Below are 144,179 nucleotides of genomic sequence, written 5' to 3'. Positions count from 1 at the left end.
CCGGCAGCTGGGTGAAAACGGACATTGTTGTTGGGATCTCTGCAGAGCCTGGATCGGCTCCATGATGTCAGCTGGCAGCAGACTTTAGCCTGTTGTCAGCTGAAGCTGGGTCACAGGGGTGCAGAACTAAGAGCACTTCTGTGACCCACAAGATATGTATGGCCAAAAGAGCTTTGGCTATACTTCTCCTTTAAGCCCCTCCCACTGTTAATAGTTTGGCTACATACACTGTTCACCGCCACACACTTCATTATTACTTTCCATGGGCTGCCCAAATGTGCCCAGTTTTTTTACAATCCAAGCAACACGCGGCACTAAGGAAGACTGTCTCCTCCAGGCCGCCATCCCGCTCACTCTCAGCCAGCATCAATGGGGTTTCTTTGGCGATGTGGACAGAGTCATTGCCATAATATAAACATTATTGCCACCACGAGGGCAGGTAAGCAGCAGCCAGATTAGTGCAGGAGCTATACAGGAATACAGGGAGCACAGAGCACAGCCAAATATAGGCTGCAATCTGAAACAGTGTCTGCTTTAACACTTGCCAGGCTTAACAACAATCACTGCAAAGTCCTAACTACTAAGTGTCTTAGAGAGGGAAAATGTGTGTGGGTTTGGGGAGCAGTATGTACATGAAGGGGGGCAGTGTGTGCAGGGAAACGAGGGGTAGTGTGTCAAAAGGGCAGGACAGTTGGGTGAAGTTAATCTGGAATACTTCCGAGGTTGTGTTCATTTGTAGTATCTAATCACACTACTAAGTTACTATTTGGAGTAATTTAATCACACCAGCTTTTTTTCTGCAGGTCAGTGTCACCCTAACGTATCCCTCATCCTAAAGCTGAGAGGTATAACACATGGGCACTTGTATACCTTAGTTTATAAGCATTAGTGTGAAGAATGTCTATCAGAAATCAGCTGCAGATGTATCGTGCATCTACAAGGATTACAGGGTAAGCGAATGGAGTAATATTGGATGCTGCAAAACTTCACTGACTATGGGTTATGCACTATATATACACACTTTGCCACCAGGTAGACTTTTTATTTGTGAGTAGCCCTGAAAATGTGAACAATTCCTGAAACATTTTTTCATCTCAGATACCTGTACAGCAGGGGTAAGCAAGCTTGTGGAAGTGGAGATCTACCCGAACAACATGGGCGAAATTGAAGATCACCGGGCAGTGTCCTACATGTGTAACAGAGTGTATCACTCAACATGTGTACACCCCTGGCCACTTCAGCTAAAGGGGGTGTGGTTGGGGGGTGTAAGGGTGGTAAAAACATGGTTCAACTATGTGGTTTTACTGTCCTGCTACCCCTAGAATGCTGCCTTCACGATGCACCTGCAGCTTTCCTGCCCTTTGCCTTAGACCTCTATTATATCCTGTGGGTTTGGTGAGATTTTTGAAACTGTACCAAAACTCCTGAGTTCAGGAACTTTCATGTGTTTTCATAGCGCACACCAAACCAACAGGATATGTTAGAAGTTTATTGCTAAAGTGAAGCTAACCCACAGGAAAGCTGCGGGTACAGTGTGCAGCACCCCCAGTACATCAGTGTGAAAGCAGCCTAATAATTGTTAGCCCTGTCATAAGTGCTATTTTGCCCATATAGATGCTGTTGTGTCCATATTGCTTCCTAATGTGCTTTTATATGGGCACAACAACATCTTTATACTATTGTGCCCATATAGCTGCTGTTGTGCCATCTATATTGGCACAACAGCATCAATATCAGCACAACAGAAGCTACAGTATGTCGGCACAACAGTATCTTTATACTATTGTGCCCTTATAGCTGCTTTTTGCCCATATACAGGTGAAACTCGAAAAATTTGAATATCGTGCAAAAGTTCATTTGTTTCAGTAATGCAACTTAAAAGGTGAAACTACTATATGAGATAGACTCATTACATGCAAAACAAGATAGTTCAAGACGTGATTTGTCATAATTGTGATGATTATGGCTTACAGCTCATGAAAACCCCAAATCCACAATCTCAGAAAATTAGAATATTACATGCAATCAATAAAACAAGGATTGTACATAGAACAATGTTGGACCTCTGAAAAGTATAAGCATGCATGTGTACTCAGTACTTGGTTTGGGCCCCTTTTGCAGCAATTACTGCCTCAATGCGGTGTGGCATGGAAGCTATCAGCCTGTGGCACTGCTGAGGTGTTATGGAAGACCAGGATGCTTCAATAGCGGCCTTCAGCTCTTCTACATTGTTCGGTCTCTTGTCTCTCATCTTTCTCTTGGCAATGCCCCATAGATTCTCTATGGGGTTCAGGTCAGGCCAGTTTGCTGGCCAATCAAGCACAGTAATCCCATGGTCATTGAACCAGGTTTTGGTGCTTTTGGCAGTGTGGGCAGGTGCCAAGACCTGCTGGAAAATGAAATCAGCATCCCTATAAAGCTCGTCTGCTGAAGGAAGCATGAAGTGCTCCAAAATCTCCTGGTAGACTGCTGCGTTGACCCTGGACTTAATGAAGCACAGTGGACCAACATCAGCAGATAACATGGCTCCCCAAATCAACACAGACTGTGTAAACTTCACACTGGATTTCAAGCATCTTGCAGTGTGTGCCTCTCCATTCTTCCTCCATACTCTGGGTCCTTGGTTTCCAAATGAGATGCCAAAGTTGCTTTCATCAGAAAAGAGGACTTTGGACCACTGAGCAACAGACCAGGTCTGTTTTTCTTTAGCCCAGGTAAGACGCTTCTGACGTTGTTTGTTGCTCAGGAGCGGCTTGACAAGAGGAATATGACATTTGAAGCCAATGTCCAGGATACGTCTGTGTGTGGGGGCTCTTGATGCACTGACTCCAGCCTCAGTCCACTCCTTGTGAAAGTCCCCAACACTTTTGAACGGCCTTTTCCTGACAATCCTCTCTAGGCTGCGGTCATCCCTGCTGCTTGTGCACCTTTTTCCAGACTTCCACACTTTTCCCTTCCACATAACTTTCTATTAATGTGCTTTGATACAGCACTTTGGGAACATCCAACTTCCTTTGCAATTACCTTTTGAGGCTTTCCCTCCTTATGGAGGGTGTCAATGATGGTTTTCTGCACAACTGTCAGGTCAGCAGTCTTTCCCATGATTGTGATTCCTACTGAACCAGACTGAGAGACCATTTAAAGGCCCAAGAACCCTTTGCAGGTGGAATGGCTTAATTAGCTGATAAGAGTGGGACACTTTGAGCCTAGAGTGCACCTTTTCACAATATTCCAATTTTCTGAGATTGTAGATTTGGGGTTTTCATAAACTGTAAGCCATAATCATCACAATTATGACAAATCACGGCTTGAATTATCTTGGTTTGCATGTAATGAGTCTATCTCATATATTAGTTTCACCGTTTAAGTTGCATTACTGAAATAAATGAACTTTTGCATGATATTCAAATTTTTTGTGTTTCACCTGTATATACTATTGTACCCATATAGATGCTGTTGTGTCCATATAGCTGCTATTGTGCGTTATATGGGCACAACAGCATTGAGATAGGCACAACACAGCATAAAGATGTTATTGTGCTCATATAACTGGTATTGTGCCCATAAAAATGCTATTGTGTCCAGTGTCCTTATGCCCAGTAACACTGACCTTGCAGGGCTGCTACATAGGGTGGATCCCACAGCTCCTAGGAATAAGAGTCAGAGTGTTGTTGATATCACTCCACCTGACATTCCTGCCAGGACTTTAGATGCATCAGCTTATGTGGCTAGCTCATGCCTTTGTGAAACTGCTGCCTCCACGGCACTGCTCCCTCCACAGCTGGCGCTACACACCTGCAAGTAGTTCCTCTGCTTCCCTTGCACCTTCATTCATGGTATGCGACTGCAGGTTGGCAAGCCCAGGCAATCTGTCAGTCATCTGGCCATGATCAACTGGTAGATGGCGGTCCACAGGTTTTCGACCTGGGCTGTACAGTGACTCTCTTACACTAATGCACATTTAAATATGTCCTAAATAGTAACTAACCCAGATGACCCACTACTCATACCACGCGTGTGAATCTGGAAGTTGTTTTCCTGACAATCTCAGCTTGGAATACACTATCAGGCTACAGTTCACTCAACAGCATGTGTTCACCAAGAGCAATAAACACAAGGTTTATATTTAAAGTGTGTAAATAAAGCCTGGTACACATGGGTCAAAAACTGACCAGTTCAGCAGGAACCAGATGACTTTCGGTCCATGTGTACAGCAGTCTGTTCAACAGAAGCTGGTCTAATGACTGGCTTCCGTTAAAAGGGCATGCTGGAAAACCAGCATTCGATGAGTGCTTGCAGCCAATGGCAAGTGCTGATGAGAGTGAGAGAGAGAATTTGTAGTCTGAGCCCACCTTAAAGTGGTTGTAAAAGCTATTTTTTTGTTTACTGAAATAATAAATGGTATACTTACCTGTTCTGTATCTGTACAATGGTTTTGAGCAGAGCGCCCCTGAACCTCTTTTTGGGTGCACTGCTGGTACTCTCCATAATCTCACACTTCTACGACTGCCACCATAGCAAGGCGGCTGCTATGGGGAAACTTGAGTGGGAATGTTCCCCAGCTGGGCTTTGTATGCCTATAGAAGCACACAGTGTGTATGGGTCACACCCCTCCTCCCAGGATTTGATTGACAGCAGCAGGAGCCAAGGGTTCCTGCTGCTGCCTCTGTGTCCTGTGGGAGCATTGAGAGGGGAATGTGCAGCTGCAGACAGGCATAGCGCAGGATCAAAAAAAGGCTCAGGTAAGTATTTACAGTTGCAAGAAAAAGTATGTGAACCCCTTGGGATTATGTAGAGTTTTGCGCGAATTGGGCATAAAATGTGCTCTGAACGTCATCTAAGTCACAACCATAGAAGAACACAGTCTGCTGAACATAATACTACACAAACATTAGATGTTGCCATGGTTTAATTGCACATAACATGTAAACATTCACAGTGCAGGGAGGAAAAAGTATGTGAACCTTTGGACTCAATAACTGGTTGACCCTCCTTTAGCAGCAATAACCTCAACCAAACGTTTCCTGTAGTTGCGGATCAGACCTGCACAACGATCTGGAGTAATTTTGGACCACTCCTCTTCAGAAAACTGTTTCAGTGTAGCAATATTCTTGGGATGTCTGGTGTGAATCGCTCTCTTAAGGTCATGCCACAGCATTTCAATCTGGTTGAGGTCAGGACTCTGATTGGCCACTACAGAAGGCGTATTCTGTGCTGTTGCAGCCATTGTTTTGTTGAATTACTTGTATGCTTTGGGTCATTGTCCTGTTGCATCACCCATCCTCTGCTTCAGTTGGCTGACAGATGGTCGTACGTTTTCCTGCAAAATGTCTTGATAAACTCTGGAATTCATTTTCCCATCAATGACAACAATCCGTCCAGGCCCTGAGGCAGCAAAGCAGCCCCAAACCATGATGCTCCCTCCGCCATGTTTTACAGTGGGGATGAGGTTTTGATGTTGGTGTACTGTGCCTTTTTTTCTCCACACGTAGTGTTGTGTGTTCTTCCCAAACAACTCAATCTTGGTTTCATCTGTCCACAGTATATTTTGCCAGTAGTGCTGTGGAACATCCAGGTGCTCTTTTGCAAACTTCAAACATGCTGCAATATTCTTTTTGGACAGCAATGGCTTCCTCTGTGGTGTCCTTCCATGTACTCCATTCTTGTTTAATGTTTTCCTTATTGTAGATGTGTCAACAAAAATGTTAGCATGTGCCAGAGATTTCTGTAGGTCTTTAGCTGACACTCTGGGATTCTTCTTTACCTCATGCAGCATTCTGCATGCGCTGTGCTCTTGCAGTCATTTTTACAGGATGACCACGCCTAGGGAGAGTAGCAACTGTCAGGAATGGACTTGCCAGTAATGGTGGGACTCACCTGCCTTGTGGGCTGCAGTACCAGGTCTGGCCAGCGGGTGCTCCCAGCAATCAGAGATTCAACCCTGCAGCCAGCCAAACACCTGAAGTTGATTATGCAGGTATATTTAAGGGATGGCCAGACCTGCAGTCTCTGCCTTGGTGTGTGGTTTTCCTGGGCCCTGTATCTTGTTCCTGCATTCCTGTTCCTGTCCCTGTTCCTGTCCCTGTCTCTGTCTAATTCGTTGCTGACCCTGCCTGATCCGGACCTCTGCTGACTTCTCCTGTTTTATCCCTGGCTTGTGACCCCGACCATTCTCTGCCTGACACCCTGTACCTACCTGCCTGATTGTTATTGACCCGGCCTGCCTGACGACGCTTGCATTGTATGTACTGTTATCTGTGGGTGGTTTGGTTCGTTTGCACTGTGTTATGTTTTAGTATTGCACTGCGTTTATGTTTGTATTGTTAGTCTTTTTAATAAATTATATTGTTTATAACTTATCTGAAGCCTGCGTTTCCCTGCGTCAGTTCACATACCTCTGGTCACACCCCGGAGCCCTGACATTACACCAAGGCCAATCCTGACCAGAAGTGGCTGCACAGGGAAGCCATCTTGGCTTGTTGCTGGGAAGGATGGATCTTGATGAGGTTGTGTATTTATCTCTGCTAGTGTTTGATGACAGAGAATATGCTTATCAGACTCTGAAGGAGTATACCCGGGATGAACTGCTAGAATGTATATGGATCGCTCATTGCCTAGTAGATCAGGGCACAGAGTTCTCTGAGGTGCAGCCATTGATTCAGGTTTGTGCTGAGTTGGTTTCATGTGGTACCCCCGAATGCAGGGATGAATTTTTGCCCCCATTTAGTGCCGACCAGGTAGAGTCCCTGGTATGGTTATTAGAGGATGATGTGGACTACTTTCTGGAGCGTTATTCTGCATGTTCACAACAGGTACTAAGAGATTGTATAAACGCAGTGCAGTCTTTGGTCAGACAGGCTTTGTGTAAGCTCAGCTTTGTTCAACCCATACTGCAGACATGGTCAGACTTGTTGCACCCAGCCTCAGTCAGCTTGCAACGTCATTCCTCTGCTCAAGGCACTCTTCCTGCATCCCCGACAGCACCCCCAGTGACTTCCCAGTATACTCTAACTACCACATACCAGTCCTCTGTTCCCACTCGCTGCACCTATCCTTTCTTTAACCCTGTAAAGAAGTCCTCTGTAGCAACTGCTCCCTCCTCTGTTCCATCTTCCAGCTCTTCTCTGTCCTCAGCTGCTCCATTCGTTTGCAGACCTGCGTTTACTTGCAGTGCTCCAGTAGTTAAAACCAGAAAAAAGTGAAAATTCTTTCCAACCAGTACCATCCTGCCAGTATCCAAACCGGTGAGCCTGCCGTCTGAGAACCTGCCTTCCGTGGTTCAGCCTGGTGCCTCGGCACCCGCACTTCAGCCTGATGCCTCTACCCAGCCTGATGCCTCTACCCAGCCTGATGCCTCCATTCAGCCTGATGCCTCCACCCAGCCTGATGCCTCCACCCAGGCTGATGCCTCCACCTAGGCTGATGCCTCCACTCAGCCTGATGCCTCTATCCAGCATGATGTTTCTACCCAGCCTGATGAACTGATCCAGCCTGATGATTCCATTAGGCCAGTTGACTCGATGCCCGCTGTCGATCCAGGCGATCCGATACCTGATGACCCAGTACCCGCTGTCATGCCTGGTGACCCGATGCCCGCTGTCGAGCCAGACGATCCAATGCCTGATGACCCAGTGCCCGCTGTCATGCCAGATGACGCGATGCCCGCTGTCGAGCCTGGTGACTTGGTGCCCACTGCCTTGCCAGATGACGTGGTGCCCGCTGTCGAGCCAAATGACCTGATGCCTGGTGACCCGATGCCCGCTGTCGAGCCAGACGATCCAATGTCTGACCCAGTGCCCGTGGTCATGCCAGTTGACTCGGAACCCACTGTCATGCCTGGTGACTCGGTGCCCACTGCCTTGCCAGATGACGCGGTGCCCGCTGGCGAGCCAAATGACCTGATGCCTGGTGACCCGATGCCCGTTGTCGTGCCTGATGACCCGGTGCCCGCCGCTCCGCCTGGGAGCCCGGTGCCTGCCGTCCCTCCCGGGGGTCCGGCGCCCGCCGCTCCTCCTGGGGGCCCGGCGCCTGCCGCTCCGCCTGGGGGCCCGGCGCCCGCCGCTCCGCCTGGGGGGCCGGCGCCCCGCGCCCTGTCTGGGGACCCGATGCCTGTCGCCCCTCCTGGGGGCCCGCCGCTCCACCTGGGGGCCCGATGCCTGTCGCTTTACCCGGGGGCCTGGTGCCTGCCGCCCCTCCTGGGGGACCGATGCCTGTCGCCCCACCTGGGGGCCCCGATGCCTGTCGCCCAGCCTGAGGGCCCGGCCCCCGCCGCTCCACCTGGGGGCCCGATGCCTGTCGCCCCACCTGGGGGCCCGGCGCCCGCCGCCCCGCCTGGGGGCACGATGCCCGTCACCCCACCTGGGGGCCCGGTGCCCGTCACCCCACCTGGGGGCCCAGTGCCCGTCGCCCCTCCTGGGGGCCCGGTGCCCATCGCCCCGCCTGGGGGCCCGGTGCCCATCGCCCCTCCTGGGGGCCCGGTGCCTGTCGCCCCTCCTGGGGGCCCGGTGCCTGCTGCTCCGCCTGGTGGCCCGGTGCCTGCTGCTCCGCCTGGTGATCCGGTGTCCAGCTCGATGTGCCTCTGCCCGGAGTCCAGCTCCATGTGCCTCTGCCCGGAGTCCTGCTCCCCCAGGCGGAGCGGCGGATGCAGGGACTCCAGGAGGGGCGGCAGACACCGGGCCCCCAGGAGGAGCAGCAGGCGCCGGGCCCCCAGGCGGAACGGCGAGCGCCGGACCCCCAGGCGGAGCAGCGGGCGCCGGGCCCCCAGGAGGGGCGGCGGGCACCGGGGCCCCCAGGAGGAGCGGCAGGCGCCAGGCCCCCAGGCGGAGCGGTGGGCGCCGGACCCCCGGGAGGGTCAGACATTGGATTGTCTGGCTCGACAGCGGGCATCGGGTCACCAGGCATCAGGTCATTTGGCTCGACAGCGGGCACCGCGTCATCTGGCAAGGCAGTGGGCACCGAGTCACCAGGCACGACAGTGGGCTCTGAGTCAATTGGCACGACAGCGGGCACCGGGTCATCAGGTACCGGATCGTCTGGATCGACAGCGGGCACCGGGTCATCTGGCGTTGGATCGTCTGGCTCGACAGCGGGCATCGTGTCATCTGGCATGACAGCGGGCACTGGGTCATCAGGCATTGGATCGTCTGGCTCGACAGCGGGCATCGGGTCACCAGGCATGACAGCGGGTACTGGGTCATCAGGTACCGGATCGTCAGGGCCCTGTATCTTGTTCCTGCATCCCTGTTCCTGTTCCTGTCCCTGTCCCTGTCTCTGTCTCTGTCTGATTTGTTGCTGACCCTGCCTGATCCGGACGTCTGCTGACTTCTCCTGTTTTATCCCTGGCTTGTGACCCTGACCATTCTCTGCCTGATTCCCTGTACCTACCTGCCCGATTGTTATTGACCCGGCCTGCCTGACGACGTTTGCATTGTATGTACTGTTATCTGTGGGTGGTTTGGTTTGGTTCGTTTGCACTGTGTTATGTTTTAGTATTGCACTGCGTTTATGTTTGTATTGTTAGTCTTTTTAATAAAATATATTGTTTATAACTTATCTGAAGCCTGCGTTTCCCTGCGTCAGTTCACATACCTCTGGTCATACCCTGGAGCCCTGACAGCAACAGTGCTAAACTTTCTCCATTTGTAGACAGTCTGTCTAACCGTGGACACATGAACATCAAGGCTTTTGGAGATACTTTTGTAACCCTTTCCAGCTTCATGCAAGTCAACAATTCTTGATCGTAGGTCTTTTGAGAGCTCTTTTCTGCGAGGCATGGTTCACATCAGACAGTGCTTCTTGAAACCAGTAAACCCAAAACAGGTGTGTGTTTTTTAAGGGCAGGACAGCTGTCAGCAACATATCCAATATCATCACACTGATTGGAGTCAAGGTTGGCTCACTCCTGGCTCCAATTAGCTCTGGGAGAAGTCATTAAGCTAGGGCCTCACATACTTTTTCCTCCCTGCACTGTGAATGTTTACATGTTATGTGCAATTAAACCATGGCAACATCTAATGTTTGTGTAGTATTATGTTCAGCAGACTGTGTTCTTCTATTGTTGTGACTTAGATGACGTTCAGAGCACATTTTATGCGCAATTCATGCAAAACTCCACGTAATCCCAAGGGGTTCACATACGTTTTCTTGCAACTGTATAACTTTTGGCAAACCAATCAATATATGCTTATTGGGATTTTTTTACCAAAAATATGTAGCAGAATACATATTGGCCTCAACTTATGAAAAACATAGTTTTTTTTGCTTTTTTATGGGACGTTTTATAGCAGAGAGTGAAAAATATTGTTTTATTTAAAAATGTTCGGTCTTTTTTGTTTATAGCACAAAAAAAACAAAAAAACAGAGGTGATCAAATATCACTAAAATAAAGCTCTATAGACACAGACACAACTCAAGGAAGTGGAGGTCACATGTTTCCAGTGACATATTTTCTGTATATTTTTGAAGGCACTGTAGTCTTCCTGTGTACATTTCTGCAGAAACATTAGTCTGTTATTTAGCAAACGCACAGAGCACATAGGCTTTGTAATTTCTGTAAAATCTGGGGCTCCCGCATGCAAGTGACATCATCGCTGCTCAACCAATCACATGGCCGGAGCCCGCGAACCCAGAAGCAAGACCGGGTGAAGATGGAAGCCCTGTCATCGGTGACAGCATAAGCTAAGTCTTTCATAATGTGCTAGTATGAGATGCAGAAATTAAGTTATGTGTAATAATATGGATGACACAGGGAAAAAGTATTGAACACACTAACTGAAATGTATTAATTACTTTGTACAAAATCCTTTGTTGGTAATAACAGCTTCTAGACACCTCCTGTATGGAGAAAGTAGTTCATTGCTCAGGTGTGATTTTGGCCCATTCTTCCACACAAAAAGTCTTCAAATCTTGAAAGTTCCGTGGGCCTCTTCAATGAACTCTAATCTTTAGTTCTTTCCATAGATTTTCTGTTGGATTCAAGTCTTCATTTTCTTTCTTTGAAACTAGTTGAGAGTTTCCTAGGCATTGTGTTTGGGATCATTGTTTTGCTGTAATATCCACCCTTGTTTCATCTTCTTCATCCTGGTAGATGGCAGCAGATTTTTATCAAGAATGTCTTGGTATATTTTTCCATTCATGCTTCCTTCAATGACATGAAGTTTGCCAGTACTGTATGCTGAAAAACAGCCCCACAAGATGATGTTCTCACCTCTAAACTTCATTGTTTATTATGGCATCCAAAGAGTTCAATTTTGGTCACATGACCAAACTATATTCTCCTAGTATTTCACAGGCTTGTCTAAATGTTGGGCAGCAAACTTTAAACAAGCTTCAACATGCTTTTTCTTCAGCAATGGAGTCTTGTGTAGTGAGCATGCATACAAGCCATGGCAGTTGAGTGCATTACTTATTGTTTTCTTTGAAACAATTGTACCTGCTAATTCTAGGTCTTTTTGAACCTCCCCCCCCCCCCCCAAGTGGTCCTTGGCTCTTGGACAACCTTTCTGATAATTCTTTTCACTCTGTCAGAAAGAGTAACCGGTTTATGGTGAAATTATGTTCTTTCCACTTCCAGATTATGGCCCCAACAGTGCTCACTGGAACATTCAGAAGTTTGAAAATCTTTCTGTAACCAATGCCATCAGTATGTTTTGCAACAATAAGGTCTTGAGAGAGCTCTTTGCTTTTACCCATCATGAGATATCAAGAGGACAATAGCATGTAAATTATTACCATATAGACCTGATAATGCAAGAAAGAGTACATAGAAAATACAGACTAATATATAATGTATATGGATCATATTACAGAACAGTATGTAATTCTAATTCTTCATTTAGGCCACTAGGGGCAAAGATATCAAGAGTGTAGATCCAAAAGGTCTCTCTCTTGCAGAGCCGCTTATAGCGCTCTTCCTGGGGGAGACCCCGGATATAGATCCAATAACTCTCAGGCCAACCGAGGGATGGGAGTGAAATTCAGAGAAATGTTTGGGGACACTTAATTTATCTTTCCCATCATTTGCTGAGTGTCTATGTGCACCAAATCTTTGGTGCAGTGTTCTGCATAGAGGAGTCCACCAGGGAAAGATGAAGAGTAGATAACACATTCTGATGATCAGTTGTAGAACTTTTTTATATTGTAGGTTTTCCCTTTAGTGGTAAATTGTTTTTGTCCATGAACACTTGACACTTGAGGGTTTGGTTGATAGCCAGCTCTATCAGCATAGCATACTGCACAGGAAGCAGTTATTTGCTTGAAGCAGGGTTCCCAAAGTGGTCAGTATTGACCCCCAAGAGTCAATGGACTATCCAAGGAGTCTATAAAATGGCTGAGGTCTAAAGAGCTAGGAAATAGTTTGGGGGTCAATAAGTGGTCAGTAAATGATGGAAGGTTAATTAGGATCAGTTAATCTGTTGTGGTATCTGTAGTGCTCCATGTTTAGGTGACGTGGCCACTGGTGAGACAGGGTTACCCAGGACTGGAAGGTCAGCCACCAGCAAGAGCAGCCTTTAGTTGTATCTATCAGTTGTGTTTTTTCCTAGGGGCTTTGTTTTGCCAGCATGATTTGCATTACATGTCTATGATTTTCCACCTTCCCCCCTTCTAGTAAGTATATACGTACATATTCACTTCCCGCACTGAATGAACTCCCTTACCTCAGCATCTGTTGGAGAGCCAGTGAGTTCACCCATCTCCCGCCTCCACGTCCTGCCACAACTTAGTATCTGTCCCTCTGCTCCCTAAAATCTCCCCCCCATTTCTATGTGCACTCCTGAACGCCCGATCGGTGTGCAACAAGCTTACCGCCATCCACGACCTCTTTGTTTCCCGCTCCCTCAACCTCCTAGCTATTATGGAAACCTGGATCCAGGCCACTGACTCTACCTCCCCTGCTGCACTCTCCTACGGAGGTCTCACCTAGACCCACTCACCCAGGCCCAACGGTCATAAAGGTGGTGGGGTTGGTCTGCTCCTGTCACCGCAGAGCACCTTCCGAGTCCTCCCAAACCCCCCCTCTCTATCCTTCTCCTCCTTTGAGGCCCACTGCGTCCGACTATTCTCCCCAACCCCCCTGAAGATTGCTGTGATATACCGGCCTCCTGGATCCATATCCCACTTCCTGGATGACTTTTCCTCCTGGCTACCCTTCTTCCTCTCCTCTGAGCTACCCACCATCATCCTTGGGGATTTCAACATCCCTGTCAACCTCGACAACCCGGCCACATCCCATCTCCTCCACTTAACCTCCTCTTTTGCACTTGCACAGTGCATACAATCCACCACCCACTCCGACGGTAATATCCTTGATCTCGTCTTCTCCAACTGCTGCGCTCCCCACAACCTCACTAACACCCCCTTCCCTCTCTCTGACCACAACCTGATTACCTTCTCTATCTCCTCATCCTCCAACACCTAGCCCTCCAAGTGTCACTCTACTACCAGCCATAACCTCCGCAACCTTAACCCTGCCCACCTCCACTCTGCAGCTGATCAACTCCATGACAGCATCCTCCCCCTGTCCTGCCCCGACTTGGCTATGACTGCCTACAACAACGCGCTGTCAACAGCCCTTGACTCACTAGCAGCTTTCACCACATGCAACATCAGACCCCGACCGCTCCAGCCCTGGCAGACTGATCACACCAAAACCCTCAAACTACACAGTCATGCCCTGGAGCGACTATGTCGCAAAACCAAATCCCAACAAGCCTTCACCCGCTACAAATCTGCCTTCCACACCTACACCTCCTCCCTCCACGCAGCCAAACAAGCCTACTTCCTGACCCTCATCAAGGCCCTCTCCTCCAATCCTCGCCGACTCTTCTCCACCTTCAACTCTCTACTCTCGCCACCCCCACCTCCACCCAGCACCTCACTCACCACCAGCCGTAACCTCCGCAACCTTAACCCTGCCCCCCTCCACTCTGCAGCTGATCAACTCCATGACAGCATCCTCCCCCTGTCCGGCCCTGACTTGGCTATGACTGCCTACAACAACGTGCTGTCAACAGCCCTTGACTCACTAACACCTTTAACCACATGCAACATCAGACCCCGACCGCTCCAGCCCTGGCAGACTGATCACACCAAAACCCTCAAACTACACAGTCGTGCCCTGGAGCGACTATGGCGCAAAACCAAATCCCAACAAGCCTTCACCCGCTACAAATCTGCCTTCCACACCTACACCTCCTCCCTCCACGCAGCCAAACAAGCCTACTTCCTGACCCTCATCAAGGCCCTCTCCTCCAATCCTCGCCGACTCTTCTCCACCTTCAACTCTCTACTCTCGCCACCCCCACCTCCACCCAGCACCTCACTCACCACCCTTGAGATTGCCAATCACTTAAAAAAAAAAGATTGACACAATTCGCAAGGACATCGCCGCAACTCACACGCCCTCTCAACCCGACCCCTCCCACACAGCTACCCCCTCATCCCCCCTCTCCCTCGACATAACCCGCAGGGACTTCGTCGCTGCTCAAACTCCCTCTGTCATGATCTGGGTCAGGTTCAGAGACCAGTTGCTATAGCAGTGTAAGGCTTACCTTAAACCAGCAGGATAGGTACACAGGCAGGTCACCCTAGGAAATCATGCAGGCTCACCTGAGGTGCGGGGTCTAAGCATTAACCGGTTTTCACCAGAGCTCCTAATGGTGGAGATGGATTTGGCTGTGTGTCAATACCAGGTCGCAGATCTCAGGATCACCCCACCAGAGAATGAGCAAGCCGGTAACCGATAGCGGATCAAACAGATTAGGGATAAGCAGAAGCAAAGTCAAACAAGCCAAGGGTCGGTCACAGATGGTAGTGGATGAGGATGAGACAAAATCATTGTCAGAAACAAGCCAAAGGTCGGTAGCGGAGGTGTAGACGGCAGCAGGAACAATAAGCGGGATATTGGCTGGTAAGGCACAATAATCTGGCAACCAGGAAGTGCAGAGACATGGCTTTTATAGGAAGTTCATGGGAGGAGCAAGGAGTTCAAGGTTCAAGACAAAACAGGGCAAGGCAGGATCATCCAAAGAATTGTCAAGGGAGCTGTCCAGCATTCCAGGTGACTCAGTGAGAAGAAACACTGTCTCTCACCGCAGAAGGCCCAGGTTCGATTCCAGGCTCAGACACCCTCCAACCCTGTTCCTCCTCACTCAGCTACCCCCTCATCACCCCTCTCCCACAGCCCCACCACTGCTCTGACCTCCACTTCCACCCCACCCTACATTCCTCATACTTAAGCCCCCCCAACACTCCGCACCTTTGACCTTTCTACCATCGAGGAAGTCTCCAAGCTCCTCTCTGATGCCCGCCTCACCACCTGCCCCCTCGACCCTATCCCCTCACAACTCCTACGACCCCCCTCCATCCTACACTCCCTCACCCACATCTTTAATCTCTCCCTCTCCTCCAGAATTTTCTCCCCCCCTCTGAAACATGCACACATCACCCCCATACTTAAAAAGCCCTCTCTGGACCCCGAACAACCTCAGACCCATCTCCCTGCTCCCATTTACATCCAAACTCCTCAAGCGCCTAGTCTACACCCGCCTAAGCTCTCACCTCAACGACAGCAACCTCCTTGATCCCCTACAGTCCAGCTTCCGTCCCCTACACTCCACTAAAACTGCCTTACTTAAACTCTCCAACGACCTGCTAACCGCTAAAGCTAATGGCCACTATTCAGTGCTCCTACTCCTTGACCTCTCTGCGGCCTTTGACACAGTCGACCACCCCCTCCTCTTCAAAAAACTACACTCCCTTGGCCTCAGAGATTCTGCTCTCTCCTGGCTCTCATCCTACCTGTCACAACGCTCTTTCAGCGTTACCTATAATGCTACCACCTCCCCCTCACTCCCCCTCTCTGTTGGGGTCCCTCAAGGCTCCGTCCTCAGGCCCCTTCTCTTCTCCATCTACACCTACTCCCTTGGCCAACTCATACACTCTCACGGCTTCAACTACCACCTATATGCCAACGACACACAAATCTATCTCTCAACCCCCCACCTCACCACCTCAGTCTCCGCCCGAATCACACACCTACTGAGCGACATATCAGACTGGATGTCGCTCCACTTCCTTAAACTGAACCTCTCCAAAACCGAGTTTCTTGTCTTCCCCCCAGCCTACACACCACCCCCCATTGATTTCTTCATCACATCCAACAACGCCACCATCAAACCCGCCCCGCAGGCCAGAGTACTTGGTGTCATTCTGGACTCCAACCTATCCTTCCAGCCCCAAGTCCAATCTTTAACAAGCTCATGCAGACTCCACCTCCACAACATCGCCAAAATATGCATGTTCCTAACCCCAGAAACCACTAAACAGCTCATCCACTCCCTCATCATATCACGACTCGATTACTGTAACTCCCTCCTTACTGGCCTGCCTCGCCGCTGGCTATCCCCGTTTTAGTCGATCCTGAATACGGCTGCCAGACTCATTCACCTTTCCAACCACTCCATTTCCGCCACCCCTTTCTGCCAATCCCTCCACTGGCTTCCAATTGCACAACAGATCAAATTCAAAATCCTAACACTGACGTACAAAGCCGTCCACCATACTGCCCCAAATTACATCACCGACCTAATATCCAAGTACCACCCAGCACGCACTCTCCGCTCCTCACAAGACCTCCTTCTCTCTAGTTCCCTGGTCTCCTCCTCCCATGCCCACCTCCAGGACTTCTCCAGGGTGTCACCCATCCTCTGGAACTCCCTGCCCCAACCCATCAGATTATCACCTACTCTCCTCTCCTTTAGGTGCACCCTGAAAACCCACCTCTTCAGGGAAGCATACCCCACCCCCTGCTAACTTGCCGACCTCCTCCACTCTTCCTACCACCCCATCCCCCACAGCTATCTCCTCCTGTGCTACCATCCCCTCCCTCCTAGATTGTAAGCTCGAAAGAGCAGGGCCCTCAATCCCCTCATGTTTTGCATTGTATTGTTGTTGTTCTGTCACATGTTCTGTCCCCCTTTGTAATGTACAGCGCTGAGCGAACTATTGGCGCTTTATAAATACTGTATAATAATAATAATCTCAATCTCAGTTGTAGAGAGAGTGCGTATATCCATAGTGATAGGAGTTGAAAATGATATTAAGCTGATGCATTGTAAATCAGCTTGATATCATTTTAACTGGATTTTATTATGATGAAATGTGTAGATTTGTATCAATAAACCTACAATTATGTGTATTAAATTTCTTATGTGGTTTAGTGTGTGATGTACTTCACTTAAAGCCCCAGGGCAAATATAGAAAACAATTGTGTATATAAGTCTAGATAGGATTTTTGTATCAGGGTAAAATGACAAGAGACAAATCCATCTAACCCAGTGAATTTGGGATTTCAGAGCTTACTGACTTGTATTGACGGACAAGAATAGGTTTTATTAAGCCCTTCTGTTAATCATTATCTCTGCTCGTATATGACTTTTCGCATTGCACAAGACTGACAAACTGAAAGGTAGGTATGTTCCTATGCTCGTGCTAAAACGCTTTGTACAATTTATGGATAATTCTATATGGTTAAAGGAGCAGAATGTAAAAGGAGATTCCTAAACAAACAGATTCTACATAATAAGCATTTGGAATAAAGCCAGAATAGAGTCAGGTAATATCATCTGGGCCAGTGACTTGTGATCTTAGTGTTCCTGAGCTTCAAACATCACACTGATTGATCCTCAGTGATTGCACAGTGATCATGAACCTTGGCTTACTTGCCTGCCAGGTGTACAATGTGATTACAAGCAGTACTCAAATTATTTACAAAGCAGAAGAATACTGTATCTAATAACACATTCATCCATAGGAATATTTCCATAGGAAATTTGGTAAAAGAATCATGTTTTTATCTGCACATTTATTCAGGGTCAGTGGCTTGCAAAGTAGCAAAGCAATGCAATTAGCATTACAACCAGGCCACTGACATTTTAAAAAAGTGAGTTTAGCAATGGCAGCCTACCTGTTTCTTAATGACAGTGTTTTTTACTTTAAACATTGTGGTACTAAACCACAAAAGTAATACCAGTCTGTTTATGCAGTAACGCATGCTTGTTATACTCATTGTGGAACCTAAGGGGTTAATCCTCTGCTTTGTGTAAAAAGGCTGTTTGATCCTGACTTCTCTGATCATTCCCTTCTTCCAGTGTCCTCTTATCTCCTAATAAGTAAGACATATGGTGGGGAGTCACTCTGCACATGCTCAGTTTGATGTATATTGCTAGAGAGGTTTTATTTTCTTGGGAGAGTGCATGTGATCACCACAGGGCTAATCAGCAGAGGTCAGGGGTTATGCACCTCCTAGAGCAGAAAGAAAACTCCTCCTACAAGCTTTAACCAGGCTCTGCTGGACACTGAAAGAAGTCACAAGACTGCTATATACTGCTGATAAGAAAAGGTATTTAGCAGTTTATATTTACTAATATATTTGCATTTCCATGTTGTGTGTACTGTGGGAGACCAGATATAGTGAATGCAGGATCCTGGGGTTAGTAACACTTTAACGCAATGCAGATTTCTGCAAAAGACCTTGTGTAACATACCTGGTGATAGAGCCTAACATGTAGATGTAGGCTTCTCTTACACCTCCGGCTCAGGAGTCCTGGTAAAGTGACAGGAGCACCTGAGAGTGGGCACGGGTGTCTGACTGGTCTTCCATAGCAGGATGCTGGGGAGCTGCACGAGGTGGGTGGATGAGCAGGTAGTGCAATGCTGATGAGCAGGCTGTGCGTTTGCTGTGGAGCAGGTTGTGCGTTGCTGCTGAGCAGGCTGTGCGTTGCTGTCAAAAGTTCCTTACGTTCTTGGAGGGTTTTCTTTCTGAAGCCGATACATTTCTTAAGTGGATGTGGTTTGTTACGTATTGGACTCTGGCAATTTGGGTCCTCAATTCTCTTGTTTTGATCAGTCTTTTCAAGAACTGTAGCAGGTGCAGGTAGAACATTAGTCCTTTTCACTAACGCTGGACCTCTACGGTCTCTATGCGACATACGTGTGTTTGTAGGTCTTGGACAGCAGCGTGTACTGAGAAAGTTACAGTCCCCATATGAGAAACTTGGGTCATTCTTAGTGTCTGCAATTCTTTTGATGAACTCACATAAGTAGGAAAAAGGAGGAAAGGCAACTCTATGTTCTTCCTTATACTTTGATCCGAGCGCTGCCCATCTTTCTTGAATTCCATATGGTAGCTTGAGAACAATAGATTTGATGCCATGAGAGGTGTCAAGGTAACTGAGACCAGGTAAGTTGATGTCAGCCTTAGCAAGTTGAAGCTCTAATAGAACATCACTGAGTTCTTGAAACTTTAGATTGTCACTAGCAGAAATCCTTGGGAAGCTTTGCAATCTTTTGAATAAAGCATCTTCAATGGCCTCTGGGCTGCCAAAGGTAAGTTCAAGTCTGCCCCAAGCAGCATTAGGGCCTGCAGCAGGGTTGTCAATATGAACTGCTTTGAGTCTCTTGATTTTTTCAGTAGACTGTGGACCTAGCCATCTGATGAGTAGATCTAATTCCTCTGTGGCATTGATGTGTAGGTCTCTCTTTGTGGCCTTAAAAGTGGATTTCCAGCCTCTGTAATTTTCAGGCTTGTTATCAAACTTGGCGAGGCCTGTCTTAACAAGCTCTATGCGGAGCATGTATTTAGCAAACTGTGACATGTCCGTGTTTTCATATTTTGGGTGCATGACTGCAGTTGGTTGTGATGTTTGGTGGACTTACGTAGAGTGACTTGGGAACATATGTTGCTGCTAAGGCATTCAATGCTGGAGCTGGCTTAAAGTCCATTGACTTGTTGGTTTGAAGAGTAGTGCGTTTGAAGAGTAGCTGCTGTGACAGGAAGTTGAGGTTCTGGAGAGGTGTGTGAAGAATCTGAGACATAAGATACAATTGAGTGTCTGGAACTGTTGTCTCTTTTGTTTTCACTAGTAGCTTGTTCTAAGACCCTTAACCTTGCCATGGCTGTGGCATGCTCATTGTTTTTCCAAAACTTCAATTTCTGCCTTTGACATGTGGCTTCAGCTTCTTTCTCTGCGTTCTGATGTGCGGCCTTAGCCTCCATTTGTGCGGCCTGAGCCTCTCTTTCTGCTTTCTGATGTACGGCCTGAGCCTCCATTTCTGCGGCTTGAGCCTCCAATTTTGCTTTCTTTTGGGCGAAAGCTGCTTGAGTTTTAGAAGCTTCAGCATCAGCACGGGCTTTTATTAGTTGTTTACTGAGTGTAGAAGATCTTGATTGTAGGTATTTGGAAGATCTTGAGGAGTGTCTAGTAGACGCAGAGCGATAAGATCTGGATTCATGGAGCTGCATTATTCTCACTTCTACCTTTGTCTTTGTTCGCACCACTAAATTGTCTCTTTCAAGACTGAGCTCCTCAAAACTCCTTAATTCTTCCAATGACTCTTGAGTGTGGTACCGCTTTAACAGAGCAATATATTTAACAGTCTTTGATAATTCTCATAAGCAACATTCAATTGCTGGATAGCGCCCTCTAGTTGTATTGGCTCATGAGATTGTTGGGAGAGAGCAGACATGCATTTAACAGTATTAGACCATAAGTCATTAATATTAGACAGCAATTCTTCTTTATCAGTATTAAAATTCTCTTGCACTTTCCAGGTTGGATTTCTTAAGCGTTTTTCTCTTTTATCTAAGTCCTGCTCTGGATGAAGCTCTGATTGTGGTTGTGTATTAGTTTCCCCAGACTGTATATTACTTTCCTGAAACATCATGTTAGCAAGGAGAGGGGTTGATAGAGTTTACAGAGAAATGTATCAATTGTTCTGTGGGTGAGCAGGTTTCATAGGCAATGGCTGCAGGAAGATTTTCTTTTTTTTTCTTATACGTTCACAGATAAGAGTTGTGTTGTAATGTGTACAGCTGCAAGGTATAAACTTGTTTGTCCTGACACTGATGAGTGTTATGCTGGGATATACTTGTAAGCATGTACAGACTTGTGTAGAGGTGGCTGCACTCTCTATAGCTGTTATATCCAGTATCCATGTAACATCTCACTGTGTATACTAGTTGGCAAGGATTATTATGAAGACAGTTCACTGGTCCTTTGATTAGCCAGGTTCATATGAAGCATTCCATGCATCTTTTGACTGTTCTCTCTCTCCAATCTAAGCATTTATAGTGTGATCTCTGTAACTTACAGTTGTGATGAGATAGCGATAACTTCAACCTCAGTTGGATAACACAGTCAGTGACTCAATGAGAATGACATCTTGTAGATCTTGTGAAGTTTATTCCATAAACTGAGAGAATTTTACAACAATGAAATTCTATAGGTCAAAAGATCATACTGTTTCTTGCTCCATGCCATGAGGCTTGCTACAATGTATCTCTGGGAAAGGGGGAGGGCTATCTATACAACATTAGCTAAACCAAAGGAAAGGGAGGAGCAGAGACAAAATATAGAAAACATTTAAGGGCATATGACAGTCAATATGACAGTCATCTGAAACATGACAACACCCCTAAGTGACAATGTCCAAATTGGGCCCAAAGTGTCAATATTGTGTGTGGCCACCATTATTTTCCAGCACTGCCTTCACCCTCTTGGGCATGGAGTTCACCAGAGCTTCACAGGTTGCCACTGGAGTCTTCTTCCACTCCTCCATGACTACATCACGGAGCTGGTGGATGTTAGAGACCTTGCGCTCCTCCTCCTTCCATTTGAGGATGCCTCACAGATGCTCAGTAGGGTTTAGGTCTGGAGACATGCTTGGCCAATCCATCACTTTTACCCTCAGCTTCTTTAGCAAGGCAGTGTGTGGTCTTGGAGGTGTGTTTGGAGTTGTTATCATGTTGGAATATTGCCTTGTGGCCCAGTCTCTGAAGGGAGGGGATCATGCTCTGCTTCAGTATGTCACAGTACATGTTGGCATTCATGAATCCCTCAATGAACTGTAGCTCCCCAGTGCCAGCAGCACTCATGCAGCCCCAGACCATGACACTCCCACCACCATGCTTGATTGTAGGCAAGACACACTTGTCTTTGTACTCCTCCCCTGGTTGCCACCACACACGCTTAACACCATCTGAACCAAATCAGTTGATCTTGATGTCATCAGACCACAGGACATGGTTCCAGTAATCCATATCCTTAGTCTGCTTGTCTTCAGCAAACTGTTTGTAGGCTTTCTTGTGCATCATCTTTAGAAGAGGCTTCCTTCTGGGACAACAGCCATGCAGACCAATTTGATGCAGTGTGTGGTGTATGGTCTGAGCACTGACAGGCTGACCACCCACCCCTTCAACCTCTGCAGCAATGCTGGCAGCACTCATACATCTGTTTCCCAAAGACAACCTCTGGATGACGCTGAGCATGTGCACCCAACTTCTTTGGTCAACCATAGTGAGGCCTGTTCTGAGTGGAACCTGTCCTGTTAAACCACTGTATGGTCTTGGCCACCATGCTGCATCTCAGTTTAAGGGTCTTGGCAACCTTCTTATAGCCTAGGCCATCTTTATACAGAGCAACAGTTCTTTTTTTCAGATTCTCAGAGAGTTCTTTGCCATGAGGTGCCATGTTGAACTTCCAGTGACCAGTATGAGAGAGTGAGAGCAATGACACCAAATTTAACACACCTGCTCCCCATTCACACCTGAGACCTTGTAACACCAATGAGTCCGGGGAGGGAAAATGGCTAATTGGGCCCAATTTGGACATTTTTACTTAGGGGTGTACGCACTTTTGTTGCCAGCGGTTTAGACATTAATGGCTGTGCGTTGAGTTATTTTGAGGGGACAGCAAATTTACACTGTTATACAATCTGTACACTCACTACTTTACATTGTAGCAAAGTGTAATTTCTTCAGTTTTGTCACATGAAAAGATAAAATCAAAGATTTACAAAAATGTGAGGGGTGGATTCACTTCTGGGAGATACTGTATATATATTCAGTCAGTGAAAGAGTATACCTGTTAATCCTGCTAATCAGTTAGCATTGTTCCCAGTACTGTGTACTCTGTGTGGACTACAGAACACCCCCTCCCTATGATGTGTAGAAGAAGAGGGGATGTGTTCTGTAAACCTCTCCTAGGCCAGGAAGTGTGTTACTGACAGAATCTCTAAATACACAAAAAAAGCCTGAATAATAGATTGGATGCAGCCACCACATCTAAAGACTGGAAAGCTGCAATGTATTAAATCTTTGTTTATACAAATGTAGCGCTACCCTCGCTGGAACCGTTACTAGGGGTATATGGGATGCCCAAAGAACTGCAAACTTGAGGGCAAACATCTTAGCAACAACACTGTACAAAACTGAAGATCAGAAAAATAGCACTGATGTTCCTTTGATGTACCTCCTCAGACCCCGAATGAATCCTTCTTCTTCATCCGGCTGCACTGAGGGGATCCCTGGGCAAGGGATTCCAAGATCTGCAAATTAAGTATTCCTGGATGAGAACTAGTTGGGTCTTGTACCTGACTGCCCTCTCCCTTCTCTGGCCCAGGAGGTGTAGAAGTACTCACACTGTCCATTCCTGTTAGCTTGGTGGGTTGTAGCAGCTTTCAAGCCTTTCCCTGAGTTGGCTCATTCCCTGCTGATTGGATTGCCCTTCCTAGGAGATGTGGCACAGTGGAGATCCTTCTGTCCAGCAACCATCCTGTATGTAGGCTCCCCTCCTTGGGGCCCCCTCCCAGGCTCCATTTTTCAGCACCTTCCTTCAGTCCATCTTCCACCCAACTTCTCTGCTGCACAGGCTCTGTCATATTTAAGGATTGCTCTTGGCCACCATGCCTGTCCTCCTGCCTTTGGATTGGCCAATTTCCCCAAAACATGCAAATCTGAGCTTCCTTCCCTCCTCTGCCCCTCCTCCAGAAAGTGCCAGAAGTTTCTAGAAGGGTGGGAGGGCTCTAAAAGCCCTAACCTGTAGAACCTCCCAGCCTGTCGTGAGGTGAACCCACTACCTCACTCCCAGGCAGATTCATCCTAGGCTTCTAATAAGCTTCTGACTAAAAAAAACACAAATCCTATCTACCTAGAGGGTGCTACAGCAGTATGCTATGATACGGATAATGGTTCTGATCAAAATCTAAGGTCCCTTTCACATGGGTGTTCCGCATGTCCATTTTTCATCTGTCTGTTTACGAATGAAAAATGGACATCCGTGTATTTCTGTGGAATAGCGAATGTAAATGGATGATCATCTGTTTACATCTGTTAATGTCTGCATCCATTAACATCTGTTTTTTAAACCCTATTTTTCTTCCGTTAAAAAAAAAGCAATGGACAAAAAATGGATGTAAACGGACAAATGGGATGTAAACGAACGAAAACTGATGTGAAGTGATCCATTTTTTCTTGGAAAAATGTGACTGAACTGATGAAAAAAACAGAACGCCCGTATGAAAGGGGCCTAAGACAGACAATAGTTCTGCATAGCATAGTGCTAACCTTACCAATTTAATGAGACCACAGATATTTTTTTTTACTTTTCCATTTGAATCTGAATTAAATGCAAATTTACACAATGCAAATTAATTCTCTTATGAATTCATTAAAAAAATCAGCACATTTATTTTTTCAACAAACTACTCTAGGTATATTCCTTAGTACAGTAGGATGGAAAGGGAGTGGCAACATTCTGAGCTAATCATACTTCCACTTAGAACTGTCAGTCTTTCTTCTTGGACATGTATGCAGAACGTGAGAATATGACAATCTTTAAAGTGACCCTGTGGCTATAATAAAGTGTATGCACAGGTAAAAGTTACAAAAGTACATAAAAATGCTTTTTTTGATCTGCCAGAAATTAAAAAATCTCCCAACTGACAGTGAGCTGACAGCTCTGCCTCTGCTGCCCTGAGGTCCCCATAGTGTTGTCAGCCCTGCCTAAGCTCTCCCCTTTTGGGATTTAGAACACCTCCCCCTCACGCTATGGAGATGTAGAGAGAAGGAAGGGTTCTGTAATCTAGCAGGGGAGAACTCAGGCAGGGCTGACAACACCATAGGGATTTCAGTGCAGCAGGGGCAGTGTTGTCAGCTCACCACAGTTCATTAGGAGATCCCTGAATTTCTGGCACATCAACAGTTTTTTTTTTTTTGTGTACATGCAATGTTAACTCCTTGGCGTCGGCACCTCCCGGCCCTTTAAGGGTTTCAGAAGCTGGGTGGCGGGGCGGGGTTTAGTGTCATGTGACCGCCGTGACACGATGTCACGGCGGTCACATGATCGCGCAAGGTCCCGATCGAAAGAGGAGATCGGGATCTTTTCGTGAGTACCGGACATGTGTGCTGGGAGCGCGCAGGGCACGAGCTCTTAGCATATATATCTTTTTTTAATAGAACGCAAATGTGCGGCCACTTGGCATCTAGGCCCAGACTCCGGGAGGCCTCACATTTGCGTTCGGCCGGCGCCAAGAGGTTAAACAGACAAAATATGGGGCAGTATGCATATACTGTAGTGCAGAGAGGTACTGACATAGCACCCTCCTAGATATGTGCTAGAATTAGGTAAATTTAGTCCTGGCTCATTGTATCCAGTGGAGCTGCATTCTTGCTGTTGAGTAAACTTAGTTTGGCTCACTGTAATCAGTGTGGCTGCAATCTCCTGTTTAGGCAAATTTAGTTCTAGCTCACTGTAATGAGTGCAACTGTATGTGATTGTTTAGGTCTGTTCTGTGTTTCACAGGCTGCAGGTTTGCTTGCTCCTTCTGCCTTCTAGAAACTATAGGATGTCCTGGTATAGTAAGGCAAATGAGCAGCATGAATATTTATGCTGTCTCAGCCAATCCCTGTGGGATGATTGCGCAGAAGGGTGCTGGGAAACTGTATAAATATAATGGGCCCTGATGAAGTCACGTTAAGCGTGACAATACGCTTTGGTGGTGACGCACTTCCGGTCGGACGCCTTCTTTATTTACATTGGACACCCATGCAAGTACATCTGATCTGAGGTTTGATTTACATGTGATGTACAAGATGATTTTAAATGTGAGCATATTCGATATGTGATACTTTGTTTGGTGAATAAATAGTTTTACACTATGCAAGCATTCACTTATATTTTCTGAGGGATCAAGTGGCTGCAGCCACCTTATGTGCCTGAAGAGGAGATCTGCTGCCCTGTGAGCCTGTGCTGGAATCTGTACATGAGGGGAGGTCAGTGTGGAGAGCTCTGGAGGATTACCTACTAGTAAGGGTCCATGTGTTAGTGATCCTGAAGGCCTTTTGACCCTGTGCGGGTCGCAAGAGGGAGGTGAGTGGGCAATTCAGCCATTTTTGGATATCTTTGCACATTTATCAGCACTTTTTTTTTTCTTCTTCTTCTTCAAGAATTGATGTGGACTTTATATATGGTTTTTTGTATATTGTCAGGTGTTTTATATTTATTCATTTATTCATGTTTGCATGATTAGTTCTTAGTTTATGCGTTTATTGGGATGCAAGTGTGTTTTGTGTTATATGGTGGGAACTGATTTTTAGTTCCGGTGGGAGGTTTTTTTAGCACATTGAGTCCTGTTGTGACTTACTTGTTTGATTTGGAGCACTACTGGATCCCATTGGATTACTTGGGGCACCATTTATGTTATTTGGTCCTTTTAGGACCTCGTATTGACACTTGTCACATGTGATTATTTATGAGTTTTTTGCACTATTTAATATTGTGTGTTTATGTTATTTGTGTCACTAATTTTGCACTGTTTCACTTATTCATTTATGTGTGAAGAATTTTTATGGTAGTAGCGCTGCATCATTTGTGTTTCATGTATAAATAGTTTGAGACTTGGAACAGTTTGGTCTTGTCCTGGAGAGGGAACATCCAGCCTACAGGGCATGCTGTCCTCCTGGGCAGTTAGCATGTGCTTCTCCTTTCTGCTGCTCATCATGTTTCCAGCCTTGATGGCCAGGGGACCCATTTTACAGTTATTTTGCTGAAGCTGATCAAGAAATTCTCCTCCTTGGTAATCTAGTCTGGTATCACTGGAAAAGGAGTCTTGAAGATACTGGAAGGAGGCAAGGACTTTTAGTGAGTACAGAACTATATGAGATATCCCTGAGACTGTGTGCTGCTGCCATACCTCCTGCAATAGAGTCAGCCTATGTCAGTTCTACCTAAAGGGAATGCACTATTATAGTGTTCCTGAAAATCTTAGTCCAATATTTTCTGCAAGCAAGGACTCGTGCTCTCATTTTCTAAGAGGAAGAGTAGTGTCCTGGAGTTCGTTGCTAGGAGTTACTGGATATCCTACAGATACCCTCTACCTATCCAAATTGAAGGTTCCATTAAAGCATCAAAAAAGCATATCCCTATACTGAGGCTGAAGAGTGACTGGAACTGTGTGCTTGGCTACGGTGCAATAATTGGGAAAATAACCCTGGGCAATCATACAGCGGCTCCTACGGGGATAGCACTACACAAACACTTTAAACATGGCAAATCATCCTATACCTGTTAAAGAAGAATATAAACTCACCGGCCACTTTATTAGCTACACCTGCTCAAGTGCTTGGTAAAACAAATTGCTAATCAGCCAATCACATGGCAGCAACTCAATGCATTTAGGAATCTAGACATGTTGATGACTTGCTGAAGTTTAAACTGACCATCATAATGGGTAAGAAAGAGAATTTAAGTGACTTTGAACGTGACAGGGTTGTTGGTGCCAAAAAGGCTGGCCTGAGTATTTCAAAAACTGCTGATCTACTGGGATTTTCTAGAGTTTACAGAAAAAGAGAAAATATCCAGTGAGCGGCAGTTGTGTGGATGAAAATGCCTTGTTAATGTCACAGGTCAGAGGAGAATGGTCAGACTGGTTCGAGAAGACAGAAAGGCAACAGTAATGCAAGCCATAGACGGGTCGAACATCGGCCGATTTTTTTTTTTTTTCAAAAACGAACTATCGGTTGTTCGTTCGGCCGACGTTACCACCAATGGTAAAAAAAAATCGGCCGAAAAAATCATAAAGTTCGCCCCATAACTTCTGTCCCATCCAGGTCATGGCTCATGCGAGGATTTTTTATTGGTAAAACGATCGTCCAATTTGCCCATCATTGCCGGGAAAATCAGCCGATCGTCAAAATCGGCCGCAAATTTTCCAACATGACCGATAAAAAAACTGTGCAAAAAACCTAAAAAACAGCCAACCAATTAACCCACTAACAGTGCGAAAATCGGCCAATTTTTTTTTCGGACAAAAAATCACCCGATTTTCGACCCGTCTGTGGCCGGCATAACTCAAATAACCACTCGTTACAACCAAGGTATGCAGAATACCATCTCTGAACACACAACACATTGAACCTTCAAGAAGATGGGCAACATCAGCAGAAGACCACACCAGTTGCCACTCCTGTCAGCTAAGAACAGGAAACAGAGGCTACAATTTGAACAGGCTCACCAAAATTGGACAAGATTGGAAAAATGTTGACTGGTCTGATTTCCCTAGAGATGGTTGTGCGTGAAAATCCCAGTAGATCAGCAGTTTTAGTAATACTCAGACGAGCCTGTCTGGCACAACCATGCCATCTTCAAAGCCACTTAAATTCCCTTTCTTCCCCATTCTGATGCTCGCTTTGAACTTCAGCAAGTCATCTTCACCAAGTCAAGATGCCTAAATGCATTGAGTTGCTGCCATTTGATTGGTTGATTAGCAATTTGAGTTAACAAGCAATTGAACAGGTGTATCCTAATAAAGTGGCCAGTGAGTGTATATACTGTGACATTATGAAAGGTGAGGTGATTGATGGATGCTATGTGTCACCTTGCATGCATTCATATCTAGGAGACTAAGGCGGAGTCCAGTCTGGGTTTTCCAGGCCACTTTGGCAGAGTTGGTTCCAAAACGGATTCTGTGGTCTACTAATTACCACCAGCAGGTGGTATAAATAAAGCAGGACTGGAGCAAGAAGTTGCTCTTGGCCTGGGACTCAGGGAGCCATACCTGAGAGAGCTGTGGATGAAAGATCTTGCTTTGTACAAGAAAGGAAAAGGTTTGCACCAGGGGTGGACTGACAACTCATGGGGCTCCCGGGCAACAGGGGATCATGGGGCCCCTGTGTCCTCGCCCACACTCAAAAGAGCCTATGAAAAGGTACCAGGGGCATCTCATGGGGCCCCCTACTGACCCCGGGCCCTCGGGCAGTGCCCGAGTTCCCAAATGGTCAGTCCGCCCCTGGTTTGCCCAGTGTTTTGTTCTGTTGGTGACAGGGAGAAACCCTTCACCTGTGAGATAGGAATCTCTTCTGTTTAGTAATTAGTAGGATTAGTAGAATTTATTTTCTGTTCTGTTTTGTTTACTATGCATGCAACCTTTTAAATAAAACTAACTACAAGTCAGATTTTTAAGAAAGACCTGCTGCCTGGACTACCTTTTTCCCAGGGAAGGTGATCCCCCGCCTGAGCTAACCCCCGCAATACTTATTTCTTCTGCTTAAGCTGAACACTGCTCCAATCCCCAGAAAAAACAGGATCCACTACCAGCTTTTGTATTCAGGAAGTGGCTCTAGTATTTCAAATCACAACTTTCTATGAATGAATGACACAATGGTGTAAAGCAGTGATCTCTAAACCCTTTAAGCCCTTTGCTTGGCTTTTTCCAGTCCTTGGGACATGATTCCTCTCACTGATACAAGGCATTATTCCTTCCACTGACACCAACAGTGGGGCATCATTTCTGCTACTAACACCAACAATGGAGCACTATTCCTTCCACTGACCCTGACAGTGGGCACCATTCCTCCCACTGACACCCACGATGGGGCACTATTCCTTTCACTGACACCCACGATGGGGCACTATTCCTCTCACTGACACCCACGATGGGGCACCATTCCTCCTACTGACACCCATGATGGGGCGCTATTTCTCTCACTGACACCGACGATGGGGCACTATTTCTCTCAATAATTCCAATGATGGGTCATTGTGTACTCTCATTGACGCCAGGCCATTTCTACTCCCACTGGCCACAGTCCAGCCCCCTTAATGTCTGAAGGGCAGTAAACTGGTCCTTTGTTTAGAAAGTTTGGAGACCCCTGCTGTTGAGGGAGGAAGGAAGGAGGGGAACCAGGTTAGGGGTAGGAAGCTGTGCGTACTAACCATGATTCTTGTTACACCCTAAATACAGGTGTAATATGAAACATGGTCAGAAAGGTGGAGTTATCTTTTAATCATTTGCCATCCTTAATCTGTATATATACAGCTATGAGAACAGATACTTATACCAGAATCATGGCTGCAGCCAGGTATCAATTTTTTTTCAGCTGTTGATGGGCTTTCTAGTAAAAGTGATCTGAGTGGCTCTACAGCAGCCTGATCACATTTGGAATGGCTCACTCCTCTCCCACTGCCATTCCCAGGCCCTCCTGTTCAGTCGGGAAGCCCAGGACCGCTATAAACTGTTAGGTCGTCTGTCCACGAAGGAGCAGATATTCCTCCCTCTCCTCTGTGACGAATGAAGCTGGAAACAACATGAATTTCATCACTTCCAGCTTCGGTTCTGTGTTGGCCGATACAAGTCAGCAAAGCAGCTGAGCAAACCGATATTGGTTTGAACAGCTGTCTTGGATAGCAGAGGAGGGACCAGGGGTCTTATAGACCCCAGATCTGTCAATAAAGAAAACCTGTTACTGCCCAGCAATCACACACATGTAAACGGTAATTGCTGTCAGACAGAGAGAAATAATTCTAGCACCAGAGCTCACGCTTGACTGGTAAACTCTAAAGGCTTTTAAAGTGTCGCTGTAGATTTTTAGGTAGCGTAGTTTGTCATCATCCTTGACATGTTGGATATCTGTTTACTTGATGCAACATCATATTTTAATTTGCACTAAAAATTGGGTATTATATTGTGCTTGTGTGTAAAACGTGCATTTGATAAACAGTTGTGCAAACATTATGCAGCATAAAAAACTGCAGCAACCACCATTTTATTTTCCAGGGCCTCCAATTTCAGAAAATATACAATGTTTGTGGGTCACTGACCTAGCTGTGCTGTCTGTCAGGAGGGCTTGAAATTGGCTGAACAGATTTACAAATCCTTTAACAGGCAAGGCAGTTTACATACAGGTATGTGTGCTTTACCTGCGTATTTGATGTTAATCCCAGAGCTCAGCTCTAGTTTAACACTTTCACTTATTTTATTTATTTTTTGTAATATTTCTAGTTTTGTTTTTTTTTAGCAGCAGCTGAGCCGGTTTATCAGCTTCAGGGATTAGCATCATTTACAGCTTTGAAACATAACCTTTAAGCATGAAAATGTGCAGCCGACAAAAAAAACCCCTCTTTTGTTTTGACTAAACTCCGCCCACTCCCTTTTTATTCATTCAGTGTGTTTGGATCCCGGCATCTGCTCTGTTAGCAGCCTGCAGCACACAAGCCTGTAAATAAGCATCATCATCACATCATCTGTTCTGTATTTTCTTCCTGAAAAAACAGTTCCAGTCTCTTGTGCAGGTACGCAGTTTTCTCTGTAAAGACATGTATTATTGTTTTAGTTTGATTTCCAGGAAGCAGCTGTTTTAGCAATCAGTATTGCATAATTAAGTGGCAGTTACTCCATTCGGTTAAGCAAAAAGCGATGCACACAGAGCAGAGCAATGCGACTCAACCAATCAGAATTCTTATTTTATTGTACTAACAGTGATAAGGTGGAACCTCATTGGTTAATTTTTTCTACATGACTCTGCCTTATTGAATAAGCAACTCTCTTACTGATTAGGGTTTTACATGAATTTCAGTTGAAGTGAACCTGTGCTCCATTTTAATCATTTATGGCCATGTAAGGGGAGTGATCCTGCCACTAGCATCAACTCGCCAGCAACAGGATGGCTAAACACAGGATGAGAATATCAGATGAATGATTGTCTGTTTTTTTTTGTTTTTTTTTGTATGCTATTCTTATTGCGAAAATGAAGAGGTTACTAAAGTTAAGAAAATTCTTGTATACAGAATAAAAATTCTGAAGTGATATTTATTTGTATTGAATTTTTGGCCGCAAAATGTTCTGTTTAAGCAAAAATCATACGAGAAAAATTTTTGTGCTTGTCCCTTTGATTAATTTTGGACGAAAGCTATGTACTAACACTCAGGTTATCATACGATTGCTTCAAAAGCAGTATTTTTCGTACAATTTTCTGATCATGTGTACTAGGCTTTACAGACCGCTAACTTTTTCTTATAGATTCGCTCCTTCACGAAGTGTAAAAGTAAGATGTCCCTCTCTTATTGCTCTCTTGCTAGTGAGTGACTTTCTGCAGTGTTTTGAGTCAGTGAGGTAGTGATCCCATTAGTAGAAGTACTTCCCTTGCCTGGGTGAATTGCTTGTCTGACATGGCCACATGCCATCTCACGAAATGTGCTATTAGCTGTATAAGCCAGAAATTGTGGCTTCTCTACTCCTCTCTGATTTAGTTTCACTTTTTTTCCTATGGCTTGACCCACTGACCTAATGGATTAGCTCTGCAAACTGCCATTGAAGTGTCCAGTGAGAATGACACACTGGATAGCTGGATGATAGTTAGCAAAGTTAGGTCCTAGTAACAAAGTGAAACTAAATCAGAGAAGTGCACAAAGGAGACATTAATCATTATTATACAGGATTTATATAGCGCCAACAGTTTGCTCAGCACTTTACAATATAACTGGAGACAATACAGCAACAATACAGTTTAATACAAGAGGGATAGGAGGGCCCTGCTCCTTGGAGTTTACAATCTAGGAGATTATTAATGGCTTGTAATAAAGGTAATAAGGCTTCCAGACTCATTCACCTTATCAACCTTTCAGTGTCTGTTCTTCCTCTCTGCTAATCCCTTCACTGGCTTTTGCTCACCCAACAAAATAAATTAAAAATACTAACAACAACCTATAAAGCCATCCACAACTCGGCCCCCAGCTATATCAATAACCTAATCTCAAAATACCAACCTAATCATTCTGTGTTCCTCCTAAGACCTCCTGCTCTCTAGCTCCCTTGTCACCTCCTTCGATGCTCGTCTCCAGGACATCTCCTGAGCCTCTCCCATCCTATGGAACTCCCTACCCCAATCTGTCCGACTATCTCCTACTCTGTCCACTTTTAGGCAAACTGCCTATTCTGCAAACTGTACTTTTGTTTTCTCCATCAGCTCATCTCCCGTAGTTATTACCTTTTGTATCATTTGACCCTTCCTTTCAGATTTTAAGTTCTGACGAGCAGGGCCCTCTGATTCCTCCTGTATTGGTTTGTATTGTAACTGTACTGTCTGCCCTCATGTTGAAAAGTGATGCACAAAGTGTTGGTGTTCAAGGTTCAACGTGTTGCGCGTTCAGAGATGGTATTCTGCATACCTTGGTTGTACCAAGTGGTTGAGTTACCGTTGCCTTTTTATTATCTTGAACTAGTCTGCCCATTCTCCTCTGACATCAACAAGGCATTTTGTCCACACTGCTGCCGCTCACTGGATATTTTCTCTTTTTTGGACCATTCTCTGTAAACCCTAGAGATGGTTGTGCGTGAAAATCCAAGTAGATCAGCAGTTTTTGAAAGACTCAGACTCAGGCCAGCCCATCTAACACCAACAGCCATTCAAAGTCACTTAAATCCCCTTTCTTCTCGGTTTGAACTTCACCACATTTAGATGCCTAAATGCATTGAGTTGCTGCCATGTGATTGGCTGATTAGCAGTTTGTGTTACCAAGCAATTGAACAGGTGTACCTAATGAAAGTGGCCGGAGAGTGTAAATCCTGTATAATAATAATCAGTAGGAAGCATCTTGTGGGATCAGTTCTTTCGTTTTTTCTTTAAATTACAAAATGGAGTACAGATGCAACCAGCAATCACCATAGCTTCTTCTTCTTATTATTATTATTATTACATCAAGTTTATATAGCGCCAAAGGGTTTGCTCAGCGCTGTACAATAGAGGGAGGGGAGACAATACATGAAACAGTACAGCAACAACAAACAGCACACGAGGGGTTAGAGGGCCCTACTCTTTCGAGCTTACAATATAGGAGGGAGGGGGTAGTGGTACAGGAGGAAGTGGCTGTGGGAGATGGAGTGGTGGGAGAAATGAAGGGGAATGGCTGTTAGGTGAGGGTGAGGGTGGGGTAGGTTTCCCTGCAGAGGTGGGTTTTGAGGGAGCGCCTGAAGGTGAGGAGGGAAGGTGACAGTCTGATGGATTGGGGTAGTGAGTTCCAGAGGATGGGGAGGACCTGGAGAAGTCTTGCAGTCGTGCGTGGGAGGAGGAGACCAGGGAGCAGGATAGAAGGAGGTCCTGTGAGGAGCGAAGGGTACGGGTAGGGTGGTATTTGGGAATCAGGTTGGTGAGGTAGTTAGGGGCAGTGTTGTGAATGGCTTTGTAGGTCAGAGTTAGTAGTTTAAATTTGATGCATTGGCCAACTGAGAGCCAGTGGAGGGATAGGCAGAGGGCGGTGGCAGAGGTGGATCGTCTGGTGAGGTGGATGAGTCTGGCCGCTGAGTTCAGGATGGTCTGAAGCGGGGAGAGCCTGAGCTGGGGTAGGCCGGTGAGAAGGGAGTTGCAGTAGTCAAGGCGTGAGATAATCAGGGAGTGTACGAGTAGTTTAGTGGTGTCTGGGGTAAGGAAGGTACGTATCTTGGCGATGTTGCAGAGGTGGAGCCTGCATGTGTTTGTAAGTGATTTGACATGAGGTTGGAAGGAAAGGTTTGAGTCCAGAATGACGCCAAGGACTTTGGCTTGCGGGGCGGCATTGATGGTGGTGTTGTTGGTAGTGATGGATAGGATGGGGGGGGGGGGCGTGGGCAGGGGGAAAGACAAGGAGGTCGGTTTTGGAGAGGTTGAGCTTGAGGAAATGGAGTGACATCCAGTCAGAGATGTTGTTTAGGAGGTGAGTGATGCTGGCGGAGACTGTGGGGGTGAGGTGAGGGTGGAGAGGTAAATTGAGTGTCATCAGTGTAGAGGTGATAGTTGAAGCCGTGGGAGTGTATGAGTTTGCCAAGGGAGGAGGTGTAGATGGAGAAGAGAAGGGGTCCAAGGACAGAGCCTTGGGGGACCCCAATAGAGAGGGGAGGGAGGGGGAGGTGGCACCATTGTAGGAAACGCTGAAGGAGTGTCGGGATAGGGAAGAGGAGAACCTGGAGAGAGCGGTGTCTCTGATGCCAAGGGAGAGTAGTTTATTAAGGAGGAGGGGGTGGTCAACTGTGTCAAAGGCCGCGGAGAGGTCCAGGAGAAGGAGGACAGAGTAGTCGCCTTTGGCTTTGGCGGTTAGTAGGTCGTTAGTGATTTTGAGGAGGGCGGTTTCAGTGGAATGTAGGGGACGGAAGCCGGACTGTAGTGGATCAAGGGGGTTGTTGTCAGTTAAGTGGGCGCTTCGGCGATCGTAGACTATGCGCTCAAGGAGCTTGGAAGTGAGTGGCAGCAGGGAGATGGGTCCGAAGTTGTTTGGGTCAGTGGGATCCAGGGAGGGCTTTTTTAAGATGGGGGTGATGTGCGCATGCTCTAGAGGGTGAGGGGAATGTACCAGTAGAGAGGGAGAGGTTGAAGATGTGGGTGAGGGAGTGGATGAGGGAAGAGGGGGGTGGCCGGAGGAGTTGAGAAGGGATAGGGTCCAGGGGGCAGGTAGTGAGGCGGGCTTCTGAGAAGACCCTGGTGACTTCCTCAATGGTAACAGGGCTGAGGGAGTACAGTGCAGGGGGGGTTACGGTAGGCGGGGCCTTGGGTGTGGTGGGGGGCAGTGCGGTTGCGAGGACAGAGGTGGGGAGGGATGAGGGGGTGATGGGGGGGGAGCTAGGTGGGGAGGTAGATTGTGAGTTGACTATGTCTTTACGGATTGCATCAATCTTGTGGAAATGAGTGGCAATCTCGTGGGCTGTGAGTGAGGTGCTGAGTGGAGGAGGGGGGTGGGGAGAGCAGGGAGTTGAAGGTGGAGAAGAGTCGGCGAGGGCAGGTGGAGAGGGTGTTGATCAGGTTTACGAAGTAGGCCTGCTTGTCGGCGTGGAGGGTGGAGGTGTAAGAGAGGAAGGTAGATTTTTAGAGGGAGAACGCACGAGGGGACCTGGTTTTGCACCATATAGTCTCCAGTGCGCGACTGCGATGTTTGAGGCATTTAGTATGGTCGTTCTGCCATGGTTGAAGCGGTCTAGGTTTGATGTGGTTAGGGGTGCCAGAGAGTCTAGGGCAGCTGACAGTGGGTCGTTGTATATGGTGGTGGCTAGGTCAGGACATGACAGTGGAAAGATGCTGTCGTGTAGGCGGTCGGCAGCCGAGTGGAGGGGGGCCGGGTTCAGGTTGCAGAGGTTCTTATGCTTGTTTACATCAATGCTGCATTTGATATTCATTATTGAATCTTATTTCTCAAGGTGTCTTATGCTAGTCATACATGGCCTAAATTTTGGCTGATTCCTACTGAAATTCTAGCTGTGCAAGGCCCCATGACCACTCGGCTGCATAAAAGTCAGTTTAAAAATCAACTGAACCATATGGAAATGTATTGGCTGAACAGTGATTGTGTCCTATCAAATGCAGTCACTGTTCAAGTATGCAGGCAGCTGCAGGTACTGTGGCTGTCTAAATTCAACAGATGACAGTGGAGATTTCTCCATTGTTGTATAGCATAGAGGAAAAATGTAATGATTTCTCTCATTTAGCCTGCAGGGTTGAAAAACATAAATCTGCACATGTACGGCTTGCCTTAGACAAAAACAGTTCTTGCAGTCAGGGGCAACTAATGATATTCCCACTTTTTTCTCCATTTGCGTAAATGGAAAATGAAAAGAACAATCTTAGTTGCTGATAAAATCAAAAACAGTAAATCCTGTTGACGTGATTAAACTTTATAGGCTCTTACATACAGACGTGTGACATAATTTTCCATTGTGCATTCACATGTAAAATTAAATATATCAGGGTGTGAGTCCACTGATTTAGCTTAGCTGTTATTGCTTGCTCAGTGGTGGGGACACACATAGGAATGTGCTATATACACTATATTACCAAAGAATTGGTCGGCCTGCCTTTACGTGCACATGAACTTTAATGGCATCCCAGTCTTAGTTCGTAGGGTTCAATATTTAGTTGGCCTACCCTTTACAGCTATAACAGCTTCAACTCTGGGAAGGCTGTCCACAAGGTTTAGGAGTGTGTCTATGGGAATGTTTGACCATTCTTCCAGAAGCACATTTGTGAGGCCAGGCACTGATGTCAGACAAGGCCTGGCTTGCAGTCTCTGCTCTAATTCATCCCAAAGGTGTTCTTTTCGGTTGAGGTCAGGACTCTGTGCAGCCCAGTCAAGTTCATCCACCCCAAACTCGCTCATCCATGTCTTTATGGACCTTGCTTTGTGCACTGGTGCGCAGTCATGTTGGAACAGGAAGAGGCCAGCCCCAAACTGTTCCCACAAAGTTGGGAGTATGAAATTGTCCAAAATGTCTTGGTATGCTGACGCCTTAAGAGTTTCCTTCACTGGAACTAAGGGGCCAAACCCAACCCCTGAAAGACAACCCCACACCCATCTCCACTGCTCTAGAGTCCAGTGGCAGTGTGCTTTACACCACTGCATCCAACATTTTGCATTGCATTTGGTGATGTATGGCTTGAAGCTGCTCGGCCTTGGAAACCCATTCCATGAAGCTCTCTACGCACTGTTGTTGTGCTAATCTGAAGTTTGGAGGTCTTTACTCTGCAGACAGTTAGTGACTTTTGCGCACTGTGTTCTTCAGCATGTGCTGACCCCGCTATGTCATTTTATGTGGCCTACCACTTCATGGCTGAGTTGCTTTTGTTCCCAGTTGCTTCCACTTTGTTATAAAAGCACTAAAAGTTGACCGTGGAATATTTAGTAGCAAGGAAATTTCCCAGATGGACTTATTACACAGGTGGCAACCTATCACGGGACCATGCTTGAATTCACTGAGTCCCTGAGAGCGACCCATTCTTTCACAAATGTTTGTAGAAGCAGTCTGTATGCCTAGGTGCTTGATTTTTATACACCTGTGGCCATGGAGATGATTGGAACACCTGAATCCAATGATTTAAAGGTGTATCCCAATACTTTTGGCAATATATTGTATATGCATTATGGCACCTGAACCAAGCCTTTTTGACCACACTTACAGCTCTTAAAGTGGTATTAAACCCAAAAACAAAATTAAATATATTGCAGCTTACCAATCATTAGATGCAGGCTTAGGCTTTTTTCCCTCTGTTTTCACCTAAATTCATCAGGCATCAGAATTGTCAGTCTCGGCGGAGGGGGGTGTTAGATGTACTAGCAGATTTAAATACACCAGTAAACTAAAGCCAAACTCCAGCTAGTATTTTATAAGCAGTTGCAGCAAACAGTTGTGTTTCTTTTGTGCAGGGGTGGACTGACCATTTGGAAACTCGGGCACTGCCCGAGGGCCCGGGGTCATGACTAGTGCACCCGAGATAGGTTCATCCAGACCCCACTACACCACCATTACCCTTCCATACCAATCCCCTTTACTTACTATACTTACAGAAAACACAACACCAATTTTGGAGTAAAATGGCCAGCACGGCCTTTTATTAACCAATCAAGTTTAAACACATCAACCATTCCTTATAACAGAAAACATAAAGAGTTGTCGTTGGTCTTTGAAGGCACCACCAAAACGATCCGAAATGCACCTGCGGACAACCATATTCCACTAGGCCTCCAGCCGCAACCAACCAGCTCGGAGACAACCATACCGTCCGCAGTGCAGCACCACCACCTTCCAGTTAAACCTCGGTTAACTGGGAATGTTCCCGGGCACACCATACCAACGATGGGTCCCACACCATTTTGTACCTCCAAGATAAGAACCGCCTCCAAAGACCAACCACCGCCACAGCACGCTGGGTGAGCCCTTACCCATGCGTGCCACACCACAACAAACCCCTCCGAACTCCATCCCATAGACCAAGAGACCATAAATCCGATCCAACCGCAATCAGATGTACCCCAGCACTCCAAAGATACCTCCAAGTATCCACCTCCAGCTCCAGATGCCGGACCACCAGCCCCCCATTACGGATAAAGAAGCGCCCCACCTCCTTGTCAACCTTCCGATCGTTGCCACCCGCAGGAAGCACCAGGACATCCAGTGGGCCATCCCGTCGAGTCAAACGCAGCCCCTCCTGCAGCACACGACCCCACAACATACCCGGCACACCCATCCAGCTGACAGAAGCTTCCTGCCTAGCCAACCCCAGCTGCCTACCAGTAGGCCTAACATCAGCCCACCGGGCCCCCCAAGAACACATAGGAGTGACCCAGGATCCACACCAGGCCACACCGCTCCCTCTGAAAGAAAAGGACAAGCAATACCCCCAGGACAATACATCACCCAGACCGAACAGGCACTCCCCCCAGGCCATGACAACAGAACACGAGACCCCACTAGTCCCCCAACAGATGCGGACGAACGCACAGTCGAAATCTCCGTGAATCCCACCTACCAATACGTGTGACCCATATCCAACAAACCCCACCCGGCAGCTTCCGTAGCAGCCCCCATCCAAAGCGAATGCGAAGCACACAAGGACGCATCCAACCAGCCGCCATGAAACACCTTCAAAAAACTGACACAAAGTGAAAGTGAAATAAGAGGACCCCTCAGCGTGCTGGAAAAAAGGACCCCTGCCCCACCGGACGATGGGATAGAAAATCTGGCACCGCACCCACCGGGCACACATAAGATGCTGGAAGAGCAAAGAACTGCACCCATGCACCACGCCCCAATTGGTACGTCCTAGACCGATGGATGAGCACCTCCACCCCAGTAAACCCAGCACACGACCCCATCCCCCAATAACCCCCCAATAACTGATTTAGACGGACTACCGAACTCACCAAAACGCAATGCCCCAAAAAGGCCACCGCAATGGCCGTACCGAAACAAACACCTCGAAGCCCGAAAGACCCACAGACCGCAGGCGCACAAACCAAAACCCTAACAACTCAACGGACACCGGATGCCGTGAATCCCTTCAGCGATGAGCCCTACGGGAACCCCGAAGGGCCTGTCGAACCCAAAAAGGCTTTTGTGAAAACCCCGACACCCCAGCAACTTAAGAAGAAGGCCAAACCAGCCAACCGGCAATCAAACGCAGCAGCCGACACCCCCCCGCTCTAATTTCCGTGCCAAAATTACAACACAGTGAACCCACCTCAGGCCCCCACGGATCAATATTGACCCGCTGCAGCAGGTCCACCACTCCCGCCAGTTAAAATGCACCTGCGGACAACCATATTCCACTAGGCCTCCAGACGCTACCAACCAGCTTGGAGACAACCATACCATCCGCAGTGCAGCACCACCACCTTCCAGTTAAACCTTGGTTAACTGGAATGTTCCCGGGCACGCCATACCAACGATGGGTCCCACACCATTCAAGTCGAGTATGCAGACCATGTCGCGAAGATAAGCTTTGCCCAACAACGACTGCCAGGCCCGCAGCTGAAACTTACACTTGCCCAGTACCCCACGAATCTCAACTTTGAAGGCCAACAGCTTGTCCTCAGGCAGCCGGCACTCCACAGCTCCTGAATCCAAACAATGCCCAGGAAAGTAATCACCGAAGCCGGGCCCTCCGTCTTGTCCAATGCCAGCGGAATAACGAAACGTTGTGCAATGAGTCGCAAAGTGGCCAGCAAAAACTGCACATACCCCGGAAGCTGGCGGACCCACACAAAGAAAATCATCTAAACAACGGATGACCGCAGTCACCCCTGAGACATCCCGCACCACCCACTCCATGCATGAACTGAACTGCTCGAACAAAAGCATAGGATATAAAACACCCCATGAGAAGGCACTTCACAACATAAAACGAGCCCTCCCAACGACAACCCAAAACACGAAGACCGTCCGGATGTACCCACAACAGCCGAAGCGCTGACTCAATATCCCATTACGCCAGGAGCGCACGGCGCCCATACCGAAGAACCCAGAAAACTGCCGCAGCGAACGACGTATAATACACCGCACCGGACTCTGTATCGATGGCGTCGGTCACCGACCCCACTGTCAGGAAGGACAGGTGAGGAATTAACCGAAACGCATGAGGGTCCCTTTTTGGGCACAACCCCCCAAGGGAGAAAAAGAAAACGGGCCGCCCAAGCGGTCTACCCCCACTTCCTTACGCAACTTATCCGAAACCACCGCTGCATACTGCAAGGCCGACCGTGAGTTCCGCGCTAAGGGAGGAATCGAAGACAAAGTGCACGGGATGCGGAAACCCTCCGAACAAACCTTGAACCGCCAGCAGAACCCCTACGCTTGGAGGCTGATTGTCCCGGGGAGAACGAACCACCGGCCCACCCCGAAAACAGACCAGAGGGCCCCGCCGGAGTCATAAGCCGTAACCAAAGGCCACGGACCGTATTGTCCCAGCGCAATGACGGGTGAACCGCCCTACGCTGCTGAAACTGTTCATCGCACCGTAGTCCTGCGATCCCCTCTTAAACCCAGTGAGCCTTGCTAATAGCGTCAAGGGAACAGAAAGCACTGAGCAATGCTCAGGGGCCGTTTCCCCAATGACACTGGCCACAATCGCGAAAGCCTGAAACCAATTAGCAAAAGCACGCGGGATAAACGAAAAAGAACGCCGCTTCTCCGCGTCCTCCCGCCTGCCCTCGTCAACCCTCGACCCATCGACAAGCAGCCGCTCCAAGATCAAGAGTGTGAAGATCTCGACATACACACCTCACCCAATCTACTCTCGTACATCCGAATGTCAATGCGCACCAACGGGCCCTAGAACCACATGCACACTGCGAAACCGCCCGGCCCTGGCACCCCCAGCACCCTCACCCAAAACCGTGGATGGGGCCGCCTAGCCCAGAGCACCGGACCCCGCCATAACCACCCCTGACCCTAACCCGGAGAAGAAAACACCAGGCCCCGTGCGTCCCCATTATCCTGCCCTAGGCCCCCGCAAACATCCCCACCTGCAGGCGGGAAGCACACAGAAGCAGGCCCAGCGCCCCCACTACCGCCCAGCGCAAAGCGCCGCAACAAGTCCCCAGCCGGACTGCAAATCGCAGACCCCCCCACCAATACCCAAAGGATGACGCCGCCCCCCGACACCGCAGAAGCCTGCTCCCCAACAGTTCCCGGAGAGCAGCTGAAAAGAAGAGAGCAGACCCCAAAAAAAATGGTAACTCACCAGGCTGCCCAGGAGACGTCCCAGCAGCCGCGCGTCCAAAATCCACCGGCGCCGAGCGGCCAGCTGTCGCCCCCGGATCGGGTTCCGACAGCTCGCCCTCCGATCGGTCCTCCTCCTCTCGATGACTGGATGGCCTCCCAGTCCCAGGAGCCACGGGTCCCGCAGGTCTGTGCCGCTCCTGCCGCCCAGCACCAGCCACGCACCCTGACGACCCTGGGCACTTGCCAGCCCTCCGCCTAGCGCTGCGCCTGTGGAAATGTTTTTTTTTTTTTTTTAATGGAGCCGCAGCTCCACGCTGCCAGGGGGCCCGCTGGCCGCAGCACCAGACAGCCTGGCAGCTGCAGCAGGACATCTCCCCCCGCTGGGCACCCTCCCAGACAGGTGCCTTGTCAGCGGAGGAGCCGCTGTCATCCCATCCTCACTGCCGTGCGGGCGGGGGGCGGGGCTTTGTCCACGAGTGACCCCGCCCCCCCCAACTCCTCCGAAGCCTAGGATTCCTCCCGGCCTCCCCGGGAGCAGAGGCAGGAGAGCGCCCTGCCAGCGGGGGCCGGAGGGTCCCGAGTGGGGCTCCCATCATGGAGCCGAGCCCCGGGCTAGTGGGGAGACCGGGGGAAAGCTCTCCGGAGGCGCAGACCTCCCAGCACATGGGCGCTCCCGCCCAACTACCTCCCGAGGAGCCCGGGTCCTGCAGAAAAGCAGAGACCCGGCTCCGCAGCCAGGCCCTCCCCTTGGAGGCCGCAGACTCACCCAGCCCGGCCCGACCGTCCTTCTCATTCCGGCCTCCCCACAGGCAGACGCAGGAGAGCGCCCTGCCAGCGGGGCCGGAGGGTCCCGAGTGGGGCTCCCGTTCTGGTCCTGAGCTCTCTGTCGGGCGGGCTAAAGTGCTCCGGAGGCCTAAGCACATGGGCGCTCCTGCCCCCCAGCCGCTGGTGACAAGCCCGGGCCCCGCAGTGAGGCAGAGACCCGGCTCCGCAGCCAGTACAGCCCCTGCAAGCCGCAGCTGGGCCAATAGTCCCTCCCTGGCAGCTGCCACTGTACCTAAACTGAGTCCCTCAGGGAAGGACACCCTGGTGGAGGGCGAGAGGGAAGCTCTCTTTCCCACGTCCAGCTCCCAACTGACGCCCCTCCCCAGAACACCCCACCCTAAAGTGCAGGAGACCCCACCTACACTCTCCTCTACCAACTAGATCCCCCAGCTATCCTTTACCAACCCTAATACTAACATTAACCCTTACACATCTTCCTTCCCACTCTGGGCCTAGTCATGCCTGCCCTGCGCTAATTCTTTTCTTCTTTTATCGCTGCGGGCATTTCTGTAGGGGGCCCCATGAGATGCCCTTGGTACCTTTTTCATATGCTTTTTTGAGTTTGGGCAAGGACACAGGGGCCCTATGATGCCCTATTGACCAGGGGCCCCATGAGTTGTCAGTCGGCCCCTACTTTTGTGATAAAGGTTTTTAAAAGCTGAACATTGTAAACACCCCTGTTGGCATTAACTGGTTTGGCTCAATCCCCTGACTGCTGCCTCTGCAGGACAGCTTGTTTTGTTGAAAAACAGACTTACTGGCAGGATAATCAAGTGAAAATGAAAGAAAAAAGGAATGCAGCCATCACATCTAAGAATTGGTATGCTGCAATAGAATAAATGTTTGCTTTTGGGGTTAATACTGCTATAAAGTGTATGTAAATCCTAAAAATGATTTTTTTTTTCTTGGTTTCTTTTGGTCTCTAAAATATGCCAATACACACAATTTGTTATATCTGTTTGAAAAGTGCAAAAATACATGTTGATCTTTCCAGAAATAATTTGAGCTGATAACATCCTGTGCTCTCTGTTGACTGTTATCAATTACATCTATCTATTGAAGTCCTTACAATTACAATTTATCTGTGAGGACTACAGCACCATGACCCTCTGTGTTATGAAAAATAGGAGAGAGGCAGGGTTCCACAGTCCTATCTTGTTTTAATAGTCTTAATACAGAAGAGTGAATGGGTATTATCTTTCTAGTAATGAAATTGTGTTACTGGCAGGATCACCAGGTTAAAATAAAGGAACAATAGCTTGAATAAAAAAACTAATGTAGGCACAACATCTAGGGACTGGTAAGCTACAATATGTACATATATATTTATTTTTGGTTTAGACATGCTTTACAAAGGAATACAATTTTTAAATTAACACATGTGGTGACAAATATGAGCACAGAGGAGATGAACTATAAATGTTTAGCTAGATGGTATATTACACCAAACATATCTCACAGGCAACAAGTAGATACTTCACCTCTGTGCTGGAAAGGATGTGAAGAAGGGTACATTGGCACATATATGGTGGGGTTGCCCGAAAATGCAGGATTACTGGAGGGAATAATCCAATAAATTCAGGAAATATGTGGGATAATTGTACAGAGAGATCCATGGAGGTGTTTATTTTATAATTTTGAGCCTTCAGCGAAATTATCACTTAATTAGTGCAGCTAAGGGTTTGATGCCCAAGCTTTGGCAGGTTCCTGAAGCACCAAGAATTAACAAATGGATAAATAGAGTTGAAAATATCTATAGGATGGAGGAGCTATATCATATGGAGGAGGATAAAATGGAAACATTTAGGAAAATGTGGTGTGGTTGGTTGAAATTTAAAACCTCTGAAAGATACACGGAACTGGTCGGAGTTTAGGGGGACGTTAGAAGTCAGGAGAGAGCCTTAATGGAGAATCCGAGAGAGAGCAGTGTCAGATATAAATAGATAATTATGAGAGAAGATATAGATCAGGAAGGAGGATGTGGGTGGGGAAATGGGTTGGGAGGAGGGTGGAAGCGTGGGTGGGGTTAATATTGGGGTAAATGGAAATATGTATATGTGAAATATTTTTGCAATTGAGTTGTTCTTTTTGTATTGGAAAATCAAATAAAAGTTAAAAAAAAGATATGATTTACGAAGATGAGACTAACATAGCACACTTAAGTAGGACATACACTATAATCCCATGAAGAATGCCTGTTACAGAGGGGCCCATTGCATACTTTTGTAAGAAATGTGTGACTAATCCATTATAGGATTAGTTTATTCTAAACTGATATTTCAGGTTTTGGTAAATATTGAAGTGTTAAACCAAGTGACAGTTACATATACTGTACAGTAATCTTTGCACAAGGTTCCTGGGTCTGCACACCGCTTGAGGCTATTATGGATTTCTGCCACTTTCCCTGTTGGGTTTTTTATTTTATGTTATTAAGAATGCAACAGGAAAAGCTGCAATGTGCAAGCATGGATTGAAATCATAAGGCTCTGTTCACACCAATGCGTTTTTTAGTACTTTTTGCAGAAAAGCACTACAGCCCATTTAACATGGATTCCTATGGAACATGTTCACATCTATGCTTTTTTGAGCTGCTGCGGTTTTAAAAAGGGCCAGGGACTTTTTTAAAAGCAAAAAGCAGTGTTTTTGCTACAAAAGAGTTCAATGTAGAAGCTGCTGAAATGCATGGTAGTGAGTTTTTGCCGTATTTTTAATTTTTATTCCGCCCAGCAACAAAAACAAATTTACTTTAACAAAAAAAAGAGCTGAAAAAAACGCTGTAAAAACGCGCCAAAAACGCATCAAAATCACGTCAAAAATCTATTTAGAAAAATGCAAAACAAACTACAAAAAGCACTGGAGAAAGCATCAAACGCAAAATGCATATATGTCAAGCAAGCCTAAGGCTGCATTCAAACCTGAGCACCATGGAAATATGTGAAAATTGCGCAGAAACACGTCGCACTTGCAGTGCCATTATTTCCTAATGGCACCTCAAATATGGGTAGCAGTTGCACATCTTGGCACGTGTTTTCTGTGCAACAAAACACATGATAAATGCACAAAAACATACTTCACCAGACACACTTGGCTCAGGGCCAAAAAATGGTATGTGAGCTTCTTTGGTGCGTTTATCACGCTACAGGCAACCGTTCAAGTCAATGGGCTGTCGAACGACAAACCCACCAAAAAAGCTCTAAGACACACGTCGTTTAGGAGTGAATGCAGCCTCGAAACTCCCAGCAGAACAGACACAGGAATTATGGCAGAGAGCTCTTGTTGTTGGATTATCCAGAACATATAAGAAGCCAGAGGCTGACTGAGGTCCTGGGGCTCAAAACATACTGACTGAAAGGATATCCAAAGCCAAGAACAAAAATTGTAAGAAAAAAAAAAATAAAGAACAAAAATTGTACATAATGCATTGCTACTTACCATACCCTTAGATGTGGTGACTGCATTAGTTTTCATTCAGGATTCTTTCTGGCAACTTGACCCTGCAGCTCATTTTTGTTCAAGTATTGTCATTTTGTGTTCCTTTAAAAACCACACTGTTATTTTTGGGAGTAGCCTGTATTTCTCCTGAGGTCACCTGTGGGTTTTCCTTTGTATCCCGAACAATTCTTCTGGCAGTTGTGACTGCAATCTTTCTTGGTCTACCTGACCTTGGCTTGGTAACAAGAGACCCTTGAATTTTCCACTTCCTAATAACTGATTTAACAGCACTGACTGGCATATTCAAGGCTTTGGATATATTTTTATATCTTTATAAAGTTCCATTTCCTTGCTATGCAGGTCTTTTAACAGTTTTTTTCTGCTCCCCATGGCTCAGTATCTAACCTGCTCAGTGCATCCGCATGAGAGCATGACAAGAGAACAAACTCATTGACTATTTATACACAGTCACTAATTGCAATTTAAAAAGTCACAGATATGGGAAATTAACCGTTAACCTTTGCCATTTTAACCTGTGTGTGACACCTTGTGTGTCTGTACCAAGGCTAAACATTCCAGGGTATGGAAACTTTTGATCAGGGCAATTTGGGTGATTTCTGATTTAAAATGGAGCCAAACAACTGTGTGATAATAAATGGCTTGATCAGTCATATTTTCAATATAAATGCCAACATTTCTAAATTTCGCAATTTCTGCGCGCGCGTGTTATTTATTTTGACAGATGTACACTTTAACAATATTGTTTTGTAAATGACTTTTCACACTATATTTTATTCTTCATTTTGGTCTCTGAGATGGAGTCATCTAAATGTCACCCATGTAGCTGGTATATCATAGTTGCCAGTCTTAGATGCACATGTCAACCATATAGCATGTGCCAAACCTGAAATATAAGTCTTTGGATGCAGTGATCTTGTAAGACTGTTCAGAAATCTGTTGAATAATATTATTTCAGTGCCAATTTCCTTTTATAAAGCAGCAGTGTCCCAGATATAAAACAGAGATTAGCCTCCTAACAACCAATTCCCTTCACACCCAGTGTTGACATGACTTGATGATGTAATTGCTGATTACATAAATGCCGATTATACACACAAGATCCTTACACATAGCAGAGTGCAAGTCCTATTCTGACCTGAGATAATGAGTTTGTTTTATTTGTTCCCTGTCACTGTGTGGTATGAATCAACATGTACTGAGACTTTTTAATTACGTTTATTTAATTATTTAAAATGCATAATATATCTCTAGTGTTTACCTTTAGGCCATGGGATGGATCCTGCATTGTGTCAGGAAGTTCCCTCTGCTTAACACTGCAAAGAAATCAAAGTGTTTTGGAGCAGAGGCCAGTCACAAGACTTTGGAGGATTACGTGTCTGGCCTCTTCTGCCACTTTTTTCTTTTTGTTCATTCATTTCATTGCTCTCTGCTCACTTTACAGTCCTTAAGCAAGAAGAGTGCAATACACATTTGTAACGCACACCACTATGCTTCATATGGTGTTTATTTTTTTTAAAGCATTGATATGGCTGTGTTAAAGCAATACTACTCATTTATAACTGGGGCCCTTAGTGTTTGTTTTTCTTTTTTTTTGTGTATTTGACCATTGATTGTGTACTGTGATTTTACATTGATTTATTACGTTTCTTATTTTTACTGTCTGTTTCTTTCTGTCTGTGCAAAAAATGTAAAAATAATGAGGCTCAATAAAGGCACAAGAACAGGAGCAGGATAGTTGGAAGCAGCGTCTGTAACCCTCAGGAGGTATTTCATGTCCAATGCACCCTTAACAATTATCTATCACCTTCCCCACTGACTCCAATGCATTTTGCCAAGATGGTGGAACTGTGCTAAAATTGGGGGAAATTTCAACTCTCAGTTTTGCTCACCCTTTAAAGGCTCAATTACTTCCCCCTGCCTTCTGGTGGATTCTAGAATGTAATGGGCTGGAAGAGGCAGATCCACAACCTGAATATTTATGTGGTCTCAGCCAATCCCTGGGGGAGTTTGCTCAGTAGGTGTTCTGGGAGTGCATAAATAGTGCTGAAGCTGGGGCAGCTGGGGCTCTTGTCCAGGAGCAGTTTCCAGTCTGAAGGGTTGCTGCCCTTCAGTGCAGTGGATTGCAGTGTAATACAAGGGCAGTGCAGCTGAAGTTCCTACATGAGCTCATTGAGGTCCCAGCTATGCTAGAGTTGGGGGCCCTGTTCTGCTGAAACTTGCTGGAATTGGTTAAGGGATTTCATTGGAGATCTGGTCTGGAGAGTTCATGAGAGAATTGTCTGGCTGAGTGTAGAACCCTAGTGATTGTGTGCTGTTATTATCCCGTGTGCATCAGTGCTAGCGTTTTCCCAAATTGGGACAGTTCCTATAATGTCCCAAGAGTTAACTATTCCCTTAGCCGTTACTGGAGGGATTGAACTTAGAAGCTTTGCCAAGTCCTCATTATACTGTACAGGGTTTTTGAAGTAACCCACCCTGCTCTGCGCCCCTTCTAAGTTTAATTTGCAATTATGCATCAAAAAAGACAACAACCTAGACTGTCCACTGAGCTGGAAAGAGTGAGTGTTGATGTGTGGCTGGCTGCCCCTGCACTAATCTGGGAGAAGAACCAGTGGCAAATCAGCAGGCACTTTCTGGGGTGAGCACAACACTAGTTGAGTAAATCCTATAGATCTGCTATTACTGTGTTTGTGTTAGCTGCCAGATTGGAGCTCACCTTTACTGGGAGAAAAGCTAGAGTGAACAAACACCCAGCAGTCATGTGATAATGTAGTGATGTGTAGCTGAGTAATGGCAGCCCATTCCTGTATAATCAATGCTTGGAGTTTGTCAGAATTTGGAGGGGGGGGTTGTTCACCTTCCTCTTTTGAGCAGGTGTGTCAAACTCAATTTCATTATGGGCCTCATCAGCATTATGGTTACCCTCAAGAGGCCAGTTGTATCAGTAAGACTTGATGTTCAGAGCACCCCACCCCTCCTTTCATCAGATGTCAAGAGCCCCCCCACCATCAGAAGTCAATGTTGTCTTCTAATAATTATGACAGTTCTTTGCTAAAGATGGATTTAGATCTTTTCAAGATAGTTCATATCAAACATGGAGATCCAGCCCTTCTCCAGATGACCAGGGTGTATTTATATATGTACTTTTTCCGCAGCAACCAATAGTCCTTTTCCAGAGAGATGCATTTATTCGGATAAAGATATTTGTTACAGATGACAGAAATCCAGCTGAATACTTGTAAATATTACAATGAACAACAGCCCTCAAAGTCCCATTCAAGATACTTCATATCAAGCATAGAGATCCTACACCATCCAGCATATGTCCAATCTATAATATGCACCTAGGTAGCTTCCATGCATGCAATAATGTGAGTTATGATCTATACATGTGCTCCCATATCAATGGCAGGAAAAAAAACTCTTTCCCAAAGGAGGTACAGACAAGGTAGATGACAGGCAATCATTAGAACCCTTCAGATAACCTTCCTGTGTCCTGTCACACTGGGGTTTATTTACTAAAGCTGGAGAGTCCAAAATCAGACTCCCTTCTGCATAGAAACCAATCAGCTTCCAGGTTTCATTGCCAAAGCTTCATTGAACAAGCTGAGGTTAGAAGCTGATTGGTTTCTATGCAGAAGGGAGTTTGATTTTGGACTCTCCAGCTTTAGTAAATAAACCCCACTGTGTCCTGTGTTCTGTGTTAATATACACATTTTCCCCATTCAGTACAATGGCAAGCACTCTGATTGGCCACTTTTTACACACAATATACTACATATTCCCCAACTTGAATCTGTTTTTGACTCAAAAACCGATTCACAAATAGTGCACATATAAACAACTAGCAGGGTTGCATTGTGATTTGAGGTATTGAATGCTTCATAATGGCTCATATGAAATTGAAACTGTTTACATCTCTCTTCACCAGCCTCTAATATATCCCTGTTCTTCAATAATCTGACTGCAGTGATAACTTTCACTCACCCCTCTTATAATTTTAAAGAAAGCCTAATATATTCTCAATTTATTCTGCGCAGTCTGAGCATCAGTGTGCAAATCCTCAGACCCCCTAATAAGTTATGCAATGCAAAGCCATTGTGTAGCATCTCACCTCAGGAGTTACATATATACACATGGTTTTAAAATGATTATCAGGTTTAAATGCCTCTCTCTCTGGTTTTAAGACAAAGATCCAGTGATAAAAGATAATGAAAATAAGGAAAACAAATTATGGTAGAAAAAAAAAATGTAAAGTCCATTGCTTCATAAGTCCATTAGTTCAAAGTCTTTGTAAATCATGTAAGTTGGTATCAACACAAGATAGCTTTTCATGGCATCTTGTTCTTCACTTGCAAATGAGCATTTCCAGTCACATGTCTCCAACATCTGAAAGACAGGAAATTCTCAAACAAAAAGATCATTAGCCAAGTCCTTCTGAAGACAAAACAAAGTCTTCTTACTTTAAAAGCAAAAACATGCAGTATGTTATACTTATTAAACCTATATTGTCACTTTGACATGATAACAAAAAATATTACAAAAAAACAAAGCAATCCCAAACACTGTATGAACCACACATACACACAATGTAGAAAAACAGTTTTTTTCTTTACACATATGGATGGAGCTGCTAGCAGTCTCCCTCCCTTTAAAATAACATACTCACACCATAGACATCTGAATCACACATTATATCTGGCATTTCATCCACTGTTTCCACATTGTTTGTATTCAAGTTTTGTTCCCAGTAAGGTGGAGTCCTATCAGACAACATAGATATGTTGGGGCTCCCTCCTGTATTTTCTGTTTGAATGGGGCAGACTGTTTTATGTAGAACCTTGACCATTTGGCCAAACGATATTTTTATTGCATTCATTTCATTCCTGCACTGTACCCACTCTACATGGCATGCTTCATATTTTACCTTGAGAGCCTGTTGTGATATTTCTATAATTTTATTGCTCTTTTCCCAATTACGAATATTAGACTTCAGTAGTTCAATCTCTGTTTTAAGAGCACTAATTGTGGTATTTAATTCAAGCTCCTTTAGAACAGATCTTCTGTGCTGTAATCTTAAATCATTTTCTACAGAATGTACAGCCAAAGTGAAAGCTGATGCTATTTGCCTATGACTGGTAACTGTGGGGCCATGTCTATTGATCTTATCTTTGGGGACATTGTAATTGATTGTAATGGTGCCTCCTTTTGTTTGAAAAGGTAGCCAATTCTCTTGCATTGTAACTTGCTAGACTGGCATTGTTTGTATTCTCAGGATATTCTTTGGGTTTTAATGACTTGGACCTTCTGAATACATGGAAAAACGCGTGCATACAGTCCATAATGTATGTATATGAGTCTTTATGAGTCCATGAAAAATCCACATTTAATTTTAAATTTAGGATGGACATTAGATATTAGTAGGGCTTTGTACTTTGGGTCTTCTCTGTATCCGTTTCTCCCTTTGCCTAAATGGTAGACTGACCATAGCCTGTTTGCGTAACAAGGTGGATTCTCATTAATTTTCTGCTTTGTTCTATATGCTGCTTTTAAGCCTATGTCAAAGGGATGTAATACGTTTAGCAATTCATCTACAGTTTCACTGTAATTTGCTCTTCCTTCTTTAACATGGTCTGGCAAGCAAAGCCATGTGTTCACTTCAATAGCTAAAAGCAAGATTTTTATCTGGTCACTTGAGTTGAGTAATTTACATCATTGGAAGACATTGTCTGCATGAAATGCTATGTGCACTCCTGGCAATAGTTTGCCAATGTTAAGTAGCACACTTTCTAAAGACTGCATGTGCTCAATAGCCATCTTTTGTGCTGGGCTGGCAATTCCTGTTGATCTGCATACACACCCTTTTTAAAATGCAAGAAAAATCTTTAAAAAAGTAGACTGTATCTTTGTGCATAGAAATTGATTACAAACTGCACCACCCAGCTATTTGTTATAGCCCGTGTCTGTATCAAGCATATAGAGCACCCAATGTTCCTTCTTAGCATTCAAATGAAAACCTATCATTAGTGTGCTTTTGTAGATATTGCAACCCCTTAAAATATTGCTGAAAGAGACCACCAAATTTGTGTCCAAGTCGTGGTCGCCATCTGTTGACTAGGTTACGTGTATTTGTGAATACTCCCCAATCCTTGTAGGAGTATTTACATATATCCAGCTAGATCTAAGAGTTCCTACACAAAAGAGGTAGTTCCATCCGCAATATACATTTATTGATAGAGGTACATAATATATACAAATTCCACACCAAGCAGTATTTACAACACAATGTACAGTTTAAGTCTCTTGACTTATACGATATTTACAATTTACCCACAAAACCATGTTTAAAATACAATGTACAATACAGGTATAAAGTTAGTTACCTCTCAAATTCAGGTCTGCTCATGCTGCCTGCTGGGCGTCCAAGCACAAAGAGTCAAAAAAGTCAAGAGGCCCCCGCCCTCCCTTACATTGCAGTGCACACCCACCCCTTACCTTGTGCTATTGCCAGGAAGAAGCTGGGGGTGGAGCTGGGAAGCAGAACATGCAAGGTCTGGAGGAGGGCCAGAGGTGGGCTAGAGTCAGCTGCTGGAGTTTGATAAATGCTGATAACAGGGTAGGCAGAGATGACGGGTGCTGCAGTTGCACAAATAGGAGTTCTTTCCTCCTCTCTGCTGCCGACTATTAAGAAAAGGTTGGGACGGAGACAAGGGGCGTTGTTGCAACTGCAGGAGAGGGCCTCATGAAATGGCCTGGAGGGCCAGATTTGGCCCGCGGGCCTTGTGTTTGACACGTGCTCTTGAGGATTTACCACAAGTTCTCAATGGGATTAAGGTCTGGGGAGTTTCCTGGTCATGGACACAAAATTTCAATGTTTTGCTCCCCAAGCCACTTAGTTATCCTTTTTTGCCTTATGGCAAGGTGCTCCATCATGCTGGAAAAGGCATTGTTCGTCATCAAACTGTTCTTGAACGGTTGCTCTTGCAGGATGTTTTTGTACCTTTATTCGTGGCTGTGTTCTTAGGCAAAATTGTGAGTGAGTCCACTTCCTTGGCTGAGAAGCAACCCCACACATGAATGGTCTCAGGTTGCTTTACTGTTGGCATGACACAGGACTGATGGTAGTGCTCATCTTTTTTTCTCCGGACAAGGTTTTTTCCAAATGCCACAAACAATCAGAAAGGGGATTCATCAGAGAAAATGACTTTACCCCAGTTCTCAGCAGTCCAATCCCTGTACCTTTTGCAGAATATCAGTCTGTCCCTAATGTTTTTCCAGGAGAGAAGTGGCTTCTTTGCTGCCCTTCTTGACACCAGGCCATCCTTTAAAAGTCTTTGCCTCACTATGCGTGCAGGTGCACTCATACCTGCCTGCTGCCATTCCTAAGCAAGCTCTGCACTGGTGGTGTCCCAATCCTGCAGCTGAATCAACTTTAGGAGATGGTCCTCGCACTTGTTGGACTTTCTTGGATGCCCTGCAGCCTTCTTCCCAACAACTGAACCTCTCTCCTTGAAGTTCTTGATGATCCGATAAATGGTTTATTTAGGTGCAATCTTAGTGGCAGCAATATCCTTGCCTATGAATCCCTTTTTGTGCAAAGCAATGATGACTGCACATTTCCTTGCATGTAAATTAATGTTTGTGTCATTCTCAAAACTGTTGGCCAGGGCTATACTGTGTAAACAGTCAGCTGCACTGTGACAAGGGAGAAGTAAGCTTCAGGTTTTCTATGTAATTCTCCACTGCCCCCCTTCCTCCTGTCAGAAGCACAGAGTTTAAGCACAAGAGAGGACTGTGTGTGTGGACTCTCTTCCCCTTCCTTTGAGAGGGTGACAGGAGCTGAGTGTGACAGGACGGTGTCAAGGAAACTCCACCTAAAAGAGAGAGCCTGGTCAGCAGAGCCCACAACTGTGTGAGGGACAGCCAGAGGGTACAGAGTGTGACCCGAGTACTGAGGGACGAAGCTACCTACCAGAGTCATCACTGGCAACCCAGATTAAGCGGATACCCAATTGGAGAGATTGCTGCTGTGTTTCTGGACCTGGTGAGAGAGCCTTGTGGCTGCTACTTGTTACCACCATTAGTGACTGAGCCATTAGGAACTACCTTCCAGTTACTCCATAGGTCTAATACTGCCTGCAGGTCCTATTGACTGCCTCAATACGTGCCAATGGGTCCCAACATTAGCCAGTCCCTTACAGTGCACTCTAACCTAGTGTACTGTTATCATTTATACTGAATTTAACATTTACTAATATTGTTTATTGCTGATTTACTAACTTACCCTCCTGATTCTAGTTAGGGAAATAAAATCTAATTTTTGCCAATTTAACATAGTTATTACTCTGTCTAGCAGCTGTGTACTCATTTATGTTCAATTTGCAATTTATTCTAACCCATATCAATAGATTAAGAGCATTTATCACAAAACGGTGTGTCTATTTATTGGTATGTAACATCCTCCTAGTTAGGTGCTAGGATTTGTATACTTAGCATAAGCATAGCTGTGTTTCTCTGCTTAACAAAGAGACTGTTAGGAAAATCGAATTGGGCTCTCTGCTTAACAGAGTGCTGTGATGGATTAGTCAGGTCAGCTCGTGATGCTCTGGTGCTGCTGAGTTTGCCTTGAGTTCTGCCTGCCTTCTGGAATCTGAGAGCCTTCCAGAACCAGGGAGGGAACTAGCAGCATGAATACATACAGCCCTGGCCAACTGAAGGGGAAGGTGGCGCCATTGCATTCTGTGAGTAGCATTAATGTTCTGTGAGCTCATGAGTTCAGCGTCTTTCCCCAGAGAGGATTGTACCAAGCCAGGCTGGAAGCAGTCTTGCCTCGCCTGGCACTTGCTGCCATGCGGGCCTTGGTTAGGCGACCTGAGGGCCTGAAGTTAGAGAGAGTGACCCTGGTTCTACAGTAAGCTGGCTGAGGGGAGCCATCTGCCAAAGATCTGTCTGGTATCTTTGGAGAGAAATTGCTTGGAAGATCGGAAGGAGGTTGCCTTGGGCTTGTGAGTACAGACTGTGAGAGATCTTGGGGACTCTGTGCTTTGCTACCCCTCTGGTGCTTGATAGTCAGCATGGATCTGAGAAAAAGGAACATGGGGTAGTATTCTGAAGAGCTTGTCTAACGGGTGCTACTGCAAAGGACTTTGCTCAGTTCTATTACTTTGGACTACCACAGTCTGCTGTAACAGGCCTGTACCTGAGGAGCTCAGCCGTGCAACTACTACTACTGCAAAAGAGACTTTGCTCACTTCTAAACTACTTGTTACTACCATTTAAAGAGCCGTCTGCTATCTGCTTTCAGCCAGGACTTTAATAGTGCTCAACTAAACGATCACCTAGATGTCCTCAGTGTGAATAATTCTAATTTCGGAGTATCATACTAAATTCCCAATCCCTATCCACAGTTCTACAATAAAACTCCAAAAAGCAGACATCCCCTATACTGAAGACAATGAGCGAAAGAGTGTGTGTACCTGGCTATGGAAAATACTTGGTGCTTGGTTGCGGGGCGAAGAAGGGGGAAACCTAGACAAAAATACAAGAGGCTCCTCCAGGGGTAGTGCTACAGGTAGGTACCCACAGCCAGGTTAAAGGTATTTTACACTTGTGTATTTATCCATGCTTGCAGTGAATTTTAGTAAACCAGGTGTGTCAAAGGGGCACACAACAGAGAATCCAAAGTTACTGAGTGGCTCTTTCGGGGGGGGGCGCTAGAGATGCATGTAAGTATGCTGGTGCCTTAGAAAGGAAGTAGGGCTTTTTTTCCCCAATTTTACTTACCTAGATGTATGCAGCATTGGTCCAATGCTGCATCTGTCCCCCACCGGCTCCAAGTGTGAGAAATCAGCGATCACATGACCGCTGATCGCTGAGTTCTTGCAGCCACTCCAAGCAGAGTGCATTGACTGTCAATCACCGCTGTCTGCTCTGCCCCCCCCCAGCACTCACTGGAGCACTGTTCTGTGCAGGGGGAGTGAGAGGCTGAGCCAGGTGCTGCTCCAGACTCTGGATCTTTTCCCAGCCTGGACCGGCTGAGTTATGTCAGCCAACAGCGGATTTCAGTCCACTGTAGCTGAAAACAGGTCACAGGAGTGCAGAATGAACTGCACTCCTGTGATCCACAGAAGTATAGCCAAAAGAGCTTTGGCTGTACTTCTCCTTTAAAGTGGATGTAAAGACAGAAGTTTTTTACTTTGTTGCATTCTATGCAGCAAGGTAAAAAACCTGCATGCAGCTTCTCCTGTAGCCCCCCCCCTAAATACTCACCTGAGCCCGATCTCGATCCAGAAATGTGCACAAGAGCTGAGACTCTCTTGCTCCTCATTTGCCCAGATACAGCAGCAGGAGCCATTGACTCCCCCTGCTGTCAATTAGAGCCATTGTTGAGGTGCCCAGAGCACCGGCAGGCAACCTCAGAAGAGGTGGATCCGGGCTGCTTGTTTCTTATTTTAACAACAACAAAAAAAAAACAAAAACAAGCCTTAAGTTCTAAAAGAGGTTCACAATTTCCAATCAAGATTTCTTCAGTAACTTTTTCTTGAACACAGAGGGATTTACCTCTTATGCAGGCCATAGATGGGGAGAAAACTGGCCGATTTTTCTTTAAAAAAAGAAAAATGGGTCGTTCAATCGGCCGACGTTACAAGGAACGGTAAAAAAAAATCAGCCGATTTTTATCCCGTCTACAGCTGGCAAAAAGTGTCCCTGCAGAGAGCTCCGCTATTTCTTTGACAGTTCTTTGACATATATAGCGGCTGCAACATTGTATCTATTTGTATCCATTTTGGATACAGATGTTTTTATTTGGAAACAAATAGATACATTGTTGCAGCTGCTATAAATGTCAATGTCAGGGATACCCTCGTTCCCCGCCGCGTTGGTCCCGGCGCAGGCGCAGTATGCCGCCCGGCGCAGGGACTCGAGCACTGGTTCCGGGCCGGCCACGGCGTTCGAGTTCGCGCATGCGCAGTAGAAGCCGCGGCCGCCCGCTGGGCACCAATGGCAGCGCAGGGCGGGATATTTAAACGACCCTGAGCTGTCATTCAGTGCCTTCTGGTCTTTCCTGCATCCTGAATCCTGTGAACCTGTACCCTGTAAGTTATTGACCCGGATTGTACCTGACCTTGCTGTTTCTCCTATTCTGACCCTTGCTTTGCCTGACCTCTCTCCTGAATGCCCCCTATTGGATTTGACCTGCTGTTGCTGACCTGGCGTGTGACCCGACCATTCTATGCCCGCTGCCTTGTACCTTGCCGCCCTCTCTGTTACCGACCCGGCCCGTCTGACCTTGCTCATCCATCCATCCATCCCGTGCAGCGGGGTCTTCTGACCTCCTCACATCAGACTCTTCCCCGTGGGAGCCCCTTGCGCATACTACTACCACTGACGGGCGCACCCAGTAGCCACGACCTGGTCTCAGGAAGCTCCAAGTCCATCCCCACCATCAGGGGCTCTGGTAAACAAGCACCCTGGGACTTAGACTCCGTGCGCTGGGGACGCCTATTCAGTGGAGTGCTAGTAGTACCGCCGGGCGGTCCCTTACAGTACCAGAAGGCCATGACTGAGTCTAGAGGAGGTCCATCTCCGCTGGAGGAGATCTGCAGGCACCTGTCCAATTTGACACAGACCGTATCGGCCCTGCAGGATAGGTGTCAGCGGATTGAAACTCAATTCCAGGCCTGCACTATATCCGCTCCCGCCCCACAGGCCGCGGTCACCACATCTCCAGCTGTAGCAGCCCCTGTGCTGGTGTCTGGGGCATCCGCACCACTCCCGGCGGCCGACCCCCGAGTACCCTTACCGGAACGTTTTCACGGGGACCGCACACGTTTTAGATCATTCCGCGAGTCCTGCCTCCTCTATTTTGAGCTACAACCCCGAACCTTCGTGACTGAATCCGTGAAGGTGGGGTTCGTCATCTCCCTCCTGCAGGGTGAACCCCAAGACTGGGCCCATCGATTACGGGGAAAAAACGACCCTCACCTCAGTTCGGTTGACAGTTTTTTTGATGCTATGGCCATCCTGTATGATGACCCACAGCGGGCAGCTTCTGCTGAAGCTACTCTGTACACGCTCCGGCAAGGCCGCCGAGCGGCGGAGGAGTACGCAGCTGATTTTAGGCGATGGATGGGGGATACTCGCTGGAACGAGTTCGCACTCCTGCATCAGTTCCGTATTGGCCTATCAGATGGCCTGAAAGACGAGCTCGCCCGGGTGGAGGTACCTGAGACTTTAGAGGACTTAATAGCACTGACCATCAAAATTGACCGTAGACTGCGGGAACGCAGGTTTGAGAGGTCCGGCCAGGGTCATGGAAATCCCTGGGGATCATTTCAGGGTCCCAGTCAAACACCTAGGCCAGTCGTCCAAAACCGGCCACCTGGAGACAACCCCGAACCCATGCAGCTCGGCCTGGCACGGCCTAAACTATCCCCAGAGGAACATCTGCGCAGACGATCCCAGAACCTGTGCCTCTATTGTGGCGAAGCTGGTCATATGGCGCGTTCCTGCCCGCAGAAACTGAGTAAGTGCACCTCTTCTTCCTTATCCATTGGCAATGTTGGTCCATCCCAATACTTAGTGGTACCCCTTTCCTTTCAGCTTCCAGAAAGGACCGTGGAAGTATCGGCCATAATTGACTCTGGGGCATGCAGCTGCTTCGTGGATATTAATTTTGCTCACCAGCAGGGTATTCCCCTTCAATTGAAACAGAAGGGGTTCAATATTTATTTGGCCGACGGTTCCCGAATAAAATCGGGAGTAGTGAACCAGGAAACCCCCTCCATCACCACTGTCATTGCCGGCCAGCACCAGGAATTCCTCCGCCTGGATGCTATAGCTTCACCCCTCTTCCCAGTCATTCTGGGGCTTTCATGGTTACGGGCCCATAACCCCCAGATTGACTGGGCGACCGGAGTAATCACGTTCCCTTCCCCATACTGTCGGATATACTGCCGCACTTCGGGCCCGGGGGCCCCCCAAATCCTCCTGTGCTCTGAGGGGGAAGCGGAACTAAAACAAGTAATCCCTGCGGTCTACCATGGGTTTTTAGACGTGTTCAGCAAACGGGGAGCTGATACTCTACCCCCCCACCGCCCTTATGACTGCCCCATTGACCTGTTACCCGGCTCATAAATTCCTTTTGGGCGAATCTTCCCCCTATCAGAGCCCGAATTGGGGGCCCTAAAGGAATATATCGAGGACAGCCTCCAGAAGGGGTTCATCCGTCACTCCACCTCACCGGCGGGGGCGGGAATCTTCTTTGTTGAAAAGAAGGACAAAACCTTAAGGCCATGTATCGATTACAGGGAATTGAACAGGGTCACGATAAAAAACCGTTACCCACTACCATTAGTACCTGAGCTGTTCCAAAGCTTAAAGTCAGCAGTGGTTTTTACCAAGCTGGATCTGAGGGGGGCGTACAACTTGATTCGCATAAGGGAGGGGGACGAGTGGAAGACGGCCTTCCGCACCCGCTTCGGTCATTTTGAATATCTGGTCATGCCGTTCGGGTTGTGCAATGCTCCGGCCACTTTTCAACACTTTGTAAACGATATTTTTAGGGACTTTCTGGATGTCTTCGTGATCGTTTATTTAGACGACATTCTGATTTTCTCCCCGTCTTTGGGGGAACACAGAATACATGTAGCAAAAGTATTGGGGCGGTTGCGGCAGCATGGGTTGTACGCCAAGGCAGAAAAATGTTGTTTTGAACAATCCAGCATTGCCTTCTTGGGCCTGATTATCTCCACCGCGGGGGTCGCGATGGATCCCCAGAAGGTCGCTGCAATACTGGATTGGCCTGAACCCACAGATAGGAAAGGCGTCCAACGATTCATCGGCTTTGCAAATTTTTACCGGAAGTTCATCAAGAACTTCTCGGGTCTGGTCTCCCCCATTACTCAGCTAACCAAGCTGGGAACCCGATTCAGATGGACACCAGAAGCGCAGGGAGCTTTCGAAGTCTTAAAGAAGCTGTTCACTTCGGCACCCATTTTGGGTCACCCAGACGCCGCTCTGCCCTATATCGTGGAGGTAGATGCATCGGAGAATGCGGTAGGCTCCATCCTCTCCCAACGAAAAGGCACCAAGGAACTGCTCCACCCTGTAGCGTTCTTCTCACGGAAGCTGACCCCAGCGGAGAAGAACTATGATATCGGTGATCGAGAGCTACTAGCGATCAAAACGGCGTTAGAGGAATGGAGGTACCTGCTGGAAGGTGCGGTGCACCCCATCTTAATATTTACTGACCACAAGAACCTAGAGTATCTGAGAACCGCCAAGCGTCTACGCCCGCGACAGGCGAGATGGGCACTATTCTTTTCGAGATTCAACTTCCATATTACGTACCGGCCGGGATCAAAGAACACTAAGCCGGATGCGTTATCACGGATGTACGAAGACGCCAAGGAGACCCCAGTACCTGACACCATCCTGTCCTCGGGTAACTTCTTGGTCCTTCAGTCGGATCTTCGTTCCAGGCTAATGGAGGCATCCACAAACTTCTCTACCCCAGGCGGAGGGCCGCTCCGGAACAAGGGGGGACTCCTATGGAGGGATGACCGAATTGTGGTGCCGGAAGAAACCCGAACCCTGGTCTTGGGGCATTGCCACGACCACCCAATGGCGGGGCACTTTGGCCCAGAAAAGACCCTGGAACTTCTCCGACGCTCATTCTGGTGGCCAGACATGGCTAAGGATTGTAAAGGCTATGTCAGGTCCTGTGTCACCTGCCAGAAGAACAAGCCAGCAAGAAACAAGGTTTGGGGTCTGCTGCGACCCTTACCTATTCCTGAACGGCCTTGGCAAAAGATCTCACTAGACTTTATAGTCGAGCTTCCGCCATCCCGAGACCACACGGCAATCCTGGTAGTCGTGGACCGCTTGTCCAAGATGGCCCACTTCATCCCGTTGAAGAAAACCCCCTCGGCGGCCGAGACCGCGCAAGTCTTCATTCGTGAGGTAGTCAGGTTGCATGGGGTCCCTGAAGACATTGTCTCGGACCGAGGGGTCCAGTTCACGTCCAGATTCTGGAGGGCACTGTGCAAAGTCCTGGACATCAAATTATCTCTCTCCTCTGCGTTCCACCCTCAAACTAACGGTCAAACCGAAAGGACCAATCAGACCTTGGAGCAATACTTAAGATGCTATACCTCGTTTACTCAAGATGACTGGCTGCCACTTCTTCCTTTAGCGGAATTTGCGTATAACAACGCCCGCCACTCAGCAACAGGGCAGTCCCCGTTCTTTGCCAACTATGGCTTTCACCCAGTCTTCCTCCCGGATTTGGTGTCGGAATGCCCAGTACCAGCAACACAAGATGTGGTAACGTTCTTCGCTGCGAACAATAAGAAGCTTCAAGTGGCCATCAGTCGGGCCCAGGAAGACTACAGGAAAGCATTCAACAGGAAACGGAGAGGAGATCTGGTATTGCGGCCTGGGGAGAAGGTTTGGCTGGCGACGTCCAATCTAAAGATGCTTTGCCCGTCAAAGAAATTGGGACCCAAATTTATAGGCCCCTTCTGCATTAAACGGATGGTTAACGAAGTAGCCTATGAACTCGCCCTCCCTGACATGCTCAAGATCCACCCGGTCTTTCATGTGTCCCTTCTGAAGCCTGTGGTCCCAGATGCCTTCCCTGACCGGGAATCTAGACCCCCGGAAGCGGTAACGGTCGAAGGAGAAGAAGAGTTCGAGGTTGAAACAATCCTGAAGTGTCGAAGGAGGGGAGGCCAGACCCAATTCCTTATCAAATGGAAGGGCTATGGTCCTGAGGACAATTCTTGGGAACCAGCCCATAATGTCCATGCACCCAGACTTGTCCGGAGGTTCTTTCGCGATCACCCGTGGTGGAGAGATCGGGTGGGCATCCGGAGGTTGCCCGTAGGGGGGGGGCAATGTCAGGGATCCCCTCGATCCCCGCCGCGTTGGTCCCGGCGCAGGCGCAGTATGCCGCCCGGCGCAGGGACTCGAGCACTGGTTCCGGGCCGGCCGCGGCGTTCGAGTTCGCGCATGCGCAGTAGAAGCCGCGGCCGCCCGCTGGGCACCAATGGCAGCGCAGGGCGGGATATTTAAACGACCCTGAGCTGTCATTCAGTGCCTTCTGGTCTTTCCTGCATCCTGAATCCTGTGAACCTGTACCCTGTAAGTTATTGACCCGGATTGTACCTGACCTTGCTGTTTCTCCTATTCTGACCCTTGCTTTGCCTGACCTCTCTCCTGAATGCCCCCTATTGGATTTGACCTGCTGTTGCTGACCTGGCGTGTGACCCGACCATTCTATGCCCGCTGCCTTGTACCTTGCCGCCCTCTCTGTTACCGACCCGGCCCGTCTGACCTTGCTCATCCATCCATCCATCCCGTGCAGCGGGGTCTTCTGACCTCCTCACATCAGACTCTTCCCCGTGGGAGCCCCTTGCGCATACTACTACCACTGACGGGCGCACCCAGTAGCCACGACCTGGTCTCAGGAAGCTCCAAGTCCATCCCCACCATCAGGGGCTCTGGTGAACAAGCACCCTGGGACTTAGACTCCGTGCGCTGGGGACGCCTATTCAGTGGAGTGCTAGTAGTACCGCCGGGCGGTCCCTTACAGTCAAAGAACTGTCAAAGAAATAGCGGAGCTCTCTGCAGGGACACTTTTTGCCGGACTGGAATTCTTCTTCTTCATCCTCTTCTTCTTCTTCATCCTCTTCTTCTTCCTCTTCCTCTTCTTCTTCATCCTCTTCTTCTTCCTCTTCCTCTTCCTCTTCTTCTTCTTCATCCTCTTCTTCATCTTCTTCTTCCTCTTCTTTTTCCTCTTCTTCTTCTTCTTCTTCTTATTCATCCTCTTCTTCTTTTTCATCCTCTTCTTCCTCCTCTTCTTCTTCTTCATCCTCTTCTTCCTCCTCTTCTTCTTCTTCATCCTCTTCTTCTTCTTCATCCTCTTCTTCTTCCTCTTCTTCTTCCTCCTCTTCTTCTTCCTCCTCTTCTTCTTCCTCTTCTTCTTCATCCTCTTCTTCTTCTTCTTCCTCTTCTTCTTCTTCTTCATCTTCTTCTTCTTCCTCTTCCTCTTCTTCTTCTTCTTCATCTTCTTCCTCTTCCTCTTCTTCTTCTTCTTCTTTCTCTTCTTCTTCTTCTTCTTCTTTTTCATCCTCTTCTTCATCTTCTTCTTCATCTTCTTCTTCCTCTTCTTTTTCCTCTTCTTCTTCTTCTTCATCCTCTTCTTCTTCCTCCTCTTCTTCTTCATCCTCTTCTTCTTCTTCATCCTCTTCTTCATCCTCTTCTTCTTCTTCATCTTCTTCTTCTTCTTCCTCTTCTTCTTCTTCATCTTCTTCTTCTTCTTCATCTTCTTCCTCTTCTTCTTCTTCATCCTCTTCTTCTTCTTCACCCTCTTCTTCTTCTTCCTCTCTTCTTCTTCTTCATCCTCTTCTTCTTCTTTTCCTCTTCTTTTTGTCTTCCTCTTGCAGGTCACTGCTCATGCGCAGATTTTTTATCGGTAAAAAGATCAGCCGATTTGCCCATCATTGCCGTGAAAATTGGCCGATCGGCAAAATCGGACAATTTTTTTCAAACTTTACTGATAAATAAAATCTGCCAAAATACCGAAAAACGGACGACCTATTAACCCACTAACGATCCGAAAATCGGCCGAAAAATCAGCCGATTTTCGACCCATCTATGGCCTGCATTAAGATGCCTGTAGATTGGAGATAAAGTTCAACTAAAGTCTCCAAGAAGGAAACACTGTTGTACATTCTTATCATATCTTTGGTTCTGGCCTGGCCAATCAAAGATGGCCAAAGATGGCGAGCCTGGAAGAAGACCAGGCTCACATATCAGGAGTATTGACAGAGTAATGAACTATGGGATAATGTGCCCATTTACACACTTTATGACAAAACATCTGAGCACCTGCAACAGTTTTGTTTTCTTTAACAGTTCCCCTAACCCTCCTATCTGTAGACTAATGGATGCCTAAACACTTTGAGATTGCTTTGTATCCCTTTCCAGTCTTATGCAGACTACTTTTGATCATATGTCTACAGTGCACTCCTTTTTTGAGGAGCATGGTTCACATCAGCTGATGCTTCTTATGAACAACATTCTTAAAATGCTTGAGTGTCTTTTATCAATCAAGGTAGCTCTAAACCACACCTCCAAATTCATTTAATTAACTGGACTCCAGGTCAGAAAATTATTGACTCCAATAGGCTTACATTGAAGTAATTAGTAAATGCAAATGTGCAAACAATCTCAACTAAAAATAACACCCCCTTTTTTGCTTGTGCAATTGCTAAAATGTAAAGTTACCAATGCAACTTTAAACAATAAAACATATCAGTCCATTTCAGCTTGGTGAACAAATAAACTTATAGTTTGTGTTATGCTTTATTTATTGCTAGACCAATTTAAAAGTCCAGCTTCACTGTCCAAACTCTGCAGAGTGCTCCACAATACTCAGATCACTCTCAGTGTTTTTCCATCTGTGACTGTGTTCTGCCGTTAAATCATGCTGTGCATAATTCACCGAGTTAGACAAACACTCACCAGACCATAAGATCCAATAATTTAGTAAGTGGGCCCGTTGTGCTTATTGTTACTACAGAGACCACAATCACCATTCCAATGATTTCCATTACACTGTTCAACAATTTTTTATTTTTTGCCAGTTTTGGAAACAAAAGGATCCATTTCTTAATGAATTTCACATTCTGAGTTCAAATATAACAATGAAATTTGTCAATTGGCTCTAGTTTTTCTGTAAATGGAAAGTTTTCTACTATAGGCGTAATGACTACATAATGCACAATAATTATATAGATAGATGTCTTTCCACAAATATAAAGCAAGTGATATTGACTACATAACAAAGCCTAAATGGCATAATATATTGCATAGGATTACCAAGAAAAATTATAGCCATAAGCTAAGTTGAATCATTTTAATACTTAGGATTCTCACTAGTTTTGTCTTCAGTTTGTGTCGGTTTTGCTTCTCTTGGCTTTTCTCTTGTATTCGAGGAAAGGGCTATCTCTTACAACTGCACGTGACTACACGCTTCAGGTTCTTCCTCACTTGACTCAACCACGAAGGATTCTGGTGCTTTAGGAATTGGTAGCCCCTCTCCATGAGGAACTGGACGTATTGCCGATGGAATATTTGGATAGTCCACAGATAACTTTTTCTTCTTATTTAGCCCTTTTACAATTGGGGGCACCATACAAAAGTAACAATTACTAACATGATCTGTTGGCTCTCTCCAAATCATTGGCACAGCAAAAGGCATAGATGCCTTTTTTCCATTCAACCATTGCTCCAGTGCCGTCCCACAAGAATTGCAGCATATATGTGGTGCCCAGCTCTTGTCCTGGTCTCCTATCTTGCAGCCAAAATACAAGTTGTAGGCTTTCTTAATCATTCCTGTTATCCTCCTTTTTTGTGAGATAAAAGTTATTTCACTGCAGATATAGCAGAAATTATCTGCTTTATTCACACAAGTTCGAGGCATTACTGAGTAGCCTATATAAGCATAAAACGAAATGTAAAGACGCTGTTGAACTACAATCAGCTACAGATACTGCAGCTTTTATGCAGTGAAGTGATGTAATTAAAGGCTAATATTGCATCATCTCAGTATACATGCAATTTTCTATTGGTCACCAGTATCAATTGCGCAATATGCAGCTGAAGTTGCATCATAATTTTGAATGGCTTACGTCATTATGGGTGAATATATCATGGAAACTAGAGCCAATCAACATTTTTTAGGGTCATTTTCGTTTTCAGCACCCCAAAATTATGTAAGATTAGCTAATTTTATGCCCAAAACTTTTTACCTGTTGAACAGTGTTATAAGAAACAGAAGACAAAAAATTATATAGCCTAAAAGTATTTATTATTATTAATTCAGGTACTTATATTGCACTGTCAATTTAGGCAGTTATATATATTATACATTCACATCAGTCCCTAACCCTCAAGGGGCGTACCATCTAAGGTCCCTAACTCACATTCATACATACACATATTAGGGCCAATTTAGATAGGATCAAATTAACCTACCAGCATGTTTTTGGAGTGTGGTAGGAAACCGGAGTACCCGAAAGAGTACTCCCAAGTACAGGGAGAACATGCAAACTCCAGGCAAGTGGTGCTGTGGTTGGGATTTATTTAAATCAATGCATTAAATAAGTAAAAGCAATAATAATGGTTACCACCCCAGATGAAGTCCTAATGATGAAACGCATTGAGCGAGTCTAGGCCTGCTGATTTCACCCCGCTTTGGATACTTGTTCATACCAGACAGGTGTGGAGCTGGTATCTAATGCAGGATATGCTTTTCTAACCTTGCCGAGATCGTACACCAACTATTGTGAGTGAACTTATTTTATGTATTGATTTCAATAAATGGCCTTACGGTATGGGATTGTTTTTGTCTTCTCTGTTTATTATAATATAAATCATATGAATGATGAATGATCCCTCAAGTACCAATAAGCACAACGGACCCACTTATTAAATTAAGGAATCTTATGGTCTGGTGAGTGCTTGTCTAATTGGGTGAATTATCCACAGCATGAATTAATAGTAGAACACAGCGGGGGATGGAATAACAACGAGAGTGATCTGAATTTTGTGGAGCACTGTGTACAGTTTAAACAATGAAAATCGGCTATTAAACTACATGTTGTGCCTGTGTTGGTTTCCTCCCACACTCCAAAGACAAGCTGTTAAGTTAATTGGACCCAGGGTTGCCAACCGTCCGTAGATTTAGGGAAAGACCATAAATTTTAACCATTTACGAGCTGTCTGTAAATGTCCATTTATGGACAGGGAGGCCCTGATTTACTATTGTGCCTAGGCGCATTTCCGTGGGCGAACGTCTAACTTTTACTAGCGACCGTCTACTTTTACCCCGCTAAGAGATTTACTAAAGAGAAGTGTCAACAAGTAGATGCCAAATCAAATTTACTAACGAGACGCAGATCAGGAATCAGACTCAAAAAGCAGACTTGCTAAGAGGCACATCTAACACCATGAAAAATCACTGCAGAAACATGTTCACATCGAAATTTGCTTTGCCAAATATCAGGACTTCACTTTAAACAATATCTGCCATTTCCCAAAAAATTTTAAATGTGTTAAAAAGTTTTTTTTCAAGCAAGTCGACTCAGTGAAGAACTAGACGCTTGTGCAGTGTATTTGTCCGATATAAATGCGCATGTGCAGAACACATTTTAGACATCCTCTGTGGGCGCTTGCTTTTTAGCCGCTGTTCAGTAGTAAATCTCTGTGTGGAGTCCACTGACAGCCGGCACTCGGTCGCGTCTACTGTGTTTAACAAACAGCACTAGGCATATCTTTATATATTCTAATTTGATTTCCTTAGTTCTAGTGATTCTTTTTTTGTTTCTTATCCTTATAATTATTTCTGTAATGATTTTACTTATTTCGAAGGTCTAGATAATATGTAGACAGCTGAATGTAAAAATAAAGGTCTGCAATTAAGAAAAAAAAACAGCGTGGGGTCCCCCCTCTCATCCATACCAAGCCCTTCAGGTCTGGTATGGATATTAAGGGGTAACTCCACGCCGAAAAAAAACAGCGTGGAGTTCCCCCCAAAATCCATACCAGACCCTTATCCGAGCATGCAGCCCGGCAGGTCAGGAAAGGGGGAGGGCGAGCGAGCGCCCCCCCCCCCTCCTGAACCATACCAGGCCACATGCCCTCAACATGGGAGGTGCTTTGGGGCAGGGGGGGCTCCCCCCAAAGCACCTTGTCCCCATGTTGATAGGGACAAGGGCCTCTTCCCCACAACCCTGGCCGGTGGTTGTGGGGGTCTGCGTCAATCACGGCGACCCGAAAAAAGAAGAAAAAAAAAGCTCCGCTGTAGACAGAGGCTACCAGCCTTATGCAGTGAGTTTCTCTCTGACAGTTCTTAAATAGGTAAGGCGCTCGCTTGTCCCCCCCCTTCCCTGTCCTGCCAGGCTGCATGCTCGGATAAGGATCTGGTGTGGATTTTGGGGGGACCCCATGCAGTTTTTTTTTTAATTTTGGTATGGAGTTACCCCTTAATTTCCATGCCAGACCCGAAGGGCTTGTTGTGGATGGGACCCCACGCCATTTTTTTTTTTCATTTTGGTGTGGAGTTACCCCTTAAGATACATCCCAGACCTGAAGGGCTTGGTGTGGATGGGAGGGGGGACCCCATACCGTTTTTTCTTTATTATGGTGCTGGTTTTTAAATGTAATTCTCCTTTTTTTTTTTTTTCCTTCACTATAGCTCAGAAATTCAGTTGTCACTTCCCCCAGCTAAAGAGAAAGTTTTCTTGGAATTTATATCCTTAAAGGAAACAATGTTTACTTTGAGTTTATTAAAAGATACAAAGTTTTCTGTAACTTTGGGGAAAGTGACTTCTAAGCCTGTGAACGATAGTGAAGAAAAAAAAAAGGCTGGCATTTGCATTTGAAAATCAGCGCCGACATACACTTTGTATTGCAAAAAAAATGATTAACAATTGTGTAAACCGAGGCATTATTTTCAATGGATTTTCATTCATAAACCAAAAATTACGTTAACCGAGGCGTTGGTAAACCGAGGTACGCCTGTATTAGTATTGCAATCCTTTGTATTGGGATACATAGAACCAACATACATCTGAATTGGCAACATAGCACAACATTTGTGTCACATTGGAGATATCTGGATAGTTACACTGACCTCGACCAGGGACTTAGGGTGGATGCACACCACAGAAATACAGGCAGGATTAGTGATCAACAGCTCTGTGGATTAGTGGTTAGCACTGCTGCCTCACAATGCTAGGGTTGTCGGTTTGAATCCCAACCACGGCAATGAATTTACATGTTGTACGTGTGACTACCCTGACATACATGTGCTGATGGCAGCATCTTTGCTTTCTGTCTAAATGATCCCTAGAATGTGAATTAGAATGAGGCCTTATCTGTTCAAACACCTTTAAAGTTTCACTTTATGTGAATGTCAAACGATGGGATGAGATAAGGGCCTGGACTAATGATTGATTTGATAATGCTGGTTTGCACTCCACCCCCTTTGGGAAGGTTTGTCAAACCATGAGAAGAGTGAGCGAGAGAAAAAAGGATTTAAAAAAAATAAAATAAAATAATGGCATGGAGGCCCCCCCCCCTTCAAATCCATAACAGACCCTTATCCGAGCATGCAGATACCGCATTCCTTCAAAGATTTATTTCCTTTGAATTGCCTGCTTGGTTCACACTAGATGCGATTTAAAATTGTGCTTTTTGTTGGCAATTTCACCATATTTTCTGTAGATTTACCAATGAGTTATTGAATTTTCAATTGTGTTTTGCACTGCGGTTTCTATTGTAGTCTATATATGAAATCGCTACAAAATGCTGAAAAAGTTAGACAAAAATGACTTTTGAAATTGTGCTGCAGCAAATCGCTTACGTTAAGACACTCACATCCACATTCATTAGATCCGATATCAGGTACAATTTCAATTCCCAAATCGCATCTGAAATCATGTACCCTGGATGCGACTTGGCATACGATTTGCATGACATGCGACTTGCAAATCGTATTCCAAGTCGCACCCTGTTGTCTGCTATTAGAGCAGTCACATGGGTGTGTTTCCGACACTGATTTCTAAAGTAGTACATGTACTACTTTTGTGGAAATTTGCATAGATATCTGTGTCAGATGTCTTGCAAATCACAGGGAAATTAGCATCTTTACTGTAAGTAGCACAATTTCTAAATCGACTTTGATGTGATCGGGGTGTAAGACCTTTTTATGTTTGATTTCCTGAGTGTTTTTCCGATTTATGGGAAATGCCGCATACTAGCAAAAGTGAATTGACATTTTCAGTATTGCATGCGAGATGAGGTCATGTGACTGCCTTAACTCATGCGATAATCTGGAGTGAATTGTACCCATAGGGCCAAGAAATATTGCCAATAGGGTTCCCTTTTACATCCCTGTTCAATGTTCTGTTGTATGCTGTACAGGTACACGTCACTGTGGCTTTCTTTCTGACTCTGATTTGTGGGGCCTGTATACCAAGGGTTAACGCAGGTGGGAAGAGAATTAATCAGGTGCAAACACTTTCTCTGACCAAATGAATGACAGTGGTGGATGTGGCCTACCTTATATAAAGAGATGCAGTAGTGGCTGATTTTGCCTTGTACAGGCCACATTATTTTCTGCAAGTCTTTGTCTGTGCTGGTTTGGGGGAGGAAGAGATATTGTGGTTGCCCCAGGCCACACGCACGCTGTGTTTTGATGTGGGATGTAAATGTTTTGCATGTTCTTCCTTCTAAGGTGTGTTTGTGTGTTATTGTACAATGATTGTGTGTTTATTATCTTCACATTGTAATCCTAACACGTCAATTGCTCTGCTCTTCCAAGTTTGCCTTATTTAGAATGAAATGCAGTTTTCAGACAAACATGATGAGAAATGTATGTGTGGGGGATTTGGGGAGGTGGGAGGTGTTTTTATTTTGGCATGTATTTAGTTTTTATATTGATATTTTGATCTGCAGCTTGTTTTGTGGATAAGACGAAGTGATTCATATTAACCGTTTGTTTCCTGCTGTAACCTGTGAAAGCACAGTTCATTAGAAGTATAATCTTTTAGATTGTAAGCTCTTATGAGCAGGACCATTCTATTTTAGCAATATCAATCCTGCTTTTTTTTTTTTCACCAAGATATCGAATGTACCTACTTGTTGTTGCTGTCCAAATAATGTGGAATGTGTATTTGATCAATAAACATTTGGACTATGTATTTTTTGTGGGGATTATTTCATGTTCTAGTTGAATGTAGCACAGTGGCTAAATGGTTAGCACTTCCACTTGGTAGTACTAGGGTCGTTGGTTCGTATCCCAACCATGGCACCTCCTGCCTGGAGTTTGCATGTTCTCCCTGTGCCTGTTTCCTCCCACACTCTAAAGACATGCTGGTAGGTTAATTGGATCCTGTCAAAATTGGCCCTAGTATATGTATGAATGTAAGTTAGGGACCTAAGTATGCCCCTTGAGGGTTAGGGACTGATGTGAATTTACCTCATATATATGTAAAGCGCTGCGTAGATTGACAGTGCTATATAAGTATCTGAAATAAATAAATGTACTAGCACCCGTAACACTTACTTTTTTGCTAGCTATATAATATGCCCAAATCTTCCTTGTTAGAGCGCACATATGCAAGTATGTCCAAACTGACAAACCAAAAGCCCCCTATTGCACCAAGACCATGTTATGTACCAATGAATAGGTCGTGTTCAATGTCCAGCTAGCTATTTTTCTACAATCCTCTTAACAGTAATAAATTGGGCCCCCAATTTATATTGACTTTTTGGGCCTTTACCGGCAAATATATATTTGCCAATGTCATATACTGTACACAGTAGAGCTGCAAGCATACATTCACCAATGCCAAATCCACAATAGAACTGCAAACATATAGTATTTGCGAATATTATATACACAATGGAGCCGCATGTAAAATTGCTATGGTGCACAAATAAACGCCAAGACGGCTGTTGGAGGAGGCGCTAGAGCAGCTGTCATACCGGAAATACGTCATGACGTTGGCAGAAGGATGTTTGCACACACCCGGAAGTGGTAGTGGGGAGTGTTAGTGGATGGGAGTGTAGTTAGGAGAGTTTAGTGGTAATTTGCAAGTCTATTTTTTAGTTTTGTGAATTGTTCTTTAGTGGAATTCCAGACCACATCTGGACATGGCGAGATCGCTGTTCTCCACCAAGGAGCTGATCCTCATTTGCAGGGGAAACATTACTAATAATTGTATTTTCAGTTGAAAACATGTCCAATTGCTAGATCCATTGAGGTACATAGCAGAGGTTCAAGGTTCTTCCTAACTATACAGGTGGCACAGACACAAGCATACACCCAGGGCCACTGTTAGATATCATGGGGCCCCATACAGCATACCTGACAGCCCCCCACCGCCAGAGAAAATATCCAAATTATATTTATGGTAAAAATATACTAAAAACATTATTAATTGACATAATCCCAACCATATTCCTGTGAAATCTAAATGCTAAAACTGTACTGAGTTCATAAATAAAGCTGTGTGTAATTGAGGTCTTGGGGCTCATTCACATGGGTGCTGTGGCCTGTAGAGAGGGAATCAGTGATTTGTTTTTGTGGCTATCGCCGTTTGCAGACAACCTATGTCACACTATGGAAATGCTGCAGGTCATAATTTGACAAGCATATGGGTGCAGGTGTACAGCCCTGAACACAGACAGTGAGCGTTCAGGGCCATTTCCCCACGCCTTCACACCTGTCAGATTAAAACCTGTGTTCATACAGCTGCTGTGTCCCCATAGTGTAACAGGTGGCTCCAGCCACATGAACAACCCCCTCATTCATGCTGTACAGGACAGAGGACCTGTGTGAATGGGGCATTTTTTACTTTTTTTTCCCTCAGCTCATTAATTTCAATGGGCTGCCTTACATGTGGGAACATGCAAAAATACTGCAGGCATGTTATTGTAAAAGTGTGTTGTACCTAACCGCACAGTAGTGTGGTGCCATGTGTTTTGGTGGCTGTGAATGCATCTGTGTTTACTAGACATGTGGAGGTGCAGTTAAGTTTTCATCATGGTACCTGCGCACATCTGCAGAGGGCATTGCATTTCTTTGCTGTGCTGGACAATGCATGCTCTTGCATGCGTTTCTGCACCACAAACGGTGTGAACAAGTCCTAAGGGCCAGTTCACACTATAGAAACAGTCTAGATGTGTTCCAGATGCGTTTTTGCATGCACTTTTTTGATGCATGTTTAGCGTGTTCCAAAGCATTTTGGATGCATTTTTTATGTGTTCCACTGCATTTTGGATGCGTTTTTTGTGTTCCAGTGCATTTTGGATTTTTGTATGCATTCCAGTTAATTTTTTTCCCCTCTCTTTTTCTAAAATTTAATTAGGGACATGTGCCTTTTAGTGCGTTCCAGGGTGTTTTACCACGTTCCAGTACAGTTCTATGCATAAACAATGCAGCCTGTTTGACTTTTTTGGCAGCACTTGCAACGCACTGGAACTGCAAGCGCTGATGTGAACTATGACACTGACAACCATATAACCTTCTTTCTGTGCGTTTTGGATGCAGAAAAAGCAACTGAAATACATGTAGTGTGAACTGGCCCTAAAGGTTATTATAGGTCAGGGAACGGGACTGACCAGAAATTGTGAATTCAATCGGACTAGTGGTGAGATACAATCAGGAATCCTATAATAATGCGAGATCTGAGCTGGAGGTGATAGGAAATGAGACACATTAACAAGATCAATAAATAAATAGTTTAATAACAAGAGTGGGGCGGGGATACATAGATTTGCAGATGGAACAGGTGATGACAGGGGGGGTGGGGGAGGGGTTCAAGTTGTATAAGGAGAGAGGTTTAAGAGCTCGTTCACACTTGACTTTATTTCTAACTCTTGCCAAACGCCCCTATAGTGTTTGACAGGCGTTTGGGAAACGTTTTTAACGCTCCTAAAATGCTCCCCAAACACCCTATGTGCGGTTTTGAGGCATGTGATAAGCATTTACCAAGCGTTAAAACTGCACCACAAATGCCTGTAATGAAGTTAAATGGTATTGACGCTCCAAAAATGCCTCGCAACCACACCGCAAACGTCTGCCAGGCATTTGAGGAGCGGCACCATAGACTTGAATGGGAGGCTTCAACTCCTCCTGACTCCACATGAGGCGTCAGTTTTGCCGTGATGCAATGCTAACTCTTCAGTGTGAACAGCACTGTGTGCTGCCATGTGCAGAATTTTCATAGGCATTTGAGAAGCGTAAAAAACGCTTCCCAAACGCCTGTCTGATGCCTGTTGACAAAGCTAGTGTGAACGCAGCCTTAGAGAAGATAAAGTTGTAATGAAATATAAACAGAAGGAAAATTGAAAACTTGTCAGAAGAACAGGACGCAGGTAAGATTCACTCCCTTTCCACTTTCTAGTCAGTAGCCAAAATCTTAATTAATTGATCTATATTCCTGGCACTGACAGAACCCTAGAAATTGATCTCCATATTTTGGGCATTCACAAATGTCAAGTAGCTTACAATCTAATGCAGGCCATAGATGGGTCGAAAATCGGCCGAAAAAAACATCGGCCAATTTTTGCACCGTTAGTGGGTTAATTGGTCGGCCGTTTTTCGGGGTTTTGGCACTTTTTTGAAGAAGAAGGATCTTGCGGTTGCAACAATGTATCTATTTGTATCCGAATAAAAACATCTGTATCCGAAATGGATACATTGTTGCAACCGCAATACTTTCCATGTAAAATACAATAGCGGAGCTTTCTGCAAGGGACAGAAGTAAAAATGCTAGCCATAGACTGGACAAAAATCGGCCGATTTTTTTTTTGCCGTTGGTGGTAACGTCAGCCGATTGCACGACCAATTTTTCGTTTTTTTTTAAAATGGCTTTTTTTTTCACATATACTAGGCCCAATTAACCTAACAGCATGTCTTTGGAGTGTTGGCAGAAACACACCTGTGCAGAGAAAGCATGCAAACTGAGATGCAGCCATGACTGGGATTATTATTATTATACAGTATTTATAAAGCGCCAATAGTTCACTCAGCGCTGTACATTACAAAGGGGGACAGAACATGTGACAGAACAATACCAATACAATGCAAAACATGAGGGGATTGAGGGCCCTGCTCTTACGAGCTTACAATCTAGGAGGGAGGGGATGGTGGCACAGGAGGAGATAGCTGTGGGGGATGGAGTGGTAGGAAGAGTGGAGGAGGTCGGCAAGTTAGCAGGGGGTGGGGTAGGCTTCCCTGAAGAGATGGGTTTTCAGGGTGCGCCTAAAGGAGAGGAGAGTAGGTGATAATCTGATGGGTTGGGGCAGGGAGTTCCAGAGGATGGGTGACACCCTGGAGAAGTCCTGGAGGCGGGCATGGGAGGAGGAGACCAGGGAACTAGAGAGAAGGAGGTCTTGTGAGGAGCGGAGTGTGCGTGCTGGGCGGTACTTGGATATTAGGTCAGTGTTGTAGTTCGGGGCAGTATGGTGGACAGCTTTGTACGTCAGCGTTAGGATTTTGAATTTTATCCGTTGCGCAATCGGAAGCCAGTGGAGGGATTGGCAGAGGGGGGTGGTGGAGACAGAGCGGTTGGAAAGGTGAATGAGTCTGGCAGCCGTATTCAGGATAGACTGAAGCGGGGATAGCCAGCGGCGAGGCAGGCCAGTGAGGAGGGAGTTGCAGTAGTCGAGTCGTGATATGATGAGGGAGTGGATGAGCTGTTTAGTGGTTTCTGGAGTTAGGAACGTGCGTATTTTGGCGATGTTGCGGAGGGATTAGAACTCAAGACCCACGTGCTGTACGTTCTAAGTTCTAACCACTAAGCCATTGTAGGAGACAGAGTTTGAGCTGCAATGTAGAATAGTTACATTGTTTAAAAATAATGATAAAGCGAGCGCTGGTAAAATTATATAGACTACTAAAATGGTATTACACAAGAAAATATAAATATAGGTATAGATATGAAGGTAGAAGGTAGCAGCTAGCACTCAGGGTATTGGCAACAGTCCCAGACGAGAAATCTGTTAAAGTAATAGTGCAGTGCTATAAATGCATGTTATCAATCATCAACGCATGTAAAATAAAAAAAGTGCAAATAATTGCAATAATGATGTAAACTGGTAAATGGTGCTAAAAAATGTTCATATAATTCCTGAATAATGGAATGTCATTTGTGTCTGAGTACCAACTCAGAGAGTGCCTATGAATGGCACGTGTGGTTTATCTGTGACGGACAGCAGTGCAGACGGTTTATCCGTGACGGACAGTATGGCTGACGCTCCTCAATGGTGGTGGCATGGCGTGAGCAATAGAGCTCCACTCAATGCATTTTGTGTACCAACACGCCCTCAGGGGCACACCAATAGGACGTGTTGGTAGACGAAGTTTTGAAAAAAAAACAATAATTACCATTAAAAGATAGAAAAAAAACAACACAATAAATAAAAAAAATCTCCTGCCCCCATGTACATGCACATAAGAACATAAGTGCACATGGCAGGTGTGTCTGCGTACAAAAACTACTATTGTGCTACACATGTTTACTCAACACCACCCCATCTTTTATATTTCCCAAAAATTGGGGATTATATTGTGTTTATGCACACTACAAATATACTAAAAGGCAAAACATTTTTTTAGTCTTGAACGAAGTGGAGATGGATTAGAACACGTATCCTGATTTTATTCCTGTCTTTGCCCCCCCTTAGGGGCTCTGGGTCTTTCCTGGCTAGGACTGTACATGCCTGGGGGAAGGCATGTTGCCCTGCCAGACAGCTGCTGCTGTAGGCCTCAGGTGGGCAACCTGAGGGCTTGAATTGCTGAGACCTGGGTTCTGCTATGCTGACTGAGGGGCTGTCTCCTGAAGATCTGGTCTGGTACCATGGAGAAAGGCATCCAGCTGATCGTGGGCCTTGTGAGTACAGACCTCTCTAAGGATCTTAGAGATTGTGTGCTGCTTAACCCCCTCTGGTGCTAGGAAGTGAGCTGAGGGTCTAGCAAAGGAAATACCGGCTCGAGTTCTGAAGAGCTTTGTCCACCTGTCCACTACTACGTAATGGGACATTGCTTTGGAGCTCTAAATAAGTTACTGCTTAAAGCTGATATCTACTGTTTGTCTAATCTTCAGAACAAGCTGTATCTGAGTATGTGCTTGAATCAAAGTCCTCAGTGTACTTAGTTTCTAATCTGGAGCATCCCACTCATCTCCCTCATCCTTATTCCTATTCCTTAAAAAAAGAAAAACACACCTAGACTGATTATTGGAGAAATGAGTGAATGAGCCTATGTGCCTGGCTGCAGGGCAAAGTATTTCGGGAGGTCCTAGACAGTATTCAATGGGAGTAGCATTACTTTTTTTTCTTTTTTTAGTTTTGGATAGAGTGGGTAAGTTCTAGGATCCTTATGAAGTCTTTATTTCTGTCCGTATCTCCTCCAGGGAGATTCATTCTCTCTATTAATTCCAGTTACCACTGTCTCTAACATAGAAAGACAGGGCAGATCAAATTATATTCATAGCAAGAGAGTGGGAGAAGTCCTCCAATGGGGACACCTGTTACTATCACAAGGATCCTGAGACCGCTAGCTACATGGTGCCAAACCAACATGGAACTGTGGACAAGCTTTTACAGAAAGGCATTGAGCCCTGGAAAGGAGATCCCATAAAAAACCTGAAATGATCATTCAGAGATCAAGCAGCACCATCTAGTGGTCATATTATTTATTGCAGTTTGTACTGTTCTACATTGTAGTGCAGTTATTTTATACTGCATGTTACCAACAATGTGCGAAAAGCAGGCATTATATGGAATGCCTAGGCCAGGGGTAGGCTACCAGCTGTTGCAGGACTACAAGTTCCATCATGCCTCTGCAAGTCATAGCTGTAACTGTCAGTTTTGTAATGTTGCAATTAGAGATGAGCGAATCGAAGTAGGCGAAGTGGAATTCGAGTCGAATATTGGAAAATCCGAATCCGAAAAATAGCCTACTTCGGACGCGCGAATCGAAATTTTTCCTAAAATGGCGGCGGACATGTGCGGCGACGGAGCGGGGATGTCTGGGAAGGCGCGCAGACAAGGCGCGCTGACCCATAATGCATTCCTTAATGACATGTGATCGCATTAGCCAATCAGCAGCCAGCCAGCACTGTGTAATGGTCGAGCTATAAATAGCGGCCATTTTAGAATTCTTTATTTGCCTCCAGTCATTCAAGAGAGGCAGACCGCTCTGTATTAGGGACAGAGTTAGGGCCACAGAAACGTTACTTGGGGACAGAGAAACGTTACTTAGGGACAGAGAAGCATTACTCAGGGACACAGAATTGTTAATGAGGGCCACAGAATCGTTACTTAGGGCCAAAGAAACGCTAGTTAGGGCCACAGAATTGTTACTCAGGGACAGACAGAATTGTTACTGAGTGCCAGAGAATTGTTACTTAGGGCCACAGAAACGTTAGTTAGGGCCACAGAATTGTTACTCAGGGACAGACACAGAATTGTTACTGAGGGACACAGAATTGTTACTGAGGGCCACAGAACCGTTACTTAGGGCCACAGAAACGTTAATCAGGGACAGACAGAATTGTTACTGAGGGCCACAGAACCGTTACTTAGGGCCACATAAAAGTTAATCAGGGACACAGAATTGTTACTGAGGGCCACAGAACCGTTACTTAGGGCCACAGAATTGTTACTCAGGGACAGACACAGAATTGTTTCTTGAGGGACACAGAATTGTTACTGAGGGCCACAGAACCGTTACTTAGGGCCACAGAAACGTTAATCAGGGACACAGAATTGTTACTGAGGGCCACAGAACCGTTACTTAGGGCCACGTAAACGTTAATCAGGGACAGACATAGAATTGTTACTGAGGGACACAGAATTGTTACTGAGGGCCACAGAACCATTACTTAGGGCCACAGAATTGTTACTCAGGGACACAGAATTGTTACTGAGGGCCACAGAACTGTTACTTAGGGCCACAGAATTGTTACTCGGACAGACACAGAATTGTTACTCAGGGACACAGAATTGTTACTGAGGGCCACAGAACCGTTACTTAGGGCCACATAAACGTTAATCAGGGACACAGAATTGTTACTGAGGGCCACAGAACCGTTACTTAGGGCCACAGAATTGTTACTCATGGACAGACACAGAATTGTTTCTTGAGGGACACAGAATTGTTACTGAGGGCCACAGAACCGTTACTTAGGGCCACAGAAACGTTAATCAGGGACATAGAATTGTTACTGAGGGCCACAGAACCGTTACTTAGGGCCACGTAAACGTTAATCAGGGACAGACACAGAATTGTTACTGAGGGACACAATTGTTACTGAGGGACACAGAATTGTTACTGAGGGCCACAGAACCGTTACTTAGGGCCACAGAATTGTTACTCAGGGACAGACACAGAATTGTTACTGAGGGACACAGAATTGTTACTGAGGGCCACAGAACCGTTACTTAGGGCCACAGAATTGTTACTCAGGGACACAGAATTGTTACTGAGGGCCACAGAACTGTTACTTAGGGCCACAGAATTGTTACTCGGACAGACACAGAATTGTTACTCAGGGACACAGAATTGTTACTGAGGGCCACAGAACCGTTACTTAGGGCCACAGAATTGTTACTCAGGGACACAGAATTGTTACTGAGGGCCACAGAACTGTTACTTAGGGCCACAGAATTGTTACTCGGACAGACACAGAATTGTTACTGAGGGACACAGAATTGTTACTGAGGGCCACAGAACCGTTACTTAGGGCCACATAAACATTAATCAGGGACACAGAATTGTTACTGAGGGCCACAGAACCGTTATTTAGGGCCACAGAATTGTTACTCAGGGACAGACACAGAATTGTTACTGAGGGACACAGAATTGTTACTGAGGGCCACAGAACCGTTACTTAGGGCCACAGAATTGTTACTCAGGGACAGACACAGAATTGTTACTCAGGGACACAGAATCGTTGAATTAAAGAGTATGTCAGACAACATGCAGAGGAGTGGCAGAGGAGGCAATGTTTTAGGAGCGAGCAGACGTGGCAGCAGAGGAAGGGGTCGAGGCAGCACTATTCGCAGCCAGAGGCCAGTGCTCCCGGTGTCATCCAGCGGTCGTGTCTCCACCGACAACCCTGCCGTCATCGATTGGTTGGCTCGGTCGTCTTCCTCTTCCCAGGTCACCTCTGACACCTACAGCCAACGGTCGGTGGGTACATCAGACACAACCGTTAGTTGGCATGGCCCGGGACCAAGCCCACTGAAATCACGTGTCCTCTACCTGCCCCTGTCCTTTGGTGTTCCCTCACCAAGCGAAGTATCGCATGCTGTGGGCTCAGCCCCACTGTACAGTGAGGAAGAGCTAACAGAGGGCGGTCAGGAACGGGGGGAGACATCCGCCTTTTCAGCAGCCAGGCGAAGAAGTAGTGGCGAGGAGAGTGGCTCGGTAGCCGGTCTAGAGACAGGTCTGTCTCCTGACCCAGACGCAGCCGAGGGGGCTAGTAGTGAGGCGGAGACCCTACTTGATGATGAGGAGGTTGATCGCACTTGGCAGCCTCGTCGTCATCAGGCAATTTCTTCCGCATCATCAGGAGAAGAGGGTGGCAGCTTGGCAGCGAGCGAAACAGTCGGTGGGTTGCCCAGGAGGCAGCAGGGTCGCAGCAGTGTCAGTGGAGCCAAACGGCCACGGAGTAGAGCACCAGCTCCACTGCAGCCTACCACCACGGCCAGTAGTGGTACCGGTGTGCACGGAGGAAGCAGCAGTCAGCCAGTGAGGAGTATCGGGGGCAAAGTTTCCTACTCGACGGTGTGGCAATTTTTCGTCAAGCCGCCCGAGGAAGTAAACGTAGCCGTATGTCGACTATGTGGCCAGAAAGTCAAGCGTGGCCAGGGGGCCCATGTTGGGACTACAGCATTGCGGCAGCATATGCAGCGTCGCCATTTGGTGGCCTGGGAAAACCGTGATAAAGATACGGCGGTTCTGCCCGCCCCAGCCCCCGCTCCATCACCCGCTCCGTTACTTGCTCCGTCACCCGACGTCAATCGCCCTCCATCAGCCAGTCAAGGCTCCAACACCTCTGCTGAGGGGAGTTGTCGCTCGTTGGCATCTTCCGCTCGTTCAGATGCTCCTTCTCCTGCTACTCCTCTTCACGGATTCCGTCAGCAGTCTTTCTTGGAATCCGTTTCCAAGAGACAACAGTTTGCGAGCACGCACCCGACGGTGCAAAAGCTGAACGTCCTCCTGTCCAAGTTGCTGGTGCTGCAGTCCCTCCCTTTCCAAGTGGTGGACTCAGCACCTTTCCGAGAAATGATGGCTTGTGCCGCACCGCGGTGGAGAGTGCCAAGCCGTCATTTCTTCGCCAAAAAGGCAGTGCCAGCCCTGCATTCACATGTAGAAGAGATGGTGGGCCAGTCTTTGAGCATGTCGGTCTCTGCCAAAGTGCACGGCAGCGCCGACGTGTGGAGCTGTAACTACGGTCAGGGACAGTACATGTCATTTACGGCCCACTGGGTGAACGTGGTGCCGTCACAGCCGCACCAGCAACTTGGACAGGTCACGCCGCTCTTGCCTCCACGTTTGCACGTCCTTGGTCCACAAAAGATGTCCGCCTCTACCACCTCTTCTTCCGCCGTGTCCTCAGCCGCCACCCCCGTGCCAAGTCCCATTACCCGACCGGCATATCACATGTGCAGGGCGCAACGGTGTCACGCTGTTCTGCACCTGGTATGCCTTGGCGAACGTAGTCACACAGGGGAGGAACTTCTCAGTGTAATGAACAGAGAAATCGACAGATGGCTGTCTCCGCGCAAACTGAAAATCGGAACCTTGTTGACCGACAACGGAAAGAACATGGTGTCTTCTCTGCGTCAAGGAAGTTTGTGCCATGCGCCATGCATGGCTCACGTGTTCAATCTGGTTGTCAAGCGGTTCCTAAAATCCACCATCCCACTGCAAGACATCCTTAAAATGTCCCGTAAACTTTGCATGCATTTCAGCCATTCCTACACCGCAAAGCACACCCTCATTGAGCTGCAGCGGCAGAACGGAATTCCACATCATCGCCTGATCTGCGACGTTGCAACAAGGTGGAATTCAACCCTACACATGTTAGACCGCCTTTACGAGCAGCGAAAGGCCATCACCGATTTCCTGATGTTACAAGCGGATAAAGGTACTCCCCTGTGTAACTTCGATGTCAGCCATTGGCAGCTCATGCGTGACACCTGCCGCTTGCTCAGGCCCTTTGAGGAGGCCCCGCTATTCGTGAGTCGGCAGGACTATGGGATGAACGACGTCATTCCTCTGTTGCACGTCCTTGAACAAATGCTGTTAACAATGGCTGGTCAGGGTGCGGTAGACGTGGCGCACAGATCTCAACGCCACATGACCCCTGTGGGGGCAGGACAGGAAGAAGAGGAGGAGGTAGAGGAGGACATTTGTGCTCAGGAATTATTGAGTGAAATGGGTGGTTTTTCCACTCAGCGGACAGGAGTGGAGGAGCAGGAGCATCTGGTAGAGGAGGAGGAGGAGGAGACAGAGGACCCAGACGCACCGTGGCAGTATGCTGTGGAGATGGAGGCAGGGAGTCCCTCGCATTCCTTGGCACAAATGGCCCATAGCATGCTCGGTTGCTTGCGTAGCGACAGCCGAATAATAACCATCAGACAGAGGGATGACTTTTGGCTGTCCACCTTGTTGGACCCTCGCTACCGTTCAAAAATGGTGGCCTTTTTCACACCTGCTGAGAGGGAGGCCAAAATAACGTACTATAAAAACCACCTATGTAGTCAGTTGGTCTCTGCCTTTGTGCGCCAACGTCCATCCTCAGACACTGTGGGCCCTGTGCGCTCGCGTTCCGCTGCCATGGCAGCAGGGGAGGGGTGGGGTGGTAGGAGCAGTGGCAGCTCCACCAGCAGCGGCTGCCTCAGTCTGCAGTCGATGATGAGTAGCTTTCTTCACCAGCGCAGTGAGGAAACTACTAACCAGCCGCAGCAGCAGCAGCAGCAGCAGCATCAGGTGGACCTGGAGCAGGACCTCAAACAACAGGCTTGGGCCTACTTGGACAGCACCCTGCCAACCGAGGTAGACAATCCCCTTGACTACTGGGCAACGAAACTTGACCTTTGGCCCCAACTAGCTGAATTTGCCCTTGAAAGGCTGTCATGCCCGGCCAGTAGCGTGGCATCGGAGCGCGTGTTTAGTGCGGCAGGAGGTATTGTAACTCCGCGGAGGACACGACTGTCCACCCAAAGTGTGGAGAGACTCACGTTTGTGAAAATGAATCAGGCGTGGATTAGTCTGGATTTCAAACCACCAGTTCCTGACACAACTGACTAAATCCGCCATGAATCATACCTCAAACATTTGCCACTTTCAGGTCTCCTCACACACTGCTGGTGTGTTCCATTTTTTGTCATAGGGTGCTGGCAGATTACGGGCCTCCCATAGCTGCTGCCAGGCCCCTAATCTGCCATGGGACCCTATACCGCCTCCTCATGCTGCTGCCAGGTCCACAGTCTCTTATGCCATGTGCCACTTTCAGGTCTCCTCACACTGCTGGTGTGTTCAATTTTTTGACATAGGGTGCTGGCAGATTACGGGCCTCCCATAGCTGCTGCCAGGCCCCTAATCTGCCATGGGCCCCTATATACCGCCTCCTCATGCTGCTGCCAGGTCCAGAGTCTCTCATGGGTCCCTGTACGTCCTCCCATTGCTGCTGTCTCCATCGCCACACTCTGCCATGTGCCACTTTCAGGTCTCCTCACACACTGCTGGTGTGTTGAATTTTTTGACATAGGGTGCTGGCAGATTACGGGCCTCCCATAGCTGCTGCCAGGCCCCTAATCTGCCATGGGCCCCTATATACCGCCTCCTCATGCTGCTGCCAAGTCCAGAGTCTGTCATGGGTCCCTGTACGGCCTCCCATTGCTGCTGTCTCCATCGCCACACTCTGCCATGTGCCACTTTCAGGTCTCCTCACACTGCTGGTGTGTTCAATTTTTTGACATAGGGTGCTGGCAGATTACGGGCCTCCCATAGCTGCTGCCAGGCCCCTAATCTGCCATGGGCCCCTATATACCGCCTCTTCATGCTGCTGCCAAGTCCAGAGTCTGTCATGGGTCCCTGTACGGCCTCCCATTGCTGCTGTCTCCATCGCCACACTCTGCCATGTGCCACTTTCAGGTCTCCTCACACTGCTGGTGTGTTCAATTTTTTGACATAGGGTGCTGGCAGATTACGGGCCTCCCATAGCTGCTGCCAGGCCCCTAATCTGCCATGGGCCCCTATACCGCCTCCTCATGCTGCTGCCAAGTCCAGAGTCTGTCATGGGTCCCTGTACGGCCTCCCATTGCTGCTGTCTCCATCGCCACACTCTGCCATGTGCCACTTTCAGGTCTTCTCACACTGCTGGTGTGTTGAATTTTTTGACATAGGGTGCTGGCAGATTACGGGCCTCCTATAGCTGCTGCCAGGCCCCTAATCTGCCATAGGCCCCTATATACCGCCTCCTCATGCTGCTGCCAGGTCCAGAGTCTCTCATGGGTCCCTGTACGGCCTCCCATTGCTGCTGTCTCCATCGCCACACTCTGCCATGTGCCACTTTCAGGTCTCCTCACACACTGCTGGTGTGTTGAATTTTTTGACATAGGGTGCTGGCAGATTACGGGCCTCCCATAGCTGCTGCCAGGCCCCTAATCTGCCATGGGCCCCTATATACCGCCTCCTCATGCTGCTGCCAGGTCCAGAGTCTGTCATGGGTCCCTGTACGGCCTCCCATTGCTGCTGTCTCCATCGCCACACTCTGCCATGTGCCACTTTCAGGTCTCCTCACACTGCTGGTGTGTTGAATTTTTTGACATAGGGTGCTGGCAGATTACGGGCCTCCTATAGCTGCTGCCAGGCCCCTAATCTGCCATAGGCCCCTATATACCGCCTCCTCATGCTGCTGCCAGGTCCAGAGTCTCTCATGGGTCCCTGTACGGCCTCCCATTGCTGCTGTCTCCATCGCCACACTCTGCCATGTGCCACTTTCAGGTCTCCTCACACTGCTGGTGTGTTCAATTTTTTGACATAGGGTGCTGGCAGATTACGGGCCTCCCATAGCTGCTGCCAGGCCCCTAATCTGCCATGGGCCCCTATATACCGCCTCCTCATGCTGCTGCCAAGTCCAGAGTCTGTCATGGGTCCCTGTACGGCCTCCCATTGCTGCTGTCTCCATCGCCACACTCTGCCATGTGCCACTTTCAGGTCTCCTCACACTGCTGGTGTGTTGAATTTTTTGACATAGGGTGCTGGCAGATTACGGGCCTCCCATAGCTGCTGCCAGGCCCCTAATCTGCCATGGGCCCCTATATACCGCCTCCTCATGCTGCTGCCAAGTCCAGAGTCTGTCATGGGTCCCTGTACGGCCTCCCATTGCTGCTGTCTCCATCGCCACACTCTGCCATGTGCCACTTTCAGGTCTCCTCACACTGCTGGTGTGTTGAATTTTTTGACATAGGGTGCTGGCAGATTACGGGCCTCCTATAGCTGCTGCCAGGCCCCTAATCTGCCATAGGCCCCTATATACCGCCTCCTCATGCTGCTGCCAAGTCCAGAGTCTGTCATGGGTCCCTGTACGGCCTCCCATTGCTGCTGTCTCCATCGCCACACTCTGCCATGTGCCACTTTCAGGTCTCCTCACACTGCTGGTGTGTTCAATTTTTTGACATAGGGTGCTGGCAGATTACGGGCCTCCCATAGCTGCTGCCAGGCCCCTAATCTGCCATGGGCCCCTATACCACCTCCTCGTGCTGCTGCCAAGTCCAGAGTCTGTCATGGGTCCCTGTATGGCCTCCCATTGCTGCTGTCTCCATCGCCACACTGTGCCATGTGCCACTTTCAGGTCTCCTCACACTGCTGGTGTGTTGAATTTTTTGACATAGGGTGCTGGCAGATTACAGGCCTCCTATAGCTGCTGCCAGGCCCCTAATCTGCCATAGGCCCCTATATACCGCCTCCTCATGCTGCTGCCAGGTCCAGAGTCTCTCATGGGTCCCTGTACGGCCTCCCATTGCTGCTGTCTCCATCGCCACACTCTGCCATGTGCCACTTTCAGGTCTCCTCACACACTGCTGGTGTGTTGAATTTTTTGACATAGGGTGCTGGCAGATTACGGGCCTCCCATAGCTGCTGCCAGGCCCCTAATCTGCCATGGGCCCCTATATACCGCCTCCTCATTCTGCTGCTAGGTCCAGAGTCTGTCATGGGTCCCTGTACAGCCTCCCATTGCTGCTGTCTCCATCGCCACACTCTGCCATGTGCCACTTTCAGGTCTCCTCACACACTGCTGGTGTGTTGAATTTTTTGACATAGGGTGCTGGCAGATTACGAGCCTCCCATAGCTGCTGCCAGGCCCCTAATCTGCCATGGGTCCCTATATACCGCCTCCTCATGCTGCTGCCAGGTCCAGAGTCTGTCATGGGTCCCTGTACGGCCTCCCATTGCTGCTGTCTCCATCGCCACACTCTGCCATGTGCCACTTTCAGGTCTCCTCACACTGCTGGTGTGTTGAATTTTTTGACATAGGGTGCTGGCAGATTACGGGCCTCCTATAGCTGCTGCCAGGCCCCTAATCTGCCATAGGCCCCTATATACCGCCTCCTCATGCTGCTGCCAGGTCCAGAGTCTCTCATGGGTCCCTGTACGGCCTCCCATTGCTGCTGTCTCCATCGCCACACTCTGCCATGTGCCACTTTCAGGTCTCCTCACACTGCTGGTGTGTTCAATTTTTTGACATAGGGTGCTGGCAGATTACGGGCCTCCCATAGCTGCTGCCAGGCCCCTAATCTGCCATGGGCCCCTATATACCGCCTCCTCATGCTGCTGCCAAGTCCAGAGTCTGTCATGGGTCCCTGTACGGCCTCCCATTGCTGCTGTCTCCATCGCCACACTCTGCCATGTGCCACTTTCAGGTCTCCTCACACTGCTGGTGTGTTGAATTTTTTGACATAGGGTGCTGGCAGATTACGGGCCTCCCATAGCTGCTGCCAGGCCCCTAATCTGCCATGGGCCCCTATATACCGCCTCCTCATGCTGCTGCCAAGTCCAGAGTCTGTCATGGGTCCCTGTACGGCCTCCCATTGCTGCTGTCTCCATCGCCACACTCTGCCATGTGCCACTTTCAGGTCTCCTCACACTGCTGGTGTGTTGAATTTTTTGACATAGGGTGCTGGCAGATTACGGGCCTCCTATAGCTGCTGCCAGGCCCCTAATCTGCCATAGGCCCCTATATACCGCCTCCTCATGCTGCTGCCAAGTCCAGAGTCTGTCATGGGTCCCTGTACGGCCTCCCATTGCTGCTGTCTCCATCGCCACACTCTGCCATGTGCCACTTTCAGGTCTCCTCACACTGCTGGTGTGTTCAATTTTTTGACATAGGGTGCTGGCAGATTACGGGCCTCCCATAGCTGCTGCCAGGCCCCTAATCTGCCATGGGCCCCTATACCACCTCCTCGTGCTGCTGCCAAGTCCAGAGTCTGTCATGGGTCCCTGTATGGCCTCCCATTGCTGCTGTCTCCATCGCCACACTGTGCCATGTGCCACTTTCAGGTCTCCTCACACTGCTGGTGTGTTGAATTTTTTGACATAGGGTGCTGGCAGATTACAGGCCTCCTATAGCTGCTGCCAGGCCCCTAATCTGCCATAGGCCCCTATATACCGCCTCCTCATGCTGCTGCCAGGTCCAGAGTCTCTCATGGGTCCCTGTACGGCCTCCCATTGCTGCTGTCTCCATCGCCACACTCTGCCATGTGCCACTTTCAGGTCTCCTCACACACTGCTGGTGTGTTGAATTTTTTTACATAAGGTGCTGGCAGATTACGGGCCTCCCATAGCTGCTGCCAGGCCCCTAATCTGCCATGGGCCCCTATATACCGCCTCCTCATTCTGCTGCTAGGTCCAGAGTCTGTCATGGGTCCCTGTACAGCCTCCCATTGCTGCTGTCTCCATCGCCACACTCTGCCATGTGCCACTTTCAGGTCTCCTCACACACTGCTGGTGTGTTGAATTTTTTGACATAGGGTGCTGGCAGATTACGAGCCTCCCATAGCTGCTGCCAGGCCCCTAATCTGCCATGGGTCCCTATATACCGCCTCCTCATGCTGCTGCCAAGTCCAGAGTCTGTCATGGGTCCCTGTACGGCCTCCCATTGCTGCTGTCTCCATCGCCACACTCTGCCATGTGCCACTTTCAGGTCTCCTCACACTGCTGGTGTGTTCAATTTTTTGACATAGGGTGCTGGCAGATTACGGGCCTCCCATAGCTGCTGCCAGGCCCCTAATCTGCCATGGGCCCCTATATACCGCCTCCTCATGCTGCTGCCAAGTCCAGAGTCTGTCATGGGTCCCTGTACGGCCTCCCATTGCTGCTGTCTCCATCGCCACACTCTGCCATGTGCCACTTTCAGGTCTCCTCACACTGCTGGTGTGTTGAATTTTTTGACATAGGGTGCTGGCAGATTACGGGCCTCCCATAGCTGCTGCCAGGCCCCTAATCTGCCATGGGCCCCTATATACCGCCTCCTCATGCTGCTGCCAAGTCCAGAGTCTGTCATGGGTCCCTGTACGGCCTCCCATTGCTGCTGTCTCCATCGCCACACTCTGCCATGTGCCACTTTCAGGTCTCCTCACACTGCTGGTGTGTTGAATTTTTTGACATAGGGTGCTGGCAGATTACGGGCCTCCTATAGCTGCTGCCAGGCCCCTAATCTGCCATAGGCCCCTATATACCGCCTCCTCATGCTGCTGCCAGGTCCAGAGTCTCTCATGGGTCCCTGTACGGCCTCCCATTGCTGCTGTCTCCATCGCCACACTCTGCCATGTGCCACTTTCAGGTCTCCTCACACACTGCTGGTGTGTTGAATTTTTTGACATAGGGTGCTGGCAGATTACGGGCCTCCCATAGCTGCTGCCAGGCCCCTAATCTGCCATGGGCCCCTATATACCGCCTCCTCATGCTGCTGCCAAGTCCAGAGTCTGTCATGGGTCCCTGTACGGCCTCCCATTGCTGCTGTCTCCATCGCCACACTCTGCCATGTGCCACTTTCAGGTCTCCTCACACTGCTGGTGTGTTGAATTTTTTGACATAGGGTGCTGGCAGATTACGGGCCTCCCATTGCTGCTGCCAGGCCCGTAATCTGCCATGGGCCCCCGTACCGACTCCTCATGCTGTGACGTTGCAACAAGGTGGAATTCAACCCTACATACTGTATGTTAGACCGCCTTTACGAACAGCGAAAGGCCATCACAGATTTCCTGATGTTAAAAGCGGATAAAGGTACTCCCTGTGTAACTTAGATGTCAGCCATTGGCAGCTCATGCGTGACACCTGCGCTTGCTCAGGCCCTTTGAGGAGGCCACGCTATTCGTGAGTCGGCAGGACTATGGGATGAACGACGTCATTCCTCTGTTGCACGTCCTGGAACAAATGCTGTTAATAATGGCTGGTCAGGGTGCGGTAGACGTGGCGCACAGATCTCAACGCCACATGACCCCTGTGGGGGCAGGACAGGAAGACGAGGAGGAGGTAGAGGAGGACATTGGTGCTCAGGAATTATTGAATGAAATGGGTGGTTTTTCCACTCAGCGGACAGGAGTGGAGGAGCAGGAGCATCTGGTAGAGGAGGAGGAAGAGGAGACAGAGGACCCAGACGCACCGTGGCAGTATGCTGTGGAGATGGAGGCAGGGAGTCCCTCGCATTCCTTGGCACAAATGGCCCATAGCATGCTCGCTTGCTTGCGTACCGACAGCCGAATAATAACCATCAGACAGAGGGATGACTTTTGGCTGTCCACCTTGTTGGACCCTCGCTACCGTTCCAAAATGGTGGCCTTTTTCACACCTGCTGAGAGGGAGGCCAAAATAACGTACTATAAAAACCACCTATGTAGTCAGCTGGTCTCTGCCTGTCTGCGCCAACGTCCATCCTCAGACACTGTGGGCCCTGTGCGCTCGCGTTCCGCTGCCATGGCAGCAGGGGAGGGGTGGTAGGAGTAGTGGCAGCTCCACCAGCAGCAGCTGCCTCAGTCTGCAGTCAATGATGAGTAGCTTTCTTCACCAGCGCAGTGAGGAAACTAATAACCAGCCGCAGCAGCAGCAGCATCAGGTGGACCTGGAGCAGGACCTCAAACAACAGGCTTAGGCCTACTTGGACAGCACCCTGCCAACCGAGGTAGACAATCCCCTTGACTACTGGGCAACGAAACTTGACCTTTGGCCCCAACTAGATGAATTTGACCTTGAAAGGCTGTCATGCCCGGCCAGTAGCGTGGCATCGGAGCGCGTGTTTAGTGCGGCAGGAGGTATTGCAACTCCGCGGAGGACACGACTGTCCACCCAAAGTGTGGAGAGACTCACGTTTGTGAAAATGAATCAGGCGTGGATTAGTCTGGATTTCAAGCCACCTGACACAACTGACTAAATCCGCCATGAATCATGCCCCAAACATGTGCCACTTTCAGGTCTCCTCACACTGCTGGTGTGTTGAATTTTTTGACATAGGGTGCTGGCAGATTACGGGCCTCCTATAGCTGCTGCCAGGCCCCTAATCTGCCATAGGCCCCTATATACCGCCTCCTCATGCTGCTGCCAGGTCCAGAGTCTGTCATGGGTCCCTGTACGGCCTCCCATTGCTGCTGTCTCCATCGCCACACTCTGCCATGTGCCACTTTCAGGTCTCCTCACACACTGCTGGTGTGTTGAATTTTTTGACATAGGGTGCTGGCAGATTACGGGCCTCCCATAGCTGCTGCCAGGCCCCTAATCTGCCATGGGCCCCTATATACCGCCTCCTCATGCTGCTGCCAAGTCCATAGTCTGTCATGGGTCCCTGTACGGCCTCCCATTGCTGCAGTCTCCATCGCCACACTCTGCCATGTGCCACTTTCAGGTCTCCTCACACTGCTGGTGTGTTGAATTTTTTGACATAGGGTGCTGGCAGATTACGGGCCTCCTATAGCTGCTGCCAGGCCCCTAATCTGCCATAGGCCCCTATATACCGCCTCCTCATGCTGCTGCCAGGTCCAGAGTCTCTCATGGGTCCCTGTACGGCCTCCCATTGCTGCTGTCTCTATCGCCACACTCTGCCATGTGCCACTTTCAGGTCTCCTCACACTGCTGGTGTGTTGAATTTTTTGACATAGGGTGCTGGCAGATTACGGGCCTCCTATAGCTGCTGCCAGGCCCCTAATCTGCCATGGGCTCCTATACCGCCTCCTCATGCTGCTGCCAGGTCCAGAGTCTCTCATGGGTCCCTGTACGGCCTCCCATTGCTGCTGTCTCCATCGCCACACTCTGCCATGTGCCACTTTCAGGTCTCCTCACACACTGCTGGTGTGTTCAATTTTTTGTCATAGGGTGCTGGCAGATTACGGGCCTCCTATAGCTGCTGCCAGGCCCCTAATCTGCCATGGGCCCCTATACCGCCTCCTCATGCTGCTGCCAGGTCCAGAGTCCCTCATGGGTCCCTGTACGGCCTCCCATTGCTGCTGTCTCCATCGCCACACTCTGCCATGTGCCACTTTCAGGTCTCCTCACACATTGCTGGTGTGTTCCATTTTTTGTCATAGGGTGCTGGCAGATTACGGGCCTCCCATTGCTGCTGCCAGGCCTGTAATCTGCCATGGGCCCCCGTACCGCCTGGTCACGCTGCTGCTGGGTCCACAGTGTGACATGGGTCCCTGTACCGCCTCCCATTGCTCCCACTCTGCCATGTGCCACTTTCAGGTCTCCTCACACTCCTGCTGGTTTCCATTTTGTCATAGGTTGCTGGCAGATTACAGGCCTCCCATAGGTGCTGCCAGGCCCTAAATCTGCCATGGGCCCCCGTACCGCCTCGTCACGCTGCTGCTGGGTCCACAGTGTAACATGGGTCCCTGTACCGCCTCCCATTGCTCCCACTCTGCCATGTGCCACTTTGAGGTCTCCTCACACTCCTGCTGGTTTCCATTTTGTCATAGGTTGCTGTATGGCCTCCCATTGCTGCTGCCTCCACCGCCACACTGTGGCTCCAAACACTGGTTTTGGCCCCGTGACTGGCCAAATGAGTGAAGTGTGCGGTGATTCTAAGATCGACGGCACTCATCTGCATGTCATACTGACTGACAGTATTATTTCTCTTCCCCAGCAGACTCCAAGGGCATTTAAATTAAAGGTACAGTGTTCTGCACTAATATTAAGTCTCTCTGAAGCCTAGAAACACCCTTTTTTAAGTTAAATTCACAGCGAATATATTCGACTCAAATCGAATATTGTCCACGAATTCGCCGAATCAGTTGAATCGAATTTTTGAATACTTCGCTCATCTCTAGTTGCAATGCCTCATAGGAAATGTAGTTCCACAACAGCTAGAGAGCCACAGGTTGCCTACCCCTGACCTAGGCAATCTATAGAATGCGTGACATTTTTAGGCAAAACATGAAATGCCTGTGTTATTTCAATATACTGTATACATTCCGTAGGCATTGTATACAATACCCAGGCATTATACAACATGCTTTTGGAAAAAAGATGTACATAAAAATTAAAGAAATGCAAAATAAAGTACAGGAGTTTCTTACTGAAAAAAACAAGAGAAAAAGACCAGTACTGACCTACTTTTTGCAACAAAAAAGCTAGTATTTTCTACTTTGCTGGATTGCCTTTTTGTTTGCATATAACAATCAGCATTTTCTGCTAGACAATTTCTTAGAACCCCCAAACATTATATATTTTTTTAAACACAGAGGCCCTAGAGAATAAATTGGTTTGTTTTTCAATTTCTGTATGTCACATGGTATTTACGCAGCGGTTTTTCAAATGCCATTTTTTGGCAGAAATACGCTTTTTTATTGAATTTTAATGCAAAAAACACAATACATAACCACATTTTTGGTAAAATATAAAACATGATGTTAAGCCGAGTAAATAGACACCAAACATGTCACATTTTTAAATTGCACACACCCGTGCAACAACAAGAAGCAACATAAATTTTACTCTCTATAGACAACATTTTAAAAGCCTTTACAGGTTATCACTTTAGATTTACAGAGGAGGTTTGGTGCTAAAACTATTGCCCATGATCATTCGCAGTGATACCTCAGATGTGTGGGATGATCACGGTTTAGGCAAGCATGGGGGGATAAGGGCATTTTAAATGTTATTTTTTTCACACTGTCGCTTTACAAAAAAAAATTTATGATCACTTTTTTCCTGTCACAAGGAATGTAAACATTCCTTGTGCCAGCAATAGACATGTGACAGGTACTCTTTATGGAGAGATTTGGGGTCAATAAGACCCCAGATCCCTGCTCTGCCCTTAAAAACATTTAACCACACCAGTGAGATCAAATGCTTTTCTTTTTTAAAAATGGTGAGTTTTATTTTCGAGTAAACCAGAAGTGATGTAAGGTCATCACTTTGGGGTTACTATAGCATAGAGTCGAACCAAGCCGATCCAGTCTATGTTTGGCTCTGTGATCAGCCAATGGAAGCGATGGCTGTTCAATTGAGACTTCCAGTGGGACGGGAGATCCCGGTAAAGCTGTAGAAGTCCATTGATGTACCAGCTACTTGACTGTTCGGCAGGTGGATAGAATGACATGTGAAATATTTTTGGCATTCTAAAGATTTCCTAGGCTTTCTATACAATCCTTAATTTCACAAACGGGCAAAAACATATACTTTTGAGAAGTAATTGTATGCCTCTCAGTAAAGAGTAGGCTTGTATATTAAGACTGCCAATCCCTTTAGCATATGTTTTCTTGAGATAAATGTACTTTTAATAAATACTAAAACGTACGGTATGTCATGGCAAAATGAAAAAAAAAAACAAGCATATTCAGTATTTCCCTGCAATGCATGTACTTTTCATAATGTGTTATCCCCTTAAAGACCCTGCAAGTACAAAAGGATACCTATTGTTCTACATGACATGCACTCAGCACCTAGGTCCTGCTGTAGGCTGGCAACACCCAGCATTTATTGTCAGCCCTGCCCAGGTTTCTTTTTCTCAAATCCTCCGCTATCCTATTCACCGCAATATAGTGACTCATTTTTCTGTAATCCAAGAGAAGAACTAATTTGACTCCTAGAGATAACACAGGAAGTGTGCATGGGACAGCTCTAAATGTTTGACATGATAAAGCAGTTTTGCATTTATTGAACATATATAAGCCAATATTTTCAATGGTATATTTTACAGACAAAAATGAAGCAGATAACATAACTTCATTGTCAGGGTTCACATACACTTTAAAGTGTTAAACCCACAACAGTAAAATCAGTCTGTATATGCAGTAAAGCATGCTTGTTATACTGACTGTGGAACCTAAGGGGCATTGTGTAAAAAGACTCTTCGATCCTGCCTTGTATTGCTAGAATTTTTTATTTTGGCAGAGTGCATGTGAACAGTACAGGGCCAATCAGCACTGCCCACACAGAGGGTCAGGGGTTATGCAGCCTCATGGGACAGTTAGAGGAGAATGAAAACTACCCCTACAATCTTTAACCAGTGCTCAGCCAGACACTGATAGAAGTTACAAGACTGCTATGTACTGCTGATGAGAAAAGGTATTTAGCAGTTTGTATTTACTAAAACAATTGTATTTCCATGTTGTGTGTACTGTGGGAGACCAGATATAGTGAATGCAGGGTCCTGGGTTTAGGAACCCTTTGATGAAGACAGCTAAATGTACTTCTGAAATCTAAGTATGTGAGTAGTTTTCCTTGCCAAAGGGAAGACAGAGCCAGGTCTGGTTAGGTCACCTCTCTGCCCCCAGTGTTTCACTGGACAGTGAAAGAGCAGCAACAGGCTGATAAGCTCTTCTCCTTGCTCTCTCCTCATGTCAGAATGTTCCTTGTCATATAAATGTAAATGGAGCACTAAACTCACTCAGAGCACTATCTCTCCCTCCCCCAGTCTGCGGTTTACTGTGCAACAGATTATAGGAGGTTGAAATCAAGCCAAATTCAAGTACTCACGCTAGCTGTTGTTAAAAATAGTGATTTTTATGAATCCACAACTTAATTCATTAGTGTTTCACATCTGCACAGAGAACAGGTTTAATAAATTCTTCTTCTTTTCAGTATCTACCATGTCCAAATCAGATGCACCAATCACATCCAAACCAATAAAATTGATTGCAGCTGCTTGCAATAATATGGGAATTGGTCTCAATGGGAACTTACCCTGGAATCTACCGTAAGTATTTTTGCAATAATATGTTACCCATGTAAGTCCCAAAAACAAAAAGCAATACAACGCTAAAGACTTAAAAATGAAAGTCATGCAGAATTGAGCCTGGGTTCACATATGTGCTGGCCGGTTTTGACAGCGCGATTTCAGCCCTGTCCGCTGCGACTTTGTTCAGCAGTTCAGGTGTGATTCCAATGTGAATTGTTAATGTGTATGACATTGGAAATCACGCTTCAATCGGGCTGCAAATTGTACCTGATTTTTTTTTATATCGCACAGTGGCTGGCCTGCTCTGTAGAAAAGCCTGCTCAGTTCAAAACTCATCCAATTTGCATATATGTGAACTGGATCTGAAGGTAAACCCACATTTTATCTTAAAGTGGCACTCCAGACAAACTCCTAAGCTAACCCTATTGCTTAAAGTGGAAGTAAAGTCTATTTTTTATGTTTTACCTACAGGTAAGCCTTCAATATGGCTTACCTGTAGGTACTGTAAATAACTCCTAAACGTGCATCGGAGATATTTACTTTAGCAGAGCCGATGATGTCACCAGCACATGCACACTGTGCTTTCAATGGATGGCGTGTCATCCATTGAGAGAGCTGTGCCGTGGCTGAGACTCTAGTGCACATGGGCGGGTGTGACATCATTGCGGCTCCTCCTGTCAGTTGGGCAGCAATAAGAACTTGGTGCAAGCTCCCAATTTCTGTTTTCTGAGACACAGACAGAGATACAGCCATATGGTGTATACAGACAGACATACAGCACCTTCTGTACAGTGTGATCATCATCATGATAATGACAATCACATAAGCACAGTGAGATGATTCCTCTTAGTTCTTATTTACACTTGTATTTGAGGGACATCAAAAATGTGCATCTTTTACCGACCCCCAACAAATCCCCATTAACTGCAAAAGCACTGCTACTGTAGTATGGCATTAGTGGCAGGGTGTTGTTTAAACCCATCCCCCCACCCCCCTTCCCGTACTATGGTGGCAGTGCCTCCACAGCATAATGGAGAGTGGTTGGGGGATGGTAAAAGTGCAAATAGGAACTAACAGGAAGCATCTCAGTGTGTGGAAATCTGACAGGCTGACTGTAAGGTAGAAATGATCCAATAGCTGTGCAGCCTCCAGATCGCTTCCACACTCCCCATGTGCATTGCCATGGTTCCCAGGCCTCACGGACTTATCAGCGGACCTTGGACCTCCATGGTGGGTGCCACCAGTACGAGGGAGGGATATCAGTGAACATCTGTTCACTGATCCCGCCTTCCTGTTAATGACCCAGAAGCAACTTTTAAAACGTCACTTCTGGGTGCCGGTGTCACTGCCCCCAGATAGGATTGGATGATGTTAGCTGTAGATGAAGCCAATCCGTGAAGCAGAGGTATCCAGCCAATGAGATACAGCGCAAGCCGTGCTGTGCACAATATCACTTCCTCCCAGCTCCCCAGTCAGTCTCCACACAGAGCTCACGTTGGCAAGGATTAGCTTCGTGTGGAGTTTTATTATGAAGGGTTTTTTTTTTGGGGGGGGGGGGGAGTGCAAGTATCTGGTCTTGCCTAGGGTGCAAAATAGTCTAGCACCGACCCTGGTCTTACCCCACATATGGTTTAAAAACTACAGTCAAGCAACCATAACTGAAAAATGTGCATGTAATTTAACAGATGGGAATGAGGATTTTGCAGAGAGAAGTAATAGAAATCAGACAGATACTGTATGTCTAGTCCACTAAAAGTATGGGCTGAGTCATTTCTCTTGCCAGATATTACATTCAGCAACTGAGACAGCCATGGCTGTCTGAATACCCAACAATGATATCTGATAGGATGCTGACAGTTTTCCATATGGTTTCAGATGATTTTTAAATAAATTTTTGTTAAACCAGGTGAGACCAATGGGGCCACTCATGGCTTGGATTTTGACTTGTTCAGCAGGAATTCAAGGACATTTGAGCTGTGTTTTAAGTAAAACCATCAATTGTATATATTACCAAACTTGTCACTGGGAACACTGAAGGTGGAGATATATGTACAATATACTAAGCAGAAGACATCCAGCAGTGGATTATATTAAGGGTAGAATGGATGGCTGTCTGGGGCCCCAGAAGCCATTGTGGCCCATGGGGACTCTTAAAAAATGTAACAGAATCAGCAATGGCAGCAATCAATCTCCATAGACATCTAGGAGACCATCTCCAGAGGTAAGTCCCAATAAAGTCCATGGAGATCTACTGTGTAGGCATGGCCAGGGTAAAGATTTTACAGAAGGCTTCAAAAACTGTGGTGATTCGCAGTCATGGGAGAGCAACAAGCAACATGCCAACAAGAATAAAGCTGGCCATACATGCTGAGTTTTTTTGGAAAATTTTCCAACCTGTCTGTAGGCAGGTGCAGTCTACTTTCTCCACTGAAGGTGGCACTCAACCACAGCAACATAACAGAGGGAGAGGCAGTGAAGAGGAACAATGTTCCTCTATGGTTTCCTGGGTCACTTGCGAAGCTTTCCAGTTGGATTCTGCTACCCCATGTGACTCTGGTGTCCATCTTGGGCCAGGCAGAGTCTATTTAAAACTCTGGCTACTGGGTTTGGTGCGCATTTTTTGCAAGTGGGTAGCATAGGGACAGTTCACCTACCTATCAGGGAAAGGGAATACCGATAAGATGAGTAGGGACAGGATAGGGACACGCTATCCTTCCCCCCATTTGGGTGCAGATCAGCCAAGCCACATTCCTCCCTCTGAGACAGAAGCTGTCAGCATATCCAAAACTTGCTCCATTCCACATTGCTGCTACAAACTGTGAGTGTTCGGTGTTGGGTGCCTTTCTGCCAGGCTGTTTGTCAAGTTGAACTATAATACAAGTTTTGTTTCTGCAGCTGGACTCTGTGTATTTACTACTTCCACACAACGCTGCACCTTCCCACATGTCCCTTTGACAGAAGTCAATTAAATGATTGACTTCTGCTTAACGGAGACAGCCACACACTGATCGAAGTTCAGCCAGTCCCTGCATAAGCAGCCAAAATAACGATCAATATATGGCTAGCATTACTGTATGTTGTCTGATACTGTATTGGTCCTTTAAAATACTGAATATTTCTAACTGAAGATGTGTTTTTTTCCAGGAATGAATTTAAGTATATGTTAAACAAATTAACAACAGTAGAACAGCCAGGTAAGACATCAAATATTCAATGAAAACAAATGAAATTGTTCTCCTTAGCAGTGAATTATGTATGTTAATGTATATCAGTGGTCTCCAAATTGCAGCCCAGGGGGCCAGATGTGGCCCTTTGCTTGCTTTTATCCGGCCCTTGGGCCCCGCACCATCAACAACAATAGAGCATAGTTCCTGGCACTGACACCAACAATGGGGCACTATTCCTGCCGTTGATACCAATGATGGGGCACTATTCCTCTCATTGAAACCAAGGATGGGGCACTATTCCTTCCACTAACACCAAGGATGGGGCACTATTCCTCCCAAGGACACCAATGATGGAGCACTATTCCTCCCCCTAATACCAAAGAGGGGACACTGTTTGCTCCCACTAACACCAGGACATCTTCTACTTCTACTGGCTACAGTCCAGCCCCCCTAAAGTTTGAATGACAGTAAAATGACCTTTTGTTTAGAAATCTTGGAGACTCCTGGTGTACATATTCAGTGAAGGAGCATCAGCTTCTCCCCCCCCCCCATCACTGTTTCATGCTGATAAAAAGTACAGTAGTACTGACAAGCTAGGGGATCAGGGAGGATTTTTTCATCTGCTGGTGCAAATTGGATTATACTTCCTCTGGATCAACTGTAGGTATAGGATTGTATAAAAACATTTTTTCCTTTTATTGGTTGAAGTAGATGGACTTATGTCTTCTTTCAACCAAACTAACAATATAACCTTTCATCTTACAGATCTGGTATTTCGTATAACAATGCCTATGTATTTGTCTATAGGAAAGAAAAATCTGCTTGTCTGGGGCCGAAAGTCTTTTGAGTCATTTGATGAGAACTTATTACCTCTGGCAAACAGTGTTATAGTCCTCTTGACCAGGAAACTGAGGTAATGGGATTTCTGGGACCACAGGTAGAGACAAGAATAAAGGAAATATTACAATAAATATGTAGCGCTCACCCCCCTAAAGGGCCCGCTGTTTTGTTCCCAAGGTTCTTTCCTCAGCAGATGCACTAGCAGCTAGGCACACAGTCTTAGTCACTTCTCCAGCTCAATGATCAGTCTAGGGCAGGGGGATTGAATTAAAATTCACAGAGGTTCAGACAGTATAACTATCTTCCAGCAAGTGTCCAAATCGCATTTCCGTGCAATGACTCAGATCCTTCACATCAGTCTCCTCTGTTTTTAGGCTAAGTTTACATGTCTGTGGCTGGGGAACATGTGCAAAATCACATCCGCTCCCGACTCATAGAGAAATGCGCTGCACAGATGTGTGAGGGTGTCATGAATTCTTAAAGGCACCCCCACACATACGGCACATTTTCATGCTGACCTAACCACATGGTGCTGAAGCACCATGCAGCTTGATGCAGTGCAATTGCAAAAAAGGGTCGGGACTTCTTACCCTCTCTTTCACGTGGGTAGGGCAGCCCAATAAAATGAATGGGCTGCCCTACCTGTGACATGCGCATGCAACACACTAGCACAGATCTGAATGGAGCCTTATATCACAATCCTGTTCTTACATCAGCATCCTCAGTCTCCTCATCACATTATAGTCACTCCCCTTCACATCAAAATACCTTCCTTCACATTACTGTCCTCAGCTCTCCCCCTCACATTACTGTCCTTAGCCCCCCTTATATTACTTTCTTCAGCCCCCCACCTACATTCCTGTCCTCAGCCCCCCCCCCCCCCGACATTATTGTCCTCATCCTCTCATTTTTGTCCTCAGATCCCCCTTACATTACTGTCTTTAGCCCCCCAATTACAGCCTCCATTACATTACTGTCCTCAGCCCCACTCACATTACCATCCTTAGCCCCACATTACTGTCCTCAGCTCCCCCCTATTACTGCCCTCCGTGATTAATGTCCTCTGTCCTTTAGCCCCCATTACTGTCCTGACCATCCTCAGTCCCCCCTTCACCTCATAGTCACTCTCCTTTACATCAAAATACCTCCCTTCACATTTTTGTCCTCAGCCTCTCCTTACATTACTGTCCTCAGCTCCCCCCAACCCCATTTTTGTCCTCAGCCCCCCCTCCTTACATTACTGTCCTCAGCCCCTCCTCACATTGCTGTCCTTTCCCCCCCCTACATTATTGTCCTCAGCCCCCCCTCGCATTATCATCCTTAGCCCCCCATCACTGTCCACAGCTCCCCCCATTACTGCCCCCAGTGACCCTATTAATGTCTTCAGACTCCCATTACTGTCCTGAGCCCCCCATTACTGTCTTCAGCGACCCCATTAATGTCCTCAGCCCTACATTACTGCCCCAAGCCCCCCATCACTGTCATGAGTTCCCCCCTTAACTATCCTGAGCCCCCAATTACTGTTCTCAGCCCTCATTACTGTCCTGAGCCACCCATTTCTGTCCTGAGCCACCCTTAAATGTCCTCAGTCCCCCCATCACTGTCCTGATAACACCCCCCTCACATTACTGTCCTTAGCCCCCCATTACTGTCCTCAGAAACCCCATTAATGTCCTCAGACCCCCTTCACATCCCCCCTTCCTGTCCTACATTACACAGACAGGGAGGAGGGCAGGAGGCACAGCAGGTTTGGAGAGAGGGCAGGAGCTGCAAGGTGGTGATTGGTTGCTAGGTCTTCCCTGCATCTTAGCAACCAATCACCTTCTTGTTAACTCGGGCAGCTTCTGCCCTCCATCCAGAGCTGTCCTGCCTCCTGCTGACAGCTCTGTGAGAATAAGAATGATAGCAGCGGCAATGACTGCTGTGGGCAGAATGGACCTAAATGGCGGGGCTACAGCGGTCCGGATAGGACATTGACTCGGTTTGGATCAGGACGATGGTTCACCATTTAGTGATGCCTAGTCTAAAGGTATTCTTTTTTGATGCTTTACTGAAAAAACTTGGATGGGTGCATCAAAAAATGGGCTGAGCTACACTGGGACACCAGTAGCAATGTTCACTTTTTAGTACAAGCTAATTTTGATGAAAGAGAGACAGCAGCAGCAGCACATAGTCATTGGGATCTCACACACTGGTCTGTACTCAAAAATGTCTTTGGATACTTGGATGCCTCCCTCCAATATCTGCCAGACATATCTCCTGTTAATTATTCAGACCAGATGCCCAAAATAAGTCCCTCAGTCAGCTCCAGCAGAGTTCAGTAGAATACCCCCCCCCCCCCAGCTAGCACAGCTGGGACCTTGTTGATCAAATTGAAGAAGCACAGCTTGGACTCTCCAGAAGTGAGCAGACCTTCAGGCTGGGTTTTCCTCCTCCTGGACAAGAACCCCTCAGCTCCAGGTTTCAGATGGTTTATGCTACCTCCCACACACCTACTGGGCACCCTTCCTCAGGGATTGGCTGAGTCCACAAAAATATTCACACTGTGCATTTGATTCTCCCAGCCCACTATCTTCCAGAACCATCCAGAAGGTGGGAAACTCAGAGCAGACCAAAGTGATCACAAGCAGCTCCACCTATCTAGGAGGGTGCTAGATATGAAATAAAGAGGAAAAGATAGAAAAAGATGAGAGAGCACACAAAACTTCAGGAATAGTTTAAACTGTAAAGCTATAGATATTATATATTACTACCAGCACTGGGATGTTCTGCACATCTGTGTATCAATACCCTACTGGGTATTAAACTATAAACTTTATATTATACAGCACTGTTCTGTTTAGTGCACTTATTTTACAGACCAAATGACTCACAAGAGATAATGTACAACTATAAATGCCACATATAAAAATCTGTCCATGTGCAAAAAGACAGTCTCTTAATCCTTCTTAATAATATAATTCAATGTGCCATCAAAGTGCTCTTTGTTGCTGTGCAACAAATCTCCAATCAAGGTGCTGTTTGTGATCTACCACCACCACCACCACACCAGAGAACTCACTAACTCAATATGACCCTCAACTACAGGTAAGTCATATAGCGCTTGTTCTACACAGGGAATCCACCAATAACGATAATCCTGGGACTTTCGCCTCTCATTAATGTTGGAATGCAATCTCAGATGGAGTATGTGAAAAATAAGGGAGATCCACTATAGTGTAAAACCAATTGACTCTATTAATAAATAAAATACCTAGATATTTCCCACTCACATTAAAAAGTGCTATACCTTGCACCAAGGATAAATTGCATGTTATATTAATTAAAAAAGTGCTGTATAATCCAAAATGTCCTTCACACCTACTACAGGGTGAATTACAAGTGTCACTTCCGGGTGTACTGTGTCTGATGACGTCACTTCCGGTTACATCTCAACGTGTTTCATCACACTGACGTTATCAAGAGGCATCAATGCGTTGGGTCGTGGAAGCGACGTCATCACACACATGGGCACTGCAGCACAATTGAGCTCTGTTATACAGGGACTGCAAGAAGCTGATACCAAGTAAAACAAAGCCTATGTTTAGTAAAAAAAAAAAAAAAACAGCTAAAAAGACATTACTTACTATCAGTGCAATGTGTCCCTTGTGCTGCTGGCTTCTGATTTAGTTTAAATCTTCCTCTCCTGATGCCCCCCTACCCTGCTTTCTTTTCATGTAACTGGGATTACCAGAGCCAAGACCTATCATACGCACTCATCGTAGGTCGCAACTATGCCTGCATTTTCCACTCACTTGTTCCATTCATAGAAGTCTATGAATGAAAAAAGATCTATGAATGGAGGAGACAGAACTTTCATTCATCTGCCCATCCTCCATTCATAGATCATTTTCCATTAGCTTCTATGAATGGATGAAATGGGTGGAAAGGTCAGGCATAGTCGCCACTCTTGATGAGTGCATATGACATGCCCCTTGCTCTATTAACCCCTGCCATTGCAGAAGATTACAAAAGCAGGAGTGGAAGAAGATGGACATTGGAGGCAGAAGATTTCAACTAAAGCAGGAGCCAGCAACACATGGGACACTTTGCATTGATAATAAGTAATGTCTCTGATTTTTTTTTTTGTTTTGTTTTTTGTTTTTTGTTTTTTTACTAAACTGAGGCTTTAACAATGTATTAATAAATATGGAACTGCTTTCATTTGTGTCTTTTATATCTAGCTGAAGTTTAGGTTTAAAGTGTATGTATAGGAAACTTTTGAGTTTGGAAAAGGATAGAGCAGGGATAAAACCCAAGTGAGTTTACTATTTGCTGTCTATGTCCTGCAGTTGTCCCTGCAACAGTCATTCTGGCACACAGACATCCTGGGGTCAGATTTGGATAGAAGTCAATTAAAGTATATCTTTAATTTTGGGATAGAGTAGGGAAGGGTTCAAACCCCTTTCACAATTTTCTTGTTGTATGTGTCCCTTTGGAGAGATTACTCTTCACTTCCTGTTGTGTAGAGAGAAAATCACAATAAATTGAATTTTGTTCTTCGATAGTCAGTCCCGGAAAAGATGTTCCCATTTACAATGTACTGTAGATCTCCCCTCTGTTCCTGTCGCAAGGATAAATGTAGAAGTTTGTATTTCCAATCATTTTCTGTCAACATGACAAGGAAGTGAGAAGAAATATATACAAACTAAATCTCAGTGGAGACACAGATAGCAATGAAAATCTAACAGGAGTGATAACCTCTCACCACTCTATATAAAATTAAAAACCGTGTTTACTTTTGGTGCTTTTTTTCATTTTATTTATTTAGTTACATTTTTTAAAATAATACCTTCTGTTTCCAGTACATGAGCACATGTGCACTAGAAGGCCCCCTGGGGCACGCAGCCATGTGATCCTGTGACACAGCGGATCATAGCGCTCAGGACCCAGCCACTGTGAGCAGCCAGAGTATCATGTGATGGCTATGTCTAATCATAGTGATCACATGATAACTTGAAAGCAAACTACAATGAATGGGTTTCATTCGTGACATTTTGCTTATGGTTGTGATTCTGCGATTGGTCACAAGTAATCGCATGGTATCTGGGCCAATCACAGCACCCTGCACCATATAATTACTTGTCACCAACTACAGCATCACAATAGTAAACACTAAGTCATGAATGAAATCCATTTATGACAGTTCATATGATTGCTTATAACAGTAATCATTGCTGTTGTAAGCAATCACAGTGCAAAAAGAAAAAAAAAATCCCTGATCACCTTCTCAGAGTAGTACAGTGACACTGAGCTTCTCTGATGATAGTATGTAAAAAAGTTGTAAAAAAAGAAAAAAAATTAAAAAAAAAGAAAAATATTGTAAAGAAACAGAAATAATGTTTAAAAAAATTAAATACAATATTATTAAAAAAAATAAAAAATTCCCACATACTGTCACCAGCCAGTATCTCTGACCACTGCCCCACCAGTCATATGATGACGCTGCAAAAAAATGTGAAATGTGGAAAAAAAAATTTTATTTAATTTCTTCATTTTCCAAAGAATTGTGGCAAAAAAGTACAACATCAAAAAACTTGCCATGCCTATTACTAAAATACGAGAAGGCCTGGCTCGCAGTCTCTGCTTTAATTCAGGTCAGGACTCTGTGCAGGCCAATCAAGTTCCTCCACCCCAAACTCGCTCATCCATGTCTTTATGGACCTTGCATTGTGCACTGGTGCCCAGTCATTTTGGAACAGGAAGGGGTCGTCCCCAAACTGTTCCCACAAAGTTGGGAGCATGAAATTGTCCAAAATATCAGGCAAGTACTGTTCTCCTGGCAACCGCCAAACCTAGACAGGTCCATCGGATTGGCAGACAGGGAAGCGTGATTCATCACTCCAGAGAACACATCTCTACTGCTCTAGAGTCCAGTGGCGGCGTGCTTTACACTACTGCATTCAACGCTTTGCATTGCACTTGGTGATGTAAGGCTTGGATGCTGCTGATCGGCCATGGAAACCCATTCCATGAAGCTCTCTATGCACTGTTGTTGTGCTAATCTGAAGGCCACATGAATTTTGGAGGTCTTTAGCTATTGACCCTATATATATATTCTGAAAGTTTGTACATACTATAACTTTCAAACAAACTGAACAATATACATTGATTTAGGTTATTTTTTACCAGTGACATGTAGCAAAATACATTTTGTCATAAATTTATGAAGAAAGTTTATTTATTTGCAAAATTTTAAAACAGAAATGACGAAAAACATGTATTCAGTGTTTTTTTTTTTCGTTATGTAGCAAAAAAAGAAAAACCCCAGTGGTGATCAAATATCACCAAAAGAAAGCTTGATTTGTGTGAAAAAAATTATGTAAATTTATTTTGGGTACAGCGTTGCACGACCAAGCAATGGCCAGTTTAAGTAGCGCAGTGCTGAATAGCATACAAAGGTCTGATCATGAAAGAGGTAAAACCTTCCAGAGGTCAAGTGGTTAACCGCTTCCATACCGGGCACTTTTACCCCCTTCCTGCCCAGGCCATTTTTCACTCTCACACTTTGAATGACAAATGCGCAGTTATACAACACTGTACCCCAACTAAAATGTTATCATTTTCTTCACACAACTAGAGCTTTCTTTTGGTGGTATTTAATCACCTCTGGGGTATTTGTTTTTTTGCTAAATTAACAAAAAAAGACCGAAAATGTTGAAAAAAAACATGTTTTTCTTTGTTTCTGTTATAAAAGTTTGCAAATAAATAATTGTTCTTCATAAATTTAGGCCAAGTTGTATTCTGCTACATGTCTTTGGTGAAAATAACCCAAATTAGGGTGTATTATTTAGTTTGTAGGAAAGTTATAGAGTTCACAAATTATGGGATATATCTGAATATTGATCAATCTTGAAGTACTGACGGCCAATCTAATTTCTTGAGGTCCAAGAATGTCAGAACAGTACAGATATCCCCCAAATTACCCCTTTTTGCAAAGTAGACAGTCCGACGTATTTCATAAGAGACATGGCGAGTTTTTTGAAGTTGTAATTTTTTTGTCTTAATTTTTCGGAAAATTTAAAAATTTAAAAAATTATTTTCACAATTTTTTTTTTCACATACTGTCACCAGTGCAGTACAGCGTCATCATATAACTGGCATGGCAGTGATCAGGGACGCTGACTAGTGACAGTACGAAAAAAAAAAATTTGATTTTTTTTTTCTATTTTTTATTACATTTTTTTCTCTTTTTTTAAGATTTTTTTCATATTTCACTATGACCAAAGTAGTATAATGTTACTATAGTAACATTGTACTACTTTGTGGAAGTGATCAATATTTTTTTTTTCTTTTACACAATTTGCTTATAGCAAAGAATTACTTTGCTATAAGCAAGTATTTAACTGAATGACATCGATTCATTTCAGGGTTTTTTTTTTTTTCGTGCTTAGCTGTGATTTGGCCATGGCTAATCACATGACACAGCTGGGCTGTGATTGGCCCAGCTTGTGCATGTGATTGCTGTGACCATTCACAGCTAGACACATGTATACAATGGATGGCATTAAAGGAAGCCATCCATTGTATACAACTGTCATGTGACCTGCTGTGATTGGTCACAGCAGGTCACATGGTACTGGAAACGGGGCCGGTACACGGCTGGTGACAGATTGCGCCGCAGAGCGGCCCTGTGGCCAGGCGCGCTGCACATGCCTGAAAGGACGCCATATGGCCTCCACCCGGAGGGACGAAGTGTTTTGCCGGCCACCTTTGTGCTATTGGCCGGCAACCGGTTAAAGACTGAAGTCAGTCTGGAAGAATGGGCATTCCTAGGCAGGCTACATTTGCATGCACATCGCTGTAGGTCACATCCACGTGTGATGCTGAGCCTCTATGACTGAACTCCAATGAATGAAAGGGGCGGGCCAAGGACAGTCAAGTTGGAGAGGAAAGAGCTAAGTGGTGCTGGACGTCCTCCAGTGAGGAAATGAGTTGCATCAGCTTCTAATACACACTGTGAGAAGCTCAGAGTGTGCAATGAAATCAGAGTTATTACAGGAGAAAAGCGGATACATTTGTGCAAGACTGAAGGGAAGACTGAATTTCAGCTTTAGATAATCATGAAGGTGTGCAGTTTATAGATGGATCTGTAGCATTTGACAAGTTAGAATTCTGATTAGGAAAGTCACTTTCCTACTTACACATCTATCTTATCACTCTTCTTCTAATAGAATTGACACGATACAAATCTGTTTTTTTTTTCAATATCTTCAATTATTTTTTACATCTAGTGACTTACCGAAGTATGTTCATTATATCTGCCGTGATGAAGCAGAAGTTTTGGAGCTCTTATCGATGCCTCCTCTGTCTGAAGAGATTGAGACCGTATGGGTGTTAGGAGGTGTAGAGTGTTACAAGGTAAGTGCTGTACACAGGGTGATGAACACTAGGGGAAGCTGTATTCTAACAAGATGGTGACAGTACTGGTGTTAGCTGAACCATAAAAAATCTGCACTTTAGATCAGGTTACTCAAACTTTGCAAAAGTTCAGGTCATCTCTAAAGCTAGGTTCATACTTAAGTAGGTTGTGGTTGATGCATTTTTCTGGTGAGATTTGCATTTTTTTCTCACACACGGTTTTGACACGTTTTTGACACGTTTTATGTTTTTTGGGATGTTCTAGGGGAAGGTGTATATCAGCATGCAGAAAATGCACCAAAAATGCATGTACATATATGTAAAATTGCATGCATTTTATGATGTGGTTTCATTGAATTCTATTACACGGAAAACACAATCTGCTGCGAGAAATAAAAGGAAATGCACTGCAAACCACATAAATGTGAACCTAGGCTAAAAGCACATTTACACCAGAGGATTTTTGTGTCTTGTAATGCGTTACATTAATCAGAGCTATAACAAACTGTACCTCAATGTATTAACAAAATGGTCCTGCTGTATATTTCTGCACCACAGTGCACATCAAAATGAATGGCGCTGTAACTCCTCAATACCCAGTGGGATACAGATGGCAAAAATTGAGCTTTATAGTTCTCCCTTACTCTAACCAAAATGACAAAAGCGTTTTGCTTTTAGTTCTACTTTAAAGCAGAACTTCAGGCAAAAACGTCTTTACATGTGTGAACGTGTGTAGAGAGAGTACAGGGATGGCACATGTGTGCAGAGAGAGTACAGCGATGGAACATGTGTGCAAAGAGAGTACAGCGATGGAACATGTGTGCAAAGAGAGTACAGGGATGGCACATGTGTGCAGAGAGAGTACAGCGATGGAGCATGTGTGCAGAGAGATTACAGGGATGGAACATGTGTGCAGAGAGAGTACAGAGATAGAACATGTGTGCAGAGAGAGTACAGGGATGGAACATGTGTGCAGAGAGAGTACAGCGATGGAACATGTGTGCAGAGAGAGCACAGCGATGGAACATGTGTGCAAAGAGAGCACAGCGATGAAACATGTGTGCAAAGAGAGTACAGCGATGGAACATGTGTGCAGAGAGAGCACAGCGATGGAACATGTGTGCAAAGAGAGCACAGTGATGGAACATGTGTGCAAAGAGAGTACAGGGATGGCACATGTGTGCAGAGAGAGTACAGCGATGGAACATGTGTGCAGAGAGATTACAGCGATGGAACGTGTGCAGAGAGAGCACAGCGATGGAACATGTGTGCAAAGAGAGCACAGCGATGGAACATGTGTGCAAAGAGAGTACATTGATGGAACATGTGTGCAGAGAGAGTACAGGGATGGAACCTGTGTGCAGAGAGAGTACAGGGATGGAACCTGTGTGCAGAGAGAGTACAGCGATGGAACATGTGTGCAAAGAGAGTACAGCGATGGAACCTGTGTGCAGAGAGAGTACAGTGATAGAACATGTGTGCAGAGAGTACAGGGATGGAACATGTGTGCAGGGAGAGTACAGGGATGGAACATGTGTGCAGAGAGATTACAGGGATGGAACATGTGTGCAGAGAGATTACAGGGTTGGAACATGTGTGCTGATAGTGCAGTGGTGGAACACCAGGTGTACAGTGGTGGTGGAATATGTGTGCAGGGAGGGTGCAGTGATGGTGGAACAGGGGCATTCTTTCCATTGACCACCAGTGAAAGGGGGACATTCTTCCCACTGACTACCGACATAAGGGGGCATTCTTCCTGCTGACCACTGATGTAGGAGGGGCATTCTTCCCACTTACCACCAACATTATCCCATTTACTGGCCACCGACATAAGGGGGACATTGTTCCTACTGACCACAACTGTAAGGTGGGCATTTTCTCACTGACTCCCAATGAACTAGTTTTAGTAAGGGTTACCCTAAGACCTAAAAATTATTTTAGGGGCTCCTGTGAGACTTGCCCTTATCTCCTGACCCTGTGACCCCACTGGAGGCAGACTTCCAGTTTCTGTGACCCCACTGGAGGAAGACTTCCTGTTTATGTGACACCACAGGAGGCTGCCTTCCCCTTGCTTCCTGTTTATGTGACCCCACTGGAAGGAGACTTCCTGTTTATGTGACCCCCCACTGGAAGGAAACTTCCTGTTTCTGTGACACCACTGGAGGGAGACTTCCTGTTTCTGTGACCCCACTGAAGGGAGAATTCACCTCACTTCCTGATTTTGTGACTCCACTGCAGAGAGACTTCCTGTTTATGTGACCCCGATGGAGGGAGACTTCATGTTTCTGTGACCCCCATTGGAAGGAGACTTTCTGCTTATGTGACACCACTGAAGGGAGGTTTCTCCTCACTTCTTGACCCTCTGACCCCACTTGAAGGAGATTTCCTATTTATGTGACCCCACTGGAGGGAGACTTCCCTTTGCTTCCTATTCCTGTAACACCATTGGAGGGAGACTTCCTATTTCTTTGACACCACTGGAGGGAGCCTTTCCCTTGCTTTGTGTTTCTGTGACACCTACGTAAGGAGTCTTCCCAACAATTCCTGTTTCTGTGACCCCACTGGAGGGGGACTTCCTGTTTCTGTGACCCCTCTGGAGGGAGACCTCTCCTCAATTCCTGACCCTGGCACAGGAACAGCCATAAAAACATTGTGAGAGGTTCAAGCCTTCCTTGCTGTACTATAAATGTGTTCTTGTCTGTGACCCCATGGGATATGTTTCAAGTCATCTCCTGTAGCATGGCTACAGTCTCTGATCAATTAGTTTATCTGCTGTTGTGGCTGGAGGGGAGAGATTGCATGTGAAGAGAGCAGGCACAGCCTGTAACAGAAATCCTAGAGGAGGGAGAATTAAATCTTTAATTAAATTAGACTACAGTACATAGAATGAACTAAACATTTTGCACATGCATGTTTTACATTTGTCAGATTGTCACCTAACTATCCTGCTGTGTGGTGCTGAGCAGTGTAGCTTGAGGGGACGTGATGTATGTTGAAGTGGGTGACTACATATTCAACATGTGCAGGTCTTGTGCCCACATTCAATGCAATTCCCTGTGTTGATGGGAACTGTAGTTTCCTTTTACTGTAAAGAGAGATAAGCGGATATGATGTAATCCCTGCTTTTACACCTCCTCCTTGGCAGAGCAGATGCTGATATCTTTTGCATTACAGAGCTGACATCCTGAAAATTCAGTTAGACTTTTCTCTTCAATGGTAAGGAATTTCACAAATGTATTTACTGTTTACTGTTTTGTGTAGGGGGTGTACGAATGGGTGATTTTTTTTTTCTGCCTATTCCGGAGTTCTTTGAGCCTAGGTTCACACTACAGCGGTGTGGTAAATCCCATGTGATTCTCACAGGAACCGCATCGCATTCATGTACAAATCACATTCGCACCGCACCCGCACCAGAAATGTGCAGGACCCTTTTTTGGTCCACACTAGAATTGGATCGCATAGGTATTCACACCTATGCGATCCGATTCTGCACATCGCACCGTGTTTTGCGGACCGATGTGGGGGTGTTGTTAACTTAACATACACACCCGCATCGGTTCGCATGAACGGAGTGCGATTGTGAAGCGGTGCAGAATTCACACTGAAAACGTTGCAAATTCCGCACCACATCAGTGTGAACCAGAGCTAAAGCTCAACTCATGCATAAGCAGCTATACAGTTTGACTGACAGAAATCCATAGATTCCCCCATCCAAGCTAAAAAGCGCAGATGGATTAATCTTCACACCTTAGATCAGCACCACAGCGCATACGTGGTGACGTCACTATCCTCCGTCCAGCCCTATATATGTTTTGTTATAAATGATGTCATCAGGGGCACAGGAAGACTGAGAGTCACCACTTCCTTAATTAGACTTATCAATTACATCAAAATATGGCAGGCAGGTTGCTTAATTAGCACATAAACCCAGCAATTTACCAGGCCACCACAGCATGTGCCATCTTGTGGTAAAATACTAAATGGCACCTATATTTGATATGTCCCATGTGTCCATAGGAAATGGTGCCATCTTGTGGTGTAATGACAAACATACATATAAACATTTCTATACATATAAAAATCATTAAATCCATGTTATGAACATCTAATTAGAATAAAATGCATAAAAGCAATACATTTCTCAAAATAATATTAATAAAAGCAATCGCGTCCCACTCTATATTTAACCCATGAGGGGTAAATGTCCTGAGATTATAAATCCATTTTGTCTCAAGCCTTGATATTTCCCTCTTGTTGGAACTCCCCTTCACTGAGGAATATATTTATCGATAGCAAAAAAGAGTGTTATGACCTGGGAAACCTCTTTTAATATTCCCCACATACTCACCTAGGCAGACTTGCAAGGGTCTTATAGTCCTTTTCGCATGGGTTAAATATAAAGTGATGACTTGTGGTCTTCCTGTGCCTCTGATGATGTCATTTTTCACGAAACATACTTAGGGAGGGACGGAAGATCAAGGCATCACCACGCATGCACGGCTGCCATCAGGATCCCGGGACTATATTACTGAATGCCATTTTTTTTATCTATGAGAATGTGAGTGATTTTAACAATCTTTCAATAAACCTAATATACGAATTTATACTATGTTTGCATTTTGCTCCTTTCCTTTATCTCTCTGAGCATTTATTGTGTACTTGTGAACTTGCTTGAGGAGCACTGAATGTCCAAGTGAGGCTTTGAAACATGGGATCTTCACATAAAGCGTGTTTTGACTTCTCTAATGCTGAGAGTCACACTCATTGTGGTAAGCACATACATGTGCCATGGTGAAAGGAGCACTTTGGTGCTTTTATATCTGAAGAGCACCATCGTTTGAAAAATATTGCACAGTGGTGGATATATTCCTTTGTATGGACTTTGATTTCATGTTTATTATTTATTTCAATATATTGTTTCACAATAAAAAAAAATATTTTTTTCTGTTTCCTATTGCGCGGTTATTTTTTGGTTTATTGTATGAAGAGAACCTGTCACTTTGTTTTGAATAGGCAAAGTTAATTTTGCATTTGTAACTGCAACTAAACTACCTATTAAGAGACCTGCCAAGAAAGCTTTTTTAACTGCTATGAAATTGTATATGTGTACTAATCTTATCTATGAATTTGGGGATTTGACTGTAGTCTATTATAATGAGAAACATACGGAATTAGACTCTTGCTGTGGCCCCCCACGCACCAGTGTTTTCTCTCTGCAGAATATGATGAGGCACCCTTGGTGTAATCACATCTACTTCACTGACATTATGGCGGACTTTGAATGTGACACCTTCTTCCCAGAGTTTGACAAAGACATCTTTAGGTTAAAGGAAAAGTAAGTTAAATTAAAAACCGGTATTATGTTTGTTAAATGATAGATATAAAAGACACAAGCGGAAGCAGCTCTTTATGCATTAATACATAAAATGCAAGTGGTTTAAGTATCTAAATTTGGCTTTGTATCAAACTCTAACAATACCCTGTACAGCTGAGCTCAGATTCGGAGAGGCAATAGCAACACACAGGGCCAGGCAGATGTACGTAATGCTCTCATGCTGACAATTACAAAGATAAAACAAAGTAGAAGTGATTGCCAAAGTCCACACTTGTGCAACACACCAGTGCAAGTGCAATAGTTCATAAAAATTGAGTATCTGTAGAACACATCCAAAAGTGATGCTGATTATCCCACGCCACATGTCTCCATTAATGTGCTGATACAGCAAAAGGCTTACCAAAAGTATATGACTCTTAAATTATAGAGAAGTCATGAAACGCACAATGTAGCTGAAACCACTATGATGGAAAGCTTCTGGCTCCCATCAATTGGATTGGCACCCAGGAGGAAACATTACTGCATGTTACCAGTTCCAGTCATCTCACCACATGTGTATGCATGTTAAAATAGAAAAGGAGCCATGTGCTCCAAATAGTGTGAAATCCAACAGTTTATTTTATTAAAACAGTTAAAAGGCACTTACACTGCAGGGGTTTAAAATAAAAAAAAAAATACTTGTCCAAGGGAATAAATCTGTCCCGATATACTCGTCCCTCATGACAATCTTCTCGTCCTGATGAAAAAGAAAACATTTTAACCAGAACCGTATAACCGTAGAAGAGTGACACAAGCATTATGCTTGCACCGGTCTTTGTTAATTCCTGCCAGGAAGTCAAATATTTGGCAACTTTCCTTTCCTAATGGTAGCTAAGTGGAGTGGTGGGAGAGCAAAAAAAAAGTATATGTGTCTGTGGAATTCTAAATTAAAGTGCACCTGTTGCTTAGCACTGCATAGGCAAAGCTCAGGTTCACTTTGGACTGAGCTTGAAAAATGTACACTGATTCCCTTTACCACAAAACTCTAAATCTGGGTCAATTATAATCAGTGTGGCAGTCATTAGGATTGGTCAATAAGGGTATTCCTAAATTACCTAAACAGTGTCATCGGCTGGATGATGGACAGTGGTAACTGTTGAGGCCAATGTCAGCGAAGTCTTTAAAGTCAGTGAAGACTGCTGATGTTAGTATCCAAACAGCAGAGCTGCCGCAGGTCATGTTACTTGACGTGCTGGTCACATTACCTGGAACTGGAACACTGCAGGATGTACGTATCACAGCTGATGCCTAGCCACATGTTTACACAGACTTCAATACCCCTACCCTTCATCTTTTTCAATGCCGATAGTTTAGCTTAGGTCTCTTTTAATTTGCAGTTCTATAGAATTGCATTGATGCTGTATTTGTGAATTCCCCTTTGATCTCTCAATCTCCTGCTGAGTCCATAGAGTTGATTACACAACTATCACAGTTATATAACAGATGGAAAATCCTGTTTCATTATGCTTACCAGCAGGACTGAGGACCTGCCACAGATACAAACAGAGTAATTACTACTCATTCTCTATAGCAATTTCGCAGATAGCTGACATACTAAAAGAATTAATAGGTTATTATTATGAGGATAGAGATCCAGTGACAGAAGTGGTTTTGATAGAATGAACTGTGTTTCTAATACATACAAATGTTAAAGGGAAAGTACACTATATTTCTAGTAAGTACATTATTATTATGCAGGATATATATAGTGCCTACGGTGTGCACAGCGCTTTACAATATAAAGGGAGACAGTATGATTACAATACAGTTTAATACAGAAGAAGGAATAGGACGGTTATGCGCATGGTACTTACAATCAAAAATCAGCGGGAGGTGGTACAAAAGGTTATAGCTGTGGGGGATGTTCTGATGGAGGTGGCCGAAGTACAGTTTTTTGGTGGAGGTAGAGGTGGGGTAGGCTTCCCTGAAGAAATGAGTTTTCAAGGATTGCCTAGTCCTGGTGGCAAGCATGGGAGGAGGTAACAAGGGAGCTAGAGAGCAAGATGTCTTGAGAGGAGTGGAGAGGACTATTTGGGCAATATCTGCATTTGAGGTTGGTGATGTAGCTGGGGGCTGTGTTGTAGATGACTTTGTTTGTTGTGGTTAGTAGTCTGAATTTTATAGGTTGGGCAATTGGAAGCCAGTGAAGGCATTGGCAGAGAGTGGCAGCATCCTCAGATCTGTTAGTGAGGTGTATAAATCTAGCAACAGCATTCATGATAGACTGAATCGAGGAGAGCCTGTGTAAAGGTAGGCCAGTGAAGAGGGAGTTCCTGTATTTAAGGCAGGAGATAACCAGGGAATGAATAAGTTGTTTTGTGGTGTTAGCTAAGAAGAGTTGAATTCTGGAAATGTTGCAGAGGGTAAGACAGCAGGATTTAGCCAGTGATAGGATGTGGTCGCCGAAGGAGTCAGAGTCTAGGATTACACCGAGCACCGTGGCACGTGTGTGGAGGGACCAATACTTGTAGTATTGATCTCAATGGTAAAGTCATTAGGGGGGATCAGGGAGGAGAAAATATTTTCAGCTCAGTTTTTGACAGACTGAGTTTGAGGAAATGGTGTGACATCCATACTGATATTATGCTCAGTATATTTGTGATATGTGAAGAGATTGAGGGAGTGAGCTGGAGAGTAAATACATAGATCTGGGTGTCGATGGCATAGAGGTGGTAGTGGATACCGTGGGAGGCTTTCAACTGACCCAGGGAAGAGAGAATAGGAGGGGTCCAAGGACTGAGCCTTGACGTACCCCAACAGAGGAAAAAGAGCAGAGGAGATAGAGTTGTATGTGACACTGAAAGTGTGCTGAGATAGGTAGGAGGAGAACTGTGTCAAAGGCAGTGGAAAGGTCTAAGGGTATGAGTATGGAGTAATGGCTGTTGATTTTAGCAGTTAGTAGGTCATTAGTGAGTTTTAGTAGGGCAATTTCAGGGGAATGCTGCAGGTGGAAGCCAGACTATAGGGGGTCAAGAATGTTGTTAACAATGAGGTACCAACTTTGTGGACAAGGTGTTCAAGAAGCTTGGAGACAAATGGGAGCAGACAGATGGGTCTTAAGCTGTTCAAATAGGTGTGGTCCAGTGAGGGTTTTTTGAGTATGGAGGTAATCAATGCATGTTTAAGAAGGTAAGGAAATGTGTAGAGATGAGCGAATCGAAGTATCCGAAGTGGAATTCGAGTCGAATTTCGGAAAAATTTCGATTCGTGCCGAATCCGAAAAACAGCCTAATTCGGACGCGCGAATCGAAATTTTTCCGAAAATGGCGGCTGACATGTGCGGCGACGGAGCGGGGATGTCGGGGAAGGCGCGCAGACAAGGCGCGCTGCCCCATAATGCATTCCTCAACGACATGTGATCGCATCAGCCAATCAGCAGCCAGCCAGCCAGCACTGTGTAATGGTCGAGGTATATATAGCGGCCATTTTGGAAATCTTCATTTGCCTGCAGTCATTGAACAGAGGCAGACCGCTCTGTACTAGGGACAGGGACAGAGTTAGGGCCACAGAAACGAGAATTGGGGACAGAGAGAAGTTACTTAGGGACAGAGAACCATTACTCAGGGACACAGACTTGTTAATGAGGGCCACAGAATCGTTATTTAGGGACAAAGAAACGCTAGTTAGGGCCACAGAATTCATACTCAGGGACAGACAGAATTGTTACTCAGTGCCAGAGAATTGTTACTTAGGGCCACAGAAACGTTATTAGGGCCACAGAATTTTTACTCAGGGACAGACAGAATTGTTACTGAGTGCCAGAGAATTGTTACTCAGGGACAGACAGAATTGTTACTGAGTGCCAGAGAATTCTTACTCAGGGCCACAGAATTCATTCTCAGGGACAGACAGAATTGTTACTCAGGGACAGACAGAATTGTTACTGAGTGCCAGAGAATTGTTACTCAGGGACAGACAGAATTGTTACTGAGTGCCAGAGAATTGTTACTCAGGGACAGACAGAATTGTTACTGAGTGCCAGAGAATTGTTACTCTCACAGACACAAAATTGTTACTTGCACAGACACAGAATTGTTACTTGCACAGACACACAATTGTTACTCAGGGCCACAGAATTCATACTCAGGGACAGACAGAATTGTTACTGAGTGCCAGAGAATTCTTACTCAGGGCCACAGAATTCATACTCAGGGACAGACAGAATTGTTACTCAGGGACAGACAGAATTGTTACTGAGTGCCAGAGAATTGTTACTCAGGGACAGACAGAATTGTTACTGAGTGCCAGAGAATTCTTACTCAGGGACAGACAGAATTGTTACTGAGTGCCAGAGAATTGTTACTCTCACAGACACAAAATTGTTACTTGCACAGACACAGAATTGTTACTCGCACAGAGACAGAATTGTTACTCAGGGCCACAGAATTCATACTCAGGGACAGACAGAATTGTTACTGAGTGCCAGAGAATTGTTACTCAGGGACAGACAGAATTGTTACTGAGTGCCAGAGAATTGTTACTCTCACAGACACAAAATTGTTACTTGCACAGACACAGAATTGTTACTTGCACAGACACACAATTGTTACTCAGGGCCACAGAATTCATACTCAGGGACAGACAGAATTGTTACTCAGGGACAGACAGAATTGTTACTGAGTGCCAGAGAATTGTTACTCAGGGACAGACAGAATTGTTACTGAGTGCCAGAGAATTGTTACTCTCACAGACACAAAATTGTTACTTGCACAGACACAGAATTGTTACTTGCACAGACACACAATTGTTACTCAGGGCCACAGAATTCATACTCAGGGACAGACAGAATTGTTACTGAGTGCCAGAGAATTGTTACTCAGGGACAGACAGAATTGTTACTGAGTGCCAGAGAATTGTTACTCTCACAGACACAAAATTGTTACTTGCACAGACACAGAATTGTTACTCGCACAGAGACAGAATTGTTACTCAGGGCCACAGAATTCATACTCAGGGACAGACAGAATTGTTACTGAGTGCCAGAGAATTGTTACTCAGGGAAGACAGAATTGTTACTGAGTGCCATAGAATTGTTACTCAGGGACAGACAGAATTGTTACTGAGTGCCAGAGAATTGTTACTCTCACAGACACAAAATTGTTACTTGCACAGACACAGAATTGTTACTCGCACAGAGACAGAATTGTTACTCAGGGCCACAGAATTCATACTCAGGGACAGACAGAATTGTTACTGAGTGCCAGAGAATTGTTACTCAGGGACAGACAGAATTGTTACTGAGTGCCAGAGAATTGTTACTCTCACAGACACAAAATTGTTACTTGCACAGACACAGAATTGTTACTTGCACAGACACACAATTGTTACTGAGTGCCAGAGAATTGTTACTCAGGGACAGACAGAATTGTTACTGAGTGCCAGAGAATTGTTACTCAGGGACAGACAGAATTGTTACTGAGTGCCAGAGAATTGTTACTCAGGGACAGACAGAATTGTTACTGAGTGCCAGAGAATTGTTACTCTCACAGACACAAAATTGTTACTTGCACAGACACAGAATTGTTACTCGCACAGAGACAGAATTGTTACTCAGGGCCACAGAATTCATACTCAGGGACAGACAGAATTGTTACTGAGTGCCAGAGAATTGTTACTCAGGGACAGACAGAATTGTTACTGAGTGCCAGAGAATTGTTACTCTCACAGACACAAAATTGTTACTTGCACAGACACAGAATTGTTACTTGCACAGACACACAATTGTTACTCAGGGCCACAGAATTCATACTCAGGGACAGACAGAATTGTTACTGAGTGCCAGAGAATTGTTACTCAGGGACAGACAGAATTGTTACTGAGTGCCAGAGAATTGTTACTCAGGGACAGACAGAATTGTTACTGAGTGCCAGAGAATTGTTACTCTCACAGACACAAAATTGTTACTTGCACAGACACAGAATTGTTACTCGCACAGAGACAGAATTGTTACTCAGGGCCACAGAATTCATACTCGGACAGACAGAATTGTTACTGAGTGCCAGAGAATTGTTACTCAGGGACAGACAGAATTGTTACTGAGTGCCAGAGAATTGTTACTCTCACAGACACAAAATTGTTACTTGCACAGACACAGAATTGTTACTTGCACAGACACACAATTGTTACTCAGGGCCACAGAATTCATACTCAGGGACAGACAGAATTGTTACTGAGTGCCAGAGAATTGTTACTCAGGGACAGACAGAATTGTTACTGAGTGCCAGAGAATTGTTACTCTCACAGACACAAAATTGTTACTTGCACAGACACAGAATTGTTACTCGCACAGAGACAGAATTGTTACTCAGGGCCACAGAATTCATACTCAGGGACAGACAGAATTGTTACTGAGTGCCAGAGAATTGTTACTCAGGGAAGACAGAATTGTTACTGAGTGCCATAGAATTGTTACTCAGGGACAGACAGAATTGTTACTGAGTGCCAGAGAATTGTTACTCTCACAGACACAAAATTGTTACTTGCACAGACACAGAATTGTTACTCGCACAGAGACAGAATTGTTACTCAGGGCCACAGAATTCATACTCAGGGACAGACAGAATTGTTACTGAGTGCCAGAGAATTGTTACTCAGGGACAGACAGAATTGTTACTGAGTGCCAGAGAATTGTTACTCTCACAGACACAAAATTGTTACTTGCACAGACACAGAATTGTTACTCGCACAGAGACAGAATTGTTACTCAGGGCCACAGAATTCATACTCAGGGACAGACAGAATTGTTACTGAGTGCCAGAGAATTGTTACTCAGGGAAGACAGAATTGTTACTGAGTGCCATAGAATTGTTACTCAGGGACAGACAGAATTGTTACTGAGTGCCAGAGAATTGTTACTCTCACAGACACAAAATTGTTACTTGCACAGACACAGAATTGTTACTCGCACAGAGACAGAATTGTTACTCAGGGCCACAGAATTCATACTCAGGGACAGACAGAATTGTTACTGAGTGCCAGAGAATTGTTACTCAGGGACAGACAGAATTGTTACTGAGTGCCAGAGAATTGTTACTCTCACAGACACAAAATTGTTACTTGCACAGACACAGAATTGTTACTTGCACAGACACACAATTGTTACTCAGGGCCACAGAATTCATACTCAGGGACAGACAGAATTGTTACTGAGTGCCAGAGAATTCTTACTCAGGGCCACAGAATTCATACTCAGGGACAGACAGAATTGTTACTCAGGGACAGACAGAATTGTTACTGAGTGCCAGAGAATTGTTACTCAGGGACAGACAGAATTGTTACTGAGTGCCAGAGAATTGTTACTCTCACAGACACAAAATTGTTACTTGCACAGACACAGAATTGTTACTTGCACAGACACACAATTGTTACTCAGGGCCACAGAATTCATACTCAGGGACAGACAGAATTGTTACTGAGTGCCAGAGAATTGTTACTCAGGGACACCTAATCGTTGAATTAAATAGTATGTCAGACAACATGCAGAGGAGTGGCAGAGGAGGCAATGTTTTAGGAGCGAGCAGACGTGGCAGCAGAGGAAGGGGTCGAGGCAGCAGTATTCGCAGCCAGAGGCCAGTGCTCCCGGTGTCATCCAGCGGTCGTGTCTCCACCGACAACCCTGCCGTCATTGATTGGTTGGCTCGGTCGTCTTCCTCTTCCCAGGTCACCTCTGACACCTACAGCCAACGGTCGGTGGGTACGTCAGACACAACCGTTAGTTGGCATGGCCCGGGACCAAGCCCACTGAAATCACGTGTCCTCTACCTGCCCCTGTCCTTTGCTGTTCCCTCACCAAGCGAAGTATCGCATGCTGTGGGCTCAGCCCCACTGTACAGTGAGGAAGAGCTAACAGAGGGCGGTCAGGAACGGGGGGAGACATCGGCCTTTTCAGCAGCCAAGCGAACAAGTACTGGCGAGGAGAGTGGCTCGGTAGCCGGTCTAGAGACAGGTCTGTCTCCTGACCCAGACGCAGCCGAGGGGGCTAGTAGTGAGGCGGAGACCCTACTTGATGATGAGGAGGTTGATCGCACTTGGCAGCCTCGTCGTCATCAGGCAATTTCTTCCGCATCATCAGGAGAAGAGGGTGGCAGCTTGGCAGCGAGCAAAACAGTCGGTGGGTTGCCCAGGAGACAGCAGCAGGGTCGCATCAGTGTCAGTGGAGCCAAACGTCCACGGAGTAGAGCACCAGCTCCACTGCAGCCTACCACCACGGCCAGTAGTGGTGCCGGTGCGCACGGAGGAAGTAGCAGTCAGCCAGTGAAGAGTAGCGGGGGCAAAGTTTCCTACTCGGTGGTGTGGCAATTTTTCCTCAAGCCGCCCGAGGAAGTAAACGTAGCCGTATGTCGACTATGTGGCCAGAAATGCAAGCGTGGCCAGGGGGCCCATGTTGGGACTACAGCGTTGCGTCAGCATATGCAGCGTCACCATTCGGTGGCCTGGGAAAACCGTGATAAACATACGGCGGTTCTGCCTGCCCCAGCCCCCGCTCCATCACCCGCTCCGTTACTTGCTCCGTCACCCGACGTCGTCAATCGCCCTCTATCAGCCAGTCAAGGCTCCAACACCTCTGCTGAGGGGAGTTGTCGCTCATTGGCATCTTCCGCTCGTTCAGATGCTCCTTCTCCTGCTACTCCTCTTCTCGGATTCCGTCAACAGTCTTTCTTGGAATCCGTATCCAAGAGACAACAGTTTGCGAGCACGCACCCGACGGTGCAAAAGCTGAACGTCCTCCTGTCCAAGTTGCTGGTGCTGCAGTCCCTCCCTTTCCAACTGGTGGACTCAGCACCTTTCCGAGAAATGATGGCTTGTGCCGCGCCGCGGTGGAGAGTGCCAAGCCGTCATTTCTTTGCCCAAAAGGCAGTGCCAGCCCTGCATTCACATGTAGAAGAGATGGTGGGCCAGTCTTTGAGCATGTCGGTCTCTGCCAAAGTGCACGGCAGCGCCGACGTGTGGAGCTGTAACTACGGTCAGGGACAGTACATGTCATTTACGGCCCACTGGGTGAACGTGGTGCCGGCACAGCCGCACCAGCAACTTGGACAGGTCACGACGCTTTTGCCTCCACGTTTGCACGTCCTTGGTCCAGCAAGCATGTCCGCCTCTACCACCTCTTTTTCCGCCGTGTCCTCAGCCGCCACCCCCGTGCCAAGTCCCATTACCCGACCGGCATATCACATGTGCAGGGCGCAACGGTGTCACGCTGTGCTGCACCTGGTATGCCTTGGCGAACGTAGTCACACAGGGGAGGAACTGCTGAGTGTAATGAACAGAGAAATCGACAGATGGCTGTCTCCGCGCAAACTAAAAATCGGAACCATGTTGACTGACAACGGAAAGAACATGGTGTCTGCTCTGCGTCAAGGAAGGTTGTGCCATGCGCCATGCATGGCTCACGTGTTCAATCTGGTTGTCAAGCGGTTCCTAAAATCCACCATCCCACTGCAAGACATCCTTAAAATGTCACGTAAACTGTGCATGCATTTCAGCCATTCCTACACCGCAAAGAACACCCTCATTGAGCTGCAGCGGCAGAACGGAATTCCACAGCATCGCCTGATCTGCGACGTTGCAACAAGGTGGAATTCAACCCTACACATGTTAGACCGCCTTTACGAGCAGCGAAAGGCCATCACCGATTTCCTGATGTTACAAGCGGATAAAGGTACTCCCCTGTGTAACTTAGATGTCAGCCATTGGCAGCTCATGCGTGACACCTGCCGCTTGCTCAGGCCCTTTGAGGAGGCCACGCTATTCGTGAGTCGGCAGGACTATGGGATGAACGACGTCATTCCTCTGTTGCACGTCCTGGAACAAATGCTGTTAACAATGGCTGGTCAGGGTGCGGTAGACGTGGCGCACAGATCTCAACGCCACATGACCCCTGTGGGGGCAGGACAGGAAGAAGAGGAGGAGGTAGAGGAGGACATTTGTGCTCAGGAATTATTGAGTGAAATGGGTGGTTTTTCCACTCAGCGGACAGGAGTGGAGGAGCAGGAGCATCTGGTAGAGGAGGAGGAGGAGGAGACAGAGGACCCAGACGCACCGTGGCAGTATGCTGTGGAGATGGAGGCAGGGAGTCCCTCGCATTCCTTGGCACAAATGGCCCATAGCATGCTCGGTTGCTTGCGTAGCGACAGCCGAATAATAACCATCAGACAGAGGGATGACTTTTGGCTGTCCACCTTGTTGGACCCTCGCTACCGGTCCAAAATGGTGGCCTTTTTCACACCTGCTGAGAGGGAGGCCAAAATTACGTACTATAAAAACCACCTATGTAGTCAGTTGGTCTCTGCCTTTGTGCGCCAACGTCCATCCTCAGACACTGTGGGCCCTGTGCGCTCGCGTTCCGCTGGCATGGCAGCAGGGGAGGGGTGGGGTGGTAGGAGCAGTGGCAGCTCCACCAGCAGCGGCTGCCTCAGTCTGCAGTCGATGATGAGTAGCTTTCTTCACCAGCGCAGTGAGGAAACTACTAACCAGCCGCAGCAGCAGCAGCAGCATCAGGTGGACCTGGAGCAGGAGCTCAAACAACAGGCTTGGGCCTACTTGGACAGCACCCTGCCAACCGAGGTAGACAATCCCCTTGACTACTGGGCAACGAAACTTGACCTTTGGCCCCAACTAGCTGAATTTGCCCTTGAAAGGCTGTCATGCCCGGCCAGTAGCGTGGCATCGGAGCGCGTGTTTAGTGCGGCAGGAGGTATTGTAACTCCGCGGAGGACACGACTGTCCACCCAAAGTGTGGAGAGACTCACGTTTGTGAAAATGAATCAGGCGTGGATTAGTCTGGATTTCAAACCACCAGTTCCTGACACAACTGACTAAATCCGCCATGAATCATGCCTCAAACATGTGCCACTTTCAGGTCTCCTCACACTGCTGGTGTGTTGAATTTTTTGACATAGGGTGCTGGCAGATTACGGGCCTCCTATAGCTGCTGCCAGGCCCCTAATCTGCCATAGGCCCCTATATACCGCCTCCTCCTGCTGCTGCCAGGTCCAGAGTCTCTCATGGGTCCCTGTACGGCCTCCCATTGCTGCTGTCTCCATCGCCACACTCTGCTGCCATGTGCCACTTTCAGGTCTCTTCACACTGCTGGTGTGTTAAATTTTTTGACATAGGGTGCAGGCAGATTACGGGCCTCACATAGCTGCTGCCAGGCCCCTAATCTGCCATGGGCCCCTATATACCACCTCCTCCTGCTGCTGCCAGGTCCAGAGTCTCTCATGGGTCCCTGTACGGCCTCCCATTGCTGCTGTCTCCATCGCCACACTCTGCTGCCATGTGCCACTTTCAGGTCTCTTCACACTGCTGGTGTGTTAAATTTTTGGACATAGGGTGCTGCAAGATAACGGGCCTCACATAGCTGCTGCCAGGCCCCTAATCTGCCATGGGCCCCTATATACCGCCTCCTCATGCTGCTGCCAAGTCTAGAGTCTCTCATGGGTCCCTGTACGGCCTCCCATTGCTGCTGTCTCCATCGCCACACTCTGCTGCCATGTGCCACTTTCAGGTCTCTTCACACTGCTGGTGTGTTAAATTTTTTGACATAGGGTGCAGGCAGATTACGGGCCTCACATAGCTGCTGCCAGGCCCCTAATCTGCCATGGGCCCCTATATACCGCCTCCTCATGCTGCTGCCAAGTCTAGAGTCTCTCATGGGTCCCTGTACGGCCTCCCATTGCTGCTGTCTCCATCGCCACACTCTGCTGCCATGTGCCACTTTCAGGTCTCTTCACACTGCTGGTGTGTTAAATTTTTGGACATAGGGTGCAGGCAGATTACGGGCCTCACATAGCTGCTGCCAGGCCCCTAATCTGCCATGGGCCCCTATATACCGCCTCCTCCTGCTGCTGCCAGGTCCAGAGTCTCTCATGGGTCCCTGTACGGCCTCCCATTGCTGCTGTCTCCATCGCCACACTCTGCTGCCATGTGCCACTTTCAGGTCTCTTCACACTGCTGGTGTGTTAAATTTTTTGACATAGGGTGCTGCAAGATAACGGGCCTCACATAGCTGCTGCCAGGCCCCTAATCTGCCATGGGCCCCTATATACCGCCTCCTCATGCTGCTGCCAAGTCCAGAGTCTGTCATGGTCCCTGTACGGCCTCCCATTGCTGCTGTCTCCATCGCCACACTCTGCTGCCATGTGCCACTTTCAGGTCTCTTCACACTGCTGGTGTGTTAAATTTTTTGACATAGGGTGCAGGCAGATTACGGGCCTCACATAGCTGCTGCCAGGCCCCTAATCTGCCATGGGCCCCTATATACCGCCTCCTCATGCTGCTGCCAAGTCTAGAGTCTCTCATGGGTCCCTGTACGGCCTCCCATTGCTGCTGTCTCCATCGCCACACTCTGCTGCCATGTGCCACTTTCAGGTCTCTTCACACTGCTGGTGTGTTAAATTTTTTGACATAGGGTGCAGGCAGATTACGGGCCTCACATAGCTGCTGCCAGGCCCCTAATCTGCCATGGGCCCCTATATACCGCCTCCTCATGCTGCTGCCAAGTCTAGAGTCTCTCATGGGTCCCTGTACGGCCTCCCATTGCTGCTGTCTCCATCGCCACACTCTGCTGCCATGTGCCACTTTCAGGTCTCTTCACACTGCTGGTGTGTTAAATTTTTTGACATAGGGTGCAGGCAGATTACGGGCCTCACATAGCTGCTGCCAGGCCCCTAATCTGCCATGGGCCCCTATATACCGCCTCCTCATGCTGCTGCCAAGTCCAGAGTCTGTCATGGTCCCTGTACGGCCTCCCATTGCTGCTGTCTCCATCGCCACACTCTGCTGCCATGTGCCACTTTCAGGTCTCTTCACACTGCTGGTGTGTTAAATTTTTTGACATAGGGTGCAGGCAGATTACGGGCCTCACATAGCTGCTGCCAGGCCCCTAATCTGCCATGGGCCCCTATATACCACCTCCTCCTGCTGCTGCCAGGTCCAGAGTCTCTCATGGGTCCCTGTACGGCCTCCCATTGCTGCTGTCTCCATCGCCACACTCTGCTGCCATGTGCCACTTTCAGGTCTCTTCACACTGCTGGTGTGTTAAATTTTTTGACATAGGGTGCTGCAAGATAACGGGCCTCACATAGCTGCTGCCAGGCCCCTAATCTGCCATGGGCCCCTATATACCGCCTCCTCATGCTGCTGCCAAGTCCAGAGTCTGTCATGGTCCCTGTACGGCCTCCCATTGCTGCTGTCTCCATCGCCACACTCTGCTGCCATGTGCCACTTTCAGGTCTCTTCACACTGCTGGTGTGTTAAATTTTTTGACATAGGGTACTGCAAGATAACGGGCCTCACATAGCTGCTGCCAGGCCCCTAATCAGCCATGGGCCCCTATACCGCCTCCTCCTGCTGCTGCCAGGTCCAGAGTCTCTCATGCCATGTGCCACTTTCAGGTCTCTTCACACTGCTGGTGTGTTTAATTTTTTGACATAGGGTGCAGGCAGATTACGGGCCTCACATAGCTGCTGCCAGGCCCCTAATCTGCCATGGGCCCCTATATACCGCCTCCTCATGCTGCTGCCAAGTCCAGAGTCTGTCATGGGTCCCTGTACGGCCTCCCATTGCTGCTGTCTCCATCGCCACACTCTGCTGCCATGTGCCACTTTCAGGTCTCTTCACACTGCTGGTGTGTTAAATTTTTTGACATAGGGTGCAGGCAGATTACGGGCCTCACATAGCTGCTGCCAGGCCCCTAATCTGCCATGGGCCCCTATATACCACCTCCTCCTGCTGCTGCCAGGTCCAGAGTCTCTCATGGGTCCCTGTACGGCCTCCCATTGCTGCTGTCTCCATCGCCACACTCTGCTGCCATGTGCCACTTTCAGGTCTCTTCACACTGCTGGTGTGTTAAATTTTTGGACATAGGGTGCTGCAAGATAACGGGCCTCACATAGCTGCTGCCAGGCCCCTAATCTGCCATGGGCCCCTATATACCGCCTCCTCATGCTGCTGCCAAGTCCAGAGTCTGTCATGGTCCCTGTACGGCCTCCCATTGCTGCTGTCTCCATCGCCACACTCTGCTGCCATGTGCCACTTTCAGGTCTCTTCACACTGCTGGTGTGTTAAATTTTTTGACATAGGGTGCAGGCAGATTACGGGCCTCACATAGCTGCTGCCAGGCCCCTAATCTGCCATGGGCCCCTATATACCACCTCCTCCTGCTGCTGCCAGGTCCAGAGTCTCTCATGGGTCCCTGTACGGCCTCCCATTGCTGCTGTCTCCATCGCCACACTCTGCTGCCATGTGCCACTTTCAGGTCTCTTCACACTGCTGGTGTGTTAAATTTTTTGACATAGGGTGCTGCAAGATAACGGGCCTCACATAGCTGCTGCCAGGCCCCTAATCTGCCATGGGCCCCTATATACCGCCTCCTCATGCTGCTGCCAAGTCCAGAGTCTGTCATGGTCCCTGTACGGCCTCCCATTGCTGCTGTCTCCATCGCCACACTCTGCTGCCATGTGCCACTTTCAGGTCTCTTCACACTGCTGGTGTGTTAAATTTTTTGACATAGGGTGCAGGCAGATTACGGGCCTCACATAGCTGCTGCCAGGCCCCTAATCTGCCATGGGCCCCTATATACCACCTCCTCCTGCTGCTGCCAGGTCCAGAGTCTCTCATGGGTCCCTGTACGGCCTCCCATTGCTGCTGTCTCCATCGCCACACTCTGCTGCCATGTGCCACTTTCAGGTCTCTTCACACTGCTGGTGTGTTAAATTTTTTGACATAGGGTGCTGCAAGATAACGGGCCTCACATAGCTGCTGCCAGGCCCCTAATCTGCCATGGGCCCCTATATACCGCCTCCTCATGCTGCTGCCAAGTCCAGAGTCTGTCATGGTCCCTGTACGGCCTCCCATTGCTGCTGTCTCCATCGCCACACTCTGCTGCCATGTGCCACTTTCAGGTCTCTTCACACTGCTGGTGTGTTAAATTTTTTGACATAGGGTGCTGCAAGATAACGGGCCTCACATAGCTGCTGCCAGGCCCCTAATCAGCCATGGGCCCCTATACCGCCTCCTCCTGCTGCTGCCAGGTCCAGAGTCTCTCATGCCATGTGCCACTTTCAGGTCTCTTCACACTGCTGGTGTGTTTAATTTTTTGACATAGGGTGCAGGCAGATTACGGGCCTCACATAGCTGCTGCCAGGCCCCTAATCTGCCATGGGCCCCTATATACCGCCTCCTCATGCTGCTGCCAAGTCTAGAGTCTCTCATGGGTCCCTGTACGGCCTCCCATTGCTGCTGTCTCCATCGCCACACTCTGCTGCCATGTGCCACTTTCAGGTCTCTTCACACTGCTGGTGTGTTAAATTTTTTGACATAGGGTGCTGCAAGATAACGGGCCTCACATAGCTGCTGCCAGGCCCCTAATCTGCCATGGGCCCCTATATACCGCCTCCTCATGCTGCTGCCAAGTCCAGAGTCTGTCATGGGTCCCTGTACGGCCTCCCATTGCTGCTGTCTCCATCGCCACACTCTGCTGCCATGTGCCACTTTCAGGTCTCTTCACACTGCTGGTGTGTTAAATTTTTTGACATAGGGTGCAGGCAGATTACGGGCCTCACATAGCTGCTGCCAGGCCCCTAATCTGCCATGGGCCCCTATATACCACCTCCTCCTGCTGCTGCCAGGTCCAGAGTCTCTCATGGGTCCCTGTACGGCCTCCCATTGCTGCTGTCTCCATCGCCACACTCTGCTGCCATGTGCCACTTTCAGGTCTCTTCACACTGCTGGTGTGTTAAATTTTTTGACATAGGGTGCTGCAAGATAACGGGCCTCACATAGCTGCTGCCAGGCCCCTAATCTGCCATGGGCCCCTATATACCGCCTCCTCATGCTGCTGCCAAGTCCAGAGTCTGTCATGGTCCCTGTACGGCCTCCCATTGCTGCTGTCTCCATCGCCACACTCTGCTGCCATGTGCCACTTTCAGGTCTCTTCACACTGCTGGTGTGTTAAATTTTTTGACATAGGGTGCAGGCAGATTACGGGCCTCACATAGCTGCTGCCAGGCCCCTAATCTGCCATGGGCCCCTATATACCACCTCCTCCTGCTGCTGCCAGGTCCAGAGTCTCTCATGGGTCCCTGTACGGCCTCCCATTGCTGCTGTCTCCATCGCCACACTCTGCTGCCATGTGCCACTTTCAGGTCTCTTCACACTGCTGGTGTGTTAAATTTTTTGACATAGGGTGCTGCAAGATAACGGGCCTCACATAGCTGCTGCCAGGCCCCTAATCTGCCATGGGCCCCTATATACCGCCTCCTCATGCTGCTGCCAAGTCCAGAGTCTGTCATGGTCCCTGTACGGCCTCCCATTGCTGCTGTCTCCATCGCCACACTCTGCTGCCATGTGCCACTTTCAGGTCTCTTCACACTGCTGGTGTGTTAAATTTTTTGACATAGGGTGCTGCAAGATAACGGGCCTCACATAGCTGCTGCCAGGCCCCTAATCAGCCATGGGCCCCTATACCGCCTCCTCCTGCTGCTGCCAGGTCCAGAGTCTCTCATGCCATGTGCCACTTTCAGGTCTCTTCACACTGCTGGTGTGTTTAATTTTTTGACATAGGGTGCAGGCAGATTACGGGCCTCACATAGCTGCTGCCAGGCCCCTAATCTGCCATGGGCCCCTATATACCGCCTCCTCATGCTGCTGCCAAGTCTAGAGTCTCTCATGGGTCCCTGTACGGCCTCCCATTGCTGCTGTCTCCATCGCCACACTCTGCTGCCATGTGCCACTTTCAGGTCTCTTCACACTGCTGGTGTGTTAAATTTTTTGACATAGGGTGCTGCAAGATAACGGGCCTCACATAGCTGCTGCCAGGCCCCTAATCTGCCATGGGCCCCTATATACCGCCTCCTCATGCTGCTGCCAAGTCCAGAGTCTGTCATGGGTCCCTGTACGGCCTCCCATTGCTGCTGTCTCCATCGCCACACTCTGCTGCCATGTGCCACTTTCAGGTCTCTTCACACTGCTGGTGTGTTAAATTTTTTGACATAGGGTGCAGGCAGATTACGGGCCTCACATAGCTGCTGCCAGGCCCCTAATCTGCCATGGGCCCCTATATACCACCTCCTCCTGCTGCTGCCAGGTCCAGAGTCTCTCATGGGTCCCTGTACGGCCTCCCATTGCTGCTGTCTCCATCGCCACACTCTGCTGCCATGTGCCACTTTCAGGTCTCTTCACACTGCTGGTGTGTTAAATTTTTTGACATAGGGTGCAGGCAGATTACGGGCCTCACATAGCTGCTGCCAGGCCCCTAATCTGCCATGGGCCCCTATATACCACCTCCTCCTGCTGCTGCCAGGTCCAGAGTCTCTCATGGGTCCCTGTACGGCCTCCCATTGCTGCTGTCTCCATCGCCACACTCTGCTGCCATGTGCCACTTTCAGGTCTCTTCACACTGCTGGTGTGTTAAATTTTTGGACATAGGGTGCTGCAAGATAACGGGCCTCACATAGCTGCTGCCAGGCCCCTAATCAGCCATGGGCCCCTATACCGCCTCCTCCTGCTGCTGCCAGGTCCAGAGTCTCTCATGCCATGTGCCACTTTCAGGTCTCTTCACACTGCTGGTGTGTTTAATTTTTTGACATAGGGTGCAGGCAGATTACGGGCCTCACATAGCTGCTGCCAGGCCCCTAATCTGCCATGGGCCCCTATATACCGCCTCCTCATGCTGCTGCCAAGTCTAGAGTCTCTCATGGGTCCCTGTACGGCCTCCCATTGCTGCTGTCTCCATCGCCACACTCTGCTGCCATGTGCCACTTTCAGGTCTCTTCACACTGCTGGTGTGTTAAATTTTTTGACATAGGGTGCTGGCAGATTACGGGCCTCCTATAGCTGCTGCCAGGCCCCTAATCTGCCATGGGCCCCTATATACCGCCTCCTCATGCTGCTGCCAAGTTCAGAGTCTGTCATGGGTCCCTGTACGGCCTCCCATTGCTGCTGTCTCCATCGCCACACTCTGCCATGTGCCACTTTCAGGTCTCCTCACACTGCTGGTGTGTTGAATTTTTTGACATAGGGTGCTGGCAGATTACGGGCCTCCTATAGCTGCTGCCAGGCCCCTAATCTGCCATAAGCCCCTATATACCGCCTCCTCATGCTGCTGCCAAGTCCAGAGTCTGTCATGGGTCCCTGTACGGCCTCCCATTGCTGCTGTCTCCATCGCCACACTCTGCCATGTGCCACTTTCAGGTCTCCTCACACACTGCTGGTGTGTTGAATTTTTTGACATAGGGTGCTGGCAGATTACGGGCCTCCTATAGCTGCTGCCAGGCCCCTAATCTGCCGTAGGCCCCTATATACCGCCTCCTCATGCTGCTGCCAGGTCCAGAGTCTCTCATGGGTCCCTGTACGGCCTCCCATTGCTGCTGTCTCCATCGCCACACTCTGCCATGTGCCACTTTCAGGTCTCCTCACACTGCTGGTGTGTTCCATTTTTTGTCATAGGGTGCTGGCAGATTATGGGCCTCCCATAACTGCTGCCAGGCCCCTAATCTGCCATGGGCCCCTATACCGACTCCTCATGCTGTGACGTTGCAACAAGGTGGAATTCAACCCTACATATGTTAGACCGCCTTTACGAACAGCAAAAGGCCATCACAGATTTCCTGATGTTAAAAGCAGATAAAGGTACTCCCTGTGTAACTTAGATGTCAGCCATTGGCAGCTCATGCGTGACACCTGCGCTTGCTCAGGCCCTTTGAGGAGGCCACGCTATTCGTGAGTCGGCAGGACTATGGGATGAACGACGTCATTCCTCTGTTGCACGTCCTGGAACAAATGCTGTTAACAATGGCTGGTCAGGGTGCGGTAGACGTGGCGCACAGATCTCAACGCCACATGGCCCCTGTGGGGGCAGGACTGGAAGAAGAGGAGGAGGTAGAGGAGGACATTGGTGCTCAGGAATTATTGAGTGAAATGGGTGGTTTTTCCACTCAGCGGACAGGAGTGGAGGAGCAGGAGCATCTGGTAGAGGAGGAGGAAGAGGAGACAGAGGACCTAGACGCACCGTGGCAGTATGCTGTGGAGATGGAGGCAGGGAGTCCCTCGCATTCCTTGGCACAAATGGCCCATAGCATGCTCGGTTGCTTGCGTAGCGACAGCCGAATAATAACCATCAGACAGAGGGATGACTTTTGGCTGTCCACCTTGTTGGACCCTCGCTACCGTTCAAAAATGGTGGCCTTTTTCACACCTGCTGAGAGGGAGGCCAAAATAACGTACTATAAAAAACACCTATGTAGTCAGCTGGTCTCTGCCTGTCTGCGCCAACGTCCATCCTCAGACACTGTGGGCCCTGTGCGCTCGTGTTCCGCTGCCATGGCAGCAGGGGAGGGGTGGGGTGGTAGGAGCAGTGGCAGCTCCACCAGCAGCGGCTGCCTCAGTCTGCAGTCGATGATGAGTAGCTTTCTTCACCAGCGCAGTGAGGAAACTACTAACCAGCCGCAGCAGCAGCAGCAGCATCAGGTGGACCTGGAGCAGGACCTCAAACAACAGGCTTAGGCCTACTTGGACAGCACCCTGCCAACCGAGGTAGACAATCCCCTTGACTACTGGGCAACGAAACTTGACCTTTGGCCCCAACTAGCTGAATTTGCCCTTGAAAGGCTGTCATGCCCGGCCAGTAGCGTGGCATCGGAGCGCGTGTTTAGTGCGGCAGGAGGTATTGCAACTCCGCGGAGGACACGACTGTCCACCCAAAGTGTGGAGAGACTCACGTTTGTGAAAATGAATCAGGCGTGGATTAGTCTGGATTTCAAACCACCAGTTCCTGACACAACTGACTAAATCCGCCATGAATCATGCCCCAAACATGTGCCACTTTCAGGTCTCCTCACACTGCTGGTGTGTTCCATTTTTTGTCATAGGGTGCTGGCAGATTACGGGCCTCCCATAGCTGCTGCCAGGCCCCTAATCTGCCATGGGCCCCTATACCGCCTCCTCATGCTGCTGCCAAGTCCAGAGTCTCTCATGGGTCCCTGTACGGCCTCCCATTGCTGCTGCCTCCATCGCCACACTCTGCCATGTGCCACTTTCAGGTCTCCTCACACTGCTGGTGTGTTCCATTTTTTGTCATAGGGTGCTGGCAGATTACGGGCCTCCCATAGCTGCTGCCAGGCCCCTAATCTGCCATGGGCCCCTATACCGCCTCCTCATGCTGCTGCCAGGTCCAGAGTCTCTCATGGGTCCCTGTACGGCCTCCCATTGCTGCTGTCTCCATCGCCACACTCTGCCATGTGCCACTTTCAGGTCTCCTCACACTGCTGGTGGGTTCCATTTTTTGTCATAGGGTGCTGGCAGATTACGGGCCTCCCATAGCTGCTGCCAGGCCCGTAATCTGCCATGGGCCCCCGTACCGACTCCTCATGCTGCTGCCAGGCCCGTAATCTGTCATGGGCCACTGTTGTCGCTTGTTGGCATATTCCGCTCGTTCAGATGCTCCTTCTCCTGCTACTCCTCTTCACGGATTCCGTCAGCAGTCTTTCTTGGAATCCGTTTCCAAGAGACAACAGTTTGCGAGCACGCACCCGACGGTGCAGAAGCTGAACGTCCTCCTGTCCAAGTTGCTGCTGCCAGGCTCGTAATCTGTCATGCGCCCCTGTACCGCCTCCTCATGCTGCTGCCAGGTCCAGAGTGTGTCATGGGCCCCCGTACCGACTCCTCATGCTGCTGCCAGGCCCGTAATCTGTCATGGGCCCCTGTACCGCCTCCCCATGCTGCTGCCAGGTCCAGAGTGTGTCATGGGTCCCTGTACGGCCTCCCATTGCTGCTGCCAGGCCCGTAATCTGCCATGGGCCCCTGTACCGACTCCTCATGCTGCTGCCAGGCCCGTAATCTGTCATGGGCCCCTGTACCGCCTCCTCATGCTGCTGCCAGGTCCAGAGTGTGTCATGGGTCCCTGTACGGCCTCCCATTGCTGCTGTCTCTATCGCCACACTCTGCCATGTGCCACTTTCAGGTCTCCTCACACTGCTGGTGGTTTCCATTTTTGTCATAGGGTGCTGTATGGCCTCCCATTGCTGCTGCCTCCACCGCCACACTGTGGCTCCACACTCTGGTTTTGGCCCCGTGACTGCCCAAATGAGTGAAGTGTGCGGTGATTCTAAGATCGACGGCACTCATCTGCATGTCATACTGACTGACAGTATTATTTCTCTTCCCCAGCAGACTCCAAGGGCATTTAAATTAAAGGTACAGTGTTCTGCACTAATATTAAGTCTCTCTGAAGCCTAGAAACACCCTTTTTTAAGTTAAATTCACAGCGAATTTATTCGACTCGAATCGAATATTGTCCACGAATTCGCCGAATCAGTCGAATCGAATTTTTCATTTCTTCGCTCATCTCTAGAAATGTGCTGGTGTAGAGGGAGAGATTGAAGGTTGGGTTAGAGAGTGTAGGATAGAGCAGGAAAGGGGGCATAGTAGTTGTGAGGGGACAGGTGGTGAGAAGGCCTTAGAAACATGTTTGGCAACTTCTTCAGAGGTAACCAGGTCAAAGGAGGAAAGTATTGAGTGTAGTGTTGAGATAGGGAGAGTGTGAAACTGATAAGGTTGTGAGCGGAGGGAGGAAAGAGGGTGTTAGAGAGGTTGCAGGGAGTGCAGAGATGGGAGAATATAAGGTCAAGGATGTTGCTGTTGGAGTGAGTGGTGGTTTGTGTCCATTGCGTTAGGTAAGTTAGGTTGAGTAGTTGAGAGGTGGCTGAGGTGTTAGCATTGACAGGAATATTAAAGTCACCTAGGATTATGGTGAGTACTTCAGAGGAGGGAACGTACAGTAGCCATGCAGATACGTCATTAAGAAAGCATGACACCGGCGCTGATAGACGACTGCAATCCTCAAACGGGATAAAAAAGAATACAGTGCACTTCAGAGGGACAAAGAAGGAGGTGTAGGAAGAACCTCAAAGGTGCTTTGTGGGGAAAGGAAAAGTCCGAAACCACCTCTGCATACTCTGTCTAGATGAGTGAGTCCATTGAAGGCCACATGGGAGAGGGCAGCTGCAGAGGAAGAAACAGCTGTTTTCAGTAACAGCAAGTAGTTTGAGGGTGTTGGAGAGGGAAAGGCCACTGACAGAGGCAAGTTTGTATATTTTGAGTTATCATTAAAGCACAACCCCCCTTTTTATGTAGAATTTTTAAATATATTTCCCAGCACATAAAAACATTTTTAAAATTTAAAACATTGTTTGCCATTTCTCACCTTCCTGAGAGTGCCCATTTCCCATATTCTGTTGTGATTGTCAGACTATACAGATCAAACCAACGCTTAATTGACACAGTCTTGATGCTTGCAGACATTCAGGTGCTTATTGCAATTTCAAACTCTCACTATAAGAACCTGTGTGTCTGCAAGCCTCAAGAATGTGTCAATTGACTATTTTTGTTTCCAGTAGCTGATGGATTTTTCCAGTGGAACTGACTGTTTAAATATCTGAATGTTATAGATTAACTATTATGATTGCAATGCCAGTATGTTGCCCGCATGTTGCATATTTGCCCATTTTCTGTGTATGTATTGTATATGATTCCCTATTTGTGGCTCGTGTAGTGAAATGACTGCCCATTTATGTCAGGCATACTGTCGCAAATGGCTGGTTGTTGCCTGCGTATTGTATAGGTTTATCCATTTGTTAACCATGTATTGCCAAAATATTAAGGAGGATTTACTAAAATTGGAGAGTGCAAAACCTGGTGCAGCTCTGTATAGAAACCAATCAGCTTCCAGTTTTTTTTGTCAAAGCTTAACTGAACAAGCTGAAGTTAGAAGCTGATTGGTTACGATGTACAGCTGCACCAGATTGTGAGCACTCCAGTTTTAGTAAATCTCTCCCATTATGTCAAAACTGTTTAGAAAATGGGAGAACTATATTACTAGAAAATGATCCTGTCTCCATCAACCCACTCTACAAATAACCCCCTGTTTTCTCACTGTGTGAGATGGGGAAACAGCTCTCATTGTTTCAACACTGTTTGTGTGCAGTAAATTATTGTGTGGAGTAAATTAAATGTTCAGGACTGACATTCTGTGGTTTGGCCACAAGATGCCACTGTTTTCCTAACACAGCCTCAGACTGCATAGATATTTCTATATTCATGAAGAGGTGGGGTTTTCACACAGGGTTGAGGGAACAGAAAGAGGAGAGACAGCAGCCATGTTTTGTGGATGGTGAATGCAGGAGCCGTGTGAGCAGAGAATCTGATGCCATCCAGGTGTGAGAGCATCCCTCAGTAACCAGAGTTGCAGCTAAGTGAAGTTGATCGTGTCCAAGACACTGATCCTGTTCAGAGAAAGGAAGACTGCTGCCAGGAATGCTGATGAGAGCAGAGGAACAAAGCAACATACACTGCGATACCGCATGCTTGTTGGAGAGACATTTGTTCTGTTCAGAGTCACCAGCGGATGCAAAGCAGACCAGGGTTGGTAAGATCTGCACGCACCTCATTTCAGTGTTGGCGCCTAGAGACTGAGGCTAGGCCTATAGTTAGTTAGGGTCTCTGTTTGTGTCAGGCCACAAGTGTTATTATTGATCATTGGAAGGACTCCATAACTTAAAGTGACATTTCACATTGGAGAGCTGATAAAATTCCACAAACTCAAGCCAGACTGGCATTTTGCTCAGAAGGAATACTCAGGCACGTGCTACAGGACCAGTTATGGGAGAGGGAATACTGTAGATTTGTGTAAGATTGTAAGCTGTTGTGCTGCACCGCAGGCTAGCCCATACCATACACCAATACACTGATTCCTGCTCTTTTAGGGTAATAACGGGTAAGGTGTGGCAGCTTAGTTGTGCCCACCAGTAGGTAAATTACTACACCTTCTACCTTCATCCATCAGGAGGCGCCGTGCTGTGCAGCACAAGGGTCTCAGGCTTTGGGCTGGGTGTATGTAAATTTATTGTATGTTTTCAGCATTTGTGGTTGTGTTTATTTGCCACATCTAAGTAAAATTCTGTTGTGGCAAAAGCTGGTGTTGGGGTTGCTTTCCTCGTTCGTGACTTCACTGTATCCTGGGGAGCCCACCCCGGTACACGACTTACAACTTGGCATAGTCGGCAGGATACAGCGACCGTTATGGACGGGAATGCGGCGGGAGATCTTCCCCCGGCGCCAATGGCACCGGTCCAGGACCCAGCTCAGGGTGGGCCAGTGCAAGACCAAGTTGCCCCAACACCGCTGATACAGCTTGCCCCCGCCCTGCCCGTACCAGTAGGGTACATTCCCGTGGGGGCGCTGTTGAGTCACCTGCCAAAATTTGACGGTAAAAATATGATGTTGTAGGACTGGACTGAAAGCGTGCGAAGTGAGGTAAGAATGTGTAACCTGTCTTCCGAGCTGCGGGCAGAGGTTGCATTGGGGGCTCTAGAGGGTGACATCAGGCGGACAGTGATGGTAAGGCCCGAATCTGAGAGAGACACCCTAGAGAAAATATTCTCCCTGCTGGAGAGAGCCCAAGGGGGGCGTGCTAAAGTAGTGCATCTGCGGAGCCATTTCTTCAACCAACCACAGCAAGAGGGCAAGACCCTGATGCAGTACTCCAATGCCCTACAGGAGACGCTAAATGAAATACAGCAGTGAGATCCAGAGGCCATGGGAGCTTTCTGGGAGGTGGACCGGCTACTACGAGACCAGTTCATAGTGGGGCTCTCCAACAATTTCTTACAGGACAAATTGCAAGAGATGACCCGGACGGCGCCCAACATGACATTATACAGCATCTACGTAGCCGCCGTGGAGAGAGAGGAAGAGTGCATACTTGTGGCGGCGAGAATAGTGAGGAGTACCCATGCTACAAGAGGTCAGTCTGCATCTGAAGACTCAGAATCCTTAAGGGATGTGGTCCAGGCCTTGAGGACAGAATTAAGTGAACTTCGACTGGAAGTGTCCCAGATGAAGGCAGAATCTCCCCGGCCTCCGGAAATGACCCCGCGCCACTCCACCCAGGATAACTCAGCTGTGAGGGCACATCAAAAGGGGATCCACTGTTGGGCTTGTCGACAGTACGGCCATATGGCCAGAGAGTGCCCAGAACAGATGAAGTCTGAGCCGACGTTAAACTTCCGACCGCCGCAGTAGCTGGGCGTCCTGCAGCAGTACACCAGAAGCTAAGCCCTAAGCATGAGGAACATGACCTGTATGCCAGCAGCCCCGTTATGGAAGCCTAGTTGGAAGGCCAGAAGGTACGCTGCCTAGTTGATACAGGGTCAGAGTGCACCCTTATGCCTCTGGAGTTCTTCGAAAGACACTATGGACATATGATGGAGCCGGAAGACGGGAGCGTCAATCAAGCTGACGGCTGCGAATAACAGAGAGATGGACATCCGAGGAATAGTCTGTATGCGGGTCCGGCTGTGTGGGCAAGACGTTGGCAAGAAGGGTGTCGTGCTGTTGGATCATTCATCCCGCAGAGGGATGGACGTGACACTAGAGAGACCTAGACCATCAACTTTATGCCAAAGAAGGGCCGAGGTATTGGCAACAGGCCACCACACACCGGCCAACCCAGAAGGTTCTACAGCAGATGGTGAGGAGTTGTAGTCTGCGAAAGGGCGACATGTCCGGTCGACCCATTGGACACGTGAGGGTGCCGCGGAGGACCCCGGTGAAGATGCCGCCTCGACAAGAGTGAATATTGATGCTGCCAGTTGGGGCTGAATGACAACTGAATGGACTGGAGGTCCTGATCGAGCCTGCTTACCAAGAAGAAATGCAGACTCATCCACTGGTAGCCCGGGCCCTCGCTATTGTGAAGGATGGATGTGTGCCTGTACGCTGCCTCAACATTGAAGACTGTGAGTTAACCGTCCCTGGGAATACCTTGCTGGCCGAAGTTTGTGTCCAAAGGGGATATTCCTCGACAGAGGAGCTTCACGCTACGGCCAGATAGGAGATCAGCCTGGACCTATGCTGTAGAGGTCCATCAAAGGGAGACCCCGACAGCGGAGTGGAGCGGTTGAGTGATCATGGCCCGGATGGGGGTGAACTGCAAGACCCTGACTCCAGGACAACAGAAGTTACTGGAAGACACCCTTTGGGAATTTCAGGAGGCCTTCTCGAGACATGATGAGGACTTCGGGTGTGCCTCCACCATCAAACACAAAATCCCCACCAGCAATGCTGCACCGATCAGGGAACGTTACCGGAAAATCCTGCCTAGAATGTACCAGAAGGTGAAGGATATGGTGGCCAGCATGTTGGAAAACCAGGTGATTCAGGAGAGTCAAAGTCCTTGGACTGCTTCAGTAGTCTTGGTGCGGAAGAAAGATGGGAGTCTCTGTTTCTGCATGGATTATCGGAAGCTGAATGCCCAGACCGTCCGGGATGCCTACCCCCTTCCGCGGATTGAGGAGTTGTTGTCCGCCCTGAGTCATGCGAAGTACTTCTTGACTCTTGACCTGGCCAGTGGGTATTGGCAGGTACCGGTGGCCAAGAAGGACAAAGCAAAGACGGCCTTCATCCTACCTATGGGACTCTACGAGTTCAAACAGATGCCATTCGGCCTGTCCAATGCCCCGGGAACATTCCAGCGGTTGATGGAGCACTGTCTGGGAGATCTCAACTTTGAGTTGGTATTGATATACCTGGACGACATAATAGTGTTTGGTGCATCTTTTGAGGATCACCTCCAGAAAGTGTGACAGGTCTTAAGACGGCTGCGAGACCATGGGCTCAAAATCAAGCCCAAGAAGTGCCAACTGTTTCGACAGCAGATAGAGTATTTGGGACATTTGGTCACCCAGGAGGGGGTAAAGCCAACCCCCGACAAGGTGGAGGCCGTCCAGAAGTGGCCCCAGCCGAGTACACTACGAGAGGTGTGGGCATTCATTGGACTGGCCGGCTACTACAGGAGGTTTATACCCAAGTTTGCTCATTTGGTGGGCCTGTTAAATGAGTTAAGGGGCACTGCAGGGGGCCCGAAGAATCGTCCCATCGAGTGGGGACCCCGGCAACAAGGGGCCTTTGAAGCAGTGAAGGGGGCGCTGATCAGTGCCCCGATTCTGGCTTATGCGCCGTTCAACACCCCATTCCTGCTGTACACTGACGGAAGTCTACATGGTCTGGGGGCTGCATTATCCCAAGTCCAGGATAGACGTGAGAGAGTCCTTGCCTATGGCAGCCGGTCTCTGAGGGAGTCAGAGCGCAACCCTGACAACTATAGCTCCTTTAAATTGGAACTACTGGCACTGGTGTGGGCCATGAGCGAAAAGTTTGCGGAGTACCTGACCGGTGCAGAGGTGACCGTGATGACAGACAACAACCCGTTAGCACATCTGGAAAATGCCAAACTCGGTGCGCTTGAGCAGAGGTGGTTGGCTTGCCTTTCTAAGTACCAATACCGCATCAAGTTCCGGTCAGGTAGGGAGAACGGCAACACCGACGCACTCTCCCGAGTCCCTGTAGGGTTGCCAGCTCAGAGTGCCAATGAGGAGCTAGAGGACACTGAAACTCCTGACCTTGGTCGATTACCCATGTTCCAGGACATGGCACGTTCAAGTGGGGTGGCGTCTGGGATGCCAATGGTGCTGAGAAAGACATTGGCTGATTGGGAGAGGGTCCAGAATAGCTGCCCGGACCCGTGGAAAGTGAAAGAATGGGTCCGGACCAAGATCTGGCCTCCGTCAGAAGAGTGGGCTCATCTGACTCCCGAGGGCCAAAAGTTGTTGAGGCAGTGGGATAAGCTGACTGTTACCCAGGGCCTCCTGTGTCGGACCATATACTGTACTTGCAGTCAGAGTTGCAGTACCGGCGACAGATTGTCATCCCCATGTCATTGGGACCGGAGGCTGCCCGGGAAGCCCATGAGAGGGGTGCCCATTTTGAGAGCGATAAAACATTCAAGTGGCTCCAACGGCTCGTGTACTGTCCAGACATGGTGGCCGAGGCCGATGTCTTAAGTGTCGGCGCTGCAGTAAGAGCACTGAACAGCAGGCTCCCGTCCAGGCCATTCAGACATCAGCATCCCTAGAGCTCCTTATGATCGATTATGCACAGATTGGGTACTCTACCTCGGGACACTCGTACTGTCTAGTCATGACAGATCATTTCACAAAGTATGCGGTGGCTGTACTCACCAGAGACCAGACGGCAGAGTCGGCCGCTGAAGCGGTCTGCAAACACTTTATACAGGTGTTTGGGTGTCCACAGAGAATACATTCGGACCAGGGGGCATGTTTTCAGGGTATTCTAATGAACAAGTTGTACCAACTGTATGGGATCGAACGTTCTCGTACCACCCCGTATCACCCCCAGGGAAACGGGGCGTGCGAGCGGTTCAACCGCACCTTGCTCCAGATGCTGTGGACTCTGGAGGACCGCCAAAAGGCTCGGTGGCCCGAATACCTACCTGAACTGATGTGGGCCTATAATAACAGGGTATACAGTACCACCGGATACTCCCCATAAAATTCTGTTGTGGCAAAAGCTGGTGTTGGGGTTGCTTTCCTCGTTCGTGACTTCACTGTATCCTGGGGAGCCCACCCCGGTACACTGCTTACAACTGTGCACTATGTACGCCACTATTGAAAAGTTTATTTTTCTTTTTTCGATTATTTATACAACACTCACTGTCTTGGTTTCTTTTCTAGCCATTAATAGTATTAATTTAATTTCATGATTATTTTTTTAAATAATTTTGACGTAAAGAAGAGGGGGTGTTAATAAATGAACTCTCATGCGTTTCAAATATGCTAGATACACCACTGCCTGAGAACAGTCAAGACTACAACATGGGTGGGAACAGAATTAGAATAATAGTGGGAAGATCCTCTAGTATGTCAATAGCTGTAAGACATTAAGGTGACTCTACTGGACATGCTCCACTTATACTTTTAGGCCCCTCTTACACAGGGGATCCGCTCACGGATCCCCTCCTGATTAGAGCAGAGCAGGTGGATGACAGGTCTCTGTCTGCTCAACGAACACAGACAGAACCTGCTTTGCTCTATGGGTGGCTGGGTTTAAATGTACCCTGCTGTCTGTTTACACCCGACTACATTGGGTGTCAGAGGTAGGTGGGTGTAAACAGACATGACTCCGATTACCTGCCAGTCCATAGGGATGAATGAAGGGGCCGATAAAGTCCGCCTGAAAAACTGACAGGCAGACCTGATCGGAAAGGTCATGTGAAAAGGGCCGAAGGAGGACACACCCTTTACAAGAAATTCAGATTTATAGTTCATATTCTCCTCATGCATAATACATGTTAATAACGTGTATTCCTCTCTCTTTTTAATCTTCAGTTACCCAGGAGTTCCATCTGAAATACAGGAAGAAAAAGGAGTCAAATACATCTTTCAAGTTTATGAAAAAGATCAAGCAAAGCAAGACCAATGATCCTGCGTAGAATAGACTAAAATAGATATGTGATATGTTGTACTAAAATTTATCAGACCATACAAAACATCCAAAAGTGCCTTGAATAAAGAAATATCTAACCTAGAGAACAAAATGTAATATACTCACCGGCCACTTTATTAGGTACACCTGTTCAATTGCTTGGTAACAGAAGTTGCTAATAAGCCAATCACATGGCAGCAACTCAATGCATTTTGGCATCTAGACGGGGTGAAGACGGCTTGCAAACTGAGCATCAGAATACAGAAGAAAGGGTTTTTAAGTGACTTTGAACAAGGCATGCTTGTTAGTACCAGATGGGCTGGTCTGAGTATTTCAAAAACTACTGCTTTACTGGGATTTTCATGCGCAACCAACTCTAGGGTTTACAAAGAATGGTCTGAAAAAGAGAGAATATCCAATGAGCGGCAGTTGTGTGGATGCCTTGTTGAGGTCAGAGGAGAGTGGGCAGACTGGTTTGAGATGATAGAAAAGCATCAGTAACTCAAATAGCCACTTGTTACAACCAAGGTATGCAGAATACCATCTCTGAATGCACAACACATCGAACCTTGAAGCAGGTGGGCTACAGCAGCAGAAGACCACACCAGGTGCCACTCCTGTCAGCTAAGAACAGGAAGCAGAGGCTACGATTCGCACAGGTTCACCAAACTTGGACAATAGAAGATGAATGATGAGCCTTGATTTCCCTAGTGATGGTTGTGCGTGAAAAGCCCAGTAGATCAACAGTTTGGCACCAACAACCGTGCCCCATTCAAAGTCACCTAAATCCCCTTTCTTACCCATTCTGATGCTCCGTTTGAACTTCAGTAAGTCGTCTTCACCACCCCTAGATGCCTTAATGCATTGAGTTAATGCCATGTCATTGGCTGATTAGTAATTTGTGTTACCAAGCAATTGAACAGATGTACCCAATGAAGTGGCCAGTGAGTGTATATTGCAGCTTATCAGTCCTTAAATGTGACAACTGCTTTAGTACATTTTCTGGGTTAAAATATAGGACAAAATTCTGTAAAGAGGACATCATTGCAGCCACCATGCCTAAGGATTGGTTAACTGAAATAGATTACAGTTGTGTTTAGAATACTTTTGTGTTGATTTAGCAGCCAGATTCTACCTCTTATCTCCTACAAACAAAGACAATATGTGGTCAGTTGCTACGAACAACATTCCCTTTGCTTCCTTTCATTTTTTTTTTTATCAGCTTTGTTGCTGTGTTGGAACTCATCACATTTAGGATTTAAGTGTCAGGTTAGAATTACTGTATAGGAGATACCACTGCAGACTTTGTGGCTCCTGGGCTTGACTACTTCAGCAGTCACTAACCTGGAACAAGTATGTAGTCAGTGAAGTCTAGAATTCCGACCTGCATACTTCTTGTGGGGTCGTTTACTCACTATATTGACACATAGGTGAAGATGCCAGCCACGGAAACTGCAAAACCAAGCTTGCAATTGCACCTTTAACCAGTTCTAATCTGGGACAAAAATCTGTATTTGTTTGGTAGAAAACCCCCCAAATATTATATATATATATATATTTTTTTTTTAAGCAGAGGCCCTAGAGAATAAAATGGTAGGTGTTGCATATTTTTATGTCACGCAATATTTGAGCAGGTTTTTTTTCAAATGCAATTAACAAAAAAAAAAGCACTTTAAAGCAGAACTCCAGGCAAAAACAGATACCAAACATGTCATGCTTTGTAATCATGTACACCCGTGGAATGGCGCCAAACCACGGTACCTAAATATCTCTATAGGCGACGCTTTAAAAGTCCTTACATGTTACCAGATTAAAATTACACAGGGGGTCTGGCACTGGAATTACTGGTCTTGCGCTAATGTTCGCGGCTATGCCTCACATGTATGGTGTGATTGCCATTTACATATGCGTGCACACATGTTCACCTTTGCACTTGAG

The 144,179-nt window shown here is 47.1% G+C and overlaps 1 protein-coding gene across 1 annotated transcript; it reads left to right on the top strand.

Annotated features, from left to right (window-relative positions):
• The first annotated feature begins 31,280 nt into the window (after nucleotides 1-31,280).
• On the top strand, nucleotides 31,281-142,403 carry LOC149467787 (dihydrofolate reductase-like). The gene is made up of 7 exons (XM_089671207.1): nucleotides 31,281-31,406; nucleotides 95,027-95,141; nucleotides 98,268-98,317; nucleotides 99,098-99,203; nucleotides 107,404-107,530; nucleotides 112,750-112,865; nucleotides 142,145-142,403. The coding sequence occupies exons 2-7, from the start codon at nucleotides 95,035-95,037 to the stop codon at nucleotides 142,236-142,238; spliced, it is 600 nt and encodes a 199-aa protein (XP_089527333.1). The 5' UTR covers nucleotides 31,281-31,406; nucleotides 95,027-95,034; the 3' UTR covers nucleotides 142,239-142,403.
• Nucleotides 142,404-144,179: the final 1,776 nt, after the last annotated feature.

The sequence above is a fragment of the Staurois parvus genome, unplaced genomic scaffold (genome assembly GCF_062004578.1).
Source record: "Staurois parvus isolate SC_StPar_1 unplaced genomic scaffold, SC_StPar_1.0 ptg000101l, whole genome shotgun sequence".
Lineage (NCBI taxonomy): Eukaryota > Metazoa > Chordata > Amphibia > Anura > Ranidae > Staurois > Staurois parvus.
Note: the sequence above shows the minus strand (reverse complement) of the source record. Positions and strands in the feature narration are given on the sequence as shown.

What these genes read in the sequence shown, in the direction of transcription:
- LOC149467787 (XM_089671207.1), top strand. Translation starts at nt 95,035, where the DNA reads ATGTCCAAATCAGATGCACCAATCACATCCAAACCAATAAAATTGATT. An exon ending in AACAACAGTAGAACAGCCAG is followed by an intron (nt 98,318 to 99,097) that starts GTAAGACATCAA and finishes ATTTGTCTATAG; the next exon opens with GAAAGAAAAATCTGCTTGTC. An exon ending in CTCTTGACCAGGAAACTGAG is followed by an intron (nt 99,204 to 107,403) that starts GTAATGGGATTT and finishes TTTTACATCTAG; the next exon opens with TGACTTACCGAAGTATGTTC.